Consider the following 144,179-nt stretch of genomic DNA (forward strand, 5'->3'; position numbering starts at 1 on the left):
GTATATATACACATAGTAACACATAAATATATATGTATAGGACTATATACTGTACATATATATTTACGTGTTGCTATGTATATATACACATATTAACACATAAATATATATGTATATATTCATATAAATATATATTTACTGGGAACACACAGTTCCCATAGGCTGCAATGTAAAGACACTTTTCAGTGCCGTTTTTTCCTAACACCCCACTCCCACCAAATTTAGACCCCAAAAACTGCCTAGCGCAGTTGTTTTTTTATTTTAAAAAAACTATAATGTCCTCTATTTTGAGGGCATTTGGGGCACTTTAGAAAATTAACCAGAAATCAGATCTCTGGTTAATTTTCTGAGAACTAATTGCTACCGTGAGCTCTCTGGTTAATTTTTGCACGCCTGCAAACGTCCATTTGCAGGCACGCGATAATTTAGCACTCCACTTGTAATTTGGCCCTAAATATGAAACCATAGATGCTGCTGCTTTAGTGATATTTCTGTGTGTATCAGCTTTGCTTTCTGAGGTTTGCATATAATTATGTATGCTAATTAGCAAGGCAGTTTTTTTTTTAAAAAAAAAAGACTGTAACCCTAATACCTATTAAACAGTAATAGCTGTTACTAAAAGCAATGTTGCAAAACTGAAATGTGCATAAGTGTATTTAAATGTACTTGTATTAGTAATACAAGTACATTTAAATACACTTATGCACATTTCAGTTTTGACTGTTATATCCCTTTAATTGTGCATTCATACATATAATTAATAGTCTCTTTTTTTGTGCCAAATAGCGTTTTTATCAAACTTTAAAATAAAAAAAATGATGTTATATCGCCATCTAGTGGAAAATCATTAAACTTTCTATCCAATCTCTAACCCTCAAATACATACAAAGCATTTCATATAAACCTATAAATAATATTCTGAAAGAAGTTTGCAATCTAACTCTTAATGATAATCCTATGTAGGTGCTTCCGTATACTTCATTATATGCTGTTATATAAACACTGGCGAATTTTGCGAAAATTCTGCATGAGTTTTGACTTTTTCGCATTTGGGGTTGGGCAGCTATTACAAGTTGAGAATAACTTATTTTGCGTGTGCGTTAAGCCGCGTAATGCAAACTGTGATATTGTGTGCACGTTCACGTATTCCCCATAGAAGTCAATGGAGAAGATTTTTTTTTTTTTTTTTTTTTTTTTTTTAAACACAAACACCCTAATATGTTGCGCAAAGCCCATGACGTAATTTTACTCAAAAAGTGTACATCAAATCCGAATATTTCATATTGCGAAAATGTTTTCGCAACAGAATATTTTCTATTTAATTCTAAATAAATATGTCCCTATATATGTGATGATTTTTTGACTGATATATCTATTTATAGTGAGATATGTATATGAATATATATATTTATATGTCTAGATATCTCGAGATCTATATGCGAATATCTCTTTGAAAAAACATTTGAGATATTGTTTAATGTGCATAAGATTGTAATGTAAAATATTTTCATTTTGTCCATAGTTAAACACATCTCTATACATATAAATCTAAGTTTCTCAATGTATGTGTATGTATGTTAATGTAAAATCCCGTTGTCTGCTTTTTTTTCTAACACCCTAGATCTTATATATTTGAGCCCTTCTAACATTTGTGTGCAATATTTTTTGTTTTTGTTTTATTAGACAGTGTTAATATGAGTGTAACTACTTTGTAATGTATTTTTGAAGTGTTTTGTGAAACCTATTTTGTTGCGCAAAGCTGTTAACTACAGCTGTTGGAGCATGGAAAGGATTGTTGCGTAAAAGGCAAATGCGCATACGAAATCACGATTTTTCAAGACATAATATCTGTGCAATGCAAATTGATTGCGAAAAGATCACATTGCATGCAGAAAAGTCATAACGCGCTACTTGTAATCTTGCTGTCAGTTAGGCCTATAAGGATATAATGAATATATTTATAAAATCCAATGTGTCTCTCCATTTCAGTAAAGTTTCCAATCCCCAACACAGCTTATTGCTTAACCTGTAAATAAATGTGATTAAAAAGATATAGATTCGACTCCATATAGTGTCGATCCAATAACATGTGTTCTCAAAAATAAAAAGAGAACATACAGTGCAATACTCAGCGAATGTTATGAACAGTTACGCTTAATATGTACTCACACAGGCTTGAGCGTGAAATTCATGACTGTCAGGCTCAGCTCACACACATTTGGCCCTATCTATCAAGCTCCGAACGGAGCTTGACGCCCCGTATTTCTGGCGAGGCTCGCCAGAAACAGCAGTTATGAAGCAGCGGTCTAAAGACTCTGATGAGGCAGACAGGAATCGCCGGAATTCAACCCGATCGAGTATAATCGGGTTGATTGACACCCCCTGCTGGCGGCCGATTGGCCGCAAATCTGCAGGGGGCGGCGTTGCACCAGCAGCTCACAAGAACTGCTGGTGCAATGCTGAATACGGAGAGCGATGTCTGTCGGACCTGATCCGCACTGTCGGATCAGGTCCGACAGACATTTGATAAATAGGCCTCAATGTCTCAAATAGGGATTGGCGAATGTTTTGCAAAATTCGAAAAATTAAACGAATGTTAACACATTTGTTCGTTTGTTTTGAATTTTGAATGTATGTACAAAATTCTAACATTCGTTTAATGTAATAGTATTTCTAATGCTTTCTTTAAATGTAATATTCGAATTATGCAATATTTGAAATAGAAACATTAAATTGATATATTTGTATCTATTATGACTCTATTTACTAAATTCCCTACCACATGAACTATTGAACTTCTGAATAGTATTTGTTAAATTGAATGTTATATTCGAAATTTAGAATGTGGACATTCAATCTAATTATGAACATTTGAAATCGAAAGTGACATTCAAAAACTGTAAATAGCATTTGATTATAAAATATTTAAGAATATTCGTTCTTATCAACATTCGATTATGTAAATCGAATTTCTACAATAACATTTGTTCTAACATTCGAATTTGAATGTAAACACATTCGCCCATTCCTAGTCTGAAACAGTTTCTTCCATCCGACTATGGTTGGGGACACACATAGCGTAATATTGTCTCTGTGATATCACTTAATAAAAATAGACACGCACTCACACTCAAAATATACTAAAATCAGCAACAAATTGTAACTTTGCATCATATTAGAGTTGCCCGTAATGTGTTTTTTTTGGCACGCTAATCACTATATTACCAGAGTTAAATGATAAAAGAGGCTTATGGGAGCTCCTATGTCCAGATCAAATGTATAGATATACCTTAAAGGGACAGTACATTGTAAAATAGTTTTTCCCTTAATGTGTTTTCAATTACTTTTTTTACCAGTTGCAAGGTATAAAATGTATGAGAATTTGATTTTTAAGGTTTATTTGTGCATATGAATTAGCTGGTTTTGTGTTTTGAAGCCACAACCTAATAAAATTGGTTAAGCTAAACCCTTCTCAATAAACCAAAAAGATGCAATAAGAAGCAGTAATTTATCAATCAGTAGGATACAATGTACAAATTTAAGTAAAACAAAAGTACGAGTAATGGAAATACGTAACCACCGGTGGTATTTAAAATAAAAAAAAAAATAGTACAATAAAATCAAATTCCCTAAGATATGCACAGGTAATGTTCTAAAAGTTCATAAGAATGGGATACCTTGTTCTATAAACAAGATATATCCTCAGCCGGTGCAGTAATACTAGTGCAGTATATTCTTATTGATCCTTGTGGATAAATTTTAGGTGTGCCACAAATACGTGTTTTAGTGTTTCTTCAAAATATATGTATAAATGTGCAGGTACTTGCCTTTTAGTTCCTTTCTTGAAGCCCTTTAGGGGTTATGGGTGATCTTACCACACAGGTGTACTATTTTGGACTGTATGTTCACTTTGGTTTCCCTCCGTGACTTCTATGGACCGCTATAGAGGTGTCTGCCTCCTGTGTAGCGGTTTTTTTCCTTTGATCCTCATACTTCTGGGTTTCGGGTGTCACTTGGGTAAGGTAAGCCAATCCGGGAGTTCCTTTGGCCGTAGCATTCTTACGGCAATCTGTGATAAACGTTGTTATCCCTTTCTTCTCACAGAGCGCTCTGCATTGAGGGACTGGGTTGCTAGTAAATCAGACAGGTCACGTCTACGCGTTTCAGCCTCTTAGAAGGCCTTTATCAAGATGACCTGTATTGTTTAGAACTGATATTTATAAGCCTAAGGTTCCTTAGTGGGAGTGGTCACACCCGTTGATTTGAGTTGTTCTTGATTGTAACTGTTTTCTTTATTATATTAATGGCTCCAAATTTAAACTATAAAGTCCAGTGCAAACACATATGCATATAATGTTTACTAAAATTAAGTAAATGAAATAAAAATAAGTAAGGAAAATAAGATGTATAAGTTATAGGGACCTATGTATCCATTCTAGATAAAAAATATATATAGTATATCTATCTATCTATATATAGATAGATAGATAGATAGATAGATAGATAGATAGATAGATAGATAGAGTCTAGCAGATTTATAACAAAAAATGTAACAGAAAAATGAAACTGTGAAATACTCAGATAACCTCATTCATTATTGAGGAGAGAACGAAAAGATATTTATACAGAAACAATGTACAACCTATCAATAGGTTAGAGTGCAACTAAATTCCATGTTAATATATACCTATATATACATCTATATTCTAAAATCTGAGAGATATCAGGAAATGGACATATAAGAAAGAGTGCATGAAAAAATATATACTAAAATGAGCAACAAATTGTAACTTTGCATCATATTAGAGTTGCCCCGTAAATGTGTTTTTTTTGGCAAGCTAATCACTATATTACCAGTGTTAAATGACAAAAGAGGCTCATGGGAGCTCCTATAAGCAGATCAAATTTATAGATATATCTTAAAGGGACAGTACATTGTAAAATTGTTTTCCCTTAATGTGTTTTCAATTACTTTTACCAGTTGCAGAGTATAAAATTTATGAGAATTTGATTTTTAAGGTTTATTTGTGTATATGAATTAGCTGGTTTTGTGTTTTGAAGCCACAACCTAATAAAATTGGCTGAGCTTGTAGGTATAATCAGATCTCATAACTTTATCACATTGTGTACATATACCTGCTTCTTTATCTTCTATCAGTCTGTAAACCAAAGACCAATACTTGGAGAGAACAATGGAAAATTAAAATTGTATTACCTTATCTCTTCTATACCCCACTGGGAGTGTAATTTCTTCTCCTGGCTGTGTTTACACAGATTATCTATAGCTTGGACCTAAGGCCAGAAACTTTCAGAATTGGTGGGGATAACACAGGCTAAATCAACTAAAAAAATAAGGGCAAAGAAAATACTTGTAAACAATTTAATACCATTATTTATATTAGTGTACCCTTTCTTCTTATGATTATGGACTTTAGATAAATACACTCTATTTTTACAACTTTGTTTCTTAAAATCCTAATTTAAAAAAAAAACTATGTTTTAACACATTTTGTTGTAGAGTGTTTATATATAAGAGTGTTTATATATAAGACTGGGCGATACGCCTGCCCAGAGGGCAGTCTATTAAAAAGAAACTATAACCCCCAAAGCTAAAATTACAAAAATAAAAAATGTAAATTACAGAAAAAATAAACAAAGCTATCCAAAATAAAAATGTAAACCTAAACTAATACCCCTATAAAAATAAAAAAAATCCCCTCAAAATTACCAATTACCCCTAACAGTAAAAAAAAAAACCCCACCAAACTCCCCAAAATAAATAAAAAAACTAACTAAAAAAACCTAAACTACCCATTGCTTCTAAAGGGGAATTTGTATGGGTATTGCCCTTAAAAGGGCATTCAGCTCTTTTCCAGCCCATTAAATACATAATCTTAAAAATGAAAAAAATCCTAACACTAAGCCCCAAATAGTCACTGTTCCTGAAGTCCAGCGGAGAAGGTCTTCTTCCAGGCGGCTCCATCATCTTCTATCTTCATCCGGAGCTAAGGCTGCGCGGAGTGGAGGTGCGGAGCTGTGGATCCTCAGTGGCGGTCCTTACCGGCGGCGCGGAGCGGAAGTGCGGAGCTGTCTTCTCCGACGCATGAATCCTCAGCGGCGGCCCTCACCGGTGGTGGTCCTCGGTGGCGGTCCTCGGTGGCATGGAGGCTCCTCTTCATCTGATGTCTGTCGTACACTAAAGATTGAATGCAAGGTACTGCAATCAACTTGGGGTAGCTTGCATACCTACTGGCTGAAATTTTGAAATCAGCCAATAGGATTAGAGCTACTGAAATCCTATTGGTTGTTCAAATTAGCCAATAAGATTTCAGTAGCTCTCATCCTATTGGCTCATTTCAAAATTTCAGCCAATAGGAAAGCAAGGTACCCCAATAAATATGGGGTACCTTGCATTCAATCTTCAGTGTGCAATGGACAATCTCATGAAGAGAAGCATCCACGCCGCTGAAAACCACCGCCGAGGACCGCCGCTGTTGAGGACCGCCGCTGATGAACCAGGCATCGGGAAGACAGCTCCGTACCTCCACTCAAAGCTGCCTTCGCTCCGGATGAAGATAGAAGATGATGGAGCTGCCTGGACTTTCTCCACTGGACTTCAGGAACAGTGAGTACCTATTTGGAGTTTAGGATTAGATTAAGGTTTTTTGGGCTTGAAAAAAAGAGCTGATTGCCCTTTTAAGGGTAGTAAAAGAGTTGAATGCCCTTTTAAGGGCAATGCCCATACAAATGCCCTTTAGGGGCAATGGATAGTTTATTTTTTTTTATTTCAGGGGGTTTTACTGTTAGGGGGGACTTAGTATTTTTAGACGTAAAAGCTGTTTAACTTAGGGCAATGCCCTACAAAAGGCACTTTTAAGGGCTATTGTTAGTTTATTGTAGGCATGGGGTGGTTTTATTTCGGGGGGGGGGGCTTTTTTATTTACATAGGGCTATTAAATTAGGTGTAATAGTTTTTATTTTTGATAATTTTGTTTGTTATGTTTCGTAATTTAGTGTTCGTTATGTTTTGTAATTTAGTATTTTAAATTTTTTGTAATTTTAGACTTAAATTTTTTTAGTAGTGTTTTACTACTAAGTTTTTTTGTAATGTGTAATTCAGTTTTTTTAATTGGTAGTTATTTTAATTTTAGTATAATAGTTTAGTATAATAGTTATGTTAGGTTAATTGTTGGTTTAAACTTAGATTTTTTTTAATTTCACAGGTAAGTTTTTATTTATTTTAAGATAGGGATATTTTAATTTTAAAGGGCCATAATACCCAAATGTTTAAACACTTGAAAGTGATGCAGCATAGCTGTAAAAAGCTGACTAGAAAATATCACCTGAACATCTCTATGTAAAAAAGGAAGATATTTTACCTCAAAAGTTCCTCAGTAGCCACCTCCCATTGTAAAGGATTTCTAAGCAGCAATTTAGTGTGTCTGTCCTGGGACAGCTTAGGGGATGAGCCTCGTGCACTCTCATATTATTTCCCTATTCAGCTTACTATGAAATCTCATGAGAGTTAAGTCAAATCTCATGAGATCACAGTAAAAGAGTTCATGACCTCAGCACTGCTGATGCTGATTGGCTGCTGTTCATTTCTTCATTTTTTATTTTTTTTTACCTGCAGCTGGGAGCAGCTGAGTATACATTTTTACACAGAACTTACTCTGCTGAGCTGAGGAAATTGTGAGGTAAAATATCTTCCTTTTTTACATAGAGATGCTCAGGGGATATTTTCCTGTCAGCTTTTTACAGTTATACTGCATCAGTTTCAAGTTATTTAGCATATGAGTATTATGTCCCTTTAATGTAAAATTATGGGGTGATAGGTTTAGGGGTTAATAGTTTAATTTATTAGTGGCGATGTGGGGGGGCTGGCAGCTTAGGGGTTAATAGGTTTATTTAGTAGTGATGATGTGGGGGGCTTGCGGGTTTAGGGGTTAATAGGTTTAGTTAGAGGCGGCGAGCGGCAGAATAGGAGTTAATAACTTTATTATAGTGGCGGGGATGTGGACGGGCGGCAAATTAGGGGTTAATAAGTTTGAAATAGTGTTTGCAATGCGGTAGAGACTCGGTTTAAGGGTTAATAGGTATTTTATGGGTGTTAGTTCACTTTGTAATATTTTAGTTATGAGTTTTATGAAATATTTTTGTTACACAAAATCCATAATTACTGCTTTCAGATAGCGGAACGGATCGTGTCGGTATAGGCTGTAACGCAAGCATTTTAGCCTCACCGCACAACCTGTAATACCGGCGCTATGGAAATCCCACGCAAAAACATCATTTTTTTGAGTGTGGAATTTACGTTGCATTACAGGCTAAAATGCTTGCGGTACAGCTATACCGACACAACTCGTACTGTTTTTACGCTGAAATTGGCATTTTGTCAGAGTTAAAACCGTAACACACAGCTCGTAATTTAGCCATCTGTTATTTGCGTTGTGAGAGGGTTGGCGGTTTAGAGGTTAATAGGTTAATTAGGTTGACTGCGATGTGGGTGTTTGGCGGTTTAGGGGTTAATAGGTTAAATAGGTTTATTGCGATGTGGGGTTTTGCGGTTTAGGGGTTAATAGGTTAATTAGGTTTATTGCGATGTGGGTGGTTGACGGTTAAGGGGTTAATATTTTAAGTATGTTATATGCGGATTAGGGGTTAATTACTTTATTGTTTTGGTGGGGGTTGATGGTTTAGGTGTTTGTTAATACTTTGTGCAGGAGGTTATGTGCTTTGCTGCATCCAGGTGGATTCTTTTGGCTGCACGCGCAGCCAACATTCTTTTGGCTGCCTCACGCAGACAACATTATTTTGAGGATGCGTACACAACTGGCGACTGGCGCGTTACAAACGCGATTATATTATAGATAATAATAAAATCAGATCTGGAATGTCAGTGATGTTTTAGATGGAGTTTAATTCATTAGCTGTAATGAAGTTGCACTTTAACTGTTTAATATAGAATATACTGTACATGTATCTGTACGTATCTCTATGTATCTGTATGTATCTGTACGTATCTGTATGTATCTGTATGTATCTGTATGTATCTGTATGTATCTGTACGTATCTCTATGTATCTGTATGTATCTGTATGTATCTGTACGTATCTCTATGTATCTGTATGTATCTCTATGTATCTCTATGTATCTGTATGTATCTGTATGTATCTGTATGTATCTGTATGTATCTGTACGTATCTCTATGTATGTCTATGTATCTGTATGTATCTGTACGTATCTGTATGTATCTGTATGTATCTGTATGTATCTGTATGTATCTGTACGTATCTCTATGTATCTGTATGTATCTCTATGTATCTGTATGTATCTGTATGTATCTGTACGTTTCTGTATGTATCTGTATGTATCTGTATGTATCTGTACGTTTCTGTATGTATCTGTATGTATCTGTATGTATCTGTATGTATCTGTACGTTTCTGTATGTATCTGTATGTATCTGTACGTATCTCTATGATAAAGCCCTTTGCAGCCTTTATTATTCTAACACCTGAGACCTCATATCTTTGAGCCTTTATAACTTTTGCGCAATTTTTTTTTAATAATTTTTATTAGATGGTGTTATTATGTTGTAAGTGTACTTTGTATTTTTGGTGTGTTTTGTGCAATTTTTTTTTTTTACCAGAGCTCTGAGGACGCATTAATCATTCTAGTGTAAATCGCGATTGCGCTCAAGCGATCACATTTACTTTCAACTCGTAATACGAGCTGTAAACCTAATGAGCGCAAACACCTGCAATAAACCTCTTATCGCTCGTGTGTAACTGTTAGCACTTCACTAGTAATCTGGTCAAAAGTGTGCAAACAATGGTTGTGTGTAATATACCAATGCTAAAGTAATATTATATATATATATATTAGGTGACGGTAAACATCTTGGCCCATATTTATCAAGCTCCGTACGGAGCTTTAAGGGCCGTGTTTCTGGCGAGTCTTCAGACTCGCCAGAAACACAAGTTATGAAGCAGCGGTCTAAAGACCGCTGCTCCATAACCCTGTCCGTCTGCTCTGATGAGGCGGACAGGAATCGCCGGAAATCTACCCGATCGAGTACGATCTGGTCGATTGACACCTCCCTGCTGGCGGCCGATTGGCCGTGAATCTGCAGGGGGCGGCGTTGCATCAACAGCTCTTGTGAGCTGCTGGTGCAATGTTAAATGCGGAGAGCGTATTGCTCTCCGCATTTAGCAAGGTCTTGCGGACCTGATCCGCACTGTCGGATCAGGTCCGCAAGACCTTTGATAAATAGAGGCCCTTGAGATCTTATATAAAATGTTTAGCTGTGCATAGTGACACATTACAATATATTTGATTTATTTTGCCCTCTTTTCATGTTAGCAATTTCTAATTCTCAGAACGTGAAATGCACCTGCTGACTTCTCAAGCCCTAACCCTGCTACATATATGTTCCTAACTGGATTTAACTGATAACTGAAATGCAGAGCACTTTATACTAACACAATGACCGTGACTTATTGTCTGTGGGCTAACGCTCAGATTGGTACCTCCAAATAAGGCAATTTGTGGGTGGAGTTTGGCTATTGATAAATAATTGCAGTTAAATGTTAATGTTAATTTGTATGAAAAACATTAATGCTTGGCTGATATGTTATTCTATAGCAACACAACAGTCTTGTAGTTACACAGTGTTACTGTCCCTTTAAAGGACCATTAAATAAAGTAGAGTTGTATAATCAATAAGTACATAATGAAAAGACAAATCTCAAAATGTTAGTTAACCCTTTCATGTCTGGGTTAACGTGTCTACATCGGAAACAACTGTTCCGATGTAAACAAATTGAAATCTCGCTATCGTACACATGATCACGAGATTTCAATGATGGGATTGCGTCAAGGGGTGTCCCTATGATGCTAGGCACGCCCTCCAGACCACGATCCCATCAGGGAAGCGCCAGTGGCTTCAGGAAAACCAAGCAGTTAGGACGTGGTATTCCGTCCTTCGTCTCTAAAGCCCAGCAAAATTTGGATGGAATACAACGTCCTAACAGCGTTAAAAGCTTAGCATTTGTTTCCTCCTGTATCATGTGACAGCCATCAGCCAATCACAGATTTATATATGTATACACTGTGTACTTTTGCACATGCTCAGTAGGAGCTGGTGCGCAGGAAGTGTGCAAAGAACTGTATCATGTGACAGCCATCAGCCAATCACAAATTGCATACACTGTGAATTCTTGCACATGCTCATGACCAGGTGCCCCACACAGTGTATAAATAAAAAGATTGTGCAACTTTTTGATAATGGAAGTGAATTGAAATGTTGTTTAAAATTAGGTGCTCAATCTGCGTAATGAAAGTTTAATTTTATAGTTACTGCTCCTTTAACATATATCCCAAACAGCTAACAACAGCTACACAGTAGTGCAGGGGTTAAGCACACAGTAGTGCAGGGGTTAAGCACACAGCAGTGCAGGGGTTAAGTACACAGTAGTGTAGGAGTTAAGCACACAGTAGAGCAGGTGTTAAGCACACTCGTGCAGGGGTTAAGTACACGGTAGTGTAGGAGTTAAGCACACAGTAGTGCAGGGGTTAAGCACACTCGTGCAGGGGTTAAGTACACGGTAGTGTAGGAGTTAAGCACACAGTAGTGCAGGGGATAAGCACACAGTAGTGCAGGGGATAAGCACACTGAAGTGCAGGGGTAAAAGATACAGTAGTGTAGGAATTAAGCCTAAAGTAGTGCAGGGGTTAAGCACACAGTAGTGTAGGAGTTAAGCACACAGTAGTGCAGGGGATTAGCACACAGTAGTGCAGGGGATAATCACACAATAGTGAAGGGTTAAGCACACAGTAGTGCAGGGGATAAGCACACAGTAGTGCAGGAGTTAAGCACACAGTAGTGCAGGAGTTAAGCACACAGTAGTGCAGGGGCTAAGCACACAGTAGTGCAGGCGTTAAGCACACTGAAGTGCAGGGGTAAAGTACACAGTAGCGTAGGAATTAAGCCTAAAGTAGTGCAGGGGTTAAGCACACAGTAGTACAGGGGTTAAGCACACAGTAGTGCAAGGGTTAAGTACACAGTAGTGTAGGAGTTAAGCACACAGTAGAGCAGGTGTTAAGCACACTCGTGCAGGGGTTAAGTACACGGTAGTGTAGGAGTTAAGCACACAGTAGTGCAGGGGATAAGCACACAGTAGTGCAGGAGTTAAGCACACTGAAGTGCAGGGGTAAAAGATACAGTAGTGTAGGAATTAAGCCTAAAGTAGTGCAGGGGTTAAGCACACAGTAGTGGAGTTAAGCACACAGTAGTGCAGGGGATAATCACACAATAGTGAAGGGTTAAGCACACAGTAGTGCAGGGGATAAGCACACAGTAGTGCAGGAGTTAAGCACACAGTAGTGCAGGGGCTAAGCGCACAGTAGTGCAGGAGTTAAGCACACTGAAGTGCAGGGGTAAAGTACACAGTAGAGTAGGAATTAAGCCTAAAGTAGTGCAGGGGTTAAGCACACAGTAGTACAGGGGTTAAGCACACAGTAGTGCAGGGGTTAACCATACAGTAGTGCAGGGGTTAACCACACAGTAGTGCAGGGGTTAAGCACACAGTAGTGCAGGGGTTAAGCACACAGTAGTGTAGGAATTAAGCACACAGTAGTGCAGGGGTTAAGCGCACAGTAGTGCAGGGGTAAAGTACACAGTCGTGTAGGAGTTAAGCCTAAAGTAGTGCAGGGGTTAAGAACACAGTAGTACAGGGGTTAAGCATACAGTAGAACAGGGGTTAAGCACACAGTAGTGCAGGGGTTAACCACACAGTAGTGCAGGAGTTAAGCACACAGTAGTGCAGGGGTTAAGCACACAGTAGTTTAGGAATTAAGCACACAGTAGTGCAGGGGTTAAGCACACAGTAGTGTAGGGGTTAAGTACACCATAGTGTAGAAATTAAAGGGACATGAAACCCCAAAATTTTCTTTCGTGATTTAGGTAGAACATTTAAATTTTAAACAACTTTCCAGTTTACTTCTATTATCAAATTTCCTTCATTCTCTTGGTATCATTTGTTGAAGGAGCAGCAATGCACTACAGGGGCGCGATCCGATATCGATCGCAGTTTGCGGCGCAAGCGAGGGAACCGGCGTCGCCCGCAGTTTCAGCTCGCAACTCGAGCCATCCCATATAGGTCGCCGTCAGATGCTAACGTGCCGTAAGTCTCACAAACCAGCGATGTCCAGAAATCTGCGTAAGTACAAATTTCTGGCGTCGCCAGTGACTTGCGGCACGTTAGAAACTGCCGGCGCCTATAAAACCTGACTAAAGTTTAAAACACCCGCACTGTCTAACACGCCTCCCTAACATAGCCCGCACTGTCTAACACGCCTCCCTAACATAGCCCGCACTGTCTAACACGCCTCCCTAACATAGCCCGCACTGTCTAACCCTCTATCTGCTATCCCCCCTCACTAGCCTAACAATAAAAAAGCTATTAACCCCTAAACCGCCGATCCTTTACCCCGCCGCAACCTAATAAAGTTATTAACCCCTAAACCGCCGCTCCCGTACCCCGCCGCCAGCTATATTATATCTATAACCCCCTAAAGTGAGCCCCTAACACCGCCGCCATCTATATTAAAATTATTAACCCCTAATGTAAGCCCCTTACACCGCCGCCATCTCTATTAAAATGATTAACCCCTAATTTAATCTACCTACCCCGCCGCCAGCTATATTATCTATGTTAACCCTAAGTATATTATAGTTAATATAGGTATTACATTATATATATTAACTATATTAACCCTAATTATATTAGGGTTAATATAGTTAATATAGTTACTATAGTATTTATATTAACTATATTAACTCTATCTAACCCTAACTAAATTTATATTAAATTAATCTAATTCATTTATAAACTAAAATATTCCTATTTAAATCTAAATACTTACCTATAAAATAAACCCTAAGATAGCTACAATATAATTAATAATTACATTGTAGCTATGTTAGGGTTAATATTTATTTTACAGGTAAATTGTTAATTATTTTAACTAGGTATAATAGATATTAAATAGTTATTAACTATTTAATATCTACCTAGTTAAAATAATTACCCAATTACCTGTAAAATAAATCCTAACCTAAGTTACAAATACACCTACACTATCAATAAATTTAATAAACTACAAACATCTATCTAAAAATACAATTAAATTAACTAAACTAAATTACAAAAAAAAAAAAACACTAAATTACAAAAAATAAAAAAAAGATTACAAGATATTTAAGCTAATTACACCTATTCTAAGCCCCCTAATAAAATAATAAACCCCCAAAATAAAAAAAATTCCCTGCCCTATTCTAAATTCAACAAATTTCAAAGCTCTTTACCTTACCAGCCCTTAAAAGGGCCTTTTGTGGGGCATGCCCCAAAGAATTCAGCTCTTTTGCATACAACAAATACAATACCCCCCCCCATTACAACCCACCACCCACATACCCCTATTCTAAACCCACCCAAACCCCCCTTAAAAAAGCCTAACACTACCCCCCTGAAGATCTCCCTACCTTGTCTTCACCACACCGGGCCGAACTCCGGATCCGATCCGGGCGATGTCTTCCTCCAAGCGGCAAAGAAGAATTCTTCCTCCGGCGATGTCATCCTCCAAGCGGCAAAGAAGAATTCTTCCTCCGGCGACGTCTTCCTCCAAGCGGCAGCAAAGTCTTCATTCTTCCGGCGGCATCTTCAATCTTCTTTCTTCGCTCCGCCGCCGCGGAGCATCCATCCCGGCCGACTGCTGAACTTGGACTGAGGTACCTTTAAATGACGTCATCCAAGATGGCGTCCGCCGAATTCCGATTGGCTGATAGGATTCTATCAGCCAATCGGAATTAAGTTAAAAAAATCTGATTGGCTGATTGAATCAGCCAATCAGATTCAAGTTCAATCCGATTGGCTGATCCATCTTGGATGACGTCATTTAAAGGTACCTCATTCCAAGTTCAGCAGTCGGCCGGGATGGATGCTCCGCGGCGGCGGAGCGAAGAAAGAAGATTGAAGATGCCGCCGGAAGAATGAAGACTTTGCTGCCGCTTGGAGGAAGACGTCGCCGGAGGAAGAATTCTTCTTTGCCGCTTGGAGGATGACATCGCCGGAGGAAGAATTATTCTTTGCCGCTTGGAGGAAGACATCGCCCGGATCGGATCAGGAGTTCGGCCCGGTGTGGTGAAGACAAGGTAGGGAGATCTTCAGGGGGGTAGTGTTAGGCTTTTTTAAGGGGGGTTTGGGTGGGTTTAGAATAGGGGTATGTGGGTGGTGGGTTGTAATGGGGGGGGGTATTGTATTTGTTGTATGCAAAAGAGCTGAATTCTTTGGGGCATGCCCCACAAAAGGCCCTTTTAAGGGCTGGTAAGGTAAAGAGCTTTGAAATTTGTTGAATTTAGAATAGGGCAGGGAATTTTTTTTATTTTGGGGGTTTATTATTTTATTAGGGGGCTTAGAATAGGTGTAATTAGCTTAAATATCTTGTAATCTTTTTTTTATTTTTTGTAATTTAGTGTTTGTTTTTTTTTGTAATTTAGTTTAGTTAATTTAATTGTATTTTTAGATAGATGTTTGTAGTTTATTAAATTTATTGATAGTGTAGGTGTATTTGTAACTTAGGTTAGGATTTATTTTACAGGTAATTGGGTAATTATTTTAACTAGGTAGATATTAAATAGTTAATAACTATTTAATATCTATTATACCTAGTTAAAATAATTAACAATTTACCTGTAAAATAAATATTAACCCTAACATAGCTACAATGTAATTATTAATTATATTGTAGCTATCTTAGGGTTTATTTTATAGGTAAGTATTTAGATTTAAATAGGAATATTTTAGTTTATAAATGAATTAGATTAATTTAATATAAATTTAGTTAGGGTTAGATAGAGTTAATATAGTTAATATAAATACTATAGTAACTATATTAACTATATTAACCCTAATATAATTAGGGTTAATATAGTTAATATATATAATGTAATACCTATATTAACTATAATATACTTAGGGTTAATATAGATAATATAGCTGGCGGCGGGGTAGGTAGATTAAATTAGGGGTTAATCATTTTAATAGAGATGGCGGCGGTGTAAGGGGCTTATATTAGGGGTTAATAATTTTTATATAGGTGGCGGCGGTGTAAGGGGTCAGATTAGGGGATAGATAAGGTAGATGGCGGCGGTTTTAGAGGCTCACAGTAGGGGGTTAGTTTATGTAGATGGCGGCGGGGTCCGGGAGCGGCGGTTTAGGGGGTAATAACTTTATTAGGGATTTCGGGGGGGGGGGGGGATCGCGGTTGACAGGGAGATAGACATTGCGCATGCGTTAGGTGTTAGGTTTATTTTAGCAGATCGCGGTTGACAGGGAGATAGACATTGCGCATGCGTTAGGTGTTAGGTTTATTTTCTAGTTAGTTTAGGGAGTTACGGGGCTCCAATAGTCAGCGTAAGGCTTCTTACGGCTGCTTTTTGTGGCGAGGTGAAAATGGAGTAAGTTTTCTCCATTTTCGCCACGTAAGTCCTTACGCTGCATATTGGATACCAAACTGCGCGGGTTTGGTATACCTGCCTATGGCCCAAAAAACTGCGGGCGACGGCAGAAATATACGGGCGTAACTTCTAGGTTACGCCGTATATGTGATACCAAATCCGCGCAAATATTGGCGTCGCCGGCTTTTGCGGGCGACGATTTATATCGGATCGACCCCCTGGTTTCAAACTGAAAAAAATGGGTGAGCCAGTGACACTCACTATATATATGCAGCCACCAATCCGCAGCTAGAACCTAGGTTCTTTGCTGCTCCTGAGCTTGCCTAGATAAATTGTTCAGCAAAGGATAACAAGAGAAGGAAGCAAATTAAATAATAGAAGTAAATTAGAAAGTTGTTTAAAATTATACGATCTCTCTAAATCATGAATGTCTCATTATGACTTTACTGTCCCTTTAAGCACACAGTAGTGCAGGGGTTAAGCACACAGTAGTGAAGGGTTTAAGCGCACAGTAGTGCAGAGGTTAAGCACATTGAATTGCAGGGGTTAAGTACACAGTAGTGCAGGGGATAAGCACACAGTAGTGCAGGGGATAAGCACACAGTAGTGAAGGGGTTAAGCACACAGTAGTGCAGGGGTTAAGCACATTGAATTGCAGGGGTTAAGTACACAGTAGTGCAGGGGATAAGCACACAGTAGTGCAGGGGATAAGCACACAGTAGTGCAGGGGTAAAAGATACAGTAGTGTAGGAATTAAGCCTAAAGTAGTGCAGGGGTTAAGCACACAGTAATGCAGGAGTTAAGCACACAGTAGTGCAGGGAATTAGCACACAGTAGTGCAGGAGTTAAGCACACAGTAGTGCAGGAGTTAAGCACACAGTAGTGCAGGGGATAAGCACACAGTAGTGTGGGGGATAAGCACATAGTAGTGCAGGGGATAAGCCTAAAGTAGTGCAGGGGTTAAGCACACAATAGTGAAGGGTTAAGCACACAGTAGTGCAGGGGATACGCACACAGTAGTGCAGGAGTTAAGCACACAGAAGTGCAGGGGCTAAGCACACAGTAGTGCAGGAGTTAAGCACACTGAAGTGCAGGGGTAAAGTACACAGTAGCGTAGGAATTAAGCCTAAAGTAGCGCAGGGGTTAAGCACACAGTAGTACAGGAGTTAAGCAGACAGTAGTGCAGGGGATAAGCACACAGTAGTGCAGGAGTTAAGCACACAGTAGTGCAGGAGTTAAGCACACAGTAGTGCAGGAGTTAAGCACACTCGTGCAGGGGTTAAGTACACGGTAGTGTAGGAGTTAAGCACACAGTAGTGTGCTTAACTGCAGGAGTTAAGCACACAGTAGTGCAGGGGATAAGCACACAGTAGTGCAGGGGATAAGCACACTGAAGTGCAGGGGTAAAAGATACAGTAGTGTAGGAATTAAGCCTAAAGTAGTGCAGGGGTTAAGCACACAGTAGTGTAGGAGTTAAGCACACAGTAGTGCAGGGGATTAGCACACAGTAGTGCAGGGGATAATCACACAATAGTGAAGGGTTAAGCACACAGTAGTGCAGGGGATAAGCACACAGTAGTGCAGGAGTTAAGCACACAGTAGTGCAGGAGTTAAGCACACAGTAGTGCAGGGGCTAAGCACACAGTAGTGCAGGCGTTAAGCACACTGAAGTGCAGGGGTAAAGTACACAGTAGCGTAGGAATTAAGCCTAAAGTAGTGCAGGGGTTAAGCACACAGTAGTACAGGGGTTAAGCACACAGTAGTGCAAGGGTTAAGTACACAGTAGTGTAGGAGTTAAGCACACAGTAGAGCAGGTGTTAAGCACACTCGTGCAGGGGTTAAGTACACGGTAGTGTAGGAGTTAAGCACACAGTAGTGCAGGGGATAAGAACACAGTAGTGCAGGAGTTAAGCACACTGAAGTGCAGGGGTAAAAGATACAGTAGTATAGGAATTAAGCCTAAAGTAGTGCAGGGGTTAAGCACACAGTAGTGGAGTTAAGCACACAGTAGTGCAGGGGATAATCACACAATAGTGAAGGGTTAAGCACACAGTAGTGCAGGGGATAAGCACACAGTAGTGCAGGAGTTAAGCACACAGTAGTGCAGGGGCTAAGCGCACAGTAGTGCAGGAGTTAAGCACACTGAAGTGCAGGGGTAAAGTACACAGTAGAGTAGGAATTAAGCCTAAAGTAGTGCAGGGGTTAAGCACACAGTAGTACAGGGGTTAAGCACACAGTAGTGCAGGGGTTAACCACACAGTAGTGCAGGGGTTAAGCACACAGTAGTGCAGGGGTTAAGCACACAGTAGTGCAGGGGTTAAGCACACAGTAGTGTAGGAATTAAGCACACAGTAGTGCAGGGGTTAAGCGCACAGTAGTGCAGGGGTAAAGTACACAGTCGTGTAGGAGTTAAGCCTAAAGTAGTGCAGGGGTTAAGAACACAGTAGTACAGGGGTTAAGCATACAGTAGAACAGGGGTTAAGCACACAGTAGTGCAGGGGTTAACCACACAGTAGTGCAGGAGTTAAGCACACAGTAGTGCAGGGGTTAAGCACACAGTAGTTTAGGAATTAAGCACACAGTAGTGCAGGGGTTAAGCACACAGTAGTGTAGGGGTTAAGTACACCGTAGTGTAGAAATTAAAGGGACATGAAACCCCAAAATTTTCTTTCGTGATTTAGGTAGAACATTTAAATTTTAAACAACTTTCCAGTTTACTTCTATTATCAAATTGCCTTCATTCTCTTGGTATCATTTGTTGAAGGAGCAGCAATGCACTACTGGTTTCAAACTGAAAAAAATGGGTGAGCCAGTGACACTCACTATATATATGCAGCCACCAATCCGCAGCTAGAACCTAGGTTCTTTGCTGCTCCTGAGCTTGCCTAGATAAATCGTTCAGCAAAGGATAACAAGAGAAGGAAGCAAATTAAATAATAGAAGTAAATTAGAAAGTTGTTTAAAATTATACGATCTCTCTAAATCATGAATGTCTCATTATGACTTTACTGTCCCTTTAAGCACACAGTAGTGCAGGGGTTAAGCACACAGTAGTGAAGGGTTTAAGCGCACAGTAGTGCAGAGGTTAAGCACATTGAATTGCAGGGGTTAAGTACACAGTAGTGCAGGGGATAAGCACACAGTAGTGCAGGGGATAAGCACACAGTAGTGAAGGGGTTAAGCACACAGTAGTGCAGGGGTTAAGCACATTGAATTGCAGGGGTTAAGTACACAGTAGTGCAGGGGATAAGCACACAGTAGTGCAGGGGATAAGCACACAGTAGTGCAGGAGTTAAGCACACTGAAGTGCAGGGGTAAAAGATACAGTAGTGTAGGAATTAAGCCTAAAGTAGTGCAGGGGTTAAGCACACAGTAATGCAGGAGTTAAGCACACAGTAGTGCAGGGAATTAGCACACAGTAGTGCAGGAGTTAAGCACACAGTAGTGCAGGAGTTAAGCACACAGTAGTGCAGGGGATAAGCACACAGTAGTGTGGGGGATAAGCACATAGTAGTGCAGGGGATAAGCCTAAAGTAGTGCAGGGGTTAAGCACACAATAGTGAAGGGTTAAGCACACAGTAGTGCAGGGGATACGCACACAGTAGTGCAGGAGTTAAGCACACAGAAGTGCAGGGGCTAAGCACACAGTAGTGCAGGAGTTAAGCACACTGAAGTGCAGGGGTAAAGTACACAGTAGCGTAGGAATTAAGCCTAAAGTAGTGCAGGGGTTAAGCACACAGTAGTACAGGAGTTAAGCACACAGTAGTGCAGGGGATAAGCACACAGTAGTGCAGGAGTTAAGCACACAGTAGTGCAGGAGTTAAGCACACAGTAGTGCAGGGGATAAGCACACAGTAGTGTGGGGGATAAGCACATAGTAGTGCAGGGGATAAGCCTAAAGTAGTGCAGGGGTTAAGCACACAGTAATGCAGGGGTTAAGCAGACAGTAGTGCAGGGGTTAAGCACACAGTAGTGCAGGAGTTAAGCCTAAAGAAGTGCAGGGGTTAAGCACACAGTAATGCAGGGGTTAAGCCCACAGTAGTGCAGGAGTTAAGCACACAGTAGTGCAGAGGTTAAGCACACAGTAGTGCAGAGGTTAAGCACACAGTAGTGCAGAGGTTAAACACCCAGTAGTGCAGGGGTTAAGCGCACAATAGTGCAGGGGTTAAGCGCACAATAGTGCAGGGGTTAAGCGCACAGTAGTGCACGAGTTATGCACACAATAGTGCAGGGGTTAAACATACAGTAGTGCAAGGGTTAACACACAGTAGTGCAAGGGTTAAGCACACAGTAGTGTAGGATTTAAGCACACAGTAGTGCAGGGGTTAAGCACACAGTAGTGCAGGGTTTAAGAACACAGTAGTGCATGGGGTTAAGCGCAAAATAGTGCAGGGGTTAAGCGCAAAATAGTGCAGGGGTTAAGCGCACAGTAGTGCAAGAGTTAAGCGCACAGTAGTGCAGGGGTTAAGCACATAGTAGTGCATGGGTTAAGCGCAAAATAGTGCAGGGGTTAGGCACACAGTAATGCAGGAGTTAAGCACACAGTAGTGGAGTTAAGCACACAGTAGTGGAGTTAAGCACACAGTAATACAGGAGTTAAGCACACAGTAGTGGAGTTAAGCGCACAGTAGTGCAGGGGTTAAGCACATAGTAGTGCATGGGTTAAGCGCAAAATAGTGCAGGGGTTAAGTGCAAAATAGTGCAGGGGTTAAGCGCACAGTAGTGCAAGAGTTAAGCGCACAGTAGTGCAGGGGTTAAGCACATAGTAGTGCATGGGTTAAGCGCAAAATAGTGCAGGGGTTAGGCACACAGTAGTGCAGGAGTTAAGCACACAGTAGTGCAGAAGTTAAGCACACAGTAGTGCAGGAGTTAAGCACACAATAGTGCAGGAGTTAAGCACACAGTAATGCAGGAGTTAAGCACACAGTAGTGGAGTTAAGCACACAGTAGTGGAGTTAAGCACACAGTAATACAGGAGTTAAGCACACAGTAGTGGAGTTAAGCGCACAGTAGTGCAGGGGTTAAGCACATAGTAGTGCATGGGTTAAGGGCAAAATAGTGCAGGGGTTAGGCACACAGTAGTGCAGGAGTTAAGCACACAGTAGTGCAGAAGTTAGGCACACAGTAGTGCAAGAGTTAAGCAAACAGTAGTGCAGGAGTTAAGCACACAATAGTGCAGGAGTTAAGCACACAGTAATGCAGGAGTTAAGCACACAGTAGTGGGGTTAAGCAAACAGTAATACAGGAGTTAAGCACACAGTAGTGGAGTTAAGCACACAGTAGTGCAGGGGTTAATCACACAGTAGTGCAGGGGTTAAGCACACAGCAGTGCAGGAGTTAAGCACACAGTAGTGCAGGGGATAAACACACAGTAGTGCAGGGGATAAGCACACAGTAGTGCAGGAGTTAAGCACACAGTAGTGGAGTTAAGCACACAGTAGTACAGGGGTTAAGCACAGAGTAGTGGAGTTAACCACACAGTAGTGCAGGGGTTAAGCACACAGTAGTGCAGGAGTTAAGCACACAGTAGTGCAAAAGTTAAGCACACAGTAGTGCAGGAGTTACGCACACAGTAGTGCCAGGGTTAAGCACACAGTAGTGCTGGGGTTAAGATCACAGTAGTGCAGGGGATAAGAACACAGTACTGCAGGAGTTAAGCACACAATGGCGCAATGGAGCAGTGCGGGGCTTAATCACACAGTAGTGCAGGAGTTAAGCACACAGTAGTGCAGGGCTTAAGCAAACAGTAGTGCAGGACTTAAGCACACAGTAGTGCGGGGCTTAAGCACACAGTAATACAGGAGTTAAGCACACAGCAGTGCGGGGCTTAAGCACACAGTAGTGCAGGAGTTAAGCATACAGTAGTGCAGGAGTTAAGCACACAGTAGTGCAGGGGTTAAGCACACAGTAGTGGAGTTAAGCACACAGTAGTGCAGGGGTTAAGCAGACAGTAGTGCAGGAGTTAAGCAAACAATGGCGCAGGAGTTAAGCACACAGTAGTGCAGGGGTTAAGCACACAGCAGTGCAGGGGTTAAGCACACAGTAGTGCAGGGGTTAAGCACACAGTAATGCAGGAGTTAAGCACACATTAGTGAAGGGGTTAAGCACACAGTAGAGCAGGGTCGATAGTCTAACGAATTAGAGCATGTCATTTTTTACAACTATGGTTCAAAGGGACAGTCTGCTGTAAAATGTAAACTCCTTTAATGTGCTCTTAAAGGGACACTAAACACAGATCTTTTTTTTCTTTCATGATTCAGATAGAGCAGCAATTTTAAGCAACTTTCTAATTTACTCCTATTATCAATTTTTATTTGTTCTCTTGCTATCTTTTTTTGAAAAGAAGGAAAGTAAAGCTTAGGAGCCGGTCCATTTTTGGCTCAGCCCCTGGGTTGTGCTTACTGATTGGTGGTTAAATGTAGGCAGCAATAAGCCAGCGCTATCCAGGGTGCTAAACCTAAAATGAGCAGGCTCCTAAGCATTCTCTATATGAATCATTATAGAAAAAGTTTGAGTTTAGTATCCCTTTAATGATCCATTTTACCTGGTGGAGTATATTGTTTATAAATAGCTCATTTAACTTCATTTTGTCATCTGAAATATCTATTTCTGCCTGTTGTATCGCTACCTATATTGAAAATGTCAGTACTGAAGTATTTGTTATAGAAAAGATATACAAACAAGGTTCAGATGAAATCCCACTCCCAGTGAAGGTAGAAAGAAATAAGTTCTTAAAAAGTTAATTTTTTTTTACTCTAAGTATTGGTTTATGTGCACACATACAGAGATAAGGATGCATTTGTGTATAGTGAGTAAAATATAATAAGGATGTCTGCTTTCCCTTTTAGTTCAGTCCATTTAAATAGGTTGTGATATCAAGGAGCAAAAATGGCTATTTCATACATAAAAATAGTCACAATTTCCCATACATTTTATATTCAGCAGTTGGTATAACAAGTTTTTGGAAACACATTATGGGAACCCAATTTTACAATAAAATATATATATATATATATATATGATAAACAAGTAGAATCCTGGGACAGAATCCCAGTAGCTAAGGGTCTATAAGCGCTCCAGATAGGGACAATATAATATAATCCCTTATTTGTAGAATTAGAAATAGAATATTAATTCTATGTATGCCAGTAGCTGCTGCTATGCCAAAATGCAAAGGGAGACTCCCTTTTTTCCCCCTTCTAAAGATAAAGATAGAAAATGAAATAAACGGTTAGCGCTGCAAGGCATAAAGAGAAAAAACCATAGAAGGACATACACAATATATGCATAAATCACAGAATATAAAAATAGTTAGGAAGTTCAATTAAAAAAAATTAATAAAAAAATGTCCATAAACACATAGGTAAAATAGTGAGCCGGGAGCAATGTGAAAAATATTTCAAATAATCCCAGGAAATCTTCAAATACGGTTCCCCCAAGGATGTACACTTACTTGAGGAAGCCTCAATCCATATGAGGTAAGTAATGACGTAATCACCATCAAATCCAGCTGTTTTGGCAAACCACTGATTTCTGATGTGAGTCCTCTATAGCTCTTGAAGTATCTACAATAAGAAACTTTCCGACCTCCTCTCCTCAGGAAATAGTGAAACTTCACAGGTGTATGAGTTGCTTTGCCTAGATCTGCTTGCAGTTGTAAGGGGCCCTTCCTAAACAGATTGTTTCTTTCTCTGACCTGCTTGGATATTAGTAAATACTAAAATAAAACTATTTACAAAAATCGTTCAGAATTTCTTCAATTACAAGCCTATGCTGACAACTGAACCTGTTCCCAGTCTAGGCAAAGTGTTTATGGACATTTTTTTATAAAAAAAATTTAATTGAACTTCCTATTTTTATATTCTGTGATTTATGCATATATTGTGTATGTCCTTCTATGGTTTTTCTCTTTATGCCTTGCAGCGCTAACCGTTAATTTCATTTTCTATAAATATATATATATTGTAAAGTTTTTACTGCACATAATTAAATATATGTTACAATATCAAAATGTTTACTGTCTGTTTAAGCTCTGGCTGCACACACTTGAAAACTACCCAATTTAATTTTATTAACATATCAAGAGAAACGGACAGATAGAAGTTTGAATATCACAATATTTATTTCTTTAAACAAACTAACATTAGAAAAATCAGGAACTAAACATAAACATGGTATATATATATACAATAGATTCATAAAAACACTGTGTCTACTAAGCCAAGAAAACTAACTTCTAAGCACAGTATCTTTATACATGACACTGAATAAAATACAGCATAACTAAATCTCACACTACTATATTCTACTTTATGTTCAGCTCAACTAGACCTTCAAAATACTCTTTATACATTGGGGGGGCTTTTACCACGTCTACCACTTTGATTCTGTTGGGATCCCAGACACAATCCTCCTCTCGTCCACTTTTAACCATGGTATTAAACGCAGGTACCCAAGCTGTATCGTAGCCATGGTTGTGCCAAGTCTTCTGCAAGAGGTGATGCTGATAATCTATCTTTTTCACCTTACCTACATTAACTCTGACCTTTAAAATAACTTGATTACTTTTGTCCTCAACAGGGTAACATTCAGCTTTATTTATATCCCTGCTGACATAGACACCTCTCCCTAACATGCCATCAGCCGATTGCTTAAACCCATAAATGATAATTTGTGCAGCAGCGGGCGCATTTGTGCCGTGGTACATAGTGTAGATTTTCCCATCCAGCGGTTGATCGTTGCTTTTAAGTAACCTTTCACAAAAGTTTGGCAAAGACTCCTCCTCCCATAGAGATTCCTGGCAGTATACAGAAGCCATTGTCCTAGAATAGATGCACACACTCATTACACAAAATACAAAATATATTCTCTGTACTTCACACAAAATAATTACTATTTACAGTAAATATTTTCATCCAGAATACGGCTGTGTATTCTGTGTGGTTATTAAATGTTAAATAAACACCAATTTGTAAGCCCTTAATCATGCAGTAGAAGTTCTAGGAATCAACCACCCTTTCAGTGAAGAAGCGCTTCCCAAAATTACTCTTGGACTTCTTCCCTTCAACGTGAGATCATAACCCCTTGTTCTGGTGCTGCTCCCTTTGTAAATATACTTTTTGCGTTAGCTTTATTTAGTGCATTGGTAGATAAGGTAATACTTTTCTAAAGCTTTCTAGACAAGACAGTACATACATTTCCAGGGGAAAGGGAGGGTCATTGGAATATTTTCAAAATTGTGCATTTTATGTAAATATAAATAAATTGTTGTGACAGTTTTACAGTGGAGATAAGAAGACACCATCTTTTCATATGATTTATCAGTTATAAACAAAAATAATTATATGAAGCAGTTCACTTTTAGAAAGGATAATATGTCAAGTATATTAAGTGGTTAAAGATCCTCTTAAAGGGACAGTCTACACCACAATTTTTATTGTTTTAAAAGATAGATAATCCCTTTATTACCCATTCCCCAGTTTTGCATAACCAACACAGTTATAATACTATACTTTTAACCTCTGTGATTATCTTGTATCTAAGCCTCTGCAAACTGCCCCTTTATTTCAGTTCTTTTGACAGACTTGCAGTCTAGCCAATCAGTACCTGCTCCCAGATAACTTCACGTGCACGAGCACAGTGTTATCTATATGAAATATGTGAACTAACACCCTCTAGTGGTGAAAAACTGTTAAAATGCATTCTGAAAAGAGGTGGCCTTCAAGGTCTAAGAAATTAGCATATGAACCTCCTAGGTTAAGCTTTCAACTAAGAATACCAAGAGAACAAAGCAAAATTGGTCATAAAAGTAAATTGGAAAACTGTTTAAAATTGCATGCTCTATCTGAATCATGAAAGTTTATTTTGGCCTAGACTGTCCCTTTAAGCATAAAAAAAATATTGTTCGCTTTTTATTTGGTAGTACTTGTAGAGATGTGATGTCAGTGCATCATTAATTAATTTAAATATCTTTAAAGTTAAGGTCCATTTTGATGAATTAGTGCCTGGTTTTTAATAAGCCTATTAAAAACAAGGGCACTTTAATTCATCAAAATTTACATTTCACTTGTTTTCTTCAAACCGTACCTTTTAATCCTGGCAGACGCTCCAGCACTTCCTCCACCCGTCGCAAGCCGTCTTCACGGGTCCAAAATGACGAATCCGGCTTCCTCCAATCACAGCGTTGCATCAGGCCAAGATTCCCCCGGGGGAAGCTGTGATTGGAGGAAGTCTGATTCGTCATTTCTGATGTCTGCAAAAGCATCCGACGGCCGGGGGAATCGCTGGAGCGGCATTCGGGATTAAAAGGTAAGTTTTTGAAGAAAACAGTGAAATGTCAATTTTGATGAATTAAAGTGCCCTTGTTTTTAATAGGTTTATTAAAAACCGGGCACTAATTCATCAAAATGGACCTTCACTTTAATAATAGGATGTCAAGGGAAATAAGCGCAGTGTAGTTACTACAAAGTCAATTTTTATGCCTATACGTTTGATTAATTAATATTTTACTTTTTTTTATTTTATTAAACTAAAATTACCATAAGTTTTTATGGTAGAATAAAATAAGCATTTAATTGTTTTGCTTTTTTTTAACAAATTCACTTGTTTTACTATGTATGATCAATTCATTTAGAAGTGTTTTCAAAGATAATAAAAATCATTTTGTAAGAAAATAACAAAAGTATTGTACAGGTGATACCTTTAAAGGGACACTAAACACAAGTTATAAACTACATGATTACAAGCCTTCATATATAAGAATAATTTTACAATAAAAACTGCAGCTTTATTTTGTCATAGAAGTATATTGTTTTATGTTTATTCTTTTCACTGATTTCCCTGGCCACTAAGGAACAGACTCTTTTTGCCCAGTTGCACTTACAAAGAACTATCCTGAAGTATATCAGTCTGATCCCGCCTATATAGGTCAGTCCAGTCCCAAAATACCATGCAATCCTCCTCTAAAATATATATGGCTGCACTTCACTGACGAGGCCCAGAATACCGAAATGATCATCTGGGGTTGTCATGTTCCTTGTTCAGAGGAGAATTGCCTGGTATTTTGGGGCTGGACTGACCTTACTTGGCGGGATCAGACTGATATATTTTAAAAAAGTTTTCCTCTTTGGAAAGCACAACTGGACTAAAAGAGGCTGCTCCTAGGTGGTGACTCGCCATAGAACAAGCTACTGAGCTGTTGTTCGTTCCTGGTAGAGCGCTTCTCTCTTTGTATGTATTTTACAACAAAAGGCTGCAAAATAAATAATGAATATATACTGCAATAATGTTTCACTTGCAATAATCAAACATTTTTTGTGTTGTTGAAATGTCAAGTTTAAAGGGATATTAAACCCAAATGATTTATTTCATGATTCAGATAGAGCAGGCAATTTTTCTTCGTTCTCTTGGTATCTTTATTTGAAAAGGCAGGAATGTAAGATTACGGCCCGGACCATTTGTGGATCAGCACCCTGGATAGCCCTTGCTGATTGGTGGCAACGTTTAGCCACCAATCAGCAAGCGTTACCCAGGTGCTGGACCTACAATGGGCCAGTTCCTAAGCTTTCATTCCTGCTTTTCAAATAAAGATACCAAAAGAATGAAGAAAATTTGATAATAGGAGTAAGTTGCTTAAAACGGCATGCTCTATCCGAATCATGAAATAAAAAAATTGGGTTTAGTATCCCTTTAATAGTCTTTTAATAACTAATAGTGGATACAATTGCAAGCTGTGTCATAAGAGCTTGCAATTGTATCCACTATTTACATAGTGTACATCACTTTTGTTATTTTCGTACAAAATAATTTTTATTATCTTTAAATACGCTGGTTAACACAGTACTGCCCATTTTCTGCATTCAGAAGTGTGAAACATGGAGTGAAAGTTCCCCTCCTGGAACAATCTACACTACTAATGTAATAGTCTGAATTTGTCTTGCTTTGCACAGGGCACACCCATGTATTCTTATCACACTGTATTTCTGGAATTTACAACTCAAAGAATTCTCTCACCTCAGTCTAGCTAACGATTTCACATCTCACTCAGAGCCTCAAAGGAAAATGTATTCCTACACCCCTTGTAGCTTGTGTGCACATTTCAGACTATTACCAAATATCCATTTTAAAGAATTTTAGGACTACAGAGGAGGACAGAGAGAAAATTATTAACACTTACATTGGTTAAAAAAAAAGGCATTTAGGTTTGGTTCCATATGCAAAAGTTAACATGGTAATTTATCCTAACCCACCATCAAAGATTCAACACAAATTACAAATAACAAACATTCTCACCCCCTGGATTACTGCATTAAAGGGACATTCTACTCCAGAATTTGTATTGTTTAAACAGATAGATAATCCCTTTATTACCCATTCCCCAGTTTTGCATAACCAACACTGTTATATTAATACACTTTTAGCTCTGTGATTGCCTTGTATCTAAGCCTCTACAGACTGCTCCTTATTTCAATTCTTTTGAAAGAAGTTCAGTTTAGTCATTCAATTGCTGACTCATAAATCACTCCACGGGAGTCGGCACAATGTCATCTATATGGCACACATGAAGTAGCACTACCTAGCTGTGAACGTCTGTCAAAATCCAAGAGGCAGCCTTCAAGGGCTTAGAAATTAGCATATGAGCTTACCTATGTTTAGTTTTTAACAAAGAAACCGAAACACAGAATTTGACGATAGATAAGAACCAAAAAGGCCCATCAAGTCTACCCATATTACATGTTATTTTTTTCTTAGGATAGCCTTATACATGTCCCAGGCATTTTTTAATTCCTTTCAGTCTTTGGGGCATATTTATCAAGCTCTGGAGCTTGATGCCCGTGTTTCTGGTGAGTCTTCAGGCTCGCGGGAAACTGAAGTTATGAAGCAGCGGTCTTCCATAACCTGTCCGACTGCTCTGACGCAGCGTACAGAAATCAACCCGATCAAACACAATCGGGTTGATTGAAACTATACATATTTAGTTCATAGACGCCCATTTACCATCTCCGAATGGAGCATGAGGGCCTGTGTTTCTGGCGAGTCTTCAGACTCGCCAGAAACAGCAGTTATGAAGCAGCGGTCTTTAACCCTGTCCGTCTGCTCTGAGCAGGCGAACAGGAATCGACGCAATTCAACCCGATCGAGTACGATCGGGTTGATTGACACCCCCTGCTGGCGGCCCATTGGCCCTGAGTCTGCAGGGGGCGGCGTTGCACCAGCAGTTCTTGTGAGTTGCTGGTGCAATGCTGAATATGGAGAGCGTATTGCTCTCCGCATTCAGCGAGGTCTGGCGGACCTGATCCGCACTGTCGGATCAGGTCCGCAAGACCTTTGATAATTCGGCCTCATAGAGTCTTTCTTTGTACGTTTAATATTTTAGACCGTGTAAGAATACCAAGAGAACAAAGCAAACTGGATGATAAAAGTAAATTTGGAAAGTTGCATGCTCTATTTGAACCATGAAAGTTTAATTTTGACTAGACTGTCCCTTTACTGTACAATGTAATGCAAGATGTATACAAATTAAAACTGCCATTACCTATGACCTTATTAAGGACCAGATTACAAGTGGAGCGCTATTTAACGCTCCCACTAGAAGTAAGCATTCTGTGCGTGTCAAGCGTTTAAAAAGCCATACTCACAATATTGTGCACACAATAACCTATTCCTTCATAGCAGTCAATGAAGGAAAAAAACACCCTACTCGTGTGCTAACCCGATCCCATATTCTCAAGTGCGCTAACCCAACATTAAAATATGACTTTTTCACATTCTTATGTTCTTCACATAGAAGAATATGTTCTATGTATTCATAAATACATATTTCTGTATATATATATATATATATATATATATATATATATATATATATATATATGATGTTTTTTGGTATATATATATAGGTATATTTATGTACAGAATATTGAAATGTGAAATATTTACAGTACATACACAGTATAACACTCTATTAAATATGAATAGAGCTGCAACAACTAATCGGCATAATCGATAATAATCGATTATGGAAATAGTTGTCAACGAATCTCATAATCGATTAGTTGGTTTGCAATTAGTTGCTCGGTGCACAGCACCAACTGCTTCACTCCGCTGAGCTCCTGCACTTGGTATTGTGATTTATGGTTATGTCCTTAGCCTAAAGGATGTCTACAGACATTTTACTTTTCACTTTTTCAGGACACTATAAGTTTCTTTTTAAGTTTACAACTACTCCTGTCTTATGTGCAACCCAGAAATAAAATAGGAGTCATCATTTGTATTGTTTATATAAAATCAGGTGATTTGGGACTGTGCTTTGCATGATATAGTGCTGAGCTTGTTATTTACACCTAGCCCTAGATTGATGGCATTTGTTATATGAATTTATGTCACTATTTGCACAAATTTTAGCAGATTGCTTGGTATTGCTGATTATATGTACTCTATAGATAAATGATTAAGGCTGTGTCCTGTTACTGAGATATAGTCTTTAGCCCTTTTGCCATTTTTTTGTTTTTTTATATTTTTAATTAATTGTAATATGTACAAAAAAGAGTGGACTAAATATTTTTTACCCTAACCTTATAGCTGGTTGTTTACCATTGCATATAGATATTCAAGATATTTTATGTCAGAATGAAGACCAGGCTTACTATGTTAAGAGGCCCCTTGCATTGGTAGAGAGCTAACAAAGATAAATAGCCCACTTTGGTGAAATTAGCAAAACCCAACTTATGTATCTTAGGCACCTAAACACCATCTGAGTGCCTCTTCTTTGCTGCAGGCAAAAATAGCAAGCCAGCCTCAGCCAGGAGCATGTGGACATGTTGACATGTTTGCAATTCAATGCAAAGTTTCTGAAAGAGTGACTAACAGAATGTTATAAACAGTGGTAGTCTACCTATTACTTGTTCTACCTCTTTTCAAACAGTTTGTGGTTTTATTATGCTTAATTATAAAAATTTGTTCTGCTGCTTAAAAAAATTGGACCAACAGTTGTGTTAATGTAAAGTTTTAGTCTGAAGTTTATATTTATAACACTCAGTATGTAGATTTTTATTTTAAATATAGGAAAAAAATATTTGGTTTTATCCGATTAGTCGATATTGCATAAATATGTTTTTTTTCATGGTTTTACCTACTTAACTGCAAAGGGCTTCAATGCATATATATATATATATATATATATATATATATATATATATATATATATATATATACTGTATATATATATATATATATATATATATGTGTGTGTGTGTGTCTATATATATGTGTGTGTGTGTGTGTCTATATATATGTGTGTGTGTGTGTGTGTCTATATATATATGTGTTTGTAAGAGTATAAACGTCTATAAATACATATATACACATACATCTGTAGACATGTATGTATCTCTATGGTAAAGCTCTTTGACTGCCTTTTTTTTTCTAACACCTGCAACCTCATATTTTTTAGCCCTTATAACTTTTTTGTGCAATATTTTTTTTAAATAATTTTTAGTAGATGGTGTTATTATGAGTGTAACTGTACTATGTAATGTATTTCACAAAACAGTTAACCAGAGCTCTCATGTCGCACTAACCCGACAAGCGTTACCTTCAATTGCACTCAAGTGATAGCATTTACATACAGCAGGCCTAAGGCTCATTTGAGCAGTGGCTCTCTGATTCTAAGTGGCTCTGTTACAAGTGGCAGAGTTACTCACTGGGGTTAGAAACTGGAGGTGGAAACTGCAGTCCCACTAACAGGTAAACTAAATAACTAAACTTCTACACAATGCTCTCTATGTCTTTTCTGCTCACTCTGTTTGCCCTTCTCCTAAAACTCAAAAATAACAACAATCCCCACACTATCCATATCTCACCCTCCCTTCTCTCATCCCCTATGCTGTCCTCTCATGAACTACTCTGTTGCCCTAGAAACACTTCCCCCTCTAACTCTCCTGTGTCTAGTCATACGCGCTCCTACAAGTCTCACTCTCACCTTCTGTCACTCTCACTGCTACTACTGCTTGCTGCTGGTGATGTCTCTCCTAACCCTGGCCCTGCAGCAGTCACCACACTTTTACACTCTCGCTCTGTCTCCCACTGCAAAAACTCTAGGTCACGCAATACCAACAATCTCACCTACATTAACCCACAGCGCCTATTCCCTCCTTTCTCTTGTGCCCTCTGGATTGCTTGCTCCTTCTGTAACAAACTTACAACTGTCCACGACCTGTTTGTTTCCAATGCTTTCAACCTTTTAGCAATTACTGAAACCTGGCTATCTTCATCTGACACTGCTTCCATTGCTGCTCTCACACACAGTGGTTTCCACTTTAGCCACACACCTAGGCCAGGTGAAAGACATGGTGGCGGTGTTGGCATCTTACTCTCCCCCTCCTGCTCCTATCAGTACCTATCTTGATTTCCATTTCTCTCCTTTTCTTCCTTTGAAGTCCACTGCATTCGCCTGTTCTCCCGCCTCTCTCTCAGAGTGGCAGTTATCTATCGCCCCTCTGGACCAACCTTCCAATTCCTTGACAACTTTGCTGCCTGGCTTCCTTACTTTCTCTCTACAAATACACCTGCTCTAATCCTAGGGGACTTCAACATCCCCATTGACAACCCATCTGCCCCTGCTACCTCTAAACTTCTCTCACTCACTAACTCCTTCGGCCTCTCACAATCCACCCTATTCCCTACCCATCGTGATGGATACTCTATTGATCTGATATTCTCCTATCTCTGCTCTCTCTCTGATGTTGCCTGTTGCCCATTTCCCATCTCAGACCACCATCTGCTCACCTTTAATCTTAATATACAGACTAAACCTACTTCTCCCCCTCGCACCTGTAGAAATCTGCACACTGTAGACCCTCCCCAACTCTCCAACCTTATTCAAATACGCCTCCCCCACACTTCCACGATATCCTACCCTGACCTTGCTATAACCCACTATAATAATACCCTCTCCTCTGCACTTGACGCTCTCGCTCCACTCCAACTTCGCAAAGTCCCACGTCGACAGCTCCAACCCTGGCACTTCCAGCAAACACGCCACCTGCAAAAATGCTCCCACACTGCTGAACGTGCCTGGAGGAAATTCCGCTCTGAACCCGATTTCATGCACTATAAGTTCATTCTTCACTCTTACACCTCTGCCCTTCCCCTAGCTAAGCAAACCTACTTCTCTTCTCTTATATCCACTAATTTCTCAAACCCTAAAATACTTCTCCATTTTCAAATCTCTCCTCTACCCACCTGCACCACCCCCCTCATCTGCATTCAGTGCTCAAGACCTGGCTGACAACTTTTTCAATAAAACACTTACCATCCAAAGAAACATCCCAACACAAGCCTGCAATCTTCCAACTTTGCTCCCAGCCACCCCCTCTGCCACTCTCTGCACCCTCCTCCCAACCACTGAGAGTGAAGTGGCTTCCCTATTGTCTTCCTCACATCTCACTACCTGCCCACTTGAACCTATTCCTTCACATCTAATACCTTCTCTGTCTCCCACCCTCACTCCGGCTCTTACTCATATATTCAACCTATCCCTTCCTACCGGCTCATTCCCTGCCTCCTTCAAACATTCAAAGGTCACCCCCATCCTCACAAAACCCTCCCTTGACCCTAACTCTCCTGCAAACTACCGCCCCATATCATTGCTCCCGCTAGCTTAAAAAATCCTTGAAAAACTAGCTTTTGATCGCCTAACCCAGTTCCTGTCCTCCAACTCATTGCTCGACCCCCTGCAATCTGGCTTCCGTCCCCAACACTCAACTGAGACTGCCCTCACCATGGTTACTAACGACCTCCTTTCTGCTAAAAACAAAGGCTACTACTATATACTCATCTTACTTGAACTCTCTGCTGCTTTTGACACTGTTGACCATCCCCTTCTCCTACGGACTCTCAGCTCTCTTGGGTTCTGTGACACTGCCCTCTCCTAGATTCACTCTTATCTATCTAACAAATCCTTCTCCGTCTCTTTTGCTGATGACTCCTCCTCTCCATTGCCTCTGTCTGTTGGAGTACCTCAAGGCTCTGTCCTGGGTCCTCTACTCTTCTCTATTTACACTTCTTCACTGGGTAAAATCATCAACAGCTATGGCTTCAACTATCACCTCTATGCTGATGATACCCAGATCTACCTTTCCACCCCTGTACTCTCTCCTGTCAATTTTCACATCAGCGACTGCTTATCTAGCATTTCCTCCTGGATGGCCTCTCACCACGTAAAAATAAACATGTCCAAGACCGAACTACTTCTAATCCCCCCCTCTAACTCTACTCCAGTTTCTAATTTTTCCATCACTGTTGGCGGCACCACTATCTCCCCATCACCCCTTGTCCGCTGCCTCGGAGTCACACTTGACTCAAATCTGTCCTTCATTCCCCACATCCAAATGCTCTCTTCACCCTGCCGCAACCACCTACACAATATCTCCAAAATGTGTCCATTTCTGAGTGCCGAAACTACTAAACAGCTAATCCACTCCCTGGTAATTTCCCGACTTGACTACTGTAATAACTTACTATCTGGCATCCCTCTCTCCCGCCTCTCTCCCATTCAATCCATCCTAAATGCATCTGCAAGGCTAATCTACCTCTCTCGACGCTCTGTTTCTGCTGCACCTCTCTGTGAGTCCCTTCACTGGCTCCCCATTCACAGCAGAATTAAATTCAAAATTCTCATCCTGACCTACAAAGCCCTCACCAATGCTGTCCCACCCTACCTGTCCTCACTCATCAACAAATATACTCCAGCCCGCCCCCTAAGATCCAACAATGACCTGCTTCTTGCATCCTCTACCCTCACCTCCTCTCATGCTAGACTACAGGACTTCTCTCGTGCGGCACCAACCCTCTGGAACACACTTCCTTGAGCTGTCAGACTTTCCCCTAAACTCTCCTCCTTTAAACGTTCCCTAAAGACCTTTTTGTTCAGGGAAGCTTATCACCCGACTCATTAACAAATTAACTTCACTTACCCAACAGTTTATAAATAAAGAATAACTATAATAATTACTTGTAATACAAGCGAAGAACCCGACGCGTGCAAACAGCCATGATAAACCCCTTTTTTTGCTTGTGCGCAACTGTTAGTGCGCCACTCGTAATCTACCCCTAAATCAGCAGACCTAGGATTCATTACAGCAACCTGGCTTGATGGAAATGCAAGCCTAATTCTGGAAGCAGCAGCACCACCAAATTATTAAACAACCCACTGTCCAATGCAGAAAAGAAAAGGGGGGAGGTGTATCAATGTGTCAATCTTTTTTAAAACAAGCTTAAACCTCAGACTCTTTTCAGTTGGGCAAAAAAAATCATTTGAATGTGTGACTGCCAGGAATGCAACAGGCATTAAAATTCTCCCGATCTATCGCCCTCCTGGAGATGGAAAGTAATTCTTGCATGAATCAATAGAGCTGGAATCTGCATAAGTTTTAGAACACATCAATCAGTTGGCTTATACCGAGGAATTCCAATGCATGGGGGGATGATAAATCTTCACAGTTTGGATAAGACCTTCTTTCCATGATGCACTCACTGGATCTTTCCTAAGCTGTCCCTTCTGTTACCCACACACTAGACCTTGTATTAACCCCTCGGGTAAAAATCTCAAACCTAATAATAGACCAAGTCATGTGGTCTGACCACCATTCTATTAATTTCTCTATAACTAGTCACTTATACACCCCATTCTTCTGTAGAGATGACTAGTAAAAGGTGTGACCCCTCAGATACTCATGTCTAAGCTTGAGTTTACCTATATGTTAAACAGCTGTGATGATGTCAACTCTCTGGTACAACACTACAATACCAATTTGAAAAATGCCCTGGACTCCATTTCCCCAATATGCACTAGGTCCCTTACCACTCATTATAAGGCTCCGTGATTTGACAGTACCATCAGAGAGAAGCAAAAGAGAGGGTGTGCTCTTGAACGAAGATGGAGGAACAGTGGAGAATAAACTTAAACTAGTAGAACACACAAATGCTTATCAAAAGTTATCCACACAGAAAAAGTCATATTTCCTCTCTCGAGAAATCGCAAAAGCAAAAAATAGACCAGACCAGCTTTTTCGCACAGTTGAAAAACTGTGCAATCCAACTTGCCTAAACAGTGTCTCAACCTTCAATCAATCAAATTGTGAAGACCAGCTACACCTCACCTTATGTTACTCCAACTTTCAACCTGTTTTGTTTTGTCTGTCTTATGTATCCATAATTACCATGAAGCAATGTCATTGTTAGCCCTACTCATGTAACTACCCACACTTATTGAATTTAACAAATAAATAATAATAATATAATGTATACAGGTCTGGTCTGATTCACATGCCCAGTATATTTCACAGATTAGGCAGAGGGGTAGAGATGGATTTGAAAAACTGGTAGGATTAGGTAGCAGAAGATGACCTGTATCCCATGCTCACTTGGGATTTTGTTTTGTGGTAAGCTTTTTATACCCCCAAATCATATATTGTAGAACTGCCGTTGCTTTCCTGGCTCCTAAAAATGATGTATACAGCTCCTCAATTTCCTGTCTGGCTCTTCAGTGTTAAATACATTAATCAAATACAAACATCCTGTGCAGAACATGCGCTCAGTCACACACTATATGGCTACCTACCTCACTAACGTGCCTCAGTTGGGAGCTTGATGTAACTTGTGCCGGGAGGATAATATCCTGAGAAGCAGTCTGGTGCCGAATACGGAGAAGGGAATGACTGGGGGTAGAAGAGGGCACAATGTTAATATGATGACAGAGAACATCTGGATGAACCTCACATCCAATAAAGTACATGTGCGAGACAGAGAGTATATGGTACAACCAGACCGAGCCTCTAGGCTGACCTAGACAGTATAACAAACCAGTCCATAACCAATAAAAACAGGAATTCTGTTAAAATATTATCAGATGGTCATATAAAATGCTTAAAGGGACACTGAACCCTGATTCAGATAGAGCATGCAATTTTAAGAAACTTTCTAATTTACTCTTATTATCAATTTTCTTCGTTCTCTTGCTATATTTATTTGAAAAAGAAGGCATCTAAGCTTTTTTTGGTTCAGAACTCTGGACAGCACTTTTTTATTGATGGATTAATTTATCCACCAATCAGCAAGAACAACCCAGGTTGTTCGCCAAAAATGGGCCGGCATCTAAACTTACATTCTTGCATTTCAAATAAAGATACCAAGAGAATGAAGAAAATTTGATAAAAGGAGTAAATTAGAAAGTTGCTTAAAATTGCATGCTCTATCTAAATCACAAAAGAAAAAAATTTGGGTTCAGTGTCCCTTTAAAGGGACAGTCTACACAACAATTTGTATTTTTTAAAAAGATAAATAATCCCTTGATAACCCATGCCCCAGTTTTGCATAACTAACACAGTTATATTAATATACTTTTTACCTCTGTGATTACCTTGTAGCTAAGCCTCTGCAGACTGCTCCTTATCTCACTTCTTTTGACAGACTTGCATTTTATCCAATCAATGATGACTCCTAGGTAACTCCATGGGCATGAGCACAATGTTATCTACAGTATATAGCACACATGAATGCCCTCTTGTTGTGAATTTTTTTCAAAATGCATTCAGATAAGAGGCGGCCTTCAATGGCTTAGAAATGAGCATATGAGCCTACCTAGGTTTAGCTTTCAACTAAGAATACCAAAAGAACAAAGCAAATTTTATGATAAAAGTAAATAGGAAAGTTGTTTAAAATTACACGCCCTATCTAAATCATGAAAGTTTATTTTTGACTAGACTGTCCCTTTAATAATGTGTAGTACAAATCAGCCTGTCTCTACAGTTACACACCTGCTAGCACAGAGATGCAGGGTGTGTGTAGCTGTTTCTTAGTGGGCTGATTGGCTGTACTGCCCTGAAATAAATATATACAGTAGTGTAATATTTTCTAATATATTATTTTTTTACTCACCAAAGCACAAATTAATTACATAATTTAACATAAATGTATTTAATGATAATTTGTGCAATAAAAATTGAACATTTTTATCTAGCTAATTTTAGCTTAATATTGGCTAACATTTTAGCCGGGTGGTCAGTGAAAGCACACTGCAGTGCACAACTTAAAAATTAAAAAAACATATTGATGCACATATAATTTCATTTTTATTGCGCAGTTAATAATAATGTCCTAGAAAAATGGGTTACAATGTTTATAGATGATGTTTTAAAGTGAAGGTCAATTTTCATGTGAAAGTGCCCCGTTTTTAAAAAAAACTATTAAAAACAGGGGCACTTTCATTTATGAAAATTGACATAGCACCGTATTTTAAAAATACTTACCTTGTTCTTCTGAAACGCCGGATCACCGTTCTGAAACGATGCCCCGCCTGCTTCTTCCTGGTTTACTTACCCAGCAATGACGAAACCGGCTTCCTCCAATCACGGCATTGCCTCAGGCAATAATTACCCCGGGGGGGGGAAGCCGTGATTGGAGGATGTCGGAATTGTCATTGCTGACGTATGAAGAGGCTTGTAACCGAGAATTGCTTTGATAAATCCTGCTCTATGTATTGTTATTGCACGCTATTAAATATTATGTTATGTGTTTAATTCATCATAAGTTTGAGAGATTTATTTTTTCTGCTTGAAAATAAAATCTTTTCTGGGGTTTCGCTGTCTGAAAATCACAACACAAACTAATGCTGAGTAAAAAGTTTCATTGAAATCTTCCTTTTCAGATTTTAACTTGTTTATAGATTTATCACAATGTAAATATTGGAGCAGCACAATTAGAGCTCAAGGCTGGAAATCAGTGAGTTTTCTTAACCTTGGATGAAAATACCCAGCACAGTTTCCCATCAATGTTATTGTTGCCATAAAACTAAAGATGAAACAGGAAAATCACACTTCGTAGTATAAGGATCTTAGGGTGTCCTCAGTTTTACCTACCTCACCAGCATCCGCAAGTGCAGCTAATTCACTAAAGAACAGAGAGTGAGTTCACTTTAGTGAATAGAACAGCTGGTGAACCTGGAGAGTGCACTATTTAGTATTATGTACTAAGCTTCTGTTAATAATTACTACTAGATAAATGTGAGAACTTTGTGTGAATTAAAGGGACAGTACACTGTAAATTTGTTTTTCCATAAATGTATTTTAAATGACTTGTTATACCAACTGCAGAGTATAAAATATTTGAGAAATTGCATTTTCGGGTTTATTTGTGTATCTGAAGTAGCTGGTTTTGTGCTTTGAAACCCCAGCCTATTACAATGGGTTGAGCTTCAGGTAATATCAGATCTCATTATGTTATCACTTTTATGTACACAGACTTGCTTCCTTATCTTATTTTTTGTCTGGAACACCAAAGCTCCATACATAGAGAGAACAATGGAAAATTATAATGTTATTACTTAACTATCATGCCCCCCACTGAGGGTGTAATCTCTTCTGCTGGCTGTGTTTACTTAGGCTTGTCAATAGCGTATACGCCAGTATCAAAACTTTCAGTATAGGTTGGGAAACCACAAGCTAAATCAACTATTTCAGATGCTGAAATATGAGTAAAGGAGCTACTTGCAACCAATTTAATACACTCTAGCAGGTAAAAAGGATCATTGGGAATAATTTAAAGGGGAGAAAGTTTTTGGGTGAACTATCCCTTTAAAAGTGAAAGCAAATATCTAGTCCTGCAAGTTTTACAAACGTGTAACAATCATTACACATACACTGCTGCATGCTGTAAATGTGACAAGCTATATCTTACATTATTACATAGTCTATAGGAATTATTATAGCATAGCTGGAGTATTATTGAATTGTATACATAGAATTATTAATAAACACACAGAGAATGTTACCAGACACAGTATAAGCAGAGCTGTTGTATATAGTCACACAGATATAGGATAAACAGATCTGTATATAGTCACACAGATCTGTATATAGTCACACAGGATACATAGAGCTGTATATATAGTCACACAGGATACATAGAGCTGTATATAGAGTCACACAGGATACACAGAGCTGTATATAGTCACACAGATCTGTATATAGTCACACAGGATACACAGAGCTGTATATAGTCACACAGGATACACAGAGTTGTATATAGAGTCACACAGGATACACAGAGCTGTATATAGTCACACAGATCTGTATATAGTCACACAGGATACATAGAGCTGTATATATAGTCACACAGGATACATAGAGCTGTATATAGAGTTACACAGTATACGCAGAGCTGTATATAGTCACGCAGATCTGTATATAGTCACACAGATATAGGATAAACAGATCTGTATATAGTCACACAGATCTGTATATAGTCACACAGGATACATAGAGCTGTATATATAGTCACACAGGATACATAGAGCTGTATATAGAGTCACACAGGATACACAGAGCTGTATATAGTCACACAGATCTGTATATAGTCACACAGGATACACAGAGCTGTATATAGTCACACAGGATACACAGAGTTGTATATAGAGTCACACAGGATACACAGAGCTGTATATAGTCACACAGATCTGTATATAGTCACACAGGATACATAGAGCTGTATATATAGTCACACAGGATACATAGAGCTGTATATAGAGTTACACAGTATACGCAGAGCTGTATATAGTCACGCAGATCTGTATATAGTCACACAGATATAGGATAAACAGATCTGTATATAGTCACACAGATATATCGTCACACAGGATACACAGAGCTGTATATAGTCACACAGGATACATAGAGCTGTATATAAAGTCACACAGGATACATAGAGCTGTATATAGTCACACAGGATACACAGAGCTGTATATAGTCACACAGGATACATAGAGCTGTATATAGTCACACAGGATACATAGAGCTGTATATATAGTCACACAGGATACATAGAGCTGTATATAGTCACACAGGATACATAGAGCTGTATATATAGTCACACAGGATACATAGAGCTGTATATATCGTCACACAGGATACATAGAGCTGTATATATCGTCACACAGGATACATAGAGCTGTATATATTGTCACACAGGATACATAGAGCTGTATATATCGTCACACAGGATACATAGAGCTGTATATATCGTCACACAGGATACATAGCTGTATATAAAGTCACACAGAGCTGTATACAAAGTCACACAGGGTACATAGAGCTGTATATATAGTCACACAGGATACATAGAGCTGTATATAGTCACACAGGATATAGAGCTGTATATAAAGTCACACAGAGCTGTATATAGTCGTACAGGATACACAGAGCTGGGTATAGAGTCACACAGAGCTGTATATTGAGTCACACAGAGCTGTATATAGAGTCACACAGAGTTGTATATAGAGTCACACAGAGCTGTATATAGAGTCACACAGAGTTGTATATAGAGTCACACAGAGCTGTATATTGAGTCACACATAGCTGTATATAGAGTCACACAGAGCTGTATATAGAGTCACACAGAGCTGTATATTGAGTCACACATAGCTGTATATAGAGTCACACAGAGTTGTATATAGAGTCACACAGAGCTGTATATTGAGTCACACATAGCTGTATATAGAGTCACACAGAGCTGTATATTGAGTCACACATAGCTGTATATAGAGTCACACAGAGCTGTATATTGAGTCACACAGAGTTGTATATAGAGTCACACAGAGCTGTATATTGAGTCACACATAGCTGTATATAGTCACACAGAGATGTATATAGTCACACAGAGCTGTATATAGAGTCACACAGAGCTGTATATTGAGTCACACATAGCTGTATATAGTCACACATAGCTGTATATAGAGTCACACAGAGTTGTATATAGAGTCACACAGAGCTGTATATTGAGTCACACATAGCTGTATATAGAGTCACACAGAGCTGTATATTGAGTCACACATAGCTGTATATAGAGTCACACAGAGTTGTATATAGAGTCACACAGAGCTGTATATTGAGTCACACATAGCTGTATATAGAGTCACACAGAGCTGTATATAGTCACACAGAGCTGTATATAGAGTCACACAGAGCTGTATATAGAGTCACACAGAGCTGTATATTGAGTCACAAAGAGCAGTATATTGAGTCACACATAGCTGTATATTGAGTCACACATAGCTGTATATAGAGTCAGAGCTGTATATAGTCACACATAGCTGTATATAGAGTCACACAGAGTTGTATATAGAGTCACACAGAGCTGTATATAGAGTCACACAGAGCTGTATATTGAGTCACACAGAGCTGTATATTGAGTCACACATAGCTGTATATAGAGTCACACAGAGCTGTATATTGAGTCACACATAGCTGTATATAGAGTCACACAGAGTTGTATATAGAGTCACACAGAGCTGTATATTGAGTCACACATAGCTGTATATAGAGTCACACAGAGCTGTATATTGAGTCACACAGAGCTGTATATAGAGTCACACAGAGCTGTATATAGAGTCACACAGAGCTGTATATTGAGTCACAAAGAGCAGTATATAGAGTCACACAGAGCTGTATATTGAGTCACAAAGAGCAGTATATAGAGTCACACAGAGCTGTATATATAGTCACACAGAGCAGTATATAGAGTCACACAGAGCTGTATATAGAGTCACACAGAGCTGTATATAGTCACACAGAGCTGTATATAGAGTCACACAGAGCTGTATATAGTCACACATAGCTGTATATAGTCACACAGAGCTGTATATAGAGTCACACATAGCTGTATATAGAGTCACACAGAGCTGTATATAGTCACACAGAGCTGTATATAGTCACACAGGATACACAGAGCTGTATATAGAGTCACACAGGATACATAGAGCTGTATATAGTCACACAGAGCTGTATATAGAGTCACACTTTGTATTAGCTGTACCTGAGTTTCTGCTGCCAGTAACTACCAAGAGCAGTGTCTGAATGCAGAGGATGTTATAAAGTTTCTTTTTTACTTTCTCCTCCCACTTCCTAGATAAAACATCTGTCGTTTGACTCCTCTGTGCCCAGGAAAGTGTTTCCTGTTTTATTTGCATTCTCTTTAACAGAAAGAAATGGGCAGAGGTGTAATAAGAATATACTTGTGTGTTAGAGAATTCTGTTACTTACATATAACTCTGTGTTTAACCCTCACATATCAGACCAGAGCAGCAATACACTGCAGATCCTCAGCAGTGCACTGACAGTGGGCCAATCACATACAGCATATGTGCGTAGACACCAATTACTAGCTGTGTACAACTGTGGCTAGTAGCCAATCAGAAGTGTACTACCAGCGCCATTCCATTTACTTTAACCATGCTCCCAGCGCAATCTGCCTGCCTGGCTCCTCAGTGCAGAATTACCGCGTGGGAGGACTGATGTTCGATGCTTCTTATTGGCTGCATGACCGCAGATGAAAGACAGAGAGGAAGCTGAAGGTTTAGGAGTGGCCATGAAAGTATTTCAGGGGTTACTTTTGAAAGTGAAAATGTAATATGCACTTGTGAATATAATTTCTCTTTTTTTTTCAGTTTTATTTTATTAAGCAACAGAAGAAGAAAAGGATTTATTTTTTAACATTTTTCAAACTGTTCAATCCTCATCTGCTTTTGCAGTAGATTTATTATTTTAATCTTGGGACTTTTTTAGATCTCCATTCTTTTAAGATCAAGTTCTGAGTTGTTAAAATTACCATATTGATAAACTTACTCTGCTTTTCAATAACGTCCTTTAAATTAAACTGGTAGTCTTTTTTGATAATTGTTTTAAGCCCAAATAGATCTTAAACCATCATTTTTTAATTCGTGCCTCGTGGACACTGATAATCCCTTTATTACCCATTCCCCAGTTTTGTATATACAACACGGTTTTATTAATACACATTTTACCTCTGTGATTACCTTGTATCTAAGCCTCTGCAGACTGTGCCCTTATTTCAGTTCTTTTGACAGACCTGCATTTTAGCCAATCAGTGTCCTCTCACAAGTAACTCCATGGGCGTGAGCACAATGTTATCTTTATGACACAGGTGAAATAATGCCCTCTAGCTGTGAAAAACTGTCAAATGCTTTGAAAAAGAGGCAGCCTTCAATGGCTTAGAAATTAGCATATGAACCTACCTAAGTTTAGCTTTCAACTAAGAATACCAAGAGAACAAAGAGAATTTGATGATGAAAGTAAATTGGAAAGTGTTTAAAATTGCATGCCTTATCTGAATCATGAAAGTTTAAATTTGGACTAGACTGTCCCTTTAAAGAAAATTTGTGGTAAGTGAGCATCATGTCGTTTACATTTCCAATAATATGCAATTTTGTTATTCTTGGAAAATATATTGATCATAGCCGGAGATACATAAGACAAATGTATTAGACGTAATTGAGATTCCCTGCAAGCTGCAGTAACTGTATTTTTGTCTACTTTTTTAAAACTTTGAACTAAATCAGTATGGGTAATATTAACTGCTGCAATTTTGCACCATTTTTCCTTAATTTCTTCAAATTTTTCTGTCATTGGATCTAGAAGGCTTTTATACCAAGGATTAATAACACTAACCCCATGCCTGTATTGTTCAAAAATAAAATCTATCCCTTATATATTCCAATTCCACCCCTATTGATTAACTCATTTATAACAAAGGCTTCCAATTTGTAGCTATGCAAAAAATGAACAATTTTTACAACCATATTCCAACTTAAAGGGACACTGAACCCAAATTTTTTCTTTCGGGATTCAGATAGAGCATGAAATTTTAAGCAAGATTCTAATTTACTCCTATTATCAAATTTTCTTTATTCTCTTGGTATCTTTATTTGAAATGCAAGAATATAAATTTAGATGCCGGCCCATTTTTGGTGAAACACCTGGGTTGTCCTTGCTGATTGGTGGATAAATTCATCCACCAATAAAAAGTGCTGTCCAGAGTTCTGAACCAAGAAAAAAGCTTAGATGCCTTCATTTTCAAATAAAGATAGCAAGAGAACGAAGAAAAAATGATAATAGGAGTAAATTAGAAAGTTGCTTAAAATTGCATGCTCTATCTGAATCACGAAATAAAAAAATTGGGTTCAGTGTCCCTTTAAAGGGACAGTCAAGTCCAAATTAAATTTAAATTAATCTGATGATTCGGATAGGGCATGTCATTATAAACAACTTTCCAATTTACTTTTATCATCAAATTTGCTTTGTTTTCTTGGTATTCGTATTTGAAAGCTAAACCTAGGTAGGTTCATATGCTAATTTCTAGGCCTTTGAAGGCCACCTCTTATCTGAATGCATTTGACAGTTTTTCACAGCTAGACAGAGATAGTTTATTTGTGCCATACAGATAACATTGTTTTTTATTGATCATCCTTAATAAAAACAGATAAAAAATGTAAAGTACAGCAAATAAAATTGTAAATATGCACCTCACAGTCCCCTGTATTCAAATGAAATAGTCCAGTGGGTTTAGGATATCCTGAGCAGAAGAAAATATAATCCAGAGTTCATTCTCACGTGCCCTTGGTTGTTATCAGGCCTGGTCCCACAGCATAAACCACTTGGCCTGAGATGTCCTTGTCCTAAGCCCCTTACTCCCTTTCAGGATAATAGGGAGGCGTGAAATCAATCAGCAATAGCCAATCAGCTATCACGCCCTCCATACAAAGAAGTACAAAGACATGAGGGAAAACTTACCCTAGCACTGGGAAATACTGGCTGTGCATTATGTTCGTTCAGGTTACACTAAGGTAACTTGCTGTGTGTATGGGCAGGGGGTAATCAGCCAGGAAGGGCCATGCTAATGGCATCCTGTCTTGTACCAATGGGGCAGTACTCAAAGGTGGAGGAAATACACATCTGTAAAGGCAGACATCAAATGTATGTGTGAAACATCCTTAGTAAAGTAGCCTGGGGTAGTTCCAGATGGTAGGGGATACACATCTCTTTAAAAAATACATATTCATTGGAGGTCGACAAATCTTTTTACAATGTAGGAGCCAGTAAGAATATTTAGGAGCCAGGCACACTTTTATGAGCCAGACATTGGGATTTGTATACAGATATATGGAGAATAACCAAAAAAGAAGTTAGGAGCCACTGGCTTCCCAGGCTTCTGGGTTTGTCGAGCCCTAATATACATACATATACACTTATAGGGGTAATACTTTAAACCCTCTTGAAATAACACTACTTAATCTACTTTAAATATATCTAAGACAAATTATACTCACTATTCTGCTGAAGAGGATGCCTCAAAATAAAACTAGAATATAGTAATGTTTTCAGTTAATATTACATAGGAATTGACATAGTGTTAATGAATTTAATTGCAATTACTACTCAAACACATTAAGTAGTTTACAAGTGTTTTTCTATTAATTATTGATGTCTGTTTTGTTCTCAGTGGTTCTGAGGGCCAGCGATCATCCTTGTACCCTATTTCGGGCAGCTATGTAGTCATTCGTGACGCTCGGCCGTTTAATACTAAAGCAGAGGGCTGATGCAGGATATATGTATTAAAACTAAATGTACTCAGTCGTGTGCCACAGGACTAGGATGTTTCCTGCACATTAGCAGGTCTCTGCACTGCTTTTCCAGAGATAAAACTCAGCATTCAGAACACAAACAAAAGCAACTTTATTGCTACAGGAACAGTAATAGTGTTAGGATGATCATTGGATATTTTCGGACATGTTTTTTCAGTGATTAGGGGAAACGAGGTGGCCTTGAATGTCACTGAAAAATAGTTGCACCACTTATTTACATCTGCCTGGTACATAGGATTCACTTTGTACACAGTTGCTCAACGTAAGGCCCTGGGGCCACATTGTACCCCACCATTTGCATTATCGCTACTCCTGAACTTTGTATGCGTCTGAGGCAGGATATCAAATTTAGTACTCTGACCTGATAGTTCTGTTACACTTAGTGGCAAATGTGTAGCAAGGCAGAAAATTAGTAGAGATCCTATATGTATATCTGTATATTTATGTAAAAATATATCAATGTATAGCATTAAAGGGACAGTCAAGTCCAAAAAAAACTTTCATGATTTAAATAGGGAATGTAATTTTAAACAACTTTCCAATTTACTTTTATCACCAATTTTGCTTTGTTCTCTTGGTATTCTTAGTTGAAAGATAATTCTAGGAGGTTCATATGCTAATTTCTTAGACCTATAAGACTGCCTCTAATCTAAATGCATTTTGACCACTAGAGGGCATTAGTTCATGTGTTTCATAAAGATATCATTGAGCTCATGCATATGAAGTTACCCGGGAGTGCGCACTGATTGGCTAAAATGCAAGGCTGTCAAAAGAACTGAAATAAGGGGGCAGTTTGCAAAGGCTTAGATACAAGATAATCAGAGGTAAAAAGTGTATTTCTATAACAGTGTTGGTTATGTAAAACTGGGGGTAGTAAAGGGATTATCTTTCTTTTTAAACAACAAAAATTCTGGTGTTGACTGTCCCTTTAACAGAGCAAAGTCTTGTTCATTTAAAGCTGGTTTATATGGAAGTACAATAAATAAATATAGAAAAAGAGAGGAGAGAGTCAGAGTTTTAGTTAGAATTCTCTCTCACCGGTTGTCATAATATCGAGAGAGTTTTTTAATTAGAATTCTCTCACACTGATTGTCATGATTATATTATCCTGAGGTATATAGTATCAGGTTTTGTGGGTTAAGAGATTTTCTTGGGGGGTTTTTTGGTTAAAAAGAGAATCCCTTTGAATCACTGAAGTGAACACAACTCTCTCTCTCTCTATAAGGGATATTAAACAGTGCTCCTTTAGAAAAACAAAATATGTCAAATCATTGTAAACATAAAAAGAAGATTGTGTAAAAAAACTGTTTCTTGCATAAGCACTTAGAAATTCTCAGTGTAGCCCCTGCCCTTAGGGGTAATAAGGAAGCAGACATGTTGGCCACTTAGGTTACATTCTGACTGATCTGAGCATGAACAAATCTGACTCCCTGTTTTGTAGTCTATTCACTTTATAGTAAATCAGCTCAGGTTACTCCAGAAGTTTTATGACATTAGGCTAAGCTAAACCTTTCTGCAGAGGCCCCCTCGTCCTTGTAGGGCTGTGACAGGAAGTAATTGACACTACAGTGTAAAAAACGAAATAACAGGTAAAGTCCAATTTTAATGATGGATAATACATACTACAATCAAAAGCCACTGCTTAGTGCTTTTTTATTAGTTTGGTGAATATCTAAAAAGTCAAAAACTTATGGGAAAAATTATTTCTACATCTGGTGAATTATATACAAAGTACAATCAACTCGTCAGTAGAGTGATCTTTATGGGCCAAGCTGTCAACAAACTGACAGAAATCTAGTCGGGGGACAGCCCTGGGGTCATCTGAAGGTGACATGACATATCAAACAGTCGTGACTTAGGGCTAGATTTATTAAAGGCTAGGCAAACTCTGTATGTGCTTCGCCTGTAACTGTGCTCCATTTCACCCCCGGAGAAGCGCACACATGCGCCTGAATTCATAAAAAAAATGGACGTAACTTTGCGCAGGCAAGCTGGGGAGTAATAATGATAAATTTTGCCTGTCGGAAAAAGCATTTGCTCCCTATTTATTATAGTACATCCCTATAAATATTTACGCCACCATGTTTTGATTATTAAAAAAGCGTTTTTTTAGGTAACTATTTAGCTTATATTTATATTATATAATGTTTCTGTGCTGTTTTTGCCATATGTTGATGATTGCAAAAATAAATATATTGATATATATATATATATATATAAAACTGTTGGTACCCATACGCACCTGTGGAAACGCAAATTTCTGGCAATAACAGTCTCTTCTTGTCGCTGAGCCTTTGAAAACTGGGCGTATTTGTAGGTCGGGCTGTTAAATTACGCCTATTACTAATGTATATTGTTGCACTCGGGAGCAACGCCCATGCGCCTAGGCGAATGCAAGCGGAGTGCAAAGAAGTTTCTTTCAGATTTGCGCAATTATAGGCACAGAGTGCTTTGATGAATATGACGATCAGTTTGTATGCGCTATTGTAATGTATTACATCCTGAAGACATTTTATATAACAGACAAGTCATGTTTGGTATCAAAATAATTAAAATTGTTCTATGATGTGAGTAACAGTATCAGGCTAAAGAGCTGGTTTAGCATTCCTTAGTGGTAGAAGCAGAGATAGTTTAGTGTGGGTGGCATTAAAGGGGAGTTTGGGGGCATTTTCTGGTAGAGACTGTTTTGTTAACTCTTGCAACCACTAAACTGACTTGTCTGAAGTGGCTTCGCTGTGTCAATCTGATTAAAAGTGGTTAGCTCTTTACGTCACAAACTCGTGACTGTTGCAGAGTTGGTTAACACTTCTGGTGACACCAGTCCTTTGGAAAAAAATGTGGCTGCTCATGTAAACATATGGATACTTCTGATGTCTTAGATTATGTATTTAAACCGCACGCCCCTGGTTTATTGTTCTCTCTTGCAGATGTTCTATCTCAATTGTCTATTACTGAGACAATTTAAAAATACATATTAAAAAAGGACACTAAAACCATTTTTTCCTTCAAGATTCAGATAGAGCATGCAACTTTCTAATTTACTCCTATTATCAATATTTCTTTGTTCTCTTGCTATCTTTATTTAAAAAGCAGGAATGTGATGCATAGGAGCCAGTCCATTTTTGGTTGAAAACCTGGGTAATGCTTGCTTATTGGTGACTAAATGTCAGGCACCAATAGGCAAGCGCTATCAGTGGTGCTGAACCTAAAATGGGCTGGCTGCCAAGATTTTCATTCCTGCTTTTTAAATAAAGATAGCAAGAGAAGAAAGAAAAATTGTTAATAGGAGAAAATCTGAATTATGAAAGAAAGAAAATGTGTGTTTAGTATACCTTTAAAAGGGACACTGAACCCAAATATTTTCTTTCACGATTCAGATAGAGCATGTAATTTTAAGCAACTTTCTAAATTACTCCTATTATCAAATTGTCTTCATTCTCTTGGTAACTTTATTTGAAAAGCAATAATGTAAGTTTAGAAGCCGGCCCATTTTTGGTGAACAACCTCGTTGTTCTTGCTGATTGGTAGATAAATTCACCCACCAATAAACAAGTGCTGTCCAGAGTTCTAAACCAAAAATTGCCTGGCTCCTTAGCTTAGATGCCTTCTTTTTCAAATAAAGTTAGCAAGAGAACAAAGAAAAATTGATAATAGGAGTAAATTAGAAAGTTGCTTAAAATTGCCTGCTCTATCTGAATCATAAAAGAAAAAATTTGGGTTCAGTGTCCCTTTAACTTTTTCTTGACATTACATAAACGTAACATTTTATTGTTGCGTCTGTGTTTAGCATACAGACATAATGTATAAATATATAAAAAAAATAAACATAAGAATTTAAGGTTCAGCTCCCTCATATAAAAACACAACCAGCTAAAGTTTAAGGAAGGGGCTATGGCTCTGAAATATACATTTTGTAATATTTTCTGATATACAAAGCCAGTAAATGCTTAATATTAACCTTGTATATATTTACACGTATAAACTGAAATACAGAACAGGTCTCAGACTAATCCTTTTAAATACAATCATTTAAAACAAAGCCGGGAGGGTCAATTAAACATGTTTGTACACAGCGGGTATCGAATATCAACTGCTCACTGGCACAGGGAACAAAAAACAAATACAGAAAAAAGGACTAGCCATTTTGAAAGTGATATTAAACTAAAAAAAAAATGATATCATGCCTATGAAAGAAAACTATTTAAAGGGAATTTATGCACTAGATTTTTCTTTGCATAAATGTTTTGTAAATGATCTATTTATAGAGCCTATACAGCTTTTTTTTTTTTTCTTTTTTAAAGTATAGTTTTGCTTATTTTTAAATAACATTGCGCTGATTTTCAGACTCATAACCAAGCCCCAAAGTTTTAGATGCATACTGATGTATACCTACTCCAGCTTGCTCCTGTTTGTGTAAAGGGTCTTTTCATATGCAGTAGAAGGGGGAGGGGGGAGTGTCTGCTTTTTTGCTATAATACCACTTTCAGTGGGTGTTCCAGGTAACCTTTTTAACAGTGCTAAAATGGGAGCTTCTAAGTAAGAATTTAATTTTTTTTTACTGGATTTTTAGATCAGTATATGTGCATTTTCTTTATAGTAGTGTCTATTACATGCAGTTATATGAAAATTGGTGTATACTGTCCCTTTAAATGTGTGGTGAGTGAGCCAGTAAAAGCATTTATAGATAGATATACATAAGATAACAAAAACAAATGTGAGGAGCCAGAAGTAATTTGAGGAGCCGGGTAAAAGAGGATACAGCACTTTAAGGGACAATATACTCAGGAAAGCAGTTAAGTGTTCATTGCATTCAAAGCAGTTGCAGAAACTTCCCTTTACTTCTGTCCGTTGTTTTCATAGCTGTTCTATAGCCAATATTGCAGTGTTGAAAATTTCAGTATAGGTGACTGTTTCAACAGGTAAAAGCAGCTATTTGAGATAAAAAAGATAAAGGTAAAGGAGCTATTTGTAAACAATTTAATACACCCCAGCAGGTAAAATGGGTCATAAGGAAGACATTAAAAGGGGAGAAAAATTTACAGTACACTGTCCCTTTAACTGAATCCCACTCATATAAAAGCCCAACACTAACAGTTACTAAAGAAAACAAATAACCCAAAACCATAACTCAAAGAGGTTTTAATTGCGCCATTTTGGTGGAGAACAAGACCACCGTATCCGGGTGAATAAGCCCAGGCAGACCACTGTATCCGGGTGAATGAGCCCAGGCAGACCACCATATCCAGGTGAATGAGCCCAGGCAGAAAACCTGTATGGCAGAGAAACCAGATTTCTGTTTGTAATTCAGTTCAAGAAAGTTTTATAAACAGCCCATAAAGGATTATTTATTATTTCTTGTAATATATCGGCCTCAGGATCACTGCATCTCAGTACAGGCTATACGTCCTGAATAACATACAAACTGATAATAATCTAACAGAGTTGTATCGTGTTATATAACCTCAATACTTATATAAGTATGCTGCTCACCTGTAAAAAAAAAAACACATTGCATCAAATAATCCTGAGCTCTGTACAACACAACACAAAAGGTGCAGTTTCCACACCTTGTAATGTTTTCTATTATGTGGCTTTCCCATAAACCTTTGTATACGTTTTCCATGTTCCTTTATTTTATGTTCAAAAAAATATCTTCCTTCTGGTAGGTTTGTTATTTCCACTTTATCACTGGAATTCGCTGCTATTGGTTTGTTCTAGTACTATGAGCAAAGTTGCAGTAAACAGTTCTTAGACAACTTATTCCACACTGGGAATAAACAAGACATATTGCACCTCTGAAACAATAGGAGGGGGGGAAATGTAATTTGTAGTTCGGAGAACTCTGTCTCGCCGCTTATGGTAAAACCCTCAGACCCATCAGTCTTCTTCATCTGAACTATCCGACCCCTCATCTTTTGCCACTTTCCAGTTGGTCCGTTTATTTTTCCTTTCTTGTATCTCCGCTTCCTTCTTAGATTTGGATCTGTGGTGCTGTTTCTTACGCGATCTTTTTGTGCGTCTGCTCCTGCGTTCCTCCATCTCACTGTCTTCCGAGCTACTCGTCTCATCACTGGACGATCTGCTCTCCTGCCCAGATGATGACGGTTGTTTCCTTGCAACCTTTTTACGAGTCTTTTTCTTGTGTTTGGATTTTTTGGGCTTGTCCATGCTGTCATCTGAGCTGTCACTGTCACTTGACGTCTCAGTAGATTCCACCTGTTCCTTCTTTCGTTTCTTCAGCTTTTTGTGTGAGCGTTTCTTTTGTTTCTTCTTGTGCGTTTTCTTTGATCTTTTTCTTTTGTGGGACCCTTGCTCTGTTTGCGTCCCACGCTTTTCTTGGCCATTGACATTCCTTCTGCGGCTTTTACTTTCCCTGTCACTGAAATATAACAAAATTAGAAAAATTGAACAATGTTATCCTGCATTTCCCAAACAAACATTTCCCAAAACAACAGAAAAGGGCATAGCTATTTGCACTGAAAGGGACAGTCTAGTCCAAAATAAACTTTCATAATTAAGATAGGTCATGTAATTTTAAACAACTTTCCAATTTACTTTATCACCAATTTTGCTATGTCCTCTTGGTATTCTTAGTTGAAAGCTAAACCTAGGAGGTTCATGTGTTAATTTCTTAGACCTTGAAGGCTGCCTCTTATATGAATGCATTTTGACTGTTTTTCACCACTAGAGGGTGTTAGTTCATGTGTGTCATATAGATAACATTGTGCTCACGCACGTAGAGTTACCTAGAAGTTAGCACTGATTGGCTAAAATGCAAGTCTGTCAAAAGAACTGAAATAAGGGGCAGTTTGCAGAGGCTTAGATACAAGGTAATCACAGAGGTAAAAAACAGAATTTATGCTTACCTGATAAATTACTTTCTCCAACGGTGTGTCCGGTCCACGGCGTCATCCATTACTTGTGGGAAATATTCTCCCCCACAGGGAAAGGCAAGGAGAGCACACAGCAAGAGCTGTCCATATAGCTCCCCCTCTGGCTCCCCCCCCCCAGTCATTCGACCGACGGTTAGGAGAAAAAGGAGAAACTATAGGGTGCCGTGGTGACTGTAGTGTATAAAGAAAAAAAATTTCAACATGATTAGGAAACCAGGGCGGGCCGTGGACCGGACACACCGTTGGAGAAAGTAATTTATCAGTTAAGCATAAATTCTGTTTTCTCCAACATTGGTGTGCCCGGTCCACGGCGTCATCCATTACTTGTGGGAACCAATACCAAAGCTTTAGGACACGGATGAAGGGAGGGAGCAAATCAGGTTACCTAAATGGAAGGCACCACGGCTTGCAAAACCTTTCTCCCAAAAATAGCCTCCGAAGAAGCATAAGTATCAAATTTGTAGAATTTGGCAAAAGTGTGCAGAGGACCAAGTCGCTGCCTTACATATCTGATCAACAGAAGCCTCGTTCTTGTAGGCCCAAGTGGAAGCCACAGCCCTAGTAGAGTGAGCTGTGATTCGGTCAGGAGGTTGCCGTCCGGCAGTCTCATAAGCCAATCGGATAATGCTTTTCAGCCAGAGAGAGAGGTAGCAGTAGCTTTTTGACCTCTCCTCTTACCAGAGTAAACGACAAACAAAGATGAGGTTTGTCTAAAATCTTTTGTTGCTTCTAAGTAGAACTTTAAAGCACGAACAACATCTAAATTGTGTAATAAACGTTCCTTCTTTAAAACTGGATTCGGACACAGAGAAGGAACAACTATTTCCTGGTTAATATTCTTGTCGGAAAAAACTTTTGGAATAAAACCAGGCTTAGTACGCAAAACAACCTTATCTGAATGGAAAACCAGATAGGGTGGATTACATTGCAAAGCAGATAATTCAGAAACTCTTCTAGCAGAAGAAATAGCAACCAAAAACAGAACTTTCCAAGATAATAACTTAATATCTATGGAATGTAAAGGTTCAAACGGAACCCCTTGAAGAACTGAAAGAACTAAATTTAGACTCCAAGGAGGAGTCATGGGTCTGTAAACAGGCTTGATTCTAACCAAAGCCTGAACAAAAGCTTGTACATCTGTCACAGCTGCCAGTCGTTTGTGTAACAAGACAGATAAAGCAGAAATCTGTCCTTTTAGAGAACTAGCTGACAACCCTTTATCCAAACCTTGGAGAAAGGAGAGAATCTTTGGAATTGTAATCTTACTCCAGGAGAATCCCTTGGATTCACACCAGCAGATATATTTTTTCCATATTTTATGGTAAATCTTTCTAGTCACAGGTTTTCTGGCTTGGACCAGAGTATCTATCACAGAATTTGAAAACCCACGCTTGGATAAAATCAAGCGTTCAATTTCCAAGCAGTCAGCTGCAGAGAAACTAGATTTGGATGTTCGAATGGACCTTGTACTAGAAGATCCTGTCTCAAAGGTAGCTTCCATGGTGGAGCCGATGACATATTCACCAGGTCTGCATACCAAGTCCTGCGTGGCCACGCAGGAGCTATCAGAATCACCGAGGCCTTCTCCTGTTTGATCCTGGCTATGAGCCTGGGAAGGAGAGGAAACGGTGGAAACACATACGCTAGGTTGAACTACCAAGGCGCCACTAATGCATCCACTAGAGTCGCCTTGGGATCCCTGGATCTGGACCCGTAGCAAGGAATCTTGAAGTTCTGACGGGACGCCATTAGATCCATGTCTGGAATGCCCCATAATTGGGTTAACTGAGCAAAGACCTCCGGGTGCAGTTCCCACTCCCCCGGATGGAAAGTCTGACGACTCAAATAGTCCGCTTCCCAGTTGTCTACTCCTGGGACGTGAATAGCAGATAGATGGCAGGAGTGATTCTCTGCCCATTGGATAATCTTGGTTACTTCCTTCATCGCTAGGGAACTCTTTGTTCCCCCCTGATGATTGATGTACGCAACAGTCGTTATGTTGTCCAACTGAAATCTTATGAACCTGGCTTCTGCTAGCTGAGGCCAAGCCAGGAGCGCATAGAATATTGCTCTTAGTTCCAAAATGTTTATCGGGAGAAGCGACTCTTCCCGAGACCATAGGCCCTGAGATTTCAGGGAGTCCTAGACCGCGCCCCACCCCAAGAGGCTGGCGTCGGTCGTGACGATGACCCACTCCGGTCTGCGGAAACTCATTCCCTGAGACAGGTGATCCTGGGTCAACCACCAGAGAAGTGAGTCCCTGGTTACCTGGTCTACTTGAATTTGGGGAGACAAGTCTGTATAGTCCCCATTCCACTGATTGAGCATGCACAGCTGTAATGGTCTTAGATGAATTCGAGCAAAAGGAACCACGTCCATTGCTGCGACCATTAGTCCTATTACTTCCATGCACTGAGCTATGGAGGGTTGAGGAACAGAATGAAGAACTCGACAAACGTTTAGAAGCTTTAGCTTTCTGACTTCTGTCAGGAAGATCTTCATTTCCACAGAATCTATTATTGTTCCCAGAAAAGGAACCCTTGTGGACGGTGACAGTGAACTCTTTTCTATGTTCACCTTCCACCCGTGAGATCTGAGAAAAGCCAACACAATGTCTGTGTGGGCCCTTGCTTTGGAAAGAGACGACGCTTGGATTAGGATGTCGTCTAGATAAGGTGCTACATCGATGCCCCTCGGCCTTAGGACCGCTAGAAGGGACCCTAGCACCTTTGTGAAAATTCTGGGAGCGGTGGCTAAACCGAATGGAAGAGCCACGAACTGGTAATGTTTGTCCAGAAAGGCGAACCTCAGGAACTGATGATGAGTTTTGTGGATTGGAATATGCAGATACGCATCCTTTAGATCCACGGTAGTCAAATATTGACCCTGCTGGATTGTTGGCAAGATTGTCCGAATGGTTTCCATTTTGAAGGATGGAACTCCGAGGAACTTGTTTAATATCTTTAAATCCAGAATTGGCCTGAAAGTTCCCTCTTTTTTGGGAACCACAAACAGGTTTGAGTAAAAACCTAGACCTTGTTCCCCGGAGGGGACTGGGTTTATCACTCCCATCTTTGATAGGTCTCTTACACAATGTAAGAATGCCCGTTTCTTTATCTGGTCTGAATATAAGCGAGACAGGTGGAACCTTCCCCTTGGAGGAAGTCCCTTGAACTCTAGCAGGTATCCCTTGGAGACTATCTCTAGTGCCCAGGGATCCGGAACATCTCTTGCCCAAGCCTGAGCGAAGAGAGATAGTCTGCCCCCTACCAGATCCGGTCCCGGATCGGGGGCTACCCCTTCATGCTGTCTTGGAAGCAGCAGCAGGTTTCTTGGTCTGTTTACCCTTGTTCCAGCCTTGCATGGGCTTCTAAGCGGGTTTGGGCTGGGCCGCGTTACCTTCTTGTCTAGCGGCAGTGGAGTTATTAGCCGGTCCGTTCCTGAAATTGCGAAAGGAACGAAAATTAGACTTGTTCTTAGCCTTAAAAGGCCTATCCTGTGGGAGGGCATGGCCCTTACCCCCAGTGATGTCTGAAATAATTTCCTTCAATTCCGGCCCAAAAAGGGTCTTACCCTTGAAAGGAATATTAAGTAACTTAGTCTTGGACGACACATCTGCCGACCAGGATTTTATCCAAAGCGCCCTCCGCGCTACTATAGCAAAACCTGAGTTTTTCGCCACCAATTTCGTTATTTGAAAGGCGGCATCCAATATAAAGGAATTAGCTAATTTTAATGTGTGAATTCTGTCTATGACTTCTTCATAGGAAGTCTCTTTCTGGAGCGACCTTTCTAGTTCCTCGAACCAAAAGGACGCCGCTGAAGTGACAGTAATAACACACAAAGCTGGTTGAAGGATGAACCCTTGCTGAACAAAAATCTTTTTACGCAATCCTTCCAATTTTTTATCCATAGGATCTTTGAAAGCGCAGCTGTCCTCTATAGGAATAGTGGTGCGCTTCGCTAGTGTTGAAACAGCTCCCTCAACCTTCGGGACCGTCTGCCATGCGTCCCTTCTAGGGTCTACTATGGGAAACATTTTCTTAAATATAGGAGGTGGGGCAAAGGGTACACCTGGCTTCTCCCACTCCTTTTCCACTATGTTCGCTACCCTTTTGGGTATTGGAAAAGCGTTGTCGTGCACTGGGACCTCTAAAAATTTGTCCAATTTGCACAACTTCTCTGGTACTACCATAGAATAACAGTCATCCAGAGTAGCTAATACCTCCTTTAGCGAAGCGCGGAGATGTTCTAGCTTAAACTTAAATGCTACTATATCAGGTTCTGCCTGTTGAGAAATCTTTCCTGAGTCTGAAATTTCACCCTCAGACAGCCCTTCCCTCACAGCCAATTCCGATTGATGTGAGGGTAAAATAGATAAAGCATCGTCAGCGTCTGATTGTTCATCCCTTTTATCTGTATTTAAAGCTGAACAATCACGCTTTCTCTGAAATTCTGGCAGTTTGGATAAAAGATTTGCTATAGAATTATCCACTACTGCTGTTAATTGTTGCATAGAAATAAGCACTGGCGCGCTAGGTGTCGCCTGCGCGGGCAAAGCTGGTGTAGACGCAGAAGGAGAGGATGTAGAACTATCCCCACTACATTCATTAGATAAATCATCTTGGGCAACATTATGAAATGTAACAGAGCTGTCCTCATTTTGTTTGGACGCTATGGCACAATTATCACAAACACTTGAAGGGGGAACCACATTTGTCTCTACACACACAGAACATAGGTTATCTGATGGCACAGACATGTTAAACAGATTTAGGCAGGCAAACAATGCAATAAAAACGATTTTAAACAAAAACGTTACTGTCTCTTTAAATAATAAAATGACACACTTTAAACCGGAGCTAATTGTTGGATTTAACTGTTTTTATACACCACAATCCCTGCTACAGCATTGCTGCAGCTTTTACCTTTCTTAGGGGTCAATCATCCACAGAAATAAGCCTTCTGGAGTCACTTTCTGAGCCACAGGACCCTCTCACATGGAACTGCATGCACTGCCTTGAAATTAACTGAAGTGCCAAAATGAGGCCTCCTCCCTCAGTTCACTAGAGTGAAGGGGCCTTCCTGACTAGATTTAGGTGTCTAAAGCAAGCCAGATCAATAAAAAAACGTCTCCAAGTGTATATGAGCTTATAAAACATTTCAATTGCCATCATATTGTAATAAAAAACAATCGATTTGGACCCTGACAGTGTCTACCAGCATAAAAATCAAAAAGGGGGAGCCTGTTATCTTTTTTGCTGAGGTGAAAGAAAAATGGCTTACCGTTTTCCCTGAGGGGAAAAATGACTCAACTAGCATTAGCCTGTGTTGTTAGAAGGAGACTAGTCATACCTGAAGCAGATAAGTCTGCAAACTGTTACCCCCAACTGAAGTTCTCTGGTTTCAACAGTCCTGCGTGGTAACAGAATGGATTTTAGTTACTTGTGCTAAAATCATAGCCCTCTTAAACAGAAATCTTCATCACTTTTCTGTTGTAGAGTAAATAGTACAAGCCAGCACTATTTTAAAATAACAAACTCTTGATAGAAGAATAAAAAACTACAACTAACACCACAAACTCCTCACCATCCCCGTGGAGATGCTACTTGTTCAGAGCGGCAAGGAGAATGACTGGAGGGCGGAGCCAGAGGGGGAGCTATATGGACAGCTCTTGCTGTGTGCTCTCCTTGCCTTTCCCTGTGGGGGAGAATATTTCCCACAAGTAATGGATGACGCCGTGGACCGGACACACCAATGTTGGAGAAAGTGTATTACTATAACTGTGTTGGTTATGCAAAACTGGAGAATGGGTAATAAAGTGTAGACTGTCCCTTTAAAATTACAAAATCAATTCCTACATGTTCAGAGCAACAGCACATAAGTATCAGCAATCTATTTAGGAAAAAAGTCAAGTGTATTAGGCTTTCCCCCTTACTCTGTAAGTACCATACCACAAAACAACTGAAAAAATAGGTGGAAGCTAGATAATGCCTAGTACTGAGGAAGAGTAGTCTGCAAGACACAGTTGGAAACAGTGCACTGAATTGGTAACATTTTTTGAAAACATAAAGGGAACTGTTTTAAAGGGACACTCAGGTTAAATTAAATTTTCATGATTCAGATACAGCATGTAATTTTAAACAACTTTCCAATGTACTTCCATTAAAAATAATGTGCACAGTCTTTTATATTTACAATTTTTGAGTCACCAGATCCTACTGAGCATGTGCAAGAATTCACAGGCTATACGTATATGCATTTGTGATTGGCTGATTGATATCACATGGTACAAGGGGAGTGGAAATATACATAACTTTGAAATTTGTTTTTTAAAAATCTACTACTCATTTGAAGTTCAGACTAAGTGCTATCACATAGTCTTGTTATCTTGCATTTGTTGATTATGCAAATCTAATGTGTTGACTGGTCCTTTAAAGAGTGAACTGCTGCCATCTTGTGCACAAGTTAAACTGCTGACATATCGTGCCCCACACGTGCACACTCTGGAGTCTACCTACTACGGAACCCCAGAGTGGCCACACAATATTTTTTTTTATAAATCTTTACTAAAATGTGAACACAATTTACTAAATCAAGTGCACAATGTATGGCCACACCGAGGCTCTATAGGAAACATGTCACAAGCTATGGAATCACACCCTACACTTATTGCTGACCAGTTGCAGTCACTAAAATGGCTTTGTTTGTCACATGTGATGCAATTTATCATTTATGAGTGAATTACAGTGCGCTGTATTTGATCAACTAAACAAGCATTAAAGTAACAAATTATTTTCCCTATTCATTTTTGTAAAGTATCATTATCACAAGTCTGAAAGGCACACAGCTGGGTATATTATAAGCAATCTTTCCAGTCTGAAAGACCTACATGTGGCCGTAAATTGTGCGCACAAGCTACTTTAATGTGTGCATGAGTTACTAAAACATGCGCTCAAGTTACTAAAACGTGCGCACAAGTTACTAAAACGTGTGCACAACTTACTTTAATGTGAGCAGGATTTACTATAATGTGAGCAGGATTTGAGTATCACCAGTCAGTACAAGATACAACTCACAAACGTCCTACACTGAAAGATGTTGAACAAACAGACACACTAAGATAAACACAATGAGCTACAGGCCCTTGTTTTATTTGCTCCCAGCTTATCAGACTGAGTAACATAATGAGACTGTTTGTGCGTAGTTTCTTCTTATCAGCAAATACAAAAACTCCCTCAGACAGACACAGAAGAAAATAGTACATTTCCCTTTCATGACTAGGGAAAAAAATCATTTTAAAATGAAGGTTACATAAAATAACTTCAAACAAAACCAGAATGTATTTAGAAAAAAAATAAAGATAACATTAAATAATACATACAGAAAATACACAGGAAAACAAGAACTAACCTGTCCGTTTCAAATTCCTCAGGATACAGTTCCTTATAGCCACTGTGTCCCCATCTGTAATGAGAATTAAAGTTGCAGGAAATTATTTTTTTTTGCAGAAAATCCTGTTAGTCCCTCTGTTAACCCTAAATACAATAATGTGGCCCCTCACGTGTTGTAAAGACAGATGGACGGCCGGCAAAATCTTTGAATTGCGATGTGGTGGGTGTCACCGTCACAAAAGACAATATCTGCACCCACAACACTGCAACCACAATACTGTTGTAAAAGTGTGCACGAAAACACTTATTTTAAAACAGTTATGCCCTTTTTATACCCTTGAAGATGCCCATACAAAATGAACCAATTTTTATGCCCTTGAAGATGCCCAGGCTTTTTTTAATATTTTCTCTCTTAAATACATTTTAAATAGTATTATGTGAACTTGCTGAGCCTGATACCACCATAGCCACAATACAACTGTGGGAGTTGTCTCTATTAACCAGTAAGCATTAATACAGCAGTATAGGTAGTGCACAAACATGCTTTACCCGCTACTATGAATTTGTTTAAATAATAAAGTTTAGTAAAATTTATTATGAAAAACTATAAAATATTTGGTTGCCGATCATTTTTAATGTATAAACAACATCCCCGTAATTTAGTTTTCAGTATAGTGCAAAAGAGATGTGCACATTCCTGGGCCTACCTGAGTATGCTCTCATAAAAAGGCACCAAGTCTTAACAAAGGAGACCAAAAGAAAGAGGTACATTTGATAACAAGTAAACTGCTAACGGAATTATGACAGCTTCATTTTGACTCCCATGCCTAATTCAGGAGATGTGTGCTCGTATTGTTTAAAGGGACACTCAAGTCAGAATAAACTTTTATGATTCAGAAAGAGCAGCCGTTTTAAGACACTTTCCAATTTACTTCCATTATCAAATATTGCACAGTCTTCCCCCCCCCAATTTTGATTATTGTTTTTCCAAGATCAATTCCACAATAAATTTAACATAAATATCTCATAACACAAACCAAAGCTTGATCCATAACTGGCTCTCTTTACCACCGGTTATCTAATAAAAATCATTTTACATCTTACATTTTAGACATAGTGTCCAGGAAGATCCATCTCTTAACCTTTAATTATGTATCCAAGTCCCTTCTGCCATTGACTAAACATACATTTCTCAAAATCTATATGTGAAGAACACAAACTAATTAACCCATAAAACATATAATACCTACTGCATACAACCCTATGCTCCTAACCTAAATGTATTAATGAAGATGATACTTAATAGGGCTTTGAATATTTTGCCTTTCGGTCATAGTAATTTGCCTTTCATTCAAAATCTTCACATACGACGTCTCTTAATATGAGCCAAGGCACAATCTGTATCTGGGTGTCTTTGCATCTGGTTATATTTTACCATAATCATGTTGCATCCTACACCTAGTGCCCAGGTAAGTCAGTCTCTTTGACGTTTAATTATACCTTTCAAATATACATAGATACATCTGCCCTTAGCCTAAGAAATTCTCAAAACCCGGACCTAGGGGACATGCAAAATTGACCCACAAATCACCCAATGTAAACTGGCTGAAATCCTTTGCACCCTACTATAAGGGCTAAATTTATCAACGCTGAGGCGTACAGGGGCGCGTATACGCACCTCTGTACGCCTCAGCTCGCCTGTGTCGGGGCGAAATTACCCGCAGGTAATTAACATTGCACACGAACGCAATTTTGCGCTCGCGTGCAATCCCGCCCCCTGCCCGCGCACAGCCAATCACTAGCGGGCAGGAGCTGTCAATCTCCTCGGTCGGACTCGACCAAGGAGATTTCATTTCGCCACAATAGAGGTGGCGAAGATGTTAGGGAAGCAGCGGTCTGGTGACCGCTGCGAGCAAGTTCTTGTGAGAACTTGCTGCCGCAGGGGCTTTATAAATCTAGCCCTAAAGTATGTCACTGAGAGTGGCGCTTGTTGGTGTTTAAAATATTTAGCTTTTTAATCCAGAGTTGTCCAGTGTACTCCACCTAATCATTTACCTTGTTTTTCTTTTATTAATGGAGTATTGAGCACCTTTTGTTGCTCTGGGACCATGACATATTATTATGTCATTTAAATATTTGATTGATTCTCTCTATTTGTACCTTAAAGGGACATGAAAGCCAATTTTTTTCTTTTGTGATTTAGAAAGAGCATGTCATTTTAAACAACTTTCTAATTTACTTCTATTATCTAATTTGCTTCATTCTCTTGATATCACTTGCTGAAAAAGCATATCTAGATATGCTCAGTAGCTGCTGATTGGTTTCTGCACCTAGAGGCCTTGTGCGATTGGCTCACACATGTGCACTGCTATTTCTTCAACAAAGGATATCTAAAGAATTGAGCAAATTAAATAATAGAAGTAAATTGGAAAGTTGTTTAAAATTGCATGCCCTATCTGAATCATGAAAGTTTAATTTTAACTAGACTGTCCCTTTAAGCCTTCTTTGCTCTCTCAACTCCCCTCCTTTATCTATAGGAACCAAACACAAACAAAAGCTAGGAAATCTGCCTGTTAGCAGCGCCATACTAAAATAATCAGATTATCTGTTTCTGTAGTGCATCAGGAAAAATATATTATCACCTTCAGCCATTTCTGAAAAAACCTGCTGATCTTTTTTTCCTGAGGTAAGGTAATCTCATACTGCTCCATATGAATCTGTAAAAGAATTTTGTTGTTGAATTCCTTCATAGACAGGCTATTTCCTGCTTTCCAGGACCTCAACAGCAAATTACGTCCAGTTAATACTACTGTATTTTTTAAAGCTATATTTTCCCCGACTTGACCCCTATCCTGCAGAAAAAAAGACCTGTTTGGCATCCAACCTAGTTTTCCTCACAAGAAATCTGTTTAGCTAATAATTTACTCTATTCCAGAATTTTTGAATTTTCGGGCACGACCATATACAATGGTTAAGGTCTGCCTTCTGGAATCTGCATCTATAGCAACTATATTCCTCTCGCTTTGACCACCTAGACAAGTCTGCAGGTGTAATATATGCTTATATAGTAGTTTCATGTGCGATTCTCTCCAGACAATATTCCCTGATGTTATGAACATCGTCTGGATTCTCTGCTGTAGATCCTCAAAGGAGATCTCAGCAAAATCTCTCAGCCATTTTAATTGTATCTTTTCTAAGTTATCTTTACCTGCCCTTATCCTCGGAGGGTTATACCATATTGAAATTGGGTTTATCGCTACGTGGTGCTTCCCTGTCAGTTGTCCATAATAATTGCCAATTTGTAGGTATGCATAAAACTCTTTGTAAGGCAGGGAGAATTCCAGTGAGAACACAGCAAATGTTTTAATTGCCTTTAATTCTTTGTCCTCTAATTGGTGAAGAAATATTAAGCCTTTTTGTGCCCATCTCTTAAATATAATATATGTTGAGCCTGGAGGAAAATTGCACAGTCTTTTTATATCCCACCGAGCATGTGCACAAGCTCACAGGGTATACATATACTATTCTTTGATTGGCTGATGTCTGTCACACGATACAGGGTCAGGAAAATGGGAGGAAAAAAAAATTTGTAAGAAAAAAAAAATCTGCTTATTTGAAATTAAGAGTAGGTGTTATTGCATTGTCTTTTTATTATGCACTTGTAAATTGGGGAGGTGAGAACACCCCCTCTCTTTCATATAAGTGTAGGGAAAGTGCTCACGTAACCGTTTTCTGCAATCTGTAAAATACAGTACTGAATACCCCTCTTTCATATAAGTGTAGGGAAAGTGCTCACGTAACCGTTTTCTACCGTCTGTAAAATACAGTACTGAATACCTCTCTTTCATATAAGTGTAGGGACAGTGCTCACGTAACCGTTTTCTACCGTCTGTAAAATACAGTACTGAATACCTCTCTTTCATATAAGTGTAGGGACAGTGCTCACGTAACCGTTTTCTACCGTCTGTAAAATACAGTACTGAATACCTCTCTTTCATATAAGTGTAGGGAAAGTGCTCACGTAACCGTTTTCTACAGTCTGTAAAATACAGTACTGAATACCCCTCTTTCATATAAGTGTAGGGAAAGTGCTCACGTAACCATTTTCTACAGTCTGTAAAATACAGTACTGAATACCTCTCTTTCATATAAGTGTAGGGACAGTGCTCACGTAACCGTTTTCTACAATCTGTAAAATACAGTACTGAATACCCCTCTTTCATATAAGTGTAGGGACAGTGCTCACGTAACCGTTTTCTACAGTCTGTAAAATACAGTACTGAATACCCCTCTTTCATACAAGTGTAGGGAAAGTGCTCACGTAACCGTTTTCTACCGTCTGTAAAATACAGTACTGAATACCCCTCTTTCATATAAGTGTAGGGAAAGTGCTCACGTAACCGTATTCTGCAATCTGTAAAATACAGTACTGAATACCTCTCTTTCATACAAGTGTAGGGACAGTGCTCACGTAACCGTTTTCTACAGTCTGTAAAATACAGTACTGAATACCCCTCTTTCATACAAGTGTAGGGAAAGTGCTCACGTAACCGTTTTCTACAGTCTGTAAAATACAGTACTGAATACCTCTCTTTCATATAAGTGTAGGGACAGTGCTCACGTAACCGTTTTCTACAGTCTGTAAAATACAGTACTGAATACCTCTCTTTCATATAAGTGTAGGGAAAGTGCTCACGTAACCGTTTTCTACAGTCTGTAAAATACAGTACTGAATACCCCTCTTTCATATAAGTGTAGGGAAAGTGCTCACGTAACCGTTTTCTACAGTCTGTAAAATACAGTACTGAATACCCCTCTTTCATATAAGTGTAGGGAAAGTGCTCACGTAACCGTTTTCTACAGTCTGTAAAATACAGTACTGAATACCCCTCTTTCATATAAGTGTAGGGAAAGTGCTCACGTAACCGTTTTCTACAGTCTGTAAAATACAGTACTGAATACCCCTCTTTCATATAAGTGTAGGGAAAGTGCTCACGTAACCATTTTCTACAGTCTGTAAAATACAGTACTGAATACCCCTCTTTCATATAAGTGTAGGGACAGTGCTCACGTAACCGTTTTCTACAGTCTGTAAAATACAGTACTGAATACCCCTCTTTCATATAAGTGTAGGGACAGTGCTCACGTAACCGTTTTCTACAGTCTGTAAAATACAGTACTGAATACCCCTCTTTCATATAAGTGTAGGGACAGTGCTCACGTAACCGTTTTCTACAGTCTGTAAAATACAGTACTGAATACCCCTCTTTCATACAAGTGTAGGGACAGTGCTCACGTAACCGTTTTCTACAGTCTGTAAAATACAGTACTGAATACCTCTCTTTCATATAAGTGTAGGGACAGTGCTCACGTAACCGTTTTCTACAGTCTGTAAAATACAGTACTGAATACCCCTCTTTCATATAAGTGTAGGGACAGTGTTTTCTACGGTTTGTAAAATATGACTTATTTCTGTCCCTGCAGCTGTCTAGTATGACAGGAATTATGCACTGGTTGTATTTCTTATGCAATTTTACTTAGTTTCAAATGTTTTCTTCGGTAATTTGACTGATTTTGGTTGTGCGCACCTCCCCCATCCTGCAACACTAACACTCACCCCCTCATGCCTGGTCTGAGATTTCCCAGCATGTGACATATTCATGGCTCTCCTCCCCTATGTTTGTGAGTAAAGTGAGTTACAGCTGTTACAGGAGAATGTTGCTTATCTCAAGAGGTGAAGGACTCAGTTTTGGACAAGTAACAGGAATATGCTGGTTATCTCAAGAGGTGAAGGACTCTGTTTAGGACAAGTAACAGGAATATGCTGGTTATCTGGAGAGGTGAAGGACTCAGTTTAGGACAAGTAACAGGAATATGCTGGTTATCTGGAGAGGTGAAGGACTCAGTTTAGGACAAGTAACAGGAATATGCTGGTTATCTGGAGAGGTGAAGGACTCAGTTTTGGACAAGTAACAGGAATATGCTGGTTATCTGGAGAGGTGAAGGACTCAGTTTAGGACAAGTAACAGGATTATGCTGCTTATCTGGAGAGGTGAAGGACTCTGTTTAGGATGGGTAACAAGAGAATGCTGGTTATCTGAAGAGGTGAAGCACAAAGAGTTTTATAAAGGGCCACACAAGGTAGCAGAGGAAATGTGATGCCCTTGGCTGCTGGTGAGAAAATTTGCAGCATCAACCGGTAGCAGCCAGGGTTTACAATATGAGCTTGATTTATCAAAGCCCTACGGCTGCAAGCTCTCACAAGAACTTGCTCGCCGTAATTTAACAAGCAGCGGTCACCAGCCGCCGCTTCCCTAACCTCTTCGCCACCTCTAAGGTGGCGAAATTCAATCTCTGCGGTCTTGTCCAACCGAGGAGATTGACAGCTCCTGCCCGCGCGTGATTGGCTGTGCGCGGGCAGGGTTGCAAGCGAGTGCAAAATTGCGCTTGTGTGCAATGGTGATTACCTGCGGGTAAATTTGCCCCGTCACAGGCGAGCTGAGGCGTACAGGGGCTTGTATACGCGCGCCTGCCCGCCTCAGCTTTAATAAATCTAGCCCTATAACTTGTATTCACAATACAGATTAACTCTATGAACCTGTTTATTTTTGTGTCTGCAGGAGACAAATAATAATCCCATCCAGAGACAATGAAACTGTGGTTATAGATAAAAGTAGTTTTAACTCAATAGATGGTATTTGTCCTCACTGTCACCCAAGGGGTTAAAAGCAGTTTACAACTCTGATAGAAATATTATTGCCACAGCCATATCACATTTGTGACACCAGCACCCACAGTATTGCTGTGCCGTAAGGAAAGTAATAAAAACCAATAGCACGGCTAATTCTCAAGGATCAACTGCCCAATGGCCAATAAGGGTAATGCCCACAGATCTATATGTAGACAGTGACAAACATGATTATAAAACGTTTTAGTAAAAAAAAGAGTCATTAAACCCAAAATTTCATGATTCAGATAAAGCATGCAGTAAAAAAATAAAAATAAAATCCAATTAACTTGTATTAGCAAATTTACTTTACATTCACTCGGTATGCTTTATTGAAAAACATGTGGGTGGGTTCTGGGGCGTTTACGTGTCTGGACCACTATATGGCAGCAGTGCTTTTAACAATGTTGAACACTGTGGAAACACTGCTGCTAACTAGTTTTCAAACTGTACATTGCTTGCTAAGCACATGCTGCCTAACTAGATACCCTCTTCAACAAAGAATACTATGAGAATGAAGTAATAGAAATAAAGTGGAACCTTTTTTTCTTTGTTTTAAACTGTAAATGCTGAATCATGAAAGAAAATTGTTGTTTCTTGTCTCTTTAAAGAATATATAAAAAAAAAAAAGGGTCCAGCAGTCTAGGCTGTAAAGTAACAGCCGAGAGCTGGAGTTCCTGAGCTCTAAGCATCTGCCTGCATATGGAACCGGAGCACGAGCAGTAGAGCATGGTCAGTACAGTACAATCGTGCTCCTATTCCATATGAAGGCAGATGCCAGATCATTACAGACAGTGACACTGAGTCACCATCTGTAACGATCATCTGCTGGTGCATGTGGGAGGGAGTGGGATGGCTCTACACTACAGAATAAAAATAAAGGAAGAGGGAGGGATGGGGAGCTACACTACAGAAAATGTTTAAAAAAAAATAAAAAAAAAGTACTTGTAGACAGCTGCCAGTACTAGAGATGTCCGCAACTAGTGGGAGGTAGGAGGGTTGAGGAGGATCATTACACCGCAGAAAAAAATAAATAAGGGAGGGATCAGGAGGTGGGAGCGTAATCTCTACACTAAAGCTAAAATTAACCATAAAAGCTACCTGATTAACCCCTTAACTGCCGTGAATAATAGAAGTGTGGTGCACAGCTGCAATTAGCGGCCTTCTAATTACCAAAAAGCAATGGCAAAGCCATATATGCCTGCTACTTCTGAACAAAGGGGATCCCAGAGAAGCTTTTACAACCATTTTGTGTTATGACTGCACAAGCAGTATATAAACAATTTCAGTGGGAATCCCAAAGTTTGAGAAAAAGTAAAAAAAAAAATTTTAAAAAAATGTATACGAACGCATTTGGAGGTGAAATCATGGCATGAAATATACCAAAAAGGGCCTAGATCAATACCTTGGGGTTGTTTACTTTAATAAATATATATATATATATATATAGTTTTGACGAGAGAAAAAAAAAACCACAAGCCTCAATTTCTGTTTAAATGGAGTGATAGCAAAAATGCTAAAGAATTCCGGTAAGTTCTTCTCTGAAAATCATGGTAGTGAAGGGGTTAAACAACCTCTGTAGATGCACTTGAATAAATAAAGTATCTTGACTGTGTGTTTAAATCCCACAGTACAGATGTACATAGCTACTAACATAGATACAGTGTAACCGGATTAGACACAAGCAAAGACCTACCTGTCAGGGATGCCAGCCTCACATGCATAGAATTTCTTGTTAAAGGTGCGGACACTCAGCGCATCCGGTCTCAGTGTAACGGGATCAGCTGCTGTTCCTCTAACAGTCTCTCGGCTCCCTTCTGCATCAAACCCATCTGATCTCATCCGACTCCTGCAAGATTAGAATTAAATTCAGTATCTAGTTTTTCTCTGCTTCAGAGAATCTGTGAACAGGATTTTAAAAAAAGGACGCCAACTGCAGGACCAGTAGGGCTTCCAGGATTACAGGTATTTCTGTTACAGCAAGTCAGCCATGCCGGCAGCTAGATGTTACGCGGTATGGGGAACCTTGGCCCTCCAGATGTTTCAGAACTACATTTCCCATGATGCTCAACCGGGTTTCAGAGTGAGTGCCTAAGCATCATGGGTAATGTAGTTCTAAAACATCAGCGAGTGCCAAGGTTCCATATCACTGGGCAAGAGGCACCAGAGAGTAATCACACAAATTGTCAAATACATTTTCAAGGACCCAGTTGACAAAAAAGGATATTATTAAATACATTTAAACATTTATTTTATAAACAGATCTGCATTGTTGACAACTACTATGTATGTTTAAAGATGGCTTTAATACAGCTTCATAATTTCTTTGCAGCCTTTAAATGGATATGAAACACAAAAATGTTCTTTTGTGATTTAGATAGAACATACGATTTAAAAAAAAAAAAGTTTCCAATTTACTTCTATTATCAAATTTGCTTAGTTCACACGATATTCTGTGTTGAAGGGATACCTAGGTAGCACCTCGAGCACTACATGGCAGGTAATAGTGCTCTTGCAAAACTGCTGCCATATAGTGTTCCATAAAAGGGCCGCCTCCTAAGCATAAGTCCCTGCTTTTGATAATAGAAGTGAATTAGAAAGTTGTTTAAAATTGCATGCGCTACACGGATGGGCAGCCTCGGCCCTCCTGATGTTTCAGAACTATATCACCCATGATGCTTAGGCACTCTGATGTTCAGTTGAGCATCATGGGAAATGTAGTTCTGAAACATCTGGAGGGCCAAGGTACCCCATCTATCTGAATCAAGAAATAAAAAAAATAAAAAATAAAGGGTTTTATATCCCTTTAAGAACTAGAGCTGAAGACACCCGATTTATAAAACTGCCGCTATGTAGATAGCTGGGTGCTGTAAATAGATATTTAGATGATATTTATGGTCATATGGTGCAATTAGATACATACTGAAGTGACCATTAGTGTGGAAACCTACTTGTTATCATCAAATTCTTCAGGATACAGCTCCTTATAGCCACTGTGGTCCCATCTACACGAGACAGAGAGAAGCAAGTGAGGCAAGGGACACAGGTGATCAGCTTCCTATTACATTGACAGATTCAACAAAAGTCAGATAACCTTGTGCTATGTCCTGAAACTGTGACAAACCTAAAGGAAATATACAGCAAATACAAAACTGTGATGAAGTTACTTATAATTAAGTTAAAAGAGATGCCAGCAATCCGGCAGGTAAACATTGTATACAAAACAGCAGTCACGTTTTATATCAGTAAATGCTGAACAATTTAGTCAACGTACATACAGAAGCTGCAGCTAGATGTGCCACACTGTAACTAAGGGACATAGGAATGAGACTTCTTTGCGGTTTTAAAGGGTCATAATAGAAGAAAACTCACATACTCCAATTTGTTACTTGCTTTGATTCGTTACATGCTCTTAATTCATTACAGCATGTTATATTAAGCCATGGAACCTGCACTGCTATGAGTTTAACCCCGCAAAAGGGGTTAAACACATAGTAGAAGCACTGCTTGGGACCTGCAGAGCACTGCTGGTTCTGTACGGAAATATTCACATGATTCAGATGTGGAACAAGCGCTGCCAATTGGATCAGTGGTATTGTCCACTTAGGACCAGCAGTACTTCTACTGTGTGCAGGGTTGATATTCTTAAGATGTCATGCAACACATATAAGGAGTATACAAAATGTGTAAACCAATGGCACTACTTATATTAATAAGTGACCCTTATTATACTAGATAATCAGTTAATACTGGATAATCTATAATGGAAAAGTAGGTGCTTTGTAGTTTGTTTGATTTTAGCAGAGATAAAGTAAGGTACAGAAACCTAATCTTTAAAAAGACTACAATTATAGCACTCAAGTGCAATAATTGTAGTCTTTTTAAAGATTAGGTTTCTTTACCTATAAGGAGTATTATGGCCCTTTAAAGGGACACTCAGGTTAAATTAAATTGTCATGCTTCAGATACAGCATGTAATTTTAAACAACTTTCCAATTTACTTCCATTAAAAAAAAATGTGCACAGTCTTTTATATTTACAATTTTTGAGTCACCAGATCCTACTGAGCATGTGCAAGAACTCACAGACTATACGTATATGCATTTGTGATTGGCTGATTGCTATCACATGGTACAAGGGGAGTGGAAATATACATAGCTTTGAAATTTGTTATAAAAAAATCTACTACTCATTTGAAGTTCAGACTAAGTGCTATTGCATTGTCTTGTTATCTTGCATTTGTTGATTATGCAAATCTAATGTGTTGACTGGTCCTTTAAGTTAACAGGGTTGCTAAGGGTTGTATGTCTGAGGTTTGAAAAGCACAGAAAGTTTACATGAATATTATAATTACATGTAATGTTCGCTCTCTGTGTTAACTAAAACTTTTAATAAATCATCAAAATTATTACTTTTATAATAGGGTAGATTGTACAGATAAAAATTACAATTTGTGTGGGCAACAGTAAACTTTGCCATCAGCGTAACTGAACATATCAGTTTATTAATATAAGGAAAATTTATAGAGACTGTAAATGTGTGTGGTGTAAGGCGTAGGTACAAGCGCACGCGTGATTGGTACAAGTAGGTATGTGCGCAGGCGTGTTTGGCACAAGACACAGGTATGTGCTCACGTGTGTTTGGCGTAAGTAGATGTGCACGTGTGTTTGGTGCAAGACGTAGGTAGATGTGAATACATATAAAATTACTCTTGTCTTCTAAGCCTTAAAGGGACATAATACCCATATCCTAAAATGACATGAAAGTGATGCAGCATAGCTGTAAAAAGCTGACAAGAAAACATCACCTAAACATTTCTATGTAAAGAGGGAAGATATTTTACCTCAAATTTTTTTCAGCTCACCAGAGTAAGTGCTATGCGAACAGTTAGAGCTGCTGTCCAGCTGCAAGTTTAAAGAAACAAAACAAAACAATAGCCAATCAGCATCAGCAGTGCTGGGGTTTTGCATTGCAATGTTGTGAGATGGATGAGATTTCACAGTAAACTTCCTTAAACTGAATAAGGAAATAACATGACTGCTTGCACATGCCAGATGCACGCGTCCTTGCAAGCCCTTGAACTAGCATTATCATGGGTTGCTTAAAGTCCCTTTCCAATGGGATGTGAATACTTAGGAAATGTTATGGTAAATATCTTCCTTTTTTACATAGAGATGTTCAGGTGATATTTTTAGTCAGCCTTTTACAGTTATGCTGCATCACTTTCATGTGCTTGAAAATTTGGGTATCAGGTCCCTTTACAGCCCTGACTAAATGTGCTTTTGTGCTGACTTGTTAAGCTCTGGCGACGTTCTCCGCCTTTTAGATCCGTAAACTTCCTCCGTGTGCTTCTCCAGTTCTCTGATCTTCCACATTTCGGATTCTTCTTGGATCTGACAACAACAAACACAGAAAATATAAATAATGCAGGTGCAGCACAGGGCAGAGATTCCAGGTGCAAGAACAGCAGCCACTCATATTACACTTGAGAATAAAGAGTCACATACAGGTAACTGAAAAGCACAAAAATGTTTTCACATTGCAAACCCTTTCCCCCTATTTTAACCCTACACTGGCTGGTTAATGCTGCCTAGTTGTGTGTAGGTTAATCCATTAAAGGGACATAATACTCATATGCTAAATCACTTGAAACTGATGCAGTATAACTGTAAAAAGCTGACAGGAAAATATCACCTGAGCATCTCTATGTAAAAAAGGAAGATATTTTACCTCACAATTTCCTCAGCTCAGCAGAGTAAGTTCTGTGTAAAAAGTTATACTCAGCTGCTGCCCAGCTGCAGGTAAAAAAAATTAAAAAAAAAAAAAATGAAGAAATGAACAGCAGCCAATCAGCATCAGAAAGTGCTGAGGTCATGAACTCTTTTACTGTGATCTCATGAGATTTGACTGTAAACTTCCTTACACTGAATAGGGAAATAAGACGAGTGTGCACGAAAGCTCGCTCCTTCCGCTGTCCCGGGACAGACATACTGATTTGTTGCTTAGAAGTCCTTTACAATGGGATGTGGCTACTGAGGAACTTTTGAGGTAAAATATCTTTCTTTTTTACATAGAGATGTTCAGGTGATATTTTTTAGTCAGCTTTTTACAGATATGCTGCATCACTTTCAAGTGTTTAAACATTTGGGTATTATGGCCCTTTAACTATTGCTAATATTGTTTGTACTTGGGCAATGATGGGAATACTGTGTGCCTCAGGAGACCTGGTAGCTGGATTACATATACATACATGCCTCTGGAAGCAACATCAGCACAAGAACTGTGCGTTGGGAGCTTCATGAAATAGGTTTCCCTGGCTCGGGCAGCTGTACACAAGCCTCACAGCAACATGCCAAGCGTCGGCTGGAGTGGTGTAAAGCACGCCAGCATTAGACTCTGGAATGATGAATTGCGCCTCACTATTGGGCAGTCTGATGTAAGAATCTGGGTGTGGATGATAAATTATATATATTATTATTATTATGGCCACACAATCTTTTGTGGCTCATAGATTTTAGACACATATGTCAAACCCAATCAAACATTGCATACGCATGTAGCCAGCAACCACCTATTAAAATGCAGCCTGTCTGCAGGAGTTTGACACACACTTTACGATGAGCATTTACATAATAAAATGTTCTAAAGATTTTGTGCATTTTATTTTGAGAATGCCCCTTTAACTACTAAAACATAAAAAAAGCCAAAAAACACATGGCTTTATATCTTTCACTTACACTGAGGTTGGTGGGTGACATCACGTACATCACAGGTTACATCATCAATGACATCACTAAATAATACAAAAGCTGGATCAAGCTACAGAACTGAATCAGAGCGTGTCCTACTGGCCCAGTAGATTATCACACAGTGCCGATGTTGCTCAAAAACAATTTACACAAGGAATTTTCCTAGCAACAATATTGATAAATATACAAATTTTATAGGGAAATGCTCAGTAACAATACTGAGCAATACACAAACACGACGGCTAAATGTCTTAAAGGGACACTCAATCAAAATTAAACTTTCATGATTCAGATAGAGCATGCCATTTTAAACAACTTTCCAATTTACTTACATTAACAAAATGTGCAGTCTTTTTATATTTAAACTTTTGGAGTCACCAGCTCCTACTGAGCATGTGCAACAATAAGTGTGTATGCATTTGTGAATGGCTGTTGGCTGTCACATGGTACGTGTATGCATTTGTGATTGGCTGATGGCTGTCACATGGTACAGGGGGAGTGGAAAAAGACATAACTTAAAATTGTCAGAAAAAAAAATCTACTACTCATTTGAAGTTCAGACTAAGTGCTATTGCATTGTCTCATTATCTTGCATTTATTGATTATGCAAATCCACTGTGTTGACTGGTCCTTTAAATATTTCATCAGTGAAATGAGCTGCATATACCAGATAAGGAAAGTGCAGTAATATAAAAACTTTATTTAGTAGTAGGAAGGACGAACAAACGGCAGCTGACGCTTCACAGTACAATTCATTTCATCATACAAAAAAAATAAAATAAGATATAAACTCATTTTTTTTTTTAAACAACTTTCTAATTTACTTTTATTATCAATCTTGATATCTTTTGTTGAAAAGCAGAGATGTGTGCTTAGGAGCTCTTGTCTGGAGAACTAATATGGCAGCAGTTTTGTAAGAATGTTAAACATTTGCAAGAACACTAGAGGGCAGCACTATTTCCTGTCATTTAGTGCTCCAGATGCCTATTTAGGTATCTCTTCAACACAGAATATCATGGGAAAAAAAGTAAATTTGATAATAGAAATTGATTTTTTTTTATTTTTAATTGTATGTTTTTTTTCTGAACAAAATATCCCTTTAAAAAAAAAAAAAAAAAAGGCAAAATGATGGACAGCACGTCTACTAGTGGTATCACTCAAATGCAAGTTACTATATTATTATTGTCACTGTTATCAGCATCTAATGAAGAGTCAAACAGATATTAACAAGGAACACTAAATATTTGTTCTCCTTAATGTTTTCAAATTTTCTTCTTATTCTTGCTGTAGAGTATTAAATATATGGTAAATGGTACTTCATGTTTATTTCTGTATTTGCAATAGTTGTTTTTGCTCATTAAAACCAACACCTATTGTTCTCAAGCACATGCCCATTTAAGTGATCTGAGCCTTCAAGAAAAGCAGACCTACTCATGTTATCTCTCTATATAAACAAAGCCTGATGAGTATTAAAATGTTAATTATGGTTGGGGGTTCAATGGGCAAAACAAGTCCTTTCAGATACAAAAACCTCTTAATGACCACTGGGAGGATCATTTATGATGCTGCCTCTTGTTTACATAGATTTTAAACCAAGAATACAAAAGTGTTCATATTTTCAGTATAGGTGGCCTTTCCAAAAGGGACCCCCCCCCCAGCTATTTCAATGAAGATTAAAAAATAGAGGTAAATGAGCTGTTTGCAAATAATTTAATATACTCCAGCAGCTAAAAAGAATCATTGGGAATATATTAGAGGCGCAATAATTTTACAGAACAATGTCCCTTTAAAGTTCAGATTGTCAGATTGTTCCAGCACCAAAGAACAGTTAACTGGCACGCTGTTTAACCCTTTAAGGACACAGCTTTCAGTTTGCTCAATTGTTTTATGACAGAAAAATTCCGTCATATGTCCTTAAGAGGTTAATTATTATTAAAGTTATTATAGTATTTGTATAAGGAAACACAAACAGAACACTGGCACTAAACTTCAGTTGCTGCGTCAGACAGTGCACTGTATGTGACAACTGGACCAGAGAGCTTTACTTCACCAACAACTCATCTAGGTCTTTAAATAACAATCCCTTTTAATAAAAGGTATTATCTATCTCTTTAAAGGGACACTGAACTAATTTTTCTTTTGTGATTCAGATAGAGCATGCAATTTTAAGCAACTTTCTAATTTACTCATATTATCAAATTTTCTTCATTATCATGGTATGTTTATTTGAAAAGCAAGAATGTAAGTTTAGATGCCGGCCCATTTTTGGTGAACAACCTGGGTTGTCCTTGCTGATTGGACAGCACCAATAAACAAATGCTGTCCATGGTTCTGAACCAAAAACTTGCTGGCTCCTTAGCTTAGATGCCTTCTATTTCAAATAAAGATAGCAAGAGAACAAAGAAAAATTGATAATAGGAGTAAATTAGAAAGTTACTTAAAATTACATGCTCTATCTGAATCATGAAAGAAAAAATTTGGGTTCAGTGTCCCTTTAAAGAACAAAAACTTTTGAGTTGACTGTCCCTTTAAATATCTCCAGAATTACATTATTTTTTCTGTTGGGCAAAAGATAGAACTGGGAAATCAACGTTTGTTGTATGAAGTTCAAGAAGGGGAAACGTCAGGGGGTCTAATTATATAATAATATCAAGCAGCTAGACTGGCATAATGTGATATAATAATGAGGACAGAATAAAAACAAGTTATCTGATATTTCTTCCTGTTTCTCAAGCACCTCCAACTCTATTGATTTCACAAAACACTTCCTATTGTTGCAAATCAAAGCTCAAATGATGAAAAATGATTAAATATTAAAGACCTTCAAATCAACAGATGATATTTAAAACTGTTATTTACACAGATGACTTAAAGGGCCACTAAACCCAAAATCTTTCTTTCATGATTCAGATAGAGAATAGAAATTTAAACATTACAATTTACTTCCATTATTTATTTTGCTTCATTTTTTAAATATCCTTAGTTGAAGAAAAGGCAATGCACATGGTGAGCCAATCACACAAGGCTTCTATGTGCAGCAACCAATCAGCAGCTAGGGAGCATATCTAGATATGCTTTTCAGCAAAGAATATCAAGAGAATAAAACAAATTAGATAATATAAATAAATTAGAAAGATGTTTAAAATTGCATTCTCTTTCTAAATCATAAAAGAAAAAAATGTGGGTGGAATGTCCCTTTAAGACTTAGTAAAACCAGCAGCTGAGTTACATTGAGCTCTAGCACTATGTTGTAATTCTAATCTCTCTGTCAGTGTCAGTACACATCATTAGGGCAGTAAGTCAGTTAACTGGGCGAATACTGTTCAGCTACCATACTTCATTGTACACCGTGCAGATACCGTACTAAACATGATTGTACACTGCGCTTTCACAGCTCAGCGCCTCGTTACCTTATTATGGGCGTCTGTGTGACGTATAACGTTTCGAAGGAGAACTTTCCCCAGAGGAACACGGGACATTTTAGGCCTGTCAATAGCAAAACAGATAATGACAAAGAGAACATAACTCTAATATACACAATAATATTATATTAACCATTGATCACCAGTAAGCTTTACTGCCTATAACGCATTCTCCCAGTATCACTGTTATTGGCCCTGCCTTTTAAAATCCCTGTCCACTATTGTTAATGGTTTCTCCTATACACCAATTTATCTTGTAATCGATTACATCAATTAACCACCTTTATATTTTGCATATGACAAAAATCAATGCCTCTATTCACCTCAACTAAAACTCTAGCAACTACCTTCCCCAAGAAAATACATTACCTCCTCTAACAAACACTCTAGCACCTACCTCCTCTAACACTAATACCTACCTGCTCAAATAAAACATAGGCCCCTATTTACCTCCCCTAATACTCTAGCAGCTACCTGCCCTAATAAAAGCAAGTGCCCCAATACACCTCACATAACACTCTAGCACCTACCTGCCCTAATAAACAACCTGCAGCCACCCTGCTCAGGTTGAAATCACCTGCAGCCACCCTACGCAGGCTGATGCCCCCTGCAGCCACCCTCCCCAGGCTGATGCCCCCTGCAGCCACCCTCCCCAGGCTGATGCCCCCTGCATCCACCCTCCCCAGGCTGATGCCCCCTGCATCCACCCTCCCCAGGCTGATGCCCCCTGCATCCACCCTACCCAGGCTGATGCCCCCTGCATCCACCCTACCCAGGCTGATGCCCCCTGCATCCACCCTACCCAGGCTGATGTCCCCTACAGCCTCCCTACCCAGGCTGATGCCCCCTGCAGCCAACTAACCCAGGATGCAACCATATGCAGCCACCTTTCTTAGGCTGATGCCCCCTGCAGCCACCTTACCCAGGCTGATGCCCCCTGCAGCCAACTTACCCAGGCTGCAAAGATATGCAGCCACCGTTCTTAGGCTGATGCCCCTGAAGTCACCCTATTCCCCCTGAGAACAGACTACACAGGCTGATTCCCCCTAAGGACACACTACCCAGACTGATGGTCTTGCAGCCGCTCTACCCAGGCAGATGCCCCTTGCAGCAGCATTACCCACACTGCTACCCCCTGCAGCCGATCTATCCAGGCTGATGCACTTCTGAAACGCCCTACCCAGGGTGAATCAAACTCTCATACCACCGCCCCCTGGTGTTGCACCAATACCCATCCCAGCATACTGTCCTACCATGGGCAGGTTCGTCTCTTCCGGGCACACACTCACTGGATGGCTCCGCTTGCCTTCACTTCCGGAAATACACATTCTAGGCCTGACCCGGAATCGCTGTGTCCGGAACTTAATGTCCTGGTTACTGTGTTCACAACCGGCGGGACGAATTTTAGTGACGGACAGCTGTTTGGTTTCTATGGGAACAGAGTTTGATGCTGACTGAATTCAACTCAAAAAGTTAAAATGTATGTACTGTGCGTTATGTGTGTATATATATTTATATATATATAATGTGTGTTATATGTACGTTGTACGTGTTATACGTATGTGTGTGTGTATATATATATATATATATATATATATATATATATGTGTGCTATATGTATATGAGTGTTATATGTACAGTATACTAGTCCTAAAGCCCGTGTTCTGTGCCAAATTTTTAAGTACCTACCGCGGTTCCAACCCTAGCTCCCTCTCTCTCTCCCCTCTTTGTTCTCTCTCTTTCACCCTCTCTTTTGCGCTCTCTCTTTCCCCCTCTCTTTTGAGCTCTCTCTTTCCCCCTCTCTTTTGAGCTCTCTCCCCCCTCTCTTTTGAGCTCTCTCTTTCTCCCTCTTTTGTGCTCTCTCTCTCCCCCTCTTTTGTGCTCTCTCCCCCTCTTTTGTTCTCTCTCTCTCTCCCCTCTTTTGCGCTCTCTCTTTCCCCCTCTCTTTTGCGCTCTCTCTTTCCCCCTCTCTTTTGCGCTCTCTCCCCCCTCTCTTTTGAGCTCTCTCTCTCTCCCTCTTTTGTGCTCTCTCTCTCCCCCTCTTTTGTGCTCTCTCCCCCTCTTTTGTGCTCTCTCTCTCCCACTCTTTTGTGCTCTCTCTCTCCCCCTCTTTTGCGCTCTCTCTCTCCCTCTTTTGTGCTCTCTCTCCTCCTCTTTTCTCTCTCTCTCGCTCTCTCTCCTCTTTTGCTATCTCTCGCTTTCCCTCCTCTCTTTTGGTCTCTCCCATTGGCCACGCCCCTCCGTGCACGCTCCCATGAGGCCACGCCCCCTTATCACTGCACACTCGGCCACGCTCCCATCACAGCATGCCCGGTCACGCCCCCACCAGGCAGCTTCCGCAGTGCGCACTCCTCTGCTGCTCAAGGCCAGGTATGTTTATCCTCTGCAGTCTCTACTGCGCATGACTGCATTTGACAAACATACCTGGCCTTTTATTATATAGGATGTGTTTTTATATATATATATATATATATATATATATATATATATATATATATATATATATATATATATGTATGTGTGTTTGTTTTATATGTATACTAGCTGTTGCATGCAGCTTCGCTTGTGGATTTTGTGAATTGTAAAAAATAGAGAAAAACCCGACCACTCGCAAGGACATGTGCCCTCATGTTTGTGCCGTTCGGGTTGCACACTCGCTGACATGAACTTCTTGATTTTTTTGTTAATTCTCTGTGTTTCTCGTAATCTAAATAACAATTTTTATGTCTTTAACATCTTTGTTTTTTGCGATATAGGTATTCTCATAAATCACTCTCCCCTTTTGACCCCCCTTAAAGGGACAGTCTGCAATATAATTTTTATTGTTTTAAAAGATAGATAATCCCTTTATTACCCATTCCCCAGTTTTGCATAACCAACACAGTTATATTAATATACTTTTTACCTCTGTGATTACCTTGTATCTAAGCATCTGCAAACTGCCCCCTGATCACATGACTCTGACTGTTTATTATCTATTGACTAGCATTTAGCATTGTTTTGTGCTAAATCTTAAATAACTTTCTGTGCCTGAACACAGTGTTATCTATATGGCCCATGTGTACTTTCAGTCTCTTTGTGTTGAAAAGCAATTTAAAAAGCATGTAATTAGAGGCAGCCATCAAGGGCTTAGAAATTAGCATATGAGTCTGTCTAGGTTTAGTTTCAACTAAGAATACCAAGAGAAAAAAGCAAATTTTATGATAAAAGTAAATTGGAAAGTTGATTAAAATTACAAGTCCTATCTGAATAATGAAAGTTTAATTTTGACTAGACTGTCCCTTTAAGTGGATGTTTGGGAAATGGTAAAACACGTGTTTCGTTATTTGTAAAGGGGAATGTAAATACCAGTTTTCACATCAGTAACATCTTTGGTTTTTGAGATATAGGTATCCTCATAAATCACCCCCCTTTTGACCCCCCCTTAAGTGGATTTTGGGGAAATGTTAAATCATGTGTTGCTTTATTTTTAAAGCAGAATCTAAATACCAATTTTAATGTCTGTAACATCTTTGGTTTTTGAGATATAGGTATCCTCATAAATCAGCCCCCCTTAAGTGGATTTTTGGGAAATGTTAAAACATGTATTTTATTTATTTTTAAAGAGGAATCTAAATACCAATTTTTACGTCTGTAACATCATTGTTTTTTGAGATATAGGTATCCTCATAAATCAGCCCCACCTCTTTTGACCCCCCCTTAAGTGGATTTTGGGGAAATGGTAAAACACGTGTTTCAATATTTTTCAATGACAATCTAAATACCAATTTGCACGTCTGTACCATCGTCGGTTTTTGAGATATAGGTATCCCCATAAATCAGCCCCTTCTTTTGACCCCCTTAGGGACGTAATTTCCAAAAATCCTTCCTTAGTGGGTGCCCACATCATAAAAACAACATACTTTCCAAATTTCACGTTCCTAGGTTAAACGGTTTGAGCTGAGCGTTGATGAGTCAGTCAGTCAGGACTTCTGATATATATATACTGTATATATGTATTTGTGTGTTTTTTATATATATATATATATATATATATATATATATATATATATATATAAATGTGTGTGTGTTTTTATATATATATATATATATATATATATATATATATGTATGTGTGTGACTGTCTCTCTCATGTTATGTTTGTATTATATATGTGTGTGTTTTATTTATAAATGTGTGGTGTATGTTTATGTTTATTTATATATATATATATATATATATATATTCCTCGTTTGCAAGAAGGCACTCACTGGTCTTAGTAAGTGAGTGCCTTATGTTGTTAGCGATTTTCTACTTTGGGAACATGATTGTCCTATATTGGTGATGTTAGCAGAACATTTGATAAAGATGTCACAACGACATCGAAACGTTATGGATGTACTTGCTTTTTAAACAGATGAATTAAAAGTTGTTTTTTTACTAAGACCAGTGAGTGCCTTCTTGCAAACGAGGAATAGATACATTTTATGTGAAGTGCACCCTGGCAGTTGTGGTAATGTAAGACTGTGCTTATCTCTTTTTGGAGGATATTTTTACATATATATATATATATATATATATATATATATATATATATATATATATATTATTGTGTTATATGTGGGTGTGATATATTGTTATGTGTATATTATATGTGTATGAGATTGTGTTATGTGTGTATGATATTGTGTTATGTGTGTGATATAAGTGTGGTTGTGTTATGTGTGTTATATATATGTGTGTATTATCTGTGTAACTGGTATGTATGTGTTTGTGAGATATGTGAGTATTATACGTGTGATTGTGCTATGTGTGTGTTATAAGTGTGTGATTTATATGTGTGAGTAATTGTGTTGTATGTGTGTAATTTTGGTATGTATGTGTCTGTTTTGTGTGTGTGATTGTGCCATTTGTCTCATATATTTGTGTGTGTATTATGTGTGAGTTATTGTGTTGTATGTGTCTAATTTTGTTATGTATGTGTTGGTCTCATGTGTCATATATATGTGTTGGTGATTGTGTGTGTTTTATGTGTGAGTGATTGTGTTGTATGTGTGCAATTTTGGCATGTATGTGTCTGTTGTGTGTGTGAGTTATGTGAGTATTATACTTTTTTATTCTGCCATGTGTGTGATTGTGTTATGTGTGTCATATATTTGTGTGTACTATGTATGAGTGATTGTGTTGTATGTATGTGTGGGATTGTGTTATGTGCATTTGGATCCTTAAGGATTCGAATGTGGAAGTAAGAAGCAGCTCGTTCCCAACTGATATTTTCTTAGCTGGATTGATTTCTCTGTCAGAAATCAATAGAGTAACGTAAATATCCAAAGGGAACTATCTGCTTGTTATACACGTGTTATTGTGTTATTTAAGTCATATATATGTATGTGATTTGTGTTGTGTGCATATGTTTGTGATTTTTGTATGTATGTGTCTGTCATATGTGTGATTGGTTGAAAGAGTCCGTGTCCTTTAGTCGCACCACTGCAAATTACTAAACACAATTTAAAAGAATGACTCATTTTAATACAGTGTGCATATAAGATCACTTGTAATGGAGATAACATGGTTATTTTTACAGAGGGATATTTGGAAAACTATTTACAAGATGGAGAGCAAATTCACCCAGAATGACTTGCTGGCCCACATCAATCAGTTCTGGAGTGTGCTGGATGATATGGCAGAGAACAACCCTGAGAGTTATCAGAAGTTTATTCAACGACACATAAAGGAAGGAAAGAACGTTATGTCCGCTCCAGAGCCACACTTGTGTCTTCAAACAAAAATATTGGTAATGAACAGATGGGTAGAATACTGAGCTGCAACAGATGAGAAGATCACCGAGCAGCCTACTGTAGCAAAAGGACATGAAACCCAAAACATTTATTTCAGGATTTAGGTAGAACAAACAATTTTAAACAACTTTCCAGTTTACTTCTGTTATCACATTTTATTCATTTTCTTGGTATCATTTGTTGAAGGAGCAGCAATGCACTACTGGTTTCTAACTGAACACATGGGTGAGTGACATTTGGTGTATATTTATATATATATATATGCAGCCACCAATCAGCAGCTTGGTTCTTTGCTGCTTCTGAGCTTTCCTAGATAAACCTTTCAGCAAAGGATAACAAGAAAAGGAAGCAAATTAAATCATTTAAGTAAATTGGAAAGGTGTTTAAATTGTATTCTCTATCTAAATCATGAATGTCTAATTATGACAACTGTCCCTTTAACAGCCTGCGATACACACCTTTAGAATCACTGCAGTAAAGTCTTAATGTTACTTTCTTCTAGGACCCAGAAGAGAGGGTGCTATACATTAATATCTGCAGGTGGCACAGGGTGCCAGCACCACAATCTGAAGCACACCCCGTGCCTCTCAGTTCTGGGAGACTGGAGATCATGTCAGAAGAAGCAGGTGAGCCGGGCATACTGCAGTATATTAGCAATGTGAGGCGTTGGTAGGCCGTGACCTACAGAATTGAGGGACAGCAAATACTCAGAGGTATTAAGTGGTTATTTCTCTCCAATAAGTGAAGCGATAACAGCACAGACAACGACTAATGGGTTAGTTTGTGGAATAATCAGATCACTATGTCCCTGTCTACACTTGTACGTTAGGGCATAGGTCCCTCAGTATAACGCTATACGAGCTGAGATCTACACTGACCAACATGTGCCCAGGCCCCCTGGCATAATCTCCTGCACAGGGGTTTAGCTGACTAGGTACATAGACTCACTGGTAAAGGTTTTCATATCACTGCATACTATTGGTCAGTTGTAATTTTATTGACAGACAAACGTTGCTATTTTGTGTCTTATACTAATAAACCTCAGAGCTTGTTACATTTATGTCAGTATTTGTGGCTCTTGGAGGATTTACAGTTTATATGAATAAACCTCATCTGGTTTGAACAGATTCTTTTACAAAACTTGGCAAAAAAAAAAAATTGTATTTTTCAGTGTGAGTGCGATAATCAGTTTTGCCTTTGAGCTACTTTCTATGCTACTGTTTAGCTATAAAAGGAGCAATTGAATATTATTCATGTGTATAAATGCTTTGCTTGACTGATTGGTTAACAAAAATAAAATCAAAGTATTAATTGACAGTGTAATAAATACAATAATCTAACTAAATATATACACAAAATGTATTAACTGTACACTGTGCACTTAAACGGAAAAAAATAAATCTTCATGGATTAGTAATCAACAGAGGTATTTAGTCATTCTGTTCTTCATAGTTGGTGACATATTACAAATAAAGAAGTATAAAAACCATATATAGTGAAGAGGGTTCCTAAGGTGCCTTAATACTTATAGCTGAGTCACAGCTCTAAACACTGTCAGTAAAACTCCCTTACATTGCGATTTTATTTCACCTTTTCTACCTCACTATAGGCTAGATTTTAAGTGGAGCGCTGTTTATCGTTCCCGCTCATGCTTTAACTTTGCTAGAATTAAGCTTTTTGAGCGCGTCGAGTACCTCGAGTATTACAAGTTGAAAGTAAAATGTTTTCTCACAAGCGCTAACATGACACATGCAAAAAACTGAACTTCGAATATCGCAATCACGTTAACGTATTCCCTTTTTGTTTTCTCTCTCTCTCATATTAATATTTCACATTTTAATGTTCTTCAGAGCTTCTGATGCACGCAAAGACCCATGATATACCCCTTATTGCTTGTGCGCAATAGTGTGCCACTGGTAATCTAGCCCTATATGTGGTTTTAACACCTCTCATATCTGATATACTTTGCTAATTATGAAGAACTGAGTAAAAAAAGGTAAATAATCCATAAAGGTTTATTTATATCATTACTAGTGCACGGTGTAGTATTATATACCTTTTTATTGATAAATATTCACTGGCATCCATTGCTATTTTTTTCTTGCTAGTCGCTGATATTGCGTATAATCCGGATGTGCTAAAGAAAGCAGAGAAAGATCATGTGGAATTAGATCAACTCATCCGCTTAGCAATAAAATATATTGAACAGCACCATAGAGTCACCCTCTGCCACTCCTATCACATTGCTCCATTCACACTGAGGGGGACCTTGCAGAGGCTGAAAGACAATTTACTGGGTGTACAGAAAAACTGTGCCGCCAACAAGCCAGAACCCAAGCCAGGTAAGTGGGAAGCAGAATATTGTGTACCCCAAAAATGACATTTGGCTAAATCTCAGTATAGGGATTTGTGTACAATAAATTACAGGTTGAGAAACCAAATTCAAATAGGTGTTGGACATGGGTAGATTTACATATTGGGGCCGATTTATTAAAGTGCGGACGGACACGATACGATGTAGCATATCATGTCCGCCGCACATCGATAAATGCTGACCGCTTACGCTGTCGGCATTTATCATTGCACAAGCATTTCTTGTTAACTGCTTGTGCAATGCCACCCTCTGCAGATTTGTGGCCAATTGGCCGCTAGCAGGGGTTGTCAATCAGCCCGCTCATATAAGATCGGGCGGATTGATGTCCACAGCCTCAGAGCAGGCAGACAAGTTATGGAGCAGCGGTCTTTAGGCCGCTGCTTCATAACTACTGTTTCCGGCGAGCCTGAAGGCTCGCGCGGAAACGGGCATCAAGCTCCATTCGGAGCTTGATAATTCGGCCCCATAATCTCTTGGATTACCTTGATCAAAATAAATCTAATTCCTTTTTATTTATAAATTTTAGTTTTAGTAGCAAATTTGTAATGCACAGTTTGATGGATATTTATACATCACTGGCAACAATGTTATTTATCAACAGATGTTACGGAACCTAACTTTTTTATAATATTTGGAGACGGTCGTTACATTTATGTTGCACTTTAATATGTAAATAATCAGTATGTCTACCAATAAAATAACACTTGACTCTTAGTGTAACTACTCAGCTGCTAGTTTTTAGACATTTATTCCTATAAAGTCTAGGTCCACATATTTAGTCTTTTTTAATGTTAGTATAATATTAAGACACTGGTTAATGTGATTATTTCTATTGGGAGATAAAAATGAGGTTTCTATTGTATTTATTGTATGTATTTTTTGCATATATTCTTTATATGTATATTGTCTATATGTATAGGCACTATACTATCTGTTTCTGACATATTTTTATATGTTTAATTGTAGATTGTCTTGAAAAAGGTTGTCCAGAACAGCCGAAACGTCGACTTTGCTATGTTGTGAAATTTATAAATAAAAATAAATAAAAAGTGCCCTCCTCCTTCTTCCAGTGCAAGTGTCCTTTGGAGGTGTCACCTGGGTAATTTATTGATTAACCCCTTAGCTTCAGTCTCTTGGTATCTCTTGTTGAAAAAGAAAACACACATATCCTACTCTAGTGGGAGCTGGCTGCTTATTGGTGCCTGCACACATTTGTCTCCTGTGATTGGCTAACTATATGTGTTCAGCTAGCTGCCAGCAGTGCAATGCTGTTCTTTTAGCAAAAGGATAACAAGCTAATGAAGCAAATTTGATAAAATAAGTAATTTGGAAAGTTGTTTAAAATTATATGTTCTATCCAAAGATATGAAAGAAAATTGTTGGGTTTCCTGTCCCTTTAACTGCAAAGGAGTCCAATTATATATATGTATATGTGTGTACATATGTAATTATATGTGTGTGTGTGTGTGTGTGTATATATATATATATATATATATATATACACACAGAGTATGCATATATATATTTATATATATATATATATATATGTAAAAACATATATACACATATAAATACATACAGTATGTACATGTGTGTAATTGTGTGTGTGTATATATATATATATATATATATACACACACATATACATTTTTAAAGATGTATATGTATGTATCTCAATGTCTGCCTGCCTTTTTTTCCCAACACCTGAGATCTCATATCTTTGAGCCCTTATAACTTTTGTGTGCAATTTTCTTTGATGTTTTGTATTAAATGGTGTTATTATTAGTGTATCTGTACTTTATAATGTATTTTAGATGTGTTTTTTGCAACTTTGTTGTTTTGTGAAACAGTTAACCAGAGCTCTGAAGTCTCGGTAAACATTATAACGTAAATCGCTTTTGCGATTAAACGATCAAGTTTACTTTCAACGCGTAATACCCTCGATAAACCCCTTATTACTTTACTTGCGCAAACACATTTAATAACCAGTGTTCCTGTGTAGTGTATGCTAAATAATGTTTAATAAGTTCTCTTGTAATGTGTATGATGTGTGGCGTTTGTACTTGTTTTATATACACACACGATATAAATAGGGGTAGATTTACTTCCCATTTGTTCTACCTTATAACTGAGCTTAACAGTCTCTAGCAGTGTAATTACACACATAGGACAGGTGAGGCGCTGCCTCACCTGCCTCCTATGACTGCACGTCACTGCTTATAACTGAACTTAACAGTCTCTAGCAGTGTAATTAGTAACTTGTGTACAGCTTTTGTTAGTTAGAAGGTAACTAAATTCCCTTTTATTTGTTACACAGCTGTAAACGAGTCACTGTTGGAGCAGCTGAAAAATATAACGGTGAAAGGAGAAAAGGAAGAAGCAGCTAGCCCACCTATACATATAACCAAAGCGGACAGGCCAGGATCTGCCAGACCTTGTTTAATAGAAGAAATTTCCAGTACAGAACATCAGGAGGAAGAATTACTTAGTGCTCCCCACCATGAGTTGTCTGTAACTAGGGATCATTCAGGGAAACCTCAGATGCTGATACTTAAAGCTGAGCTAAAAGGTGTGCTCTCTGTTTCACAGTGTGATCTGAGCGTGTCCCAGGTAAGCAAAACCAGATGTGTACTACCGAGCCAGGTGTGTGTGACAAAGCCAGATGTGTATGATAGGCCAGGCATGTGCAACCGGCAAAGCCAGGTGTGTACAATAGGCCAGGTCAGATGTGTATGATAGGCCAGGCATGTGCAACCGGCAAAGCCAGGTGTGTACAATAGGCCAGGTCAGATGTGTATGATAGGCCAGGCATGTGCAACCGGCAAAGCCAGATGTGTATGATAGGCCAGGCATGTGCAACAGGCAAAGCCAGGTGTGTATTATAGGCCAGGCATGTGCAACAGGCAAAGCCAGGTGTGTATGATAGGCCAAGCATGTGCAACAGGCAAAGCCAGATGTGTGCGATAGGCCAGGCATGTGAAACAGGCAAAGCCAGATGTGTACGATAGGCCAGGCATGCGCAACAGGCAAAGCCAGATGTGTACGATAGGCCAGGCATGCGCAACAGGCAAAGCCAGATGTGTACGATAGGCCAGGCATGCGCAACAGGCAAAGCCAGGCATGCGCAAAAGGCAAAGCCAGGTGTGTACGATAGGCCAGGCATGCGCAAAAGGCAACGCCAGGTGTGTACGATAGGCCAGGCATGTGCAACAGGTAAAGCCAGGTGTGTATGATAGGCCAGGCATGTGCAACAGGCAAAGCCAGGTGTGTATGATAGGCCAGGCATGCGCAAAAGGAAAAGCCAGATGTGTACGATAGGCCAGGCATGTGCAACAGGCAAAGCCAGGTGTGTATGATAGGCCAGGCATGTGCAACAGGCAAAGCCAGATGTGTGCGATAGGCCAGGCATGTGAAACATGCAAAGCCAGATGTGAACGATAGGCCAGGCATGCGCAACAGTCAAAGCCAGATGTGTACGATAGGCCAGGCATGCGCAACAGGCAAAGCCAGGTGTGTTAGATAGGCCAGGCATGTGAAACAGGCAAAGCCAGATGTGTACGATAGGCCAGGCATGCGCAACAGGCAAAGCCAGATGTGTACGATAGGCCAGGCATGCGCAACAGGCAAAGCCAGGTGTGTTAGATAGGCCAGGCATGTGAAACAGGCAAAGCCAGGTGTGTATGATAGGCCAGGCATGTGCAACAGGCAAAGCCAGGTGTGTATGATAGGCCAGGCATGTGCAACAGGCAAAGCCAGGTGTGTATCATAGGCCAGGCATGTGCAACAGGCAAAGCCAGGTGTGTATGATAGGCCAGGCATGTGCAACAGGCAAAGCCTGGTGTGTTACATAGGCCAGGCATGTGCAACAGGCAAAGCCAGGTGTGTATGATAGACCAGGCATGTGCACCAGGCAACGCCAGGTGTGTATGATAGGCCAGGCATGTGCAACAGGCAAAGCCAGGTGTGTATTATAGGCCAGGCATGTGCAACAGGCAAAGCCAGGTGTGTATGATAGGCCAGGCATGTGCAACAGGCAAAGCCAGGTGTGTATGATAGGCCAGGCATGCGCAACAGCCAAAGCCAGATGTGTGCGATAGGCCAGGCATGCTCAACAGGCAAAGCCAGGTGTGTTAGATAGGCCAGGCAAGCAGATAAAGCCAGGTGTGTACGATAGGCCAGACAAGCAGATAAAGCCAGGTGTGTACAATAGGCCAGGCAAGCAGATAAAGCCAGGTGTGTATGATAGGCCAGGCAAGCAGATAAAGCCAGGTGTGTATGATAGGCCAGGCAAGCAGATAAAGCCAGGTGTGTATGATAGGCCAGACAAGCAGATAAAGCCAGGTGTGTACGATAGGCCAGTCAAGCAGATAAAGCCAGGTGTATACGATAGGCCAGGCAAGCAGATAAAGCCAGGTGTGTATGATAGGCCAGACAAGCAGATAAAGCCAGGTGTATACGATAGGCCAGGCAAGCAGATAAAGCCAGGTGTGTATGATAGGCCAGGCAAGCAGATAAAGCCAGGTGTGTATGATAGGCCAGGCAAGCAGATAAAGCCAGGTGTGTATGATAGGCAAGCAGATAAAGCCAGGTGTGTACGATAGGCCAGGCAAGCAGATAAAGCCAGGTGTGTACGATAGGCCAGGCAAGTAGATAAAGCCAGGTGTGTATGATAGGCAAGCAGATAAAGCCAGGTGTGTACGATAGACCAGGCAAGCAGATAAAGCCAGGTGTGTACGATAGACCAGGCAAGCAGATAAAGCCAGGTGTATACGATAGGCCAGGCAAGCAGATAAAGCCAGGTGTGTACGATAGGCCAGACAATCAGATAAAGCCAGGTGTGTATGATAGGCCAGGCAAGCAGATAAAGCCAGGTGTGTATAATAGGCAAGCAGATAAAGCCAGGTGTGTACGATAGGCCAGGCAAGCAGATAAAGCCAGGTGTGTACGATAGGCCAGGCAAGCAGATAAAGCCAGGTGTGTACGATAGGCCAGGCAAGCAGATAAAGCCGGGTGTGTACGATAGGCCAGGCAAGCAGATAAAGCCAGGTGTGTACGATAGGCCAGGCAAGCAGATAAAGCCAGGTGTGTACGATAGGCCAGGCAAGCAGATAAAGCCAGGTGTGTATGATAGGCAAGCAGATAAAGCCAGGTGTGTACGATAGGCCAGGCAAGCAGATAAAGCCAGGTGTGTACGATAGGCCAGGCAAGCAGATAAAGCCAGGTGTGTACGATAGGCCAGGCAAGCAGATAAAGCCAGGTGTGTATGATAGGCAAGCAGATAAAGCCAGGTGTGTACGATAGGCCAGGCAAGCAGATAAAGCCAGGTGTGTACGATAGGCCAGGCAAGCAGATAAAGCCAGGTGTATACGATAGGCCAGGCAAGCAGATAAAGCCAGGTGTGTACGATAGGCCAGGCAAGCAGATAAAGCCAGGTGTGTATGATAGGCCAGACAAGCAGATAAAGCCAGGTGTGTACGATAGGCCAGGCAAGCAGATAAAGCCAGGTGTGTACGATAGGCCAGGCAAGCAGATAAAGCCAGGTGTGTATGATAGGCCAGACAAGCAGATAAAGCCAGGTGTGTACGATAGGCCAGACAAGCAGATAAAGCCAGGTGTGTACGATAGGCCAGGCAAGCAGATAAAGCCAGGTGTGTACGATAGGCCAGGCAAGCAGATAAAGCCAGGTGTGTATGATAGGCCAGGCAAGCAGATAAAGCAAGGTGTGTACGATAGACCAGGCAAGTAGATAAAGCCAGGTGTGTACAATAGGCCAGGCAAGCAGATAAAGCCAGGTGTGTATGATAGGCAAGCAGATAAAGCCAGGTGTGTACGATAGGCCAGGCAAGCAGATAAAGCCAGGTGTGTATGATAGGCCAGACAAGCAGATAAAGCCAGGTGTGTACGATAGGCCAGGCAAGCAGATAAAGCCAGGTGTGTACGATAGGCCAGGCAAGCAGATAAAGCCAGGTGTGTATGATAGGCCAGGCAAGCAGATAAAGCCAAGTGTGTATGATAGGCCAGACAAGCAGATAAAGCCAAGTGTGTATGATAGGCCAGGCAAGCAGATAAAGCCAGGTGTATACGATAGGCCAGGCAAGCAGATAAAGCCAGGTGTGTACGATAGGCCAGGCAAGCAGATAAAGCCAGGTGTGTATGATAGGCAAGCAGATAAAGCCAGGTGTGTACGATAGGCCAGGCAAGCAGATAAAGCCAGGTGTGTACGATAGGCCAGGCAAGCAGATAAAGCCAGGTGTGTATGATAGGCCAGGCAAGCAGATAAAGCCAGGTGTGTACGATAGGCCAGGCAAGCAGATAAAGCCAGGTGTGTATGATAGGCAAGCAGATAAAGCCAGGTGTGTACGATAGGCCAGGCAAGCAGATAAAGCCAGGTGTGTACGATAGGCCAGGCAAGCAGATAAAGCCAGGTGTATACGATAGGCCAGGCAAGCAGATAAAGCCAGGTGTGTATGATAGGCCAGGCAAGCAGATAAAGCCAGGTGTGTATGATAGGCCAGACAAGCAGATAAAGCCAGGTGTGTACGATAGGCCAGGCAAGCAGATAATGCCAGGTGTGTACGATAGGCCAGGCAAGCAGATAAAGCCAGGTGTGTATGATAGGCAAGCAGATAAAGCCAGGTGTGTACGATAGGCCAGGCAAGCAGATAAAGCCAGGTGTGTACGATAGGCCAGACAAGCAGATAAAGCCAGGTGTGTACGATAGGCCAGGCAAGCAGATAAAGCCAGGTGTGTACGATAGGCCAGGCAAGCAGATAAAGCCAGGTGTGTACGATAGGCCAGGCAAGCAGATAAAGCCAGGTGTATACGATAGGCCAGACAAGCAGATAAAGCCAGGTGTGTATGATAGGCCAGGCAAGCAGATAAAGCCAGGTGTGTATGATAGGCCAGGCAAGCAGATAAAGCCAGGTGTGTACGATAGGCCAGGCAAGCAGATAAAGCCAGGTGTGTACGATAGGCCAGACAAGCAGATAAAGCCAGGTGTGTACGATAGGCCAGGCAAGCAGATAAAGCCAGGTGTGTACGATAGGCCAGGCAAGCAGATAAAGCCAGGTGTGTACGATAGGCCAGGCAAGCAGATAAAGCCAGGTGTGTACGATAGGCCAGGCAAGCAGATAAAGCCAGGTGTGTACGATAGGCCAGGCAAGCAGATAAAGCCAGGTGTGTACGATAGGCCAGGCAAGCAGATAAAGCCAGGTGTGTACGATAGGCCAGGCAAGCAGATAAAGCCAGGTGTGTATGATAGGCCAGGCAAGCAGATAAAGCCAGGTGTGTATGATAGGCCAGGCAAGCAGATAAAGCCAGGTGTGTATGATAGGCCAGGCAAGCAGATAAAGCCAGGTGTGTATGATAGGCCAGGCAAGCAGATAAAGCCAGGTGTGTATGATAGGCCAGGCAAGCAGATAAAGCCAGGTGTGTATGATAGGCCAGGCAAGCAGATAAAGCCAGGTGTGTATGATAGGCCAGGCAAGCAGATAAAGCCAGGTGTGTATGATAGGCCAGACAAGCAGATAAAGCCAGGTGTATACGATAGGCCAGGCAAGCAGATAAAGCCAGGTGTGTACGATAGGCCAGGCAAGCAGATAAAGCCAGGTGTGTATGATAGGCCAGGCAAGCAGATAAAGCCAGGTGTGTATGATAGGCCAGGCAAGCAGATAAAGCCAGGTGTGTATGATAGGCCAGGCAAGCAGATAAAGCCAGGTGTGTATGATAGGCCAGGCAAGCAGATAAAGCCAGGTGTGTATGATAGGCCAGGCAAGCAGATAAAGCCAGGTGTGTATGATAGGCCAGGCAAGCAGATAAAGCCAGGTGTGTATGATAGGCCAGACAAGCAGATAAAGCCAGGTGTATACGATAGGCCAGGCAAGCAGATAAAGCCAGGTGTGTACGATAGGCCAGGCAAGCAGATAAAGCCAGGTGTGTATGATAGGCCAGGCAAGCAGATAAAGCCAGGTGTGTATGATAGGCCAGGCAAGCAGATAAAGCCAGGTGTGTATGATAGGCCAGGCAAGCAGATAAAGCCAGGTGTGTATGATAGGCCAGACAAGCAGATAAAGCCAGGTGTGTATGATAGGCCAGGCAAGCAGATAAAGCCAGGTGTGTACGATAGGCCAGGCAAGCAGATAAAGCCAGGTGTATACGATAGGCCAGGCAAGCAGATAAGCCAGGTGTGTATGATAGGCCAGGCAAGCAGATAAAGCCAGGTGTGTATGATAGGCCAGGCAAGCAGATAAAGCAAGGTGTGTATGATAGGCCAGGCAAGCAGATAAAGCCAGGTGTGTACGATAGGCCAGACAAGCAGATAAAGCCAGGTGTATACGATAGGCCAGGCAAGCAGATAAGCCAGGTGTGTATGATAGGCCAGGCAAGCAGATAAAGCCAGGTGTGTATGATAGGCCAGGCAAGCAGATAAAGCAAGGTGTGTATGATAGGCCAGACAAGCAGATAAAGCCAGGTGTGTACGATAGGCCAGACAAGCAGATAAAGCCAGGTGTGTACGATAGGCCAGGCAAGCAGATAAAGCCAGGTGTGTACGATAGGCCAGGCAAGCAGATAAAGCCAGGTGTGTACGATAGGCCAGGCAAGCAGATAAAGCCAGGTGTGTACGATAGGCCAGGCAAGCAGATAAAGCCAGGTGTGTACGATAGGCCAGGCAAGCAGATAAAGCATGCAATTTAAATACTTTTTTTTTTTATTGAGGTTGTAAACAATACAACACAAATTGTCACATATATATGTCTTGGTCTGTGAGAAATAAATTACATATACAAATTCAGTCTAAAGGACTGAGAAAATGATACTATATACAGCACACTATTGATCCCTTTGATATTGTGCGTGGTAATTATATTAAAACAAAAAAAGTTTATTCAAATTTAGATAAAAATGGGTTAAAATGAAAAACAAACAAGTACTTTATGGTTTTTATGACAAATACTGGTTAGGTATTAACCTAAGTTCATGTCTATTTAACAAATATTTCACCTATTACAAATATCAATTGTTCTGATATGAACGTTCTATATATGGGAGCTGGGGATTAATCCTGAAGATTGCAGCAAATTAATTAATGTGTTGTCAGTTATTACCTATTAATACCAATGGTTGCTGTCATAACCTCTGTTTTTTATGGCTCAAATTGCACCAAAGTTTAATCTATAAGGTTCAAATGACCACCGGATATTTCCCTTGTGATATAATAGTCCTTCTAGTTCATATTATATGTGCTGGTCTGGACTAGAAGGACTTTATACCTATAGTGGAAAGTTATTTCTCTATCTATTATATTAAAAAGGAAATATCTGGTGGTCATTTGAACCTTATAGATTAAACTTTGGTGCAATTTGATAAAAACCATAAAGTACTTGGTTTGTTTTTCATTTTAACCCATTTAGTATCTACTACGCACAATATCAAAGGGATCAATAGTGTGCTGTACATAGTATCCTTTTCTCAGTCCTTTAGACTGAATTTGTAAATATAATCATCAGATACTAAGCACCTTACGCCATTGAAGTTTTTCTAGTAAAGGCATACCATTACTTTGAAATAACAGTTTCCCAAAGCATAAAATAAGACAAGTAGTGCCATTGGTTTCATACATTAAATAAATTACATCAATGAATAAAATTGTTGTTATACATAGCAGATTAACATACAATATTAAAATAGCATTAACTGTAAAATAACATTTTGACCTCCAGGATCCAGGCAGGAAAACAAAAACACAATGGTCTACAAAGATATCTCATACTGTAATACACTGTATGAATTAAAGTAGAGCATGAAACACACGTCATGTTTTCTAGAATAATATAGGTAGGAATCCTCTTAAGAGAACATTTACAGTAGGTGCACTAAATATTCCCCATATCATATCCAAATGGCACCTATTGCATCAACAAGAATATAAGTAAAAAAAAACTAGGAGAAATTGGGGGGAAGGAACGGAAAGGGTCACTTATAGTTAGAGAAAGTGTCATAGACATAGGTCCATAATCCGTGGTAAACAAGTTACAACTGTATACAGGAAAGTTGTTGCACAAAACTGTTTAACTTACAATTTGAAAGGAGTATGAAGGGTAAAATAACATTTGACCTCCAGATATAACACAGACATGATGGACTATAGAATGTTCTAATACTGTAATGTTCCGTATAAAGTAAGGTTGAGCATGAAACTTACCTTATATTTTGCAGCTATACACCACTTATGAGTCTATGGGGCCGAATTATCAAGCCCTGAAAAGACCGCTGCTCCATAACTTGTCCGCTGCCTCGGAGGCTGCGGTCCTCAATCTGCGTGATCCTATACGATCAGGCTGATTGACACCCCCTGCTAGCGACCAATCAGCAGGGGGCGGCATTGCACAAGCAGTTCACCAGAACTGCTTGTGCAATAATAAAAGCCAACAGTGTAAGCTTTATCGATGTGCGGCGGACATGATACGCTACATCGTATCATGTCCGCTCGCACTTTGGTAAATTGGCCCCTATATAGAAGATCTGTCTATGCATTAATCTCCTGTTCAATCCATTTACTGTCATCAATCCCTTACAATAGAAAGTAATCTGGGTGTGTAAAGTAAATTTTAGGACTCTATTTATTTGTACTTACGGAGTGAGGATAAGGGGATAAAAATGAACGCTCAGCTATGTCACGTGCAGGTCATCTAAGAACCTGAGATTAAATGAGAGATATAGTATAAGTTAACTTTGGCTATAGAGATATTTTTTCGTTTCCAGAAAGTAATAGGATCTTCAGTTCTGGCTACAGTGCCTGCTACTAAAGTATAGAGAATGTGGACACTACATTAACACATCCACCTAATAATAAAATAGAGACAGCAGGAGTATAACTTTACCATAAACAGTAATCCAAAAGCTAAATGTTCTTATATGCATATAATAAAACCAGTTTGGAAACAGCGAAAACCTAGGACCAGGATCAGTGTACAATAATAGCTGGAACAGTTTGTTAAAGAAAAACAAATTTCAAGCAAAAATTAACAATACCCTTAGGCATTAGTTTTCCAAATTATCTAGAAACATGAGGCTTCAGACCGTAGTTTCTTCAAATAAAGTTCCATTCTTTAAGAAGGCATCATAGAGATTCCTGGTAGGCTGCTTTGGGTGCAAATAGGGACAGGAGACAGACACAGTATTACCCCACATCGGCTCTCCAAAACTTATGTCCCAGTAGGGCATCAGATGTCTCCAGACAGTCATAGAAATAAATTCCTACATCCTCCCAGTAGTAGGACTGTAAAGTCAGAATGTTAGTTATGAGTAGATCGGGGGGGGGGGGGAAGCTTAGAGTCCTCTTCTGACTCGATATTTCTAACTTGAAGCTATCTGTGTGGTCGTGTGGCAAGGTTCCTTCATCACAAACCGCTCCAAAGCAGGCTGAGGAGCTGGGTCCTGCAATCTGTCACATAAGACCTCTGGATCTTCCATCCAATCCTTCAAATATCGTAAGCTGCACTCCCCAGGGTTGGCCGCACCCCTCAAGGCACACACTAGTAAATAAGAGGTCTTATCTTCACTCTGACATAGAGCTATTGAGGTGCCAGCCCGTATTGTAGCTTTGCTGTTATCAGTGGCTCTCTGCTGCTCCAACACAGTTCTCCTGTGTGATTGTGGGAAAGCTTCTTCCTGCATGCCCTGAAATTGAGTTCTCCATGTGAATGCAGCGATACTGCGAAGCATCGCCTCTTCAAAATCCGTAAGCAGGATCTGTAGCTTTAGAGAAAGGTCTTTCATACTGGTTGGCATGGAATTCTCCAAGGTAGCCATTTGTAAAACAGATAATGTTGGGATCTCTCATAAATAATTAAGGTAAGTAGAAACTGTGCAACATATACAGCTGCTTGTTCTGTGTTATTAGGAAAATAGGGAGGGCTGGATGAAGGCCTAGGCCGTTAGATGGCTTCCGCTACACAATTCATCTGTTCAGGTCTTCTGGGCAGAAATCTCTTCTAATAAGTGCAGTGTTCTGATCAGCAAGTATTGAGCTTCATAATATTGTACAGATGTGATCTGGATTATAAGTCTAAGGAGTGATAAATAGTGGATTTACCAGCTCCTGTGGTCAGCCATAGAGAAAAGCAGCCATCTTGGCTGCTGCTCGGACATGCCCCCGGCAATTTAAACACTTTTACTGTGAATTGTAGCTTATTCTCTTTGTATCTTTTGTTTAAAAGGATATGTATATATCCTTAGCAGCATTGTGCTACTGGGAGCTAGCTGGTGACTACACGTCTATTGTCATTGGTTTGTAATGGGTTTCTGGTATACCTACGGAAAATAACTTGTGGTTTATCTAGTAAAGTAAAGAGCTTCTATCTTCATTCTGTTAATTATCTAAATGCCAGAGGAATGTAATTGAACATGATTGAGTGATTTAATGCCAAGTAGTTTTCTTTGCAACTACTCTGTGCTAATTGGAAATCATTTTATTTCTCTGCAATTCTGAAATAAATTATTTATATAGCTTTATAATCATTTTAAGTAAGGATATATTAAATAAAATACAAGATGCAGCATAGAACTATATAGAGATGTATTCAAGGACAAAAAAAATTGTTTATACTTAGTGATGTCATCAGATTAGACTATAAAACTATAAATATGTCTCTGTTGCTAGAAAGACAGGACAACATTATAAGCAATCTTAATTTGATTTAGTAATGAATTTCATTTTTTTTTTTAGTTCTGTGAACTAATGTACTGCATAATAAAAATATATTTTCTGCCAATATTCTCTCTCAGATTCATTTCTTATTATTATTATAAAAAATAAAAATATATATTGAGAACATTTCTTTATAAGAAATGAGACCTGTTTCACTGGTATAAAATTAAAGGTTGGTGCTTGGCATCTAAATTTCAAAATAACTGTACTTTAAGAACTTATAATTGAAAAAGGTGTAAAACAATACATTTTTACAAGATTTGTTCAGCTAGCTACCAGTGGTCCATTGCTGCTCTGTGGTTGACTTTAACTAAGTGTTTAATCCCAATACAGGTGTTAAATACACAATTATATGCAAGTAGTAGCAGAGGCTAAGCTTCCCGAGGAACTTAAGATTCCTAAATTAGATAGGGTTTATGAAGACAGGAAGGTCCCACAAAGTTTTTCTGTCCCAGTTCGTATGACGAACATTATTAGAAACGAATGGGAAAGAATTGGAACATCCTTTTCTCCCTCGGCTACTTTTAAAAAATTGTTCCCGGTCCCTGACTCTCAATTAGAGCTGTGGGGCTCCATCCCTAAGGTGGATGGCATCATTTCGACGCTAGCTAAGCGTACTACTATCCCTCTTGAGGATAGCTCTTCCTTTAGAGAACCTATGGATAAGAAGTTTGAAACTTTCCTAAGGAGAATGTTCCAACACTCTGGATTTTTATTTCAACCGGCGGCAGCAGTGGCCGCGGTGGCCAGGGCCGCCACCTACTGGTGCGACTCCCTGTCAGAACGTATCAAGGTGGAATCTCCCCTCGAGGATATTCAGGAGAGAATTAAAGCTTTTAGAGTAGCTAATTCTTTCATCTGTAATGTGAATATGCAGATTATTCACCTGAATGCTAGGGCTTCAGGTTTTGCTATCCTATCCCGCAGGGCTCTCTGGTTGAAGTCTTGGTCAGTGGATATGACTTATAAATACAAAATCCTTTCTCTTCCTTTCAAGGGGAACATTTTATTTGGACCAGGTCTGGACTCCATCATCTCTACGGTTACTGGAGGGAAAGGTGCCTTCCTACCTCAGGATAAGAAGAACAGATCTAAGGGACGGGCAGTCCTCTAATTTTCGTTCGGACAAATCCCAACAATCTCAATCTTCATCCAAACCTGAGCAGCCCAAGAGCACTTGGAAGCCTGCTCAGTCCTGGAACAAGTCCAAACAGACAAAGAAGCCCCCCTGATAACAAATCGGCATGAAGGGACGGCCTCCGATCCAGGATCGGATAGAGTAGAGGGCAGATTGTCGCTATTCTCAGATGCTTGGTTTCAAGGTGTGCAGGATCCTTGGATTCTGGAGGTCGTATTTCAGGGATACCGGATAGGATTCAAATCTCATCCGCTCAGGGGCAGATTCCTACTCTCCAGACTGTCTACAAGACCAGAGAAGAGGACAGCCTTTTTAGATTGTGTACGGGATCTAGTCTCCTTATGAGTAATTATCCCGGTACCTGTATCAGAAAGAGGTCTGGGGTTCTATTCAAGCCTCTTTTGTGGTTCCAAAAAAGGAGGGACCCATTAGTCCAATTCTGGACTTGAAGTGCCTAAACAAATTTCTAAGTGCCCCCTACTTCAAAATGGAGACTATAAGATCAATCCTTCTCCTGGTTCAGGAAGGACAGTTTATGACTACCATATATCTGAAGGATGCATACCTTCATGTTCCGATCCACAGGGAGCATTTCCAGTTCCTGAGATTCGCCTTTCTGGATCAATACTTCCAGTTTATAGCACTTCCGTTTGGCTTAGCTCCAAGGATATTTACGAAGGTTCTAGAGGCTCTTCTAGAGTTTGCTGGAACCCAAGGTATAGCAGTAGCTCCTTATCTGGACGATATCTTGGTACAGGCACCATCTTTTTGTCTAGCAAGGGATCACTCAGAAAGTCTTCTTCGGTCACATGGATGGAAGATAAACTTGGAAAATAGTTCGCTTACTCCAAATACCAGAGTGAATTTCCTGGGCACAGTTGTAGACTCGGTGTCCATGAAGATCTTTCTAACAGATCAGAGACGTTGCAAGCTAACAACTGCATGTCTTGCCCTCCAGGCCTCCTTGAAACCTTCAGTGGCCCGACTTATGGAGGTGATTGGACTCATGGTGTCTTGTATGGACATCATTTCCTTTGCCAGATTCCATCTCAGACCTTTACAGCTATGCATGCTGAGACAATGGAATGGCGACCATTCCGATCTGTCACAACAGATAATTCTGGGCAGTCTGTCGAGAGACTTGCTCTCTTGGTTGCTCTGTCAAGATCACCTGTCCCAAGGCACGTGCTTCTTGAGACTGTCCTGGGAGATTGTGGCTACGGACACCAGTCTACCCGGCTGGGGAGCTGTTTGGGGTGCCAGGAAGGCACAGGGGCGGTGGACTCAGGAGGAGTCCACTCTTCCGATCAATATCTTGGAACTCTGGGCAATCTTCAGTGCTCTGAAGGTTTGGCCCCTCCTGGGTTTGTCCCAGTTTATCAGATTCTAATCAGACAATATAACTTCTGTAGCCTACATCAACCATCAGGGAGGAACGAGAAGTTTGTTAGCGATGAGTGAAGTATCTCAAATCCTAGAATGGGCAGAGGCCCACAACTGTATGCTGTCAGCAATCCACAATCCGGGTGTGGACAACTGGGAAGCATGCTTGCTCAGCAGGCAATCCTTTCACCCGGGGGAATGGTCTCTCCACCCCGAAGGTCTTTGCAGAGATATGCAGCAGATGGGGGATGCCAGAGATAGGCCTCATGGCTTCCCGTCTCAATGACAAACTACCCAAGTATGGGTAGAGATTGAGGGATCCTCAAGCTGTTCTAATGCCCTAGCGGTTCTATGGAGGTTCAGACTCGTATATCTCTTTCCTCCATTATTTCTTCTCCCTCGTGTGGTGGCCCGCATCAAACAGGAGCAAGCATCAGTGATTCTAATTGCTCCATCCTGGCCGCAAAGGACTTGGTTCGCGAATCTGGTGGGGATGTCCTCATCTGCTCCGTGGAGGTTACCTTGTCGCGGGGACCTGCTGATACAGGGACCTTTCCTTCATCAAAATCTAGATTCTCTGAGGCTGACTGCGTGGAGATTGAACGCTTAGTCTTTGCCAGGAGAGTTTTCTATGAGAGTGTCATCGAGTGTAAGCCAGTTACTCGACACATCTACCATAAGGTGTGGCAGACCTACATGCACTGGTGCGAGGAGTGTCGTTTTTCTTGGCATAAAGTTAAAGTTGCCAGGATAGACTGGAGAAGGGTCTATCTGCTAGTTCCCTGAAGGGACAGATGTCGGCCCTGTCAGTGTTACTGCACAAGAGATTAGCTGAGCTTCCGGATGTGCAGTCCTTTGTTAAGGCCCTGACTAGTATCAGACCTGTGTTTAGAAAGATGGCTCCACCATGGAGTCTCAATCTTGTTCTTCGTGTGTTGCAGCAGGCTCTGTTTGAGCCCATGCATAATGTTGACATTAAACTGTTATCTTGGAAGGTTTTGTTTCTATTGGCTATTGCCTCTGCTTGCAGAGTCTCTGAGATTTCTGCCCTGCAATGTGGCCCCCCTTACCTTGTTTTTCATGCCGATAAGGTGGTTTTACATACTAAGTTAGGTTTCCTTCCTAAGGTGGTGTCAGATCGCAACATTAATCAAGAGATTGTTGTTCCTTCCTTGTGTCCCAATCCTTCTTCGGCAAAGGAACGTTTGCTTCACAATCTAGATATGGTTCGTGCCTTGAAGTTCTACCTTCAGGCTTCTAAGGAGTTCAGACAATCTTCATCTTTGTTTGTCATCTTTGCGGGTAAACATAGGGGTCAGAAGGCCATTACATCCTCCCTGTCTTTCTGGTTGAGAAGTATCATCCACCTAGCTTATGAGACGGCTAGATCAGTAGCTTCTTCCTGGGCTTTTAAGAACAAAGTCTCAATGAATCAGATTTGTAAAGCAGCTACCTGGTCCTCCTTACATACTTTTTCTAAATTTTACAAGTTTGATGTGTTTGCTTCGGCTGAAGCAGCTTTCGGGAAAAAGATTTTGCAGGCTGTGGTGCCCTCAGATTAGGGTCCGCCTCTTTTGTTCCCTCCTGTTATTCCTTCAGTGTCCTCTGAAGCTTAGGTATTATTTTTCCCAACGATAAGGAATTAAGTCGTGGACTCTCCCTGCCTTATGGAAAGAAAACAAAATGTATGCTTACCAGATACATTTCTTTCTTTCCTGGCAGGGAGAGTCCACGATCCCGTCAGTAAGTTATTCTTTGTTTGGACGGCTCCCTTTTTGTCTTCTGGCACCTTTATACCCTGATGTTTCTCCTACTTTTCCTCGGGCCGAATGACTGGGGGGATTAGGGGAAGTGGGAGGGATATTTAAGCCTTTGGCTGGGGTGTCTTTGCCTCCTCCTGGTGGCCAGGTGTTGTATTTCCCAACAGTAAGGAATGAAGTTGTGGACTCTCCCTGCCAGGAAAGAAAGGAATTTATCTGATAAGCATAAATGTTGTTTTTCTTTCAAATTACTCTAAAGGGACATTATAAATAAGCAACTTCTGTAACCTCAGTTTTCTTCATAATGCTGCAAGTTGCCTAAACCAGCTGTTTAACCCCTTTGTGCCTGCATCCTTGTTCCGATGTAAACACTTGCTGTAAAAACAAAATCACGCAATCGTTGATGCGATCATGTGATTTCAAGGCCGGGATTGGATAATGGGGGACTGCCTATGCTGCTAGGCATGCCCCACTGTCCGATTCTTGCTTGCGTGAAAGGGGGAGTCTGCAGGATGCCATATAAGGTAGGACGTTCCATGCCATCTGAACAGCATTAAAACCCAGCATGGAACGTCCTAACGGTGTGAAGGGGTTAATTTGCAGCTGTAAGAATTTGCTTTTTGGCCTCATTAGGGAGAGAGGGTCAAGCATAATATTTACTCAATTAAGATCTTAATATCTCTAACCTTTTGTTTTTAGTGTAATCCCACACAGATGACACTATAAGGAATCACTACTAGTTCCCAGGCTTTCTACTATATTGTACTGCACAGGGTAATATTACTTGGCTATTATACATCTGCTTTTGTTTGTTTCAGGACGACTTAATGCTTGAGGTCTCCGAAAGATACAGATTGCACTTAACTCTGCCAGAAATTGTCAATGAAGAAACTGTGAGAGCAAAATACAACAAAGCAAGGCAGGTTCTCACTGTAACAATGTCAGTATTATAGCACACTGCTGGCATCTTATTTAGTTACTAGATGTGCACAAATCTGTACAGCGCTTCTGCAGCCGTGTGCCACTAAATACAGATCATGTGCTATTGTATTGTCTGTTTATTATGTACTTGTTAGTTATGCAGTTCTACAGCCAACTGCGCACCACTAAATACAGATCATGTGCTATTGTATTGTCTCTTTATTATGTACTTGTTGGTTATGCAGTTCTACAGCCAACTGTGCACCACTAAATACAGATCATGTGCTATTGTATTGTTTCTTTATTATGTACTTGTTGGTTATGCAATTCTACAGCCAACTGTGCACCGCTAAATACAGATCATGTACTATCGTATTGTCGCTTTATTATGTACTTGTTGGTTATGCAATTCTACTGTATTTAATACTCCTTCACATACAACTTGCAATTAAAAAAATTCAAGCTTATCAAATGTACTTCCTTCTGCTGGTCTACTTTGACAAACATAAAGATAAGCGTGGGAGTATGCAATTTGTGAGCAGTATATTATACTACATAGTTCCAAACACAGCTGCCGTATAGACACATGCACACATTTATATATATATATATATATATATATATATATATATATATATATATATATATATATATATAATAAAAATATTTAAATAATATTAAAATAAAATAAAAAATATTAAAATAAAATAATAAAATATTATTTTATTTTAATATTATTTTAATGTTTTATTTTATTATTTTTATTTTACAGGTATTGTATTCTATTTTAATATTAGTTTATTTAAGTATTTTATTTTAATATTATTATTATTATTTTTTTTAATGTTACTTTAATATTTTATTTTAATATTATTAAAAATAAAATAATAATAATAAAAATAATATTAAAATAAAATACAAATAAAGTAAAATAATATTAAAATGAAGTAAGAACTTACTACAAGGAAGAGAGAATAGCGGCACTGCCAGGAGTAGCCCCTTATTTTAAAGGGACACTGAACCCAAATTTTTTTCTTTCATGATTTAGATAGAGCATGAAATTTTAAGCAACTTTCTAATTTACTCCTTTTATCAAATGTTCTTTATTCTCTTGGTATCTTTATTTGAAATGCAAGAATGTAAGTTTAGATGCCGGCCCATTTTTGGTGAACAACCTGGGTTGTCCTTGCTGATTGGTGGATAAATTCATCCACCAATAAAAAAGTGCTGTCCAGAGTGCTGAATTAAGAAAAAAGCTTAGATGCCTTCTTTTTCAATTAAAGATAGCAAAAGAACGAAGAAAAATTGATAATAGGAGTAAATTAGAAAGTTGCTTAAAATTGAATGTTCTATCTGAATCACAAAAGAAAAAATGTGGGTTCAGTGTCCCTTTAAATAATCATAGATTATTAATTTGTATTTATTGATACTCTAAAAAGTGAAGTATTATTAAGGGGGAAAGGTGCTGTGCACAGTCAATATTGAACAGGGAATTAGTAATGTAAGGATAACATTACAAAAAGTGTGTACATAATAGCACTCTGCCACTCATAATCAACAAAATTGGACAATAATTGCTTGTGTTGCTAGAAAAAGGAACAAGACGGTCGTTCTTTAAAAATTAACTTTTATTATTAACGTATATTAAAACATTAAAGAACACATGTAAAAACACAAATCAAACATGTGCTGTAGCTAATTTAGAATATCAAAGTGAGAGTTTCAGTAAATAATAAATGATATTCTATATAAATTAATAAAAAGTCACCGGTAGGCCTGATAGGATATAATATGCAGAGGCTACTAAAACAGTAGATAACATAAGAATCTAACTTTAGCAACTATAAATAAAGGATTCTGCACGGAGCAAATGTATCAACTGCCAATTCGGCAGTATAGTGTGATATAATAGGCAGAGATGCAATCTTAAGTGGTTACAATAATATGGAAAAAAATGCCCACTATTGCCCTGAGTTGCAGGGTAAATAAATGTAAAACAGTTGCCTAAATGGCAGTATGGTAGAATGCATAGGGCGGTAGTGAGAGCTAAAGCAATTGCGTTATTGTCTAAAATACTGCCCACTGTAGGACAAAGTTACACGCATGATAAATATTAACCAGCTGCCAATGTGTAGTAAGATATAATATATATATTTACAAATAGCCAAGTGGTGAGGAGTAAAAGCCAATAATAAGGATCAGGAAAAAATGTGCTTTAAACAAAAATATAACCCCAAATGGGTGAAGCCTCAAGGACTCACGCCATCAGCTAAATTAATCTATCAGGTAAGTTCTTACATAAATTAATTTTTCTTTCATATAGGTCGCAAGAGTCCACAAGCTGTTATGTATGGGATATAATACCCAAGATATGGAAGTCCATGAGTAACAATAAAGGGAGGGATAAAATAAAAACAGCTTTTTTCACTGAGAAATTAAATCCAAAACCCAAAATAATGTATTTTATTTAAAAAACAAAAACAAATTATAGGCACAATTATCAAACTGAAACCACTGCCTGAAGGACCTTTCTACCAAAAGCTGCTTCTCAAGAGGCAAAAACATAAAAATGGTAAAATTTAGTAAAGGTATGCAGAGAAGTGGCCACTTTGCAAACTTGATTAACTGAAGCCTCATTCTTGAAAGGCCAAGATCTGGCAACCGATCTAGTTGAGTGAGCTGTAATTCTCTAAAGGTGGAGGCTGACCCACCTCCAAATAAGCTTTGTGAATCACAAGTTTCAACCAAGAGGCTAAAGAAATAGCCGAGGCCTTCTGGCCTTTCTTAGGACCAGAAAAAAGAACAAACAGACTAGAAGTCTGTCTGAAATCCTTAGTAGTATCAATATAATATTTCAATGATCTAACAACATCCAAAGAATGCAAAACTTTTTCAGTAGCATTTTTAGGATTAGGACACAAGGAGGGAACAATAATTTCCCTATTAATGTTGTGTGAGTTAACTTTAGGTAAAAAAAATTAAAAGTAGTTTGCAAAACAACTTTTTATCCAGATGAAAAATCAGATAAGGAGACTCACAAGAGAGAGCAGACAATTCAAAAACTCTTCTAGCAAGAAAGTAGTTTAATGTCCAATGTATGCATAGGCTCAAAGGGAGGAGCTTGTAAAACCTTTAATACTTGGTTAAGACTCCAAGGAGGAGAAATAGGCCTAATAACAGGTTTTATCCGGATTAGAGCCTGAACAAAACAATGAATATCAGGAAGATTAGCAATTTTCCTTTGAAACATTACAGAAAGGGCAGATAAACCTTTATCTAAACTGTCCTGAAGAAACTGAAGAATCCTAGGAATTCTAAAAGAATGCCAGGCATAATCATGGGTAGAACACCACAAAATATACACTTTCCAAACTTTGTGATAGATCTTTCTAGAAACAGGCTTGCGGGCCTAAATCATAGTGTTAATCACAGAGTCAGAGAATCTTCTATGACTGAGAACTAAGCGTTCAATTTCCATGCCATTAAGTTTAGAGACTTTAGATCTGGATGGAAGAAGGGACCTTGAGACAGAAGGTCTGGCCTTAGAAGAAGAGGCTGCGGCAGGCAACTGGACATTCGGACCAGAGGTGGATACCAAATTCTGTGAGGCCACCCACCATCAGGATTACAAATGACCGTTCCATTTTGATTTTGGAAATTATTCTGGGACGCAGAACCAGAGGGGGGAATATATAAGCACGCTGTTAAAACCAGGGAACTGATAGAGCATCCAACACCTCCCCCTTTGGATCCATGGGCCTCGCAAGGTACCTGGGAAGTTTCTTGTTCAAATGAGAGGCCATCAGATCTATTTTGGTTAGGCCCCAAAATTCTACAATCAGAACACATCATGGTGGAGAGACCACTCTCCTGGATGTAGGGACTGATGACTGAGGTAATCTGCCTCCCATTTGACTACACCTGGGATGTGAATCTCAGTGGTGAGGCAGGAGTTGGTTTTTGCCCAAGAAAGGATTTGAGATACCTCTATCAAGGCTGGGGAACTTCGAGTTCCCCCTTTATGATTGACATAGGCCACTGTCGTGATACTGTCTGTCTGGAAACGGAGATAAGGCTCTTTCTACAATAGGGGCCAAGCCTGAAGGGCCCTGAAGAGAGCACAGAGTTCCAAAATATTGATTGGTAACCTCGCCTCCCGAGGATTCCAAACTCCTGCTGTCAGAGACCCCGAACAACTCCTCAACCTGTAAGACTTGCATCTGTGGTGATCACAGACCAAGCAAAAGAAGTCCCCTGAAGAATAGATTGTTGATTTATCCACCAAGTCAGAGAAAGGTGCGTATTGGGATCCAAGAATATCTGTAGTAAAATTTGAGTATAATTCTTGCACCATTGAGGTAGCATACAAAGCTGAAGAGGTCTCATATGAAAACGAGCAAAAGGAATTGTGTCCGAATCTGCAATCATGAGGCCTAGTACTTCCATACACATAACCACTGAATGGAATGAAAGAGACTGAAGGTTTAGACAAGCTGAAACCAATTGTATTAGTCTTTTTTCTGTTAAGAAGAGTGTCATGAACACTGAATCTATCTGGAAAACTAAAAAGGTGACTTTTGTTTGAGGTATCAAGGAACTCTGGTAAATTGATCCTCCAAGCATGTCTTTGAAGAAACAACAATACTTGTTTTGTGTGAGATTCTGCTAAATTAAAACATTGATCTAGTACCAAGATATCATCCAAATAAGCAAATACTGCAATACCCTGCACTCTGATTACAGATAAAAGGGCACAGAGAACCTTTGTAAATATACTTGGAGCTATTTCTAGGCCAAAACGGGAGAGCAACAAACTGGTAATGCTTTTCCAGAAAAGAGAACCTCAGAAATTGTTAATGTTCTGGACGGATAGGGATGTGATGGTAAACATCCTGTAATTCTATTGTGGACATAAAGTGACATTGTTGAATAAAAGGCAGGATAGTCCTTTTAGTTTCCATTTTGAAGTTTGTAATTCTTACATATTTGTTTAGAGTTTTCAGATCCAGAATTGGTCTGAAATAATTTTCCTTTTTTGGTACAATAAAAAAGAGTTGAATAAAATCCCATACCTTGTTCCTGCAAAGATACTGAGACACTTACTCCTTGATAAAGCCTTAGGAGTAAGGTGAAACGATTGTCAGATTTATGGTTTTTAAGGACCATTAATAGACTGTCTTCACTGTTATTGCTGCTAAGGACTTATGTACTTATCATAGCCTCAACAGCACTGTGCCACTATACGCTGTTTAGAGGGCTTAGCAATCTCTCTGTCCATTTGTTTATTTGTAACAGTGTCTAGTCTTAGTCCTGTATATTTTAATAAAGCTGTATTTTACTATTTAAAACAGACTGTTCCTGTTGTGCCTGGGAAGTCAAGGGGCTAATACCTACTTGCAATCACACTTAGAGCTGAGTTTTAGCTCTAATTAGTGTAAGTACCTGACTTGAATTGGAAGTTCCTAATAAATATATATATATATATATATATATATATATTTATATATACACATACAGCGGATATATAAAGTCTACACACCCCTGTTAAAATGGCAGGTTTCTGTCATGTAAAAAAATAAAATAATATGGTTGAAGCAACTTTTGATTTTATTACAGCACTCTTTTGGGGTATCAGTCTATCAGCATGGCACATCTTGACTTGGCAAGATTTGCCCACTCTTCTTTGCAAAAACACTCCAAATCTGTCAGATTGCGAGGACATCTCCTGTGCACAGCCCTCTTCAGATCACCCCACAGATTTTCGATTGGATTCAGGTCTGGGCTCTGGCTGGGCCATTCCAAAACTTTAATCTTCTTCTGGTGAAGCCATTCCTTTGTTGATTTAGATGTATGCTTTGGGTCGTTGTCATGCTGAAAGATGAAGTTCCTCTTCATGTTCAGCTTTCTAGCAGAAGCATGAAGGTTTTGTGCCAATATTAACTGGTATATGGAAGTGTTCATAATTCCCTTTACCTTGAATAAGGCCCCAGTTCCAGCTGAAGAAAAATAGCCCCAAAGTATGATGCTGCCATCACCATGATTCACTGTGGGTATGATGTTCTTTTGGTGATATGCAGTGTTGTTTTTGCGGCAAACATATCTTTTGGAATTATTGCCAAAAAGTTCAACCTTGGTTTCATCAGACCAGAACACCTTTTGCAACATGCTTTTGGGACACTTCAGATGTTTTTGCTAAATTAAGCTGGGCTTGGATGTTTTTCTTTGTAAGAAAAGGCTTCCGTCTTGCCGTCTACCCCAAAGCCCAAACATATGAAGAATACGGGAGATTGTTGTCACATGTACCACACAGCCAGTACTTGCCAGATATTCCTGCAGTTCCTTTAATGTTGCTGTAGGCCTCTTGGTAGCCTCCCAGACCAGTTTTCTTCTTGTTTTTTCATCAATTTTGGAGGGACATCCAGTTCTTGTTAATGTCATTGTTGTGCCATATGTTCTCCACTTGATGATGACTGTCTTCACTGTGTTCCATGGTATATCTAATGCCTTGGAAATTCTTTTGTACCCTTCTCCTGACTGATACCTTTTAACAATGAGATCCCTCTGATGCTTTGGAAGCTCTCTGCGGACCATGGCTTTTGTGTAGGACTCGGCTAAGAAAATGTCAGGAAAGACCTACTAGAACAGCTGAACTTTATTCGGGGGTTAATCAAATGCACTTTAAATTATGGCCGGTGTGTGATGACTTATTTAACATGGTTTTGAATGTGATTGCTTAATTCTGAACACAGCTACATCCCCAGTTATAATAGGGTGTGCACACTTATGCAAACACATTATTTTAGTTTGTTTGGTTTACTTCCCTCCACCTTAAAGATTTCAGTTTGTTTTTCAATTGAGTTGTGTAGTTTATAGGTCACATTAAAGGTGGAAAAAGTTCTGAAATGATTTATCTTTGTCTAATTTTTTTACATCACAGAAACCTGACATTTTAACAGGGGTGTGTAGACTTTTTATATCCATTGTGTGTATATATATATATATATATATATATATATATATATATATATATATATATATATATATATATATATATATATATATACACATATACAGAGTGCACTATTGTTTCTCTCTCTTTCCTTTACATATCTCCCCCTGGAGACACAGCTTGGAATTACTTGGATCATCCAAAGCTTACTATCATAAGAACTATATCCTTAAAGGATTACTTTCTGTTATAATTTTTAAGCCAAACAACTAACATATTAAAGTTAATAAACATTAATTAAAACCTACTGACCTATATTTTCTCCAAAACGAAGTTTAATAACGTTCTAAAAGTTATATCTTTTATTCGCCGATGATGTCACGTTATCCTGCCCACTATTTTCAGCACTGAGTGTTCAAAATACTTAAACCAATAACTTTGTGTTTAAAGCGCCATTTTGAAACCTAGGTATTGTAAACGGATTGGTACAGAGCGGGTTTGGAAAACAATTAAATTTGCAGACAAGATTTCTGCTATACGGTAGAGATATGTTAATGAAATGCTATTGATAAAAAGCGTATTTGGGGTAGTTAGTTAGTAACAGCCATAGAAAATATATACTTACAGTGGCCCTTTAACAGATTTATGCACAATGTTTTAGAAACTCCATGATTTAAGCCATAAGGCTCTTCTGGTAAGAATAGCTAAAGACATAGGGGCCTATCTATCAAGCTCCGAATGGAGCTTGATGCCCCGTGTTCCTGGCGAGCCTGCAGGCTCGCCAGAACCAGCAGTTATGAAGCAGCGGTCACAAAGACCGCTGCTCCATAACCCTGTCCGCCTGCTCTGAGCAGGCAGACAGACATCGCCGGAAATCAACCCGATCGAGTACGATCGGGTTGATTGACACCCCCTGCTGGCGGCTCATTGGCCGCGAGTCTGCAGGGGGCGGCGTTGCACCAGCAGCTCTTGTGAGCTGCTGGTGCAATGCTGAATACGGCAAGCGTATTGCTCGCCGTATTCAGCAAGGTCTGGCGGACCTGATCCGCATTGTCGGATCAGGTCCGCCAGACTTTCTTAAATAGGGGTCATAGTTTTAATGTTACTTTTCATGATATCTAATACTGCATCGCAGATAAAATTATTCTCATGTTTAAGTAAATTCAAAATATTGGAACATTCAGGTTCAGTAGATAACTGCTGAGCAAGACTGTATAACCAGAAAGTAGAAGCAGCATCTACGTCAGCAATAGATATGGCTGGTCTAAGAATATATCCAGTATGTAAATATGCCCTTCTTAGATAAGATTCAAGTTTTCTATCTAAAGGGTCTTTAAAAGAAGTACTGTCTTATAAAGGAATAGTAGTATGTTTAGCTAGAGTGGAAATGGCCCCATCAACTTTGGGGACTATTTCCCATAACTCTGTTAGCAGCAGGTAAAGGATATCGATTTTAAGCCTTGCAGAAGGGTTAAAAGAGGTACCTGGTTCAGACCATTGTTTAGCAATCATATTAGAGATAGCATCAGGTATAGGTAAAATCTCAGGAAGATTAACAACCGTTTTATATACTGAATTTTAATGATTACAGGGTTTATCATCAGAAGGTTTAGCTTCTTCCATCCCTAAAGTGACTAAAACTTCCTTCAAAATAGAATGAATGTGTTTAATTTTAAATAAAAAGGAGGAATGATCAGGTTCTGTCTCTTATGAGGGAGCCTCAGAATCAGAGGAATCCTCATCATTAGAAGATATTTCAGTATTTTGTTGGTCAGTACATATATTACTAGTAGAAGGTAAAATCTGAGCTGACCTTATCAGGGATAGGCTGGTGCTGCTCCATTAATGCAAATAAAACATAAACATTAAAGTTGCAACAATATACTATTATTATAATAATTCTAATAGATTGCAAAAGACTATAAAAGTGCTGAGCAGTAGCCCAGAAAACCAACTAAAGTCAGATTAGCACAAAACAATTTTTAACTATAATGTTGTTTAAAGATCGCATTGTTATGTAACATGAACATATAATGGAGCATCTAGCGTGTATGTGCGATTTAGGGCGCAAGTTGTTGTGGGTGGTGTTTTTTAAGGATAGGATGGCGCAATTTTTTTAAAGTGCGCACTATATGGCGCGATTTGATGACGTGCTATGACTGTCCCTTAAAAGATGTCACAGTGTGTGTGCTTGTGCGCCTAAAGTGTAAAAAATGATAGGAAGGTTTAAGTATGCCCCCTGCTATGCCGATAAAATATAGCCTGCTCCGAGTAAGTTTTGACACATTCAGAGCATAATAATAACCCCCTTGTTATGTATGCCCCCTTCTAAGAAAAAAGGCTGCATCGCTGCACTTGTTATGTATGCCCTTCATGGGCTGTAATTCATATGCAGCTAGATTACGAGTTTTGAGCACTATAGGGAAATTAACGACCGCCACAAAGGTGTCGTTATTTCACCTCCCTATAGCGCTGCTATTACAGGTTTTGAAAAACCCGGCTTGTGCGGGCGTAATGGTGGTGTTGAGCTCCATACCTCACCCAAATACAAGCGGCGTTTTGATGTGCTCGGGGACGATTTCCCCATAGACATCAATGGGGAGAGTCGGCTAAAAAAAAGCCTAACACCTGCGATCGCGGAATGAAAAGCTCCGTAACGCAGCCCCATTGATGTCTATGGGGAAAGAAAAAGTTATGTTTAAACCTAACACCCTAACATAAAAATGACGTCTAAGCACCCCTAATCTGCCGCCCCCGACATTGCCGCAACTTACATAATGTTATTAACCCCTAACCTGCTGCCCCTAACATCGCTGCCACCTAAATACACTTATTAACCCCTAATCTGCCACCCCTAACATCGCCACCACCTACATTACAGTTATTAACCCATAATCTGCTGGCCCTAACATCGCCGCCACCTACCTACACTTATTAGCCCCTAATCTGCCGCCCCCAATGTCTCCGCCACTATACTAAAGTTATTAACCCCTAAACCTCTGGCCTCCCACATCACTAACACTACATAAATATATTAACCCCTAACGTAACCCTAAGCATAACCCTAACGTGTATTTATTTTAACTAGGTAGACTAGTTAGTAAATAGTTATTAACTATTTACTAGCTACCTAGTTAAAGTAAATACAAACTTACCTGTAAAAGAAAACCTAACCTGCCTTACATTTAAACCTAACATTACAATAAAATAAAATTAATAAAATACAATTATCTAAATTACAAAAAAAATAAACACTAAATTACACAAAATAAAAAACAAAATGATCAAATATAAAAATGAATTGTTCCTAATCTAATAGCCCTATTAAAATAAAAAAGCCCACCCAAAATAAAAAAGCCCCCCCAAATAAAAAAAACCCTAGCCTACACTAAACTGCCAAAAGCCCTTAAAAGGGCTTTTTGCGGGGCATTGCCCCAAAGAAATCAGCTCTTTTACCTGTAAATTTTTTTTACAAACAACCCCCCAGCAGTAAAACCCACCACCCACACAACCAAACCTCCCAAATAAAATTCTATCCAAATAAACCTAAGCTAACCATTGCCCTGAAAAGGGCATTTGGATGGGCATTTACCTTAAAAGGGCATTTAGCTCTTTTACGGTGCCCAAACCCTAATCTAAAAATAAAACCCACCCAATAAACCTTTAAAAAAACCTAACACTAACCCCCGATGATCCACTTACAGTTTTTTAAGACCGAACATCCATCCTCATCCAGGCAGCAGAAGTCTTCATCCAAGTGGGCAGAAGTCCTCATCCAAGCGGGCAGAAGTCTTCATCCAGACAGCATCTTCATCCATCCGGCGCGGAGCGGGTCCATCTTCAAGACATGCGGCGTGGAGCATCCTCTTCTTACGGTCGCCGCTGGAAAATGAAGGTTCCCTTTAAGTGACGTCATTCAAGATGGCGTCCCTTACATTCCGATTGGCAGATAGAATTCTATCAGCCAATATGGAATTAAAGGGGAAAAAATCCTATTGGCTGTTGCAGATTGGATTAGCCAATAGGATGAAAGCTCAATCCTATTGGCTGATTGCAACAGCCAATAAGATTTTTTCCCCTTTAATTCCTATTGGCTGATAGAATTTTACAGGTAAAAGAGCTGATTTCTTTGGGGCAATGCCCCGGAAAAGGCCCTTTTAAGGGCTATTGGCAGTTTAGTGTAGGCTAGTTTTTTTTTTATTTTGATAGGGCTATTAGATTAGGAGTAATTCGTTTTTATTTTTGATAATTTTGTTTTTTATTTTGTGTAATTTAGTGTGTTTTTTTTTTTATTAAGATAATTGTATTTTATTAATTTATTTTATTTTATTGTAATGTTAGGTTTTAGTGTAAGGCAGGTTAGGTTTTATTTTACAGGTAAGTTTGTATTTATTTTAACTAGGTTGTTAGTAAATAGTTAAAATAAATACAAACTTGCCTGTGAAATAAAAATAAAACCTAAGATAGCTACAATATAACTATTAGTTATATTGCACCTAGCTTAGGTTTTATTTTACAGGTAAGTATGTATTTAGTTTTAAATAGGAATTATTTAGGTAATAATTGTAAGTTTTATTTAGATTTATTTTAATTATATTTAAGTTAGGGGGTGTTAGGGCTAGGGTAAGACTTAGGCTTAGGGTTACGTTAGGGAATAATATATTTATTTAGTGATGTGGAAGGCCAGAGGTTTAGGGGTTAATAGTTTAATTTAGTATATTTCGTTGTGGGGGGCTTGCGGTTTAGTGGTTAATAGGTTTATTATAGCAGTGGTGTGGGCAGACGGCAGATTAGGGGTTAATAATCTTTAAATAGTGTTTTCAATGCGGGAGGGCGGCGGTTTAGGGGTTAATAGGTTTATTATAGTGGCGACGATGTCGGGGAGCGGCGGAATAGGGGTTAATACATTTTTTTAAGTGGCGGCGATGTCTGGAGCGGCAGATTAGGGGTTAATAATTTTATTATAGTGTTTGTGATGCGGGAGGGCCTCGGTTTAGGGGTTAATAGTTAGTTTACTTTGTGACAGTTTAGTTATGAGTTTTATGGTGCAGCTTTGTAGAATAAAACTCATAACTACTGACTTTAGATGGCGGTACGGTTCTTGTCATTTTAGGGTGTACCGCTCGCTTTTTGGCCTCACCGCAAAACTCGTAATACCGGCGCTATGGAAGTCCCATTGAAAAATGACTTTTTTTAAAGTGCGGGACTGACGTTGCGTGACGGCCAAAAAGGTGTGCGGTACACCTATACCGACAAGACTTGTAATAGCGGCGTTAGGGAAAAAGCAGAGTTATGGGCCATAATGCAAAACTCATAATCTATCTGATGGTCTTCCATCAATTCCTATGTGCAAAAAACATTGAGGATTATAGTGCCTGTCCCTAGGCTATATATATATACTCTGGAGGGGAACCAGGCTTTAGTATGCTCTGAAGCACCTTTCACTGAAGAAATCAAGCACCTTATCATACTTCAACCACCTGTGAGGTGGGAGGGGTATTTATAGGCTTTTAAAGTTTGGGAAATTTGCCTTCTCCTGGTAGGAATGTATAGCCCATATGCAACAGTATATATATATATATATATATATATATATATATATATATATATATATATATATATATATATATATATATATATACACATATATATATATACACTGTGTGTGTATATATATATATATATATGTGTATATCTATATATATATTTACTTTTATGTCTGGGTATATTTCACTTTTTTGCCCCCCTACTGGAAAAATTTCTGCGTATGCCCATGGACATGAAACCCATTTTTTTTTTCTTACATGCAATTTTAAACAACTCAAATCTTTCCTAAAGTGTCAAAGTACCTCTTGGTTAATACCCTGGGGTGTCTAGTTTCTACAGATTTCCACATGGTTAGGCATCTTAGTTTTTAAACAGAGCTGGATCTAAATGTACAGTTGCTGTGGTAGCAACAAGTTAATCTCCTGTAGGAACAACGTTTATGGTTTTGCTTTATTCAGCAGTGATGTATACAACACAACATATTACTGCTAGGCTCCCCATCATCTTGTTTCCGACTACAGGAAGAGGTCAGCTATGGATGTGAAGAGCGTAGTCAGGGGGGTGGATAAGCGACTGCTCTCTATTCCACTGACCTAATGGTTCAAGGCTAAATATAACCTGCAGATCACATATCTAGACTCACGTGAGCAGTGTAAATAATGACCAGGACAGCCATGATTATAGAATAGGGTGTCAGACACCTCTGGTGTGTCACAGAACCTGCGCCTGTGTCACTAGTTAAAAATAAGTAGGAGACACTAAAAGGGATAGAAAGGTCAAAGTAGAATTGTGCATGGGTGCATTATAATGCTAAATAGAAGTATTTTTAAAATTGACTTCTAGTGCTTCTAGTAAAAGTTATTGCTGTTTTCAGCTGCATACGCACGTATGCTGCGAGTGCCCAGTGCAGCAGTATTCAAACACCAGTGAGTTGTAACAACTATCTGATATAATCTGATTAGTTGGTCTGCAATTAGGTGGTTTGCACACAGCACCAGCTGATTCATTCCAATGAGCTCCTGCACATGGTATTGTGTCCGAATCTGCAATCATGAGGCCTAGTACTTCCATACACATAACCACTGAATGGAATGAAAGAGACTGAAGGTTTAGACAAGCTGAAACCAATTGTATTAGTCTTTTTTCTGTTAAGAAGAGTGTCATGAACACTGAATCTATCTGGAAAACTAAAAAGGTGACTTTTGTTTGAGGTATCAAGGAACTCTGGTAAATTGATCCTCCAAGCATGTCTTTGAAGAAACAACAATACTTGTTTTGTGTGAGATTCTGCTAAATTAAAACATTGATCTAGTACCAAGATATCATCCAAATAAGCAAATACTGCAATACCCTGCACTCTGATTACAGATAAAAGGGCACAGAGAACCTTTGTAAATATACTTGGAGCTATTTCTAGGCCAAAACGGGAGAGCAACAAACTGGTAATGCTTTTCCAGAAAAGAGAACCTCAGAAATTGTTAATGTTCTGGACGGATAGGGATGTGATGGTAAACATCCTGTAATTCTATTGTGGACATAAAGTGACATTGTTGAATAAAAGGCAGGATAGTCCTTTTAGTTTCCATTTTGAAGTTTGTAATTCTTACATATTTGTTTAGAGTTTTCAGATCCAGAATTGGTCTGAAATAATTTTCCTTTTTTGGTACAATAAAGAAGAGTTGAATAAAATCCCATACCTTGTTCCTGCAAAGATACTGAGACACTTACTCCTTGATAAAGCCTTAGGAGTAAGGTGAAACGATTGTCAGATTTATGGTTTTTAAGGACCATTAATAGACTGTCTTCACTGTTATTGCTGCTAAGGACTTATGTACTTATCATAGCCTCAACAGCACTGTGCCACTATACGCTGTTTAGAGGGCTTAGCAATCTCTCTGTCCATTTGTTTATTTGTAACAGTGTCTAGTCTTAGTCCTGTATATTTTAATAAAGCTGTATTTTACTATTTAAAACAGACTGTTCCTGTTGTGCCTGGGAAGTCAAGGGGCTAATACCTACTTGCAATCACACTTAGAGCTGAGTTTTAGCTCTAATTAGTGTAAGTACCTGACTTGAATTGGAAGTTCCTAATAAAAAAAAAAAATATATATATATATATATATATATATATATATATATATATATATATATTCAAAGGTGGATACAGCGCCTATATGTCCAATATACTGATGTGGTATGTGAGGAATAAAGGATGGGAAAAAGCAAATAAGAACATAGAAAATAAAAGAAAAAATAAAAGAAAAATATATATATATTAAAATAAAATAACAATAAAAAGTCCAGCTAAAAATAGCATATAAAATATATGAACTCTGAAACGATGTTCATATGAGTCCTAGAAGTAATATAAATCGTGGTGAATCTCCAGATGTAGTGGTTGTATAGATATAGTTGGTATATAATACCCTTACCAGATATTACCTCAATCGAATGAGGTAAGTATGCTGCACTGGGGGTATATATAGATGATTGGGTTTCCTCCTTGTATACTGCTTGTGGTGTTCGTTGACCTCTTGGAGTATGCAGGGATATGCCTCTGATGATGAATAGATCCCTTATACTTCCTATGGATTCGTGGTTGGCCTCTTGGAGTGCTCTTTCTGCTCTGGTATTAACTTTCTCCGGCGTGAGGATACCCAGGGAGACACAAAGGAAATATATAGTGTAATACCGTTTATTTTCTTAAAAAAGCATAAAAATACAGTTTATATCGCACTCACATTTGACATCCTCAAACAGTATGAGGTATGTATATGGCACATATAATTTAGAGGAATCCTTTCCACAGGTTAGAATGGGATACAAAATCCCCAGTCACAATTACAGACCTCGCAAAGAATTTGCATACAGCTGTGGTGTATTTCAAAGTAAGCAAAGCAGTGCAGCATAAATGGCACATAAAGCACCGCTAGTGAGACTAGCTGCAAGGAGGAGCACAATCTTATCAAAAGACAACAAAATGGAACATAAATTAAAATGTGTATACAAACAAGTCAATTCCCTAACGCGTTTCAAAGGTTTGAATCCTTCTTCTTCAGAGGGTTAGATGGAAAGCTGGGCCGTTTTCGGTTGTTTTGTACGCTTCAGGCGGCGGCACGCCCTCAGCGTATAATTGGTCATATGGGCCCGCGTTACGTGACGTTAGTGTCACGTTTGTTTGAGTATGGTGAGTATACTGCTTTTGTGTATTGGTTGGTTACACATCAGTACACGTGATTGGACAAAAACGTATCCTGATAGGTCCAATACAGCAAGGATTTATGGGATATGTAGTTTTCAGGATACTTAATATTTTCAATTGTCATTTTTGAGGACATTCTTATCGATATATTCATATAGTGTGATCGGTATTTTTGTATGATTATTCTTTTATGATACATACATATTGCTTGTTTATTTAAAAGCTCGTGTATGGTTAGGTTTTGCTTTATAGGGTATTTATTGTACGCTCCATTACGTTTTGGAATACAGTATATATAAGGGACATTTCAGTATAATAAGTTTCTTATGATTATTAAATTATATGTAGCCCCTTTGAGTAGTTATTATTTCGTCTATAGTAGGAATATATCTTTAGTGTATATTTGAGTCCTGTTCTTATGTATAGGATATAGGCTATAACTTGATACATCGTGATTCTGGAGTCCAGGGCTTAGATTGATCTCATAGGCTAGTTAGTATCTGCATATTTATAGTTCCTGTTTTATATATTACTCTGATCATTTGATCACAAAGTAGTTAGTGTGTCATAATAAATACGTATCTATGTAACACATTATATTTTTGTTGGTGTTAGTTATGGAATAAATGATACTATAATGTATGTTATTAGTTCTTAATCTTGTAAGAAATGAATTGATATGAATGCCACATACATGTTGTTTACAAGAGTTACTGCATACTCTGTAATTTTAGAATTATATGACTTACTGGATAAGGAAAGCTGCTATATCTATGTCTTTATTGAGGCCTTTGGGGGTCATGGAATCTAATTTGTGTATCCATTGTGTTTCCCTTCGTCTTAGATGGAGTTCTCTACTTATACCCTCCGGGGGATCCCTGATGTGTTCAAGTATAGTGCCTCTCAGACATGCTGGATTAGAATTGTGTATTAAACGGAAATGGTTTGATTAACTATGTTTTTTGAAGCTACTTTCTATATTTCTAATGTGTTCCAGAAGTCTGGTCTTGTAGGGTCTAATAGTGCGCCCTACGTATTGTAGCCCACAATTACATTCGATTAGATACACTACATAATCTGTTTTACAGTTAGTAATTGAATCTAATTCCCAGCTTTTATGGTTTGAGAATGAAGTAATTTTTTTGGTGGGTTTATTATTATTGTAGTGATGTTTGCAAGCCTCACAATTGAGACGGTTGCATTTAAAGAAGCCTTTTGTCTTGTTTTGCAGCCAGTTGGTAGTTTTTATAGTTTTGTTTGTTGATTTTAATTTACTTGGTGCTATGTTTGCTCTGATATTTTTGCCCTTTCTAAAGACTAGTTTAGGGTTATTTTTAGTTATTTCATTCAAAAGGGTATCCTTTTTCAATATATGCCAGTGTTTGTTTAAGATGGTTTTAATGGCATTAGCACCTTCATTGTATGTTGTGATCATTAGTGGTGTGTCTTTTCGTTTTTTGGTATTTTTATTAAGATTTGTTAGTAGTGTATTTCTATCCATTTTATTTACCTTATTAAATGCCTTGTGTATGTTATCAGCTTTATATCCTTTGTTTAATAATTTATTAGTTAAAATATTAGATTCATGTAGGAAGTCTGTCTGTCTGGAACAATTTCTTTTTATGCGTTGAAATTGACCATATGGTATGCTTTGTATCCAGGCCGGATGATGGCAGCTGGTAGCTGTTAAATAACTGTTACTATCAGTAGCTTTGCTGTATAATTTTGTTTGGATGGAATTTTCTTCATGATAAAGTATGAGGTCAAGGAATTCAATTTCTTTTGAATTAGTTTTATCTGTGAATGTTAAATTAAAATCATTGATATTGATGTGGTTTACAAAGTCTTGGATTGTGTTGTTATTGTCCTTATGTTCCCATATTATTATGATATCATCGATAAAACGAAAATATGTTTTGATGTTATCTATAAAGGGATTATTGTCCCAAATATATTTGTCCTCCCACATACCCATATATAGGTTGGCATAGCTGGGGGCGAATTTCGTCCCCATAGCTGTGCCACCTATTTGGAGGAAATATTCATTATTGAAAGTAAAGTAGTTTTTTTGTAGGATGAACTTAGCAGAATCTTTTATGAATTCGATTTTATTTGTTTCTAAATTGGATAATTTATTAAGCCAATAGTCTAGTGCTTCTATGCCTTTGTTGTGAGGGATATTGGTATATAAGGAGCTGACGTCCAACGTGAGCCAGCAAAAGTTATCTTTCCATTTGATATTAGATAGTTTGCTTATGGTGTCAGGTGTATCTCTAATGTGTGATAAGAGTTTAGGTACCAGGGGTTGAAGATATGAGTCTATGTATTCTGACAATTTGGTAGTGAGTGACCCTATTCCAGAAATAATAGGTCTTCCAGGGGGATTAGTGTTTGATTTATGTATTTTGGGTGTATGGTAAAAGGTGGCTACTTTCGGATTAGTGATAGATAGAAAAAGAAATTCATAATTATTAATTATGTTTTCATGTTTAGCGGTATCTAGAAGATTTTTATATTCTCGTAGATAGCAATCTGTTGGGTCAGTTTTAAGGGATCTATATGTTTCATTATCACCCAGTAATCTCATAGCTTCCTTGATGTAATCTGCTCTGTCCTGTATGATAATCCCTCCTCCCTTATCCGCTTCCCTTATTACTATTTCATTGTCTTCTTTTAGTTGCTTTAAAGTAATCTTTTCTTTTCTAGTGAGATTATCTTTTTTTATTTTGTATGTTTCGCACATTTGTAGCAGGTCTTCTTGAACTAACTTTTCAAATACCGGAATGTAATTCCCTTTAGAGTGTGTAGGGAAAAAGGTAGAGATAGGTTTAAAATTTGAATAAGAGGGAAAGTTTACAGTTGCTGTACTAGAGCTAGATACAAGATCATTGGCCATAGGATTATCATTGTCATTTAGTAGTGCTTCTAGATCTATTAGAGCGTTTAGATCTTTGTCATCTAGTTGTGATGGAACTATAGTGTCCATATTTGTTGATTTGTCTTTTTGTATTTTTTGGAAGTGCCTGTTTAGCGTTAACTTCCTGATATATTTATGTAGGTCTATGAAGAGGTCAAAGGGATTCGGTCCCTTAGTGGGAGCAAATGCTAGACCTTTCTTTAGGAGGTTTAGTTCCTGCAGTGAAAAGGTTTTATGTGTTGATAGGTTAAATATTTTAACTTCTGAATATGAATCAGAGGGACTATATTTTACATTTTGGTTGATCTTATTCTTTTTTGATTGCATTCGTTTTCCTGCTCTACAGCCTCTTCTTCTGACTCGTCTCTTCTTCTCTTTTGGTGATGTGGTTTTATTCTCCAGTGTGGAATGTTGATGTTCTGTTCTTGTTGAAGTGGTGTGTGTGGGTGTGAGTCTCTGGGTGTTGTGTTCTGATTGTTCAGTTTGTGATACCTGTTGTATGGTTGATAGGGTTGTTGATATGGGGGGGGATGATAAGGATATTGTGGAGGCTGTGGATGATTGGTGTATGCCTGTCTTCTGTAATTGGGGGAGTGTTTGTATGACTGTCTGATATGGGTGTTGGGAGGATACTGGGGAGGTGGGCGTGGTCCTAAAAAATGAGGGTTATAGTGACTATTATTACGATTAGTATGTTGATATGTTTCTTTAAGATTTCTATTGCGAGCTATGTGGGGTATGTGTTTGGGGAGCGTAGTATTGTGTATACTTTTGTTTCCTTTATTGTGTTGTTCTTTGGGATCTGAATAGTGTAATGAAAAACCTGGTGAATATATTTCCTCATAATTGTCCTCATTTATTTTATCATGAGATTCAGCTTCTACTCCTGTATTGTGGTTTTCGCAGCTGAAACCTAGGTTGTGTGAGATATTATTATCTTCTCTTATTCTTTCTTTATGTAGGTTTAAATCTTTCATGAATTTATCTCTTTTTCGATTTTCTACTATTTTTTCATACCTCAAAATTTTATTTTTGTTCTCATTATCGAGCTCATTGTAATATACGTCTCCTTTGAAGTTGTTTAATCTTTGTCTTATGTCAGTGATCTGTTCTGTTAGGGTGTCTACTTTTTTATCCCTGTATTTGATTAGAATTTTCATAAATGTAATGGAGCATTGATGTAGGGCTGTATCCCATTCTGTTAGTAGCTCAATTTCTGTATCCTCAAATATAGGTGTTTTAGTGAGTTGTAGGCCCTGAGGTACAATGTTGTATTTGATGTATCTTTCTAGAGTTAAGCTGTCATACCAGTTTTGCAGTTGCTTCTTACTTAGTTTTTCTAGCTTTTCGAATAGTTTTTTTGGATTTGTGATTTCCAAATTGGTTTCTAGGGTAAATTGTTCCTCATTTATTGATAAATTTCTGCTTTTGTTTTTCGGATCAAAGTATGCCCCGTATTCCAGATCCATGATCTAGATATTAATCTAGGGTATCTGTATATATATATCAAAATGCAGTTAGATCTGTCAATTGCAATGTGTGAAATAATCTAAGAAGTTACTGTTGGTAGTTTGAGTTAGTAGTGTCTATGACCTACAGCCTAGAGTAACAATTGAACCTAAGTAAGGAACTAAAAATATGTAGAAATAAGTAAAATGTGTCTCCTCAGTGTACTGAGTTGACACAAGTGATACTCTGTTGTGGGCACTGGTCAGAAGGTGTATAGGAAATAGTGGCAGCTGTATAGGACATATACTGGGAGGGTTGTGAAGCCCTAGACAGTGAAAGAGAATATATATTCAAAGGTGGATACAGCGCCTATATGTCCAATATACTGATGTGGTATGTGAGGAATAAAGGATGGGAAAAAGCAAATAAGAACATAGAAAATAAAAGAAAAAATAAAAGAAAAATATATATATATTAAAATAAAATAACAATAAAAAGTCCAGCTAAAAATAGCATATAAAATATATGAACTCTGAAACGATGTTCATATGAGTCCTAGAAGTAATATAAATCGTGGTGAATCTCCAGATGTAGTGGTTGTATAGATATAGTTGGTATATAATACCCTTACCAGATATTACCTCAATCGAATGAGGTAAGTATGCCGCACTGGGGGTATATATAGATGATTGGGTTTCCTCCTTGTATACTGCTTGTGGTGTTCGTTGACCTCTTGGAGTATGCAGGGATATGCCTCTGATGATGAATAGATCCCTTATACTTCCTATGGATTCGTGGTTGGCCTCTTGGAGTGCTCTTTCTGCTCTGGTATTAACTTTCTCCGGCGTGAGGATACCCAGGGAGACACAAAGGAAATATATAGTGTAATACCGTTTATTTTCTTAAAAAAGCATAAAAATACAGTTTATATCGCACTCACATTTGACATCCTCAAACAGTATGAGGTATGTATATGGCACATATAATTTAGAGGAATCCTTTCCACAGGTTAGAATGGGATACAAAATCCCCAGTCACAATTACAGACCTCGCAAAGAATTTGCATACAGCTGTGGTGTATTTCAAAGTAAGCAAAGCAGTGCAGCATAAATGGCACATAAAGCACCGCTAGTGAGACTAGCTGCAAGGAGGAGCACAATCTTATCAAAAGACAACAAAATGGAACATAAATTAAAATGTGTATACAAACAAGTCAATTCCCTAACGCGTTTCAAAGGTTTGAATCCTTCTTCTTCAGAGGGTTAGATGGAAAGCTGGGCCGTTTTCGGTTGTTTTGTACGCTTCAGGCGGCGGCACGCCCTCAGCGTATAATTGGTCATATGGGCCCGCGTTACGTGACGTTAGTGTCACGTTTGTTTGAGTATGGTGAGTATACTGCTTTTGTGTATTGGTTGGTTACACATCAGTACACGTGATTGGACAAAAACGTATCCTGATAGGTCCAATACAGCAAGGATTTATGGGATATGTAGTTTTCAGGATACTTAATATTTTCAATTGTCATTTTTGAGGACATTCTTATCGATATATTCATATAGTGTGATCGGTATTTTTGTATGATTATTCTTTTATGATACATACATATTGCTTGTTTATTTAAAAGCTCGTGTATGGTTAGGTTTTGCTTTATAGGGTATTTATTGTACGCTCCATTACGTTTTGGAATACAGTATATATAAGGGACATTTCAGTATAATAAGTTTCTTATGATTATTAAATTATATGTAGCCCCTTTGAGTAGTTATTATTTCGTCTATAGTAGGAATATATCTTTAGTGTATATTTGAGTCCTGTTCTTATGTATAGGATATAGGCTATAACTTGATACATCGTGATTCTGGAGTCCAGGGCTTAGATTGATCTCATAGGCTAGTTAGTATCTGCATATTTATAGTTCCTGTTTTATATATTACTCTGATCATTTGATCACAAAGTAGTTAGTGTGTCATAATAAATACGTATCTATGTAACACATTATATTTTTGTTGGTGTTAGTTATGGAATAAATGATACTATAATGTATGTTATTAGTTCTTAATCTTGTAAGAAATGAATTGATATGAATGCCACATACATGTTGTTTACAAGAGTTACTGCATACTCTGTAATTTTAGAATTATATGACTTACTGGATAAGGAAAGCTGCTATATCTATGTCTTTATTGAGGCCTTTGGGGGTCATGGAATCTAATTTGTGTATCCATTGTGTTTCCCTTCGTCTTAGATGGAGTTCTCTACTTATACCCTCCGGGGGATCCCTGATGTGTTCAAGTATAGTGCCTCTCAGACATGCTGGATTAGAATTGTGTATTAAACGGAAATGGTTTGATACACTATGTTTTTTGAAGCTACTTTCTATATTTCTAATGTGTTCCAGAAGTCTGGTCTTGTAGGGTCTAATAGTGCGCCCTACGTATTGTAGCCCACAATTACATTCGATTAGATACACTACATAATCTGTTTTACAGTTAGTAATTGAATCTAATTCCCAGCTTTTATGGTTTGAGAATGAAGTAATTTTTTTGGTGGGTTTATTATTATTGTAGTGATGTTTGCAAGCCTCACAATTGAGACGGTTGCATTTAAAGAAGCCTTTTGTCTTGTTTTGCAGCCAGTTGGTAGTTTTTATAGTTTTGTTTGTTGATTTTAATTTACTTGGTGCTATGGTTGCTCTGATATTTTTGCCCTTTCTAAAGACTAGTTTAGGGTTATTTTTAGTTATTTCATTCAAAAGGGTATCCTTTTTCAATATATGCCAGTGTTTGTTTAAGATGGTTTTAATGGCATTAGCACCTTCATTGTATGTTGTGATCATTAGTGGTGTGTCTTTTCGTTTTTTGGTATTTTTATTAAGATTTGTTAGTAGTGTATTTCTATCCATTTTATTTACCTTATTAAATGCCTTGTGTATGTTATCAGCTTTATATCCTTTGTTTAATAATTTATTAGTTAAAATATTAGATTCATGTAGGAAGTCTGTCTGTCTGGAACAATTTCTTTTTATGCGTTGAAATTGACCATATGGTATGCTTTGTATCCAGGCCGGATGATGGCAGCTGGTAGCTGTTAAATAACTGTTACTATCAGTAGCTTTGCTGTATAATTTTGTTTGGATGGAATTTTCTTCATGATAAAGTATGAGGTCAAGGAATTCAATTTCTTTTGAATTAGTTTTATCTGTGAATGTTAAATTAAAATCATTGATATTGATGTGGTTTACAAAGTCTTGGATTGTGTTGTTATTGTCCTTATGTTCCCATATTATTATGATATCATCGATAAAACGAAAATATGTTTTGATGTTATCTATAAAGGGATTATTGTCCCAAATATATTTGTCCTCCCACATACCCATATATAGGTTGGCATAGCTGGGGGCGAATTTCGTCCCCATAGCTGTGCCACCTATTTGGAGGAAATATTCATTATTGAAAGTAAAGTAGTTTTTTTGTAGGATGAACTTAGCAGAATCTTTTATGAATTCGATTTTATTTGTTTCTAAATTGGATAATTTATTAAGCCAATAGTCTAGTGCTTCTATGCCTTTGTTGTGAGGGATATTGGTATATAAGGAGCTGACGTCCAACGTGAGCCAGCAAAAGTTATCTTTCCATTTGATATTAGATAGTTTGCTTATGGTGTCAGGTGTATCTCTAATGTGTGATAAGAGTTTAGGTACCAGGGGTTGAAGATATGAGTCTATGTATTCTGACAATTTGGTAGTGAGTGACCCTATTCCAGAAATAATAGGTCTTCCAGGGGGATTAGTGTTTGATTTATGTATTTTGGGTGTATGGTAAAAGGTGGCTACTTTCGGATTAGTGATAGATAGAAAAAGAAATTCATAATTATTAATTATGTTTTCATGTTTAGCGGTATCTAGAAGATTTTTATATTCTCGTAGATAGCAATCTGTTGGGTCAGTTTTAAGGGATCTATATGTTTCATTATCACCCAGTAATCTCATAGCTTCCTTGATGTAATCTGCTCTGTCCTGTATGATAATCCCTCCTCCCTTATCCGCTTCCCTTATTACTATTTCATTGTCTTCTTTTAGTTGCTTTAAAGTAATCTTTTCTTTTCTAGTGAGATTATCTTTTTTTATTTTGTATGTTTCGCACATTTGTAGCAGGTCTTCTTGAACTAACTTTTCAAATACCGGAATGTAATTCCCTTTAGAGTGTGTAGGGAAAAAGGTAGAGATAGGTTTAAAATTTGAATAAGAGGGAAAGTTTACAGTTGCTGTACTAGAGCTAGATACAAGATCATTGGCCATAGGATTATCATTGTCATTTAGTAGTGCTTCTAGATCTATTAGAGCGTTTAGATCTTTGTCATCTAGTTGTGATGGAACTATAGTGTCCATATTTGTTGATTTGTCTTTTTGTATTTTTTGGAAGTGCCTGTTTAGCGTTAACTTCCTGATATATTTATGTAGGTCTATGAAGAGGTCAAAGGGATTCGGTCCCTTAGTGGGAGCAAATGCTAGACCTTTCTTTAGGAGGTTTAGTTCCTGCAGTGAAAAGGTTTTATGTGTTGATAGGTTAAATATTTTAACTTCTGAATATGAATCAGAGGGACTATATTTTACATTTTGGTTGATCTTATTCTTTTTTGATTGCATTCGTTTTCCTGCTCTACAGCCTCTTCTTCTGACTCGTCTCTTCTTCTCTTTTGGTGATGTGGTTTTATTCTCCAGTGTGGAATGTTGATGTTCTGTTCTTGTTGAAGTGGTGTGTGTGGGTGTGAGTCTCTGGGTGTTGTGTTCTGATTGTTCAGTTTGTGATACCTGTTGTATGGTTGATAGGGTTGTTGATATGGGGGGGGATGATAAGGATATTGTGGAGGCTGTGGATGATTGGTGTATGCCTGTCTTCTGTAATTGGGGGAGTGTTTGTATGACTGTCTGATATGGGTGTTGGGAGGATACTGGGGAGGTGGGCGTGGTCCTAAAAAATGAGGGTTATAGTGACTATTATTACGATTAGTATGTTGATATGTTTCTTTAAGATTTCTATTGCGAGCTATGTGGGGTATGTGTTTGGGGAGCGTAGTATTGTGTATACTTTTGTTTCCTTTATTGTGTTGTTCTTTGGGATCTGAATAGTGTAATGAAAAACCTGGTGAATATATTTCCTCATAATTGTCCTCATTTATTTTATCATGAGATTCAGCTTCTACTCCTGTATTGTGGTTTTCGCAGCTGAAACCTAGGTTGTGTGAGATATTATTATCTTCTCTTATTCTTTCTTTATGTAGGTTTAAATCTTTCATGAATTTATCTCTTTTTCGATTTTCTACTATTTTTTCATACCTCAAAATTTTATTTTTGTTCTCATTATCGAGCTCATTGTAATATACGTCTCCTTTGAAGTTGTTTAATCTTTGTCTTATGTCAGTGATCTGTTCTGTTAGGGTGTCTACTTTTTTATCCCTGTATTTGATTAGAATTTTCATAAATGTAATGGAGCATTGATGTAGGGCTGTATCCCATTCTGTTAGTAGCTCAATTTCTGTATCCTCAAATATAGGTGTTTTAGTGAGTTGTAGGCCCTGAGGTACAATGTTGTATTTGATGTATCTTTCTAGAGTTAAGCTGTCATACCAGTTTTGCAGTTGCTTCTTACTTAGTTTTTCTAGCTTTTCGAATAGTTTTTTTGGATTTGTGATTTCCAAATTGGTTTCTAGGGTAAATTGTTCCTCATTTATTGATAAATTTCTGCTTTTGTTTTTCGGATCAAAGTATGCCCCGTATTCCAGATCCATGATCTAGATATTAATCTAGGGTATCTGTATATATATATCAAAATGCAGTTAGATCTGTCAATTGCAATGTGTGAAATAATCTAAGAAGTTACTGTTGGTAACATTGCAATTGACAGATCTAACTGCATTTTGATATATATATACAGATACCCTAGATTAATATCTAGATCATGGATCTGGAATACGGGGCATACTTTGATCCGAAAAACAAAAGCAGAAATTTATCAATAAATGAGGAACAATTTACCCTAGAAACCAATTTGGAAATCACAAATCCAAAAAAACTATTCGAAAAGCTAGAAAAACTAAGTAAGAAGCAACTGCAAAACTGGTATGACAGCTTAACTCTAGAAAGATACATCAAATACAACATTGTACCTCAGGGCCTACAACTCACTAAAACACCTATATTTGAGGATACAGAAATTGAGCTACTAACAGAATGGGATACAGCCCTACATCAATGCTCCATTACATTTATGAAAATTCTAATCAAATACAGGGATAAAAAAGTAGACACCCTAACAGAACAGATCACTGACATAAGACAAAGATTAAACAACTTCAAAGGAGACGTATATTACAATGAGCTCGATAATGAGAACAAAAATAAAATTTTGAGGTATGAAAAAATAGTAGAAAATCGAAAAAGAGATAAATTCATGAAAGATTTAAACCTACATAAAGAAAGAATAAGAGAAGATAATAATATCTCACACAACCTAGGTTTCAGCTGCGAAAACCACAATACAGGAGTAGAAGCTGAATCTCATGATAAAATAAATGAGGACAATTATGAGGAAATATATTCACCAGGTTTTTCATTACACTATTCAGATCCCAAAGAACAACACAATAAAGGAAACAAAAGTATACACAATACTACGCTCCCCAAACACATACCCCACATAGCTCGCAATAGAAATCTTAAAGAAACATATCAACATACTAATCGTAATAATAGTCACTATAACCCTCATTTTTTAGGACCACGCCCACCTCCCCAGTATCCTCCCAACACCCATATCAGACAGTCATACAAACACTCCCCCAATTACAGAAGACAGGCATACACCAATCATCCACAGCCTCCACAATATCCTTATCATCCCCCCCCATATCAACAACCCTATCAACCATACAACAGGTATCACAAACTGAACAATCAGAACACAACACCCAGAGACTCACACCCACACACACCACTTCAACAAGAACAGAACATCAACATTCCACACTGGAGAATAAAACCACATCACCAAAAGAGAAGAAGAGACGAGTCAGAAGAAGAGGCTGTAGAGCAGGAAAACGAATGCAATCAAAAAAGAATAAGATCAACCAAAATGTAAAATATAGTCCCTCTGATTCATATTCAGAAGTTAAAATATTTAACCTATCAACACATAAAACCTTTTCACTGCAGGAACTAAACCTCCTAAAGAAAGGTCTAGCATTTGCTCCCACTAAGGGACCGAATCCCTTTGACCTCTTCATAGACCTACATAAATATATCAGGAAGTTAACGCTAAACAGGCACTTCCAAAAAATACAAAAAGACAAATCAACAAATATGGACACTATAGTTCCATCACAACTAGATGACAAAGATCTAAACGCTCTAATAGATCTAGAAGCACTACTAAATGACAATGATAATCCTATGGCCAATGATCTTGTATCTAGCTCTAGTACAGCAACTGTAAACTTTCCCTCTTATTCAAATTTTAAACCTATCTCTACCCTTTTCCCTACACACTCTAAAGGGAATTACATTCCGGTATTTGAAAAGTTAGTTCAAGAAGACCTGCTACAAATGTGCGAAACATACAAAATAAAAAAAGATAATCTCACTAGAAAAGAAAAGATTACTTTAAAGCAACTAAAAGAAGACAATGAAATAGTAATAAGGGAAGCGGATAAGGGAGGAGGGATTATCATACAGGACAGAGCAGATTACATCAAGGAAGCTATGAGATTACTGGGTGATAATGAAACATATAGATCCCTTAAAACTGACCCAACAGATTGCTATCTACGAGAATATAAAAATCTTCTAGATACCGCTAAACATGAAAACATAATTAATAATTATGAATTTCTTTTTCTATCTATCACTAATCCGAAAGTAGCCACCTTTTACCATACACCCAAAATACATAAATCAAACACTAATCCCCCTGGAAGACCTATTATTTCTGGAATAGGGTCACTCACTACCAAATTGTCAGAATACATAGACTCATATCTTCAACCCCTGGTACCTAAACTCTTATCACACATTAGAGATACACCTGACACCATAAGCAAACTATCTAATATCAAATGGAAAGATAACTTTTGCTGGCTCACGTTGGACGTCAGCTCCTTATATACCAATATCCCTCACAACAAAGGCATAGAAGCACTAGACTATTGGCTTAATAAATTATCCAATTTAGAAACAAATAAAATCGAATTCATAAAAGATTCTGCTAAGTTCATCCTACAAAAAAACTACTTTACTTTCAATAATGAATATTTCCTCCAAATAGGTGGCACAGCTATGGGGACGAAATTCGCCCCCAGCTATGCCAACCTATATATGGGTATGTGGGAGGACAAATATATTTGGGACAATAATCCCTTTATAGATAACATCAAAACATATTTTCGTTTTATCGATGATATCATAATAATATGGGAACATAAGGACAATAACAACACAATCCAAGACTTTGTAAACCACATCAATATCAATGATTTTAATTTAACATTCACAGATAAAACTAATTCAAAAGAAATTGAATTCCTTGACCTCATACTTTATCATGAAGAAAATTCCATCCAAACAAAATTATACAGCAAAGCTACTGATAGTAACAGTTATTTAACAGCTACCAGCTGCCATCATCCGGCCTGGATACAAAGCATACCATATGGTCAATTTCAACGCATAAAAAGAAATTGTTCCAGACAGACAGACTTCCTACATGAATCTAATATTTTAACTAATAAATTATTAAACAAAGGATATAAAGCTGATAACATACACAAGGCATTTAATAAGGTAAATAAAATGGATAGAAATACACTACTAACAAATCTTAATAAAAATACCAAAAAACGAAAAGACACACCACTAATGATCACAACATACAATGAAGGTGCTAATGCCATTAAAACCATCTTAAACAAACACTGGCATATATTGAAAAAGGATACCCTTTTGAATGAAATAACTAAAAATAACCCTAAACTAGTCTTTAGAAAGGGCAAAAATATCAGAGCAACCATAGCACCAAGTAAATTAAAATCAACAAACAAAACTATAAAAACTACCAACTGGCTGCAAAACAAGACAAAAGGCTTCTTTAAATGCAACCGTCTCAATTGTGAGGCTTGCAAACATCACTACAATAATAATAAACCCACCAAAAAAATTACTTCATTCTCAAACCATAAAAGCTGGGAATTAGATTCAATTACTAACTGTAAAACAGATTATGTAGTGTATCTAATCGAATGTAATTGTGGGCTACAATACGTAGGGCGCACTATTAGACCCTACAAGACCAGACTTCTGGAACACATTAGAAATATAGAAAGTAGCTTCAAAAAACATAGTGTATCAAACCATTTCCGTTTAATACACAATTCTAATCCAGCATGTCTGAGAGGCACTATACTTGAACACATCAGGGATCCCCCGGAGGGTATAAGTAGAGAACTCCATCTAAGACGAAGGGAAACACAATGGATACACAAATTAGATTCCATGACCCCCAAAGGCCTCAATAAAGACATAGATATAGCAGCTTTCCTTATCCAGTAAGTCATATAATTCTAAAATTACAGAGTATGCAGTAACTCTTGTAAACAACATGTATGTGGCATTCATATCAATTCATTTCTTACAAAATTAAGAACTAATAACATACATTATAGTATCATTTATTCCATAACTAACACCAACAAAAATATAATGTGTTACATAGATACGTATTTATTATGACACACTAACTACTTTGTGATCAAATGATCAGAGTAATATATAAAACAGGAACTATAAATATGCAGATACTAACTAGCCTATGAGATCAATCTAAGCCCTGGACTCCAGAATCACGATGTATCAAGTTATAGCCTATATCCTATACATAAGAACAGGACTCAAATATACACTAAAGATATATTCCTACTATAGACGAAATAATAACTACTCAAAGGGGCTACATATAATTTAATAATCATAAGAAACTTATTATACTGAAATGTCCCTTATATATACTGTATTCCAAAACGTAATGGAGCGTACAATAAATACCCTATAAAGCAAAACCTAACCATACACGAGCTTTTAAATAAACAAGCAATATGTATGTATCATAAAAGAATAATCATACAAAAATACCGATCACACTATATGAATATATCGATAAGAATGTCCTCAAAAATGACAATTGAAAATATTAAGTATCCTGAAAACTACATATCCCATAAATCCTTGCTGTATTGGACCTATCAGGATACGTTTTTGTCCAATCACGTGTACTGATGTGTAACCAACCAATACACAAAAGCAGTATACTCACCATACTCAAACAAACGTGACACTAACGTCACGTAACGCGGGCCCATATGACCAATTATACGCTGAGGGCGTGCCGCCGCCTGAAGCGTACAAAACAACCGAAAACGGCCCAGCTTTCCATCTAACCCTCTGAAGAAGAAGGATTCAAACCTTTGAAACGCGTTAGGGAATTGACTTGTTTGTATACACATTTTAATTTATGTTCCATTTTGTTGTCTTTTGATAAGATTGTGCTCCTCCTTGCAGCTAGTCTCACTAGCGGTGCTTTATGTGCCATTTATGCTGCACTGCTTTGCTTACTTTGAAATACACCACAGCTGTATGCAAATTCTTTGCGAGGTCTGTAATTGTGACTGGGGATTTTGTATCCCATTCTAACCTGTGGAAAGGATTCCTCTAAATTATATGTGCCATATACATACCTCATACTGTTTGAGGATGTCAAATGTGAGTGCGATATAAACTGTATTTTTATGCTTTTTTAAGAAAATAAACGGTATTACACTATATATTTCCTTTGTGTCTCCCTGGGTATCCTCACGCCGGAGAAAGTTAATACCAGAGCAGAAAGAGCACTCCAAGAGGCCAACCACGAATCCATAGGAAGTATAAGGGATCTATTCATCATCAGAGGCATATCCCTGCATACTCCAAGAGGTCAACGAACACCACAAGCAGTATACAAGGAGGAAACCCAATCATCTATATATACCCCCAGTGCGGCATACTTACCTCATTCGATTGAGGTAATATCTGGTAAGGGTATTATATACCAACTATATCTATACAACCACTACATCTGGAGATTCACCACGATTTATATTACTTCTAGGACTCATATGAACATCGTTTCAGAGTTCATATATTTTATATGCTATTTTTAGCTGGACTTTTTATTGTTATTTTATTTTAATATATATATATTTTTCTTTTATTTTTTCTTTTATTTTCTATGTTCTTATTTGCTTTTTCCCATCCTTTATTCCTCACATACCACATCAGTATATTGGACATATAGGCGCTGTATCCACCTTTGAATATATATTCTCTTTCACTGTCTAGGGCTTCACAACCCTCCCAGTATATGTCCTATACAGCTGCCACTATTTCCTATACACCTTCTGACCAGCGCCCACAACAGAGTATCACTTGTGTCAACTCAGTACACTGAGGAGACACATTTTACTTATTTCTACATATATATATATATATATATATATTTATACATATATATATGTATACACATACAGCGGATATATAAAGTCTACACACCCCTGTTAAAATGGCAGGTTTCTGTCATGTAAAAAAATAAAATAATATGGTTGAAGCAACTTTTGATTTTATTACAGCACTCTTTTGGGGTATCAGTCTATCAGCATGGCACATCTTGACTTGGCAAGATTTGCCCACTCTTCTTTGCAAAAACACTCCAAATCTGTCAGATTGCGAGGGCATCTCCTGTGCACAGCCCTCTTCAGATCACCCCACAGATTTTCGATTGGATTCAGGTCTGGGCTCTGGCTGGGCCATTCCAAAACTTTAATCTTCTTCTGGTGAAGCCATTCCTTTGTTGATTTGGATGTATGCTTTGGGTCGTTGTCATGCTGAAAAATGAAGTTCCTCTTCATGTTCAGCTTTCTAGCAGAAGCATGAAGGTTTTGTGCCAATATTAACTGGTATATGGAAGTGTTCATAATTCCCTTTACCTTGAATAAGGCCCCAGTTCCAGCTGAAGAAAAATAGCCCCAAAGTATGATGCTGCCATCACCATGATTCACTGTGGGTATGATGTTCTTTTGGTGATATGCAGTGTTGTTTTTGCGGCAAACATATCTTGGAATTATTGCCAAAAAGTTCAACCTTGGTTTCATCAGACCATAACACCTTTTCTCACATGCTTTTGGGACACTTCAGATGTGTTTTTGCTAAATTAAGCTGGGCTTGGATGTTTTTCTTTGTAAGAAAAGGCTTCCGTCTTGCCGTCTACCCCAAAGCCCAAACATATGAAGAATACGGGAGATTGTTGTCACATGTACCACACAGCCAGTACTTGCCAGATATTCCTGCAGCTCCTTTAATGTTGCTGTAGGCCTCTTGGTAGCCTCCCAGACCGGTTTTCTTCTTGTCTTTTCATCAATTTTGGAGGGACATCCAGTTCTTGGTAATGTCACTGTTGCACCATATTTTCTTCACTTGATGATAACTGTCTTCAGTGTGTTCCATGGTATATCTAATGCCTTGGAAATTCTTTTGTACCCTTCTCCTGACTGATACCTTTTAACAATGAGATCCCTCTGATGCTTTGGAAGCTCTCTGCGGACCATGGCTTTTGTGTAGGACTCGGCTAAGAAAATGTCAGGAAAGACCTACTAGAACAGCTAAACTTTATTCGGGGGTTAATCAGAGGCACTTTAAATTATGGCCGGTGTGTGATGACTTATTTAACATGGTTTTGAATGTGATTGCTTAATTCTGAACACAGCTACATCCCCAGTTATAAGAGGGTGTGCACACTTATGCAAACACATTATTTTAGTTTGTTTGGTTTACTTCCCTCCACCTTAAAGATTTCAGTTTGTTTTTCAATTGAGTTGTGTAGTTTATAGGTCACATTAAAGGTGGAAAAAGTTCTGAAATGATTTATCTTTGTCTAATTTTTTTACATCACAGAAACCTGACATTTTAACAGGGGTGTGTAGACTTTTTATATCCATTGTGTGTGTGTATATATATATATATATATATATATATATATATATATACATATATATATATATATATATATATATATATACATATACAGAGTGCACTATTGTTTCTCTCTCTTTCCTTTACATATCTCCCCCTGGAGACACAGCTTGGAATTACTTGGATCATCCAAAGCTTACTATCATAAGAACTATATCCTTAAAGGATTACTTTCTGTTATAATTTTTAAGCCAAACAACTAACATATTAAAGTTAATAAACATTAATTAAAACCTACTGACCTATATTTTCTCCAAAACGAAGTTTCATAACGTTCTAAAAGTTATATCTTTTATTCGCCGATGATGTCACGTTATCCTGCCCACTATTTTCAGCACTGCATGTTCAAAATACTTAAACCAATAACTTTGTGTTTAAAGCGCCATTTTGAAACCTAGGTATTGTAAACGGATTGGTACAGAGCGGGTTTGGAAAACAATTAAATTTGCAGACAAGATTTCTGATATACGGTAGAGATATGTTAATGAAATGCTATTGATAAAAAGCGTATTTGGGGTAGTTAGTTAGTAACAGCCATAGAAAATATTTACTTACAGTGGCCCTTTAACAGATTTATGCACAATGTTTTAGAAACTCCATGATTTAAGCCATAAGGCTCTTCTGGTAAGAATAGCTAAAGACATAGGGGCCTATCTATCAAGCTCCGAATGGAGCTTGATGCCCCGTGTTCCTGGCGAGCCTGCAGGCTCGCCAGAAACAGCAGTTATGAAGCAGCGGTCACAAAGACCGCTGCTCCATAACCCTGTCCGCCTGCTCTGAGCAGGCAGACAGACATCGCCGGAAATCAACCCGATCGAGTACGATCGGGTTGATTGACACCCCCTGCTGGCGGCCCATTGGCCGCGAGTCTGCAGGGGGCGGCGTTGCACCAGCAGCTCTTGTGAGCTGCTGGTGCAATGCTGAATACGGCAAGCGTATTGCTCGCCGTATTCAGCGAGGTCTGGCGGACCTGATCCGCATTGTCGGATCAGGTCCGCCAGACTTTCTTAAATAGGGGTCATAGTTTTAATGTTAATTTTCATGATATCTAATACTGCATCGCAGATAAAATTATTCTCATGTTTAAGTAAATTCAAAATATTGGAACATTCAGGTTCAATAGATAACTGCTGAGCAAGACTGTATAACCAGAAAGTAGAAGCAGCATCTACGTCAGCAATAGATATGGCTGGTCTAAGAATATAACCAGTATGTAAATATGCCCTTCTTAGATAAGATTCAAGTTTTCTATCTAAAGGGTCTTTAAAAGAAGTACTGTCTTCTAAAGGAATAGTAGTATGTTTAGCTAGAGTGGAAATGGCCCCATCAACTTTGGGGACTATTTCCCATAACTCTGTTAGCAGCAGGTAAAGGATATCGATTTTAATCCTTGCAGAAGGGTTAAAAGAGGTACCTGGTTCAGACCATTGTTTAGCAATCATATTAGAGATAGCATCAGGTATAGGTAAAATCTCAGGAAGATTAACAACCGTTTTATATACTGAATTTTAATGATTACAGGGTTTATCATCAGAAGGTTTAGCTTCTTCCATCCCTAAAGTGACTAAAACTTCCTTCAAAATAGAATGAATGTGTTTAATTTTAAATAAAAAGGAGGAATGGTCAGGTTCTGTCTCTTATGAGGGAGCCTCAGAATCAGAGGAATCCTCATCATTAGAAGATATTTCAGTATTTTGTTGGTCAGTACATATATTACTAGTAGAAGGTAAAATCTGAGCTGACCTTATCAGGGATAGGCTGGTGCTGCTCCATTAATGCAAATAAAACATAAACATTAAAGTTGCAACAATATACTATTATTATAATAATTCTAATAGTTTGCAAAAGACTATAAAAGTGCTGAGCAGTAGCCCAGAAAACCAACTAAAGTCAGATTAGCACAAAACAATTTTTAACTATAATGTTGTTTAAAGATCGCATTGTTATGTAACATGAACATATAATGGAGCATCTAGCGTGTATGTGCGATTTAGGGCGCAAGTTGTTGTGGGTGGTGTTTTTTAAGGATAGGATGGCGCAATTTTTTTAAAGTGCGCACTATATGGCGCGATTTGATGACGTGCTATGACTGTCCCTTAAAAGATGTCACAGTGTGTGTGCTTGTGCGCCTAAAGTGTAAAAAATGATAGGAAGGTTTAAGTATGCACCCTGCTATGCCGATAAAATATAGCCTGCTCTGAGTAAGTTTTGACACATTCAGAGCATAATAATAACCCCCTTGTTATGTATGCCCCCTTCTAAGAAAAAAGGCTGCATCGCTGCACTTGTTATGTATGCCCTTCATGGGCTGTAATTCATATGCAGCTAGATTACGAGTTTTGAGCACTATAGGGAAATTAACGACCGCCACAAAGGTGTCGTTATTTCACCTCCCTATAGCGCTGCTATTACAGGTTTTGAAAAACCCGGCTTGTGCGGACGTAATGGTGGTGTTGAGCTCCATACCTCACCCAAATACAAGCGGCGTTTTGATGTGCTCGGGGACGATTTCCCCATAGACATCAATGGGGAGAGTCGGCTAAAAAAAAGCCTAACACCTGCGATCGCGGAATGAAAAGCTCCGTAACGCAGCCCCATTGATGTCTATGGGGAAAGAAAAAGTTATGTTTAAACCTAACACCCTAACATAAAAATGACGTCTAAGCACCCCTAATCTGCCGCCCCCGACATCGCCGCAACTTACATAATGTTATTAACCCCTAACCTGCTGCCCCTAACATCGCTGCCACCTAAATACACTTATTAACCCCTAATCTGCCACCCCTAACATCGCCACCACCTACATTACAGTTATTAACCCATAATCTGCTGGCCCTAACATCGCCGCCACCTACCTACACTTATTAGCCCCTAATCTGCCGCCCCCAATGTCTCCGCCACTATACTAAAGTTATTAACCCCTAAACCTCTGGCCTCCCACATCACTAACACTACATAAATATATTAACCCCTAACGTAACCCTAAGCATAACCCTAACGTGTATTTATTTTAACTAGGTAGACTAGTTAGTAAATAGTTATTAACTATTTACTAGCTACCTAGTTAAAGTAAATACAAACTTACCTGCAAAAGAAAACCTAACCTGCCTTACACTTAAACCTAACATTACAATAAAATAAAATTAATAAAATACAATTATCTAAATTACAAAAAAAATAAACACTAAATTACACAAAATAAAAAACAAAATGATCAAATATAAAAATGAATTGTTCCTAATCTAATAGCCCTATTAAAATAAAAAAGCCCACCCAAAATAAAAAAGCCCCCCCAAATAAAAAAAACCCTAGCCTACACTAAACTGCCAAAAGCCCTTAAAAGGGCTTTTTGCGGGGCATTGCCCCAAAGAAATCAGCTCTTTTACCTGTAATTTTTTTTTACAAACAACCCCCCAGCAGTAAAACCCACCACCCACACAACCAAACCTCCCAAATAAAATTCTATCCAAATAAACCTAAGCTAACCATTGCCCTGAAAAGGGCATTTGGATGGGCATTGCCCTTAAAAGGGCATTTAGCTCTTTTACGGTGCCCAAACCCTAATCTAAAAATAAAACCCACCCAATAAACCTTTAAAAAAACCTAACACTAACCCCCGATGATCCACTTACAGTTTTTTAAGACCGGACATCCATCCTCATCCAGGCAGCAGAAGTCTTCATCCAAGCGGGCAGAAGTCCTCATCCAAGCGGGCAGAAGTCTTCATCCAGACAGCATCTTCATCCATCCGGCGCGGAGCGGGTCCATCTTCAAGACATGCGGCGTGGAGCATCCTCTTCTTACGGTCGCCGCTGGAAAATGAAGGTTCCCTTTAAGTGACGTCATTCAAGATGGCGTCCCTTACATTCCGATTGGCAGATAGAATTCTATCAGCCAATATGGAATTAAAGGGGAAAAATCCTATTGGCTGTTGCAGATTGGATTAGCCAATAGGATGAAAGCTCAATCCTATTGGCTGATTGCAACAGCCAATAAGATTTTTTCCCCTTTAATTCCTATTGGCTGATAGAATTTTACAGGTAAAAGAGCTGATTTCTTTGGGGCAATGCCCCGGAAAAGGCAATTTTCAATGCGGGAGGGCGGCGGTTTAGGGGTTAATAGGTTTATTATAGTGGCGACGATGTCGGGGAGCGGCGGAATAGGGGTTAATACATTTTTTTAAGTGGCGGCGATGTCTGGAGCGGCAGATTAGGGGTTAATAATTTTATTATAGTGTTTGTGATGCGGGAGGGCCTCGGTTTAGGGGTTAATAGTTAGTTTACTTTGTGACAGTTTAGTTATGAGTTTTATGGTGCAGCTTTGTAGAATAAAACTCATAACTACTGACTTTAGATGGCGGTACGGTTCTTGTCATTTTAGGGTGTACCGCTCGCTTTTTGGCCTCACCGCAAAACTCGTAATACCGGCGCTATGGAAGTCCCATTGAAAAAGGACTTTTTTTAAAGTGCGGGACTGACGTTGCGTGACGGCCAAAAAGTTGTGCGGTACACCTATACCGTCAAGACTTGTAATAGCGGCGTTAGGGAAAAAGCAGAGTTATGGGCCATAATGCAAAACTCATAATCTATCTGATGGTCTTCCATCAATTCCTATGTGCAAAAAACATTGAGGATTATAGTGCCTGTCCCTAGGCTATATATATATACTCTGGAGGGGAACCAGGCTTTAGTATGCTCTGAAGCACCTTTCACTGAAGAAATCAAGCACCTTATCATACTTCAACCACCTGTGAGGTGGGAGGGGTATTTATAGGCTTTTAAAGTTTGGGAAATTTGCCTTCTCCTGGTAGGAATGTATAGCCCATATGCAACAGTATATATATATATATATATATATATATATATATATATATATATATACACATATATATATATACACTGTGTGTGTATATATATATATATATATGTGTATATCTATATATATATTTACTTTTATGTCTGGGTATATTTCACTTTTTTGCCCCCCTACTGGAAAAATTTCTGCGTATGCCCATGGACATGAAACCCATTTTTTTTTCTTACATGCAATTTTAAACAACTCAAATCTTTCCTAAAGTGTCAAAGTGCCTCTTGGTTAATACCCTGGGGTGTCTAGTTTCTACAGATTTCCACATGGTTAGGCATCTTAGTTTTTAAACAGAGCTGGATCTAAATGTACAGTTGCTGTGGTAGCAACAAGTTAATCTCCTGTAGGAACAACGTTTATGGTTTTGCTTTATTCAGCAGTGATGTATACAACACAACATATTACTGCTAGGCTCCCCATCATCTTGTTTCCGACTACAGGAAGAGGTCAGCTATGGGTGTGAAGAGCGTAGTCAGGGGGGTGGATAAGCGACTGCTCTCTATTCCACTGACCTAATGGTTCAAGGCTAAATATAACCTGCAGATCACATATCTAGACTCACGTGAGCAGTGTAAATAATGACCAGGACAGCCATGATTATAGAATAGGGTGTCAGACACCTCTGGTGTGTCACAGAACCTGCGCCTGTGTCACTAGTTAAAAATAAGTAGGAGACACTAAAAGGGATAGAAAGGTCAAAGTAGAATTGTGCATGGGTGCATTATAATGCTAAATAGAAGTATTTTTAAAATTGACTTCTAGTGCTTCCAGTAAAAGTTATTGCTGTTTTCAGCTGCATACGCACGTATGCTGCGAGTGCCCAGTGCAGCAGTATTCAAACACCAGTGAGTTGTAACAACTATCTGATATAATCTGATTAGTTGGTCTGCAATTAGGTGGTTTGCACACAGCACCAGCTGATTCATTCCAATGAGCTCCTGCACATGGTATTGTGAACTCCCGGCTTATGTGCAACCCAGAAATAATAGGAGTCATTTGGATTGTTTATATTAAATCCGGTAATTTGATATAGTGCCACGATTGTTATTTACACCTAGTCCTAGATTGATGGGAGTTATTTGAATTGATGAGCACTATTATCTGTTTGTACAATTATTAGATGATTGTTTGCTATTGCTGATTATATGTACTGTATAGATAAATGTGTAAGACTTTGTCCTGTTATCGATATATCGTCTTTAGCGCTTTTGACTTTTATTTAAATTGTTTTTTATTTGAATAAATTGTGATTTCTACTAGATTCAACCTCTATAAGTATATATTTGTTATTTTAAGAGCGGACTAGATATATTTTTTCTAACCTTATAGCTGGTTATTTACCCTTGCATATAGATATTTAAGATATTTTTATGTGGAATGAAATCCAGGCTTACTTTATTGAGATGCCCCTTGCCAAGGAGGAAAACACTTTGCATTTGTCGAGAGCTAACAAAGATAAATATCCCACCTTGGCGAAATTGGCAAAATCCTACTTGTGCATCTCAGGCACCTCAGCGCCATCTGAGCACCTCTTCTCTGCTGCAGGCAAAATAGGTTGTAAAAAAAGAGCCAGTCTCAGCCAGGAGCATGTGGTCATGTTGACATTTTTGCATTTCAAGAAAGAGTGAACAACAGAATGTTATAAACTGTGACAGTCTACCACTCTCTAATTCTACCTCTTTTCAAAAAGTTTGTGGTTTTGTTTCGCTTAAAGGAATTGTCTAGATAAAATTAAACTTTCACAATTCAGATAGAGCATGCAATTTTAAGCAACTTTCTAATTTACTCACATTATCAATTTTTTATTTGTTCTCTTGATATCTTTTTTTGAAAAAGCAAGAATGTAAGCATAGAAGCCGGCCCATTTTTGGTTCAGCACCTGGGTAGC

At 38.7% G+C, this 144,179-nt stretch overlaps 2 protein-coding genes and 1 long non-coding RNA gene across 4 annotated transcripts; 1 reads left to right on the forward strand and 2 right to left on the reverse strand.

The window, feature by feature from the left end:
- Positions 1-24,618: 24,618 nt before the first annotated feature.
- LOC128637974 (uncharacterized) lies at positions 24,619-43,439 on the reverse strand. Its single transcript, XR_008399023.1, has 3 exons — positions 43,385-43,439; positions 37,140-37,236; positions 24,619-25,341 (listed from the first exon to the last, which is right to left on the reverse strand). It is a non-coding gene; the product is annotated as an uncharacterized LOC128637974 (long non-coding RNA).
- An 8,533-nt stretch (positions 43,440-51,972) lies between these two features.
- On the reverse strand, positions 51,973-79,534 carry NKAPD1 (NKAP domain containing 1). Of its 2 annotated transcripts, none has more exons than XM_053690324.1 (7): positions 79,448-79,534; positions 78,183-78,258; positions 73,316-73,416; positions 70,975-71,028; positions 69,720-69,872; positions 61,316-61,369; positions 51,973-53,388 (listed from the first exon to the last, which is right to left on the reverse strand). In XM_053690324.1, the coding sequence occupies exons 2-7, from the start codon at positions 78,249-78,251 to the stop codon at positions 52,887-52,889; spliced, it is 933 nt and encodes a 310-aa protein (XP_053546299.1). In that variant the 5' UTR covers positions 78,252-78,258; positions 79,448-79,534; the 3' UTR covers positions 51,973-52,886. The 2 variants fall into 2 exon arrangements, with proteins under 2 accessions (XP_053546299.1, XP_053546300.1); XM_053690325.1 differs by lacking the exon at positions 79,448-79,534 and adding an exon at positions 74,761-74,816 and having other exon boundaries at positions 78,183-78,221.
- Positions 79,535-79,615: 81 nt separating this feature from the next.
- PIH1D2 (PIH1 domain containing 2) lies at positions 79,616-104,732 on the forward strand. The gene is made up of 6 exons (XM_053689859.1): positions 79,616-79,674; positions 83,758-83,967; positions 84,474-84,597; positions 86,080-86,313; positions 88,663-88,955; positions 104,154-104,732. The coding sequence occupies exons 2-6, from the start codon at positions 83,785-83,787 to the stop codon at positions 104,286-104,288; spliced, it is 969 nt and encodes a 322-aa protein (XP_053545834.1). The 5' UTR covers positions 79,616-79,674; positions 83,758-83,784; the 3' UTR covers positions 104,289-104,732.
- Positions 104,733-144,179: the final 39,447 nt, after the last annotated feature.

Source organism: Bombina bombina, chromosome 8 (assembly GCF_027579735.1).
Source record: "Bombina bombina isolate aBomBom1 chromosome 8, aBomBom1.pri, whole genome shotgun sequence".
NCBI lineage: Eukaryota > Metazoa > Chordata > Amphibia > Anura > Bombinatoridae > Bombina > Bombina bombina.

Bases quoted from the DNA above. Each gene is read 5' to 3' on its own strand.
- NKAPD1 (XM_053690324.1), bottom strand. From the start codon at position 78,251: ATGTCCCGTGTTCCTCTGGGGAAAGTTCTCCTTCGAAACGTTATACGT. The intron at 73,417-78,182 runs GTAACGAGGCGC...TGTTGTTGTCAG, and splicing joins ACACAGACGCCCATAATAAG to ATCCAAGAAGAATCCGAAAT. The intron at 71,029-73,315 runs GTCAGCACAAAA...TGTCTCGTGTAG, and splicing joins ACGTCGCCAGAGCTTAACAA to ATGGGACCACAGTGGCTATA.
- PIH1D2 (XM_053689859.1), top strand. From the start codon at position 83,785: ATGGAGAGCAAATTCACCCAGAATGACTTGCTGGCCCACATCAATCAG. The intron at 84,598-86,079 runs GTGAGCCGGGCA...TTTTCTTGCTAG, and splicing joins GATCATGTCAGAAGAAGCAG to TCGCTGATATTGCGTATAAT. The intron at 88,956-104,153 runs GTAAGCAAAACC...TGTTTGTTTCAG, and splicing joins GTGATCTGAGCGTGTCCCAG to GACGACTTAATGCTTGAGGT.